Consider the following 112,004-nt stretch of genomic DNA (forward strand, 5'->3'; position numbering starts at 1 on the left):
GCCTTCACTCTGCAATTCCTGTATTCCTCTAGCAGAGTCACACCAGCAGTTACAGATTGCATCCCCTGCAGATTCAAATGGCCCAGCCCTGCAGTCTGAGGTAGGTGAGCCGCTTACACACCTGCACCTGTGCTTACTGAATTTGTTTCTGGGCTTCTGCACCTGTGGCTCTGAATTGTTAGGCCAGGCCTACACTATAAGCTTACATGAGTACAACTGTCATGCAGGGCTGTGAAAAGCCCACACCTGCGAGTGATGCACTTCAACTGCCCTAACTCTGTTGCAGGCAGCACTATGTCAAGGGGGGTGGATTAACCACGTTGACGGGAGAAGCTTCACTGAAGCGCTACAGCTGGGCCGCTGCAGTTTAAGTGTAGACGGACCACTGGAAGGAGTCTTGTTTTGAGGAACGGTACAAAGCAGGAGCCTCCTGCTGCAGAGGAGAGAAACTGCTCAAAAGACAAAAGTGCTTTTCTGATTCTAAACTAAAAGACGTGTGGACTTAGCAACACCAGACTGTTCCCTAATTCCCATACCTGGAGCATGAGAAAGGCTAAACATTGGTAGGTTTCGGTCTCTGCATGCAGGGACCAACTCATGGCAAGACTGTTCAGCAGAAGGCGTAATCTTCATGGAGACCCAACTCTAGTCATGGTGAGTTAACTGACTGTTCATAAAGAGATGTACTGAAAGGAGACCAGGCTAGAGTTATGGAACGCACAAATGTGCGTGGCCACAAGGCTAGGGCAGGTAGTATCGTAGGCACTAGAATACGGAAATAATCCTTGAGAGCCTGTTTGCATCAGGAGCAGCACACTTCAGCTGTACCCGTGTGAAGCTTTGCACTTGGGAGTCCAGACGTAGAACATCATGAAATCGTGAACCAATGCACCCAGCAGCCTGACAAAGCCCAAGGGCCATTTGGGGGAACTAAAAGTGCCAAAATGCAAAAGCTCAAAGATTTAGGAGGAGGACAAAACATTGTTTTATTTTAGTCAAATCACAACACTTCTTTTTTAAACTGTTGTCAAAGTGTACCTACAATTTTCAATTACAGATTCACTTTTCTGAAGGTTTCCTGGGAACATTACAACTTGCCTCCTTCGAACAGCTGAAATAATCCCACACTAGTAATCCAACTAAAAAAAAAATCCATTCCAGCAAATAGTAAGAATACACGAAGTTACAGTCAACCAGACAGTTCAAAGGACAGCCATGGAGTCTTCAACAGTTTATTAGAAAGAATGTAGACATTTAAAAAAAAAAAAATCCCCTCTGCTCTTAACACAGATTGAGGTTTTTCAGTTTTGTAATAAGCTGGTCAAAATAAACGAAACAGAAACCCAATAGTGTATTAATGTTTTGTCACTTGTTTCCATACCAACAGTGCAAATACAATTTGGTCTAAATGTACAGATTGACAAGCAACAATGTACAGCCAGCCACTTTCACCCCTCTGTACTAAGAGATGTAAAAGCTTGAGGGTCAAACAATACCAAATGTACAGGCTTCACCCATTTAAGTTAAGGGGTCACTAGTTTTAGCTAGGATACATCTGGAACACTAACTAGTGATTAAATACAACAAAGTGAAGCAATTTGTTTTTCCTTTTTATTAAAACATTAGTGGAATACACCTGAAGACACCGCAGAGGTATAGCGTGTTACCAGTTTAATTTTGTAAGCCAATTAAAACATTGTTTCCGTCAGTTGAGTTCCAGGTATAAAAATCTGAAATTTTAAATGATCTGCAGTCCACACCGTGAGGGGGAAAACGCTAATTTACCACTTCCTGTAAATTGAGAATCTTCCCATTGTAATTATGTCTTATGAGGAGGCAAGGAGGCTTTAAGCCCTTTTTATTGCAACTGATTTTGTAGCGATTGCCTACACCTCAATTGTTTTTTGGAAGTCTGGAAAAGTAACTTTCCTGCATAACATTATTGCCTCATGTGGCTTAAGACTGCCCTGAACAATGGTACACACCAACCATCAGTGAAACCATTTAAAACAGATTGAACATGGGTTAAAGGATGCAGTATCTGCCTTTAGAGCGATCAACTCAGGAATTCTTCGGTTATGAAATGTTGTGATGAAGTTCTTTCCCCAAACCCTGAAGACGACAGTTCTCCTTACTCCAGATCTGGCATTTCTGAGGATAAAGGTGGCACGTTAGTGTTTGGGTTTTGTTTTGAACACAGATCACCTACAAACTGTTGCACTAGGGGCTGTACAGACATGATCCCCGCACCAGTCTAAGGAGCATGCAGCAGACTTTTCTAAGAATGCTTCTGCTACTTTGTCCACCGGTGAAAAGACAAGTTAGGTTCTCAAATACGTGAGCAACTTGACAACGAGTCCTCTAACCGCTACATGAAATACAAGAGGTCAGTCAATTAGCATGTACATAGCACCATGTAGGAGATGCAAATTAGTCTCTAGCCTCAACAATTGTTGTTGGGACTGCAGCAATCTGCAAAGTTAAAAAGTGATGCTTGCAACTCTTGGGAAAGTTTATGACTCTATATTCGACAGTCCGTTAGACCACACTGCCTAGATGACAGATGTAAGAGTTAGACCTGTATTGAGTACACACTGCAGGTTAACTAGAACACAGTGACTTGTGTCGACATGCAGCACAAAGCTTAGTGCTGGCAAGCTCTCCACAAGACTGTCCTACTTTGGATGAAACAAAGCTTATGCAAGACTAGTGCTCAGAAAAAAATTTGCACGCTAAAATAACTTACTTTCATCATCACTGTCTGGTGAATCCTGGAGAAAGAAGAAAAAAGTTAGCAAATAAGTCAAGCTGTTCCTGAAGCTGCTCCTTCTGCCCTGACACTAGCTCAGTAAACACCACCACTAAACTGAGGATGTTTAAGACATACTTTTGATCAGATTTACTGGGACAACCTCCAGGAAGGACTCTATACCTCTGGTACACCCTACATGCTTCAAGGCAGAATTACCAAGAACCACAGCTGAAGGTTTGTTCAAGCACAACAGCTGTGGTGGTAAAGCCACTACCATTTGAGGTCATTGCAGAGGACACAAAAGTAGGTTTTCCCAAATCTGATGTTCCCCATAAACTACTTACATCATCTGCTCCATCTACTTCTGGCAAATCTACATCTTCATCTCCACCCATGTTGTTCATCATCTGTTATAAAGGGAACTAGTGTTAAATTAGAGACTTTGCCTCACTGACGTTTTCTTATTCTCTGTAAAACCCAAGGAATACTGCATTCCAAGTCTAAAAACAGTCCCAATTATCACAGAGCCCTGTTCCACTTGATCAGTCTCCACTGTGCTTTCTGTAAACCCTTCTACACAAGTGCAGTAGTTACTGCATCTTCATTAAGAATATTTCATGGGAAGAGCCCAAGAAAGAATGCAGAGTAGCTCAATTAGTATAAAATTCAAGATTCAAAATATTCTTTTAAAATTTACTGCATCTCAATCTGATGGAAAGTCAAATTAATGCATTAGCTGTCCTCTACCTCTGAAGAGGCATGTTAAGTATAGGTTTGGTCACAAGCACAAATAAATCTGGTAATCTTATCAGAGGCCACAGCCACACAATCTGTTGCACAGCTCAGAACTGGCGGTCTCTGCTCTGGAGAAGACATGCCTTCTATCACCACCTATGTGCACTTGGTCTACTGCTTCTGAGTGCTGTGCAGGCCTCTCTTGGCACTAAGCCTGGTTCTTCGAAGTGCAATTAAGAGATCATCATAAGGAAAGATTAAACATACAGAAGAAGCAGCCAGTGAAGTGTTTTTTTTTTGTTTTTATATATTATGTTTGAAATTGCTACAATTCTAAAATTGATTTGCTTTAGTTGGAACCTGCCAAGTCACCCATTTGGTGCTGGCAACAGCTGGAGTTTAATGTGGAATGAGTGTGCATTGGTACTGATGTCTTAACAGACCAAGTGGCTCCTTGGCCAACTAAAGTGGTCTGATTGCCTAGCCACCAGCTATTGCTTGCAGCCAAAACCCCAAAATGGAACCCAGGCCTTTGGGTTCTCCTCTTCCCTCACCTCCGAGAAGCGATCAAAATTGGACAGGTCTTCATCTGAATCATCTTCCCAGTCTTTCCAGTTGTTGAAATCCACACTGAGCCAGTTGAGCTACACAGGAATACAAACAGTTATCTCCTTGAGGGAGAAATATTTGTTCTAGGGTTGTGTGGGGGTAGAGGAAATAGACAGGAAAAGTCTTCCCTCACATTAGCAAAATATAGGCAGGTTCTTCAAGAGCTGCCATTTTGTTTGGAGAGGGGCTGAATGACAGTAAATACTTAACCCATTCATCATTTGGCATGACATATGGACTCTCCATAATTTGAGTGGCAGTGACCACTGCTTCCATGAGTATAACCAAAAAACAACCAACCACACTTCAAGCCCCCACAGAATAGAAGTGTACCTTTGCCTTCTCTTTTGTTAACCTTGGCCATGACTGGCCAGATTCTCCTTTTCTTAAACAACACAAGATAGATCTGTCTGTTCTTTTATGCTTGGATTCCTGGAATGAAAGAATTGTCCTATTAACATGGTAGAGTCAGGATATAGGAGCAACTTCAGTAAAATGTATACATCTAGCATTCACCCACCCATTTGAGAGGTCATCACTCAGTTATGCTTGAGAAGATGAATAAAGTATATACAGTAGCTGCCTCCTGTCACATGGCATGAAAACTCTTTACAATGAATGCTTGAATAGATCACCAAAGTCTACTGGAGTGTCTACAGAACATTGCACTGTGATTTACCATGTACTAAAATAATCCCTCCCCCCAATTTTGGGCCCAGGATTCAAACTGAGGACAGGACTGCAAAAAGTCATTATCCATCCGAGACTGAAACCCCACACTCCTGCACAGGAACATTTTACAAGCTAGTAAATATACCTGCTCTAACAGGCACAATGATGCTGATTGTGTTTGTTTTTGGTCCCTTGAGAAAGATGGACAAGAATAAAGCAAGGAGAGCTAAGAAAGGACGTGCAAGAACAGTGGTGAGAAGCACACAGAAGTGCAATATGTACGTACTCAGGAGCAGACTTTGACATGCCACTCTTCAAGTAGCAGAAAGGACGGACCAGAAATCCCTTTCTCAGACAAAAATTTCTTTAGGTATGCTAAGTTAGCAATGGGGCTCATTATCCATAGTATCCAAGTACCTCACATGTTTAGAGTCCCTTTTTCTTGTATAATTATTAAGGGTACAGAGGACAAACGTTCAGAAAATACTTACATTTGGATCAATATAATTAAAAAGATCGATTTCATTTAAATGCTTAAAGTTATCACTTCCGCCAAGACAACTGTAAGAGAAAAGAATTAAGCTAGTTATGTAGCTGGACTGAAAAGTCCCAAAGCAAACATAGTTGAAATAAAATAAAGGTACTAGCTATTTAGTTAGAAAAAGGGTCAGGTCAGCGTTTAGATAGTGAAATTTCTCTTCCACTTGACAATGATTTCAGTTATTTACCTGAATGTAAGTTTGGATTTTTCAAAATTTACATTAACATCTTTACTGTCTTCAACGCAAAATTCAATAAAGACGTAGTCCCTTCGGTCATACCACTTCGCAGAAGCAGGCTGCCTAAAAACAGATCATTTAGTAGAATTAGATCAAAACTGAAAACTTGTGCCATTTAATTAAGTCTCTGTTAAAGAGAAATTATTTCTTAATTTTTTTTAAAGATCTGAGCTTTGGTACGCTCTGTCCTATTCTGCTAGCACATTCAAGGGTGGACATTGCCACTTAATGCACACTTCCCTCTTCCAAACAGCTTTAATAGCATCTGTCTAGTTTTCACTGCAATTAAAGCGACTTTCATCAGCAAGAGAAAGTAGTCTTTGCAGTTATGAGATATATTGTACTAAGCTGCTTATTGTAGTGTGAGTAGCAGCCCAAATGGAGCTTAGGTTGAAAAGTAGATAGAAGCTGGAGAGAGAATAGAAAATTACTCAGTGTTTAATCCCCCAAAAGCATTGCAAAGTGGTAACACTCCTTGAATGCTTAAAAGTTATCACAGCTCATGAAATGCAATGAAGAGATCATACACTTAAGGCAATCAGGCCTCTTGTCTGATAGCAAGAACTCAAAGGTACTGGAATAGCAGAATTCGAGTGGTTCCTATTTAGCCAGACTCAATATATACCTGTTTTGAAGCAAGTTCTCTAGTTAAAAACTCTATGAAATAGAAAAGTAATCAGAAGACTCAAGTTCCTGAAGATGAGCTGGTAAGAAAGAGTAAGCTCAGTTTAATTTGCATTTGAATGCTATTAGAAATGGCCAGCAAGCGCACAGGTTTGTAAACAGGACCTAGACAGACAGTTTTAAGGAGAGTAGTCTTTCAGACTTAGCAATGAGATTTTTTCTGCTATTTAGAAGTGCTGAGATTTATTAGGAGTTAGAAATACACTTCACTTTATTTATAAAACCCTCCCCACAAAAGCTGCTATCCCTCCGCTCCAAACTACCCTATTACAAAAGCAGAGAGTGGGCAGGAGCCATGTAATTACAAGTTAAACTAAGGAAAATACAACAGGGGCATCCATGACAAGTCTCCAGGAACTGTACCATTTTGAGTTGACCATGTCAGATCTCAGCCTAAGTAGGATAAAGACTTGCTCAGTCCTTTATGGAGGCCTCAAAAGAACACACGTGCAACAGTATATGCACTTCACAATTCAGTAGGCGGTAAACCAACTCCCCAGAATAATACAAATCAGATCTTTTGCTTTTTGGATAAGATGTAAAGCTGAAGCTCTGACCACACAAGGTCCATCGAGATCTTGTGTCACTTGTGGTACAAACAGCAGTATCAGTGTCCTGGACAAATTCTGACCTGGGTAATTAGATTCTTACTTCTCATTTCCCTCCATAGCTTCGTTTCCCCTCCTCTAGAGCAATCAATGCTTTTGCTGCAGAATGGAAACCACACCGCATAGGCGGCTGTATTTAGGTGCCCAGGAAGCAAAGCTAGTAAAGGAGACAGCATTCTTTCAGGGTGACAGACTTTATACAAATCAATTTATTAGCTTTGCTGTCAAGGTTTTGAGGTCCTTAAAAGTTCAGTTGCCTAGCCTCTATAGGTCACTTTTAACACCAGCTCTAAACGGATCCCTTGTACGTGTCTAGTGTTGGAGGAACAGACAAGACTTGAAAATTGCCTTATACTGAAGTTATCACTAGTTGGTCTTATATTAAGCAAGAAGTGGGTAGACTTGATCTCAGGACCTTTAAAAGAACTGAGCGAGTATGATTTAATGGCACTTTTTGGTCAATGGTGTTATAAAAGAGACAGGTTCTGTTTTGCAGCAGGATGTGGTTGTTCCCATCTGAATCCAAGGCCTGAGCCAAGTGTTAGCCATGCCTAAGTCCTAGTTACACTGACAAACAGAACCACACCTTAACTGTAGGGCAGGGTGGGGGGAGAACGGGACTCACTAGGGTCACTAAAGATAACTGCACAAGCAAGCACCTTCCACATGTCTCAGTACCACAGAACAAGAGTGGAAATCCTTTGGCTTCCCTACAACTTGCTAATGCTACAAGCAGGCGCAAGTTGGAGTACCATTTCTACTAGAAGTAGGACAGTGTTAAGTGTCAGTATACTCATCTGACAGGAAGAGCTAACATGCTTCAGTATACCCAGTTGCATACTTCCCAGCAAAACCTGACAGATCAGTACAGCTGACATGCAAGCCAGGCTGGATAACTGAATTTCTGCATTCTGGAGGAAAGACTAGTCACCCCCCTTTGCATAAGCTGCTGTTGCCATGATCACAAGACAGGAAGCATTTTTCACAAAGTGCAATGGACTTTGGGATACCTTCCTCCAGAGACCTGGGAGGTAGGACAGTAGTAACCCATTTATAATGTTAAAGGGCAGATCTCAGATACAGAGAACCGCAATGCTGGAACACAAATACAGTCCTGCTCATGAGTTCAGTAAATCATTCCTATATATCAGAAACTTTTAAAGAAGTGGTCTCAAGGTTTTATTCTTTAATAAATTTTGACTACCTCAATATACTGGCTAACAGTTAATTATTAATACCACAGAAGTCTAGAGCGTTCAGTTGCATCTGAAAGAATGGGTATTTGCAATTCGTATATACAACACATGTAAAGAGCTAAGAATGTGTGGGACATTAGCTTTTTCCTGCCATTACATGGAGGGATTGAGAACAAGGTGCTCTGCAGTCCAACCCTCCCTGTTAATGAATTGCAATAACCTGCCAAAAAGAGAATCTTAATACAAGGACAAGTTCTCAGACCATTTCAACAGACCACTGCTACACTTTTGAAAGGTAAAGCTTTGAGAAGATTCTGACTCAGACTCTCAGTTGACTGAGTCAAGCATGAAGTATTCTGCAACGTTTGACACAAAACCAATAGCCAAGCACATTTACATGCACCATTACACATTTAGCAAGGGATTTTCTCCATCCATCTTATAATGCAATGTTCAGCAGGTTCTGTAGGTTTATTTTATGAACAGAATTTTCAGGGTTAGTGTCGGATGGTTTTCCCAGCACATTAAAGGCAGTGTTTCGGTGTTTAATTTCATTCTTGCCAGAAAGAGTAAAGAGCTGTTCTGAACATATAGCTCTAGTATGCTTCTGTCCAGTTACTGCAGCAGAGTCTACCTAAAATTATTCAAGCACTACTCTGATTATACTAGGAACCAAGGATAAGAAGCTTGAAGGAAAGAAAATGTTTGTAAAACGGAAACTATTTATTTTATTTTTGTTGAACTTTTAATTTGTGATGTCTTACTTGAGAGGTTAAATCTGAAAACAGTATAACGTGTCGTTTGAGAGTATTCCAGTAGCACAAGGATTTTATGTTGCTAAGTGAGCAGACTTATTTTAGTGGACATGGTTTTAATCAAAATCTTTTTCAAGGGTCTTACTTATTAAAAAGCACAAAATCTGATTCACAATCACACTGATTTTGAAGCATTAGGCAGAGGAGAGATTAAAGAGGCTAGGACTTTTCAGCCTGGAAAAGAGGAGACTAAGGGGGGATATGATAGAGGTATATAAAATCATGAGTGGTGTGGAGAAAGCAAATAAGGAAAAGTTATTTACTTGTTCCCATAATATAAGAACTAGGGGCCACCAAATGAAATTAATGGGCAGCAGGTTTAAAACAAAAGGAAGTTCTTCTTCACTCAGTGCACAGTCAACCTGTGGAACTCCTTGCCTGAGGAGGTTGCGAAGGCTAGGACTATGACAGGGTTTAAAAGAGAACTGGATAAATTCATGGCGGTTAAGTCCATTAATGGCTATTAGCCAGGATGGGTAAGGAATGGTGTCCCTAGCCTCTGTTTGTCAGAGAGCAGAGACAGATGGCAGGAGAGAGATCACTTGATCATTACCTGTTAGGTTCACTCCCTCTGGGGCACCTGGCATTGGCCACTGTCAGTAGACAGGATACTGGGCTGGATGGACCTTTGGTCTGACCCAGTATGGCCATTCTTATGTTCTTATATGGTGGTGGTGGTGGACAACTCAATAGGGAAAAATGCAAACTTTGGGATAGTATTCTGAGAATTTCAAAGACAGCCTCTAGCCATGCACAAATAGTTGCTACCACAGAAGAGACCCACTTTATTGGCAATTCTTGCACCAGCTCTACAAAGACTGATCTGATAGCAAAGACAACTGACTGGGTTCACAATTATGTTTTCCTATGCTCCACAGGAAAAAAGTGTTTCCATTAAGGTCTGGTTCTATCTTTCTGGGACCGAGCATAACCCAATAATGCCCACGTAGGAATTAAAAAGTTCCCTCTACCACAAACAGTGATCTTCAAATGTGAAAAGATTACCCCTAGAATTAAATGGGGGTTCCGTTCCCAATTCCTTAAGCCATGTGATAGTAGGTGATAGTAGCAAGAGGAAATACACTAGACCTATGTTTAAAGTTTGAATGATCTCGTTTTAGAGTAGCAGCCGTGCCAGACTGTATCTGCAAAAAGAAAAGGCGTACTTGTGGCACCTCAGAGACTCATATAAATTTGTTAGTCTCTAAGGTGCCACAAGTATTCCTTTTCTTATCTCTTTTTAGATTTACATACTCTCTTCTCCCCCCAAAATGGCTTGCTGCAGTCAGGTTAAACTGCTCTGGAAGTCTTGATCTGGATGGCTATCTGCTGGTCAGTGTTTAAAAATTAAGCTAAGGTCGATGGCAACCTTAATTTAGGCCCCCACATGATGTGCCAGGAATCAGAATTTCATAACACAAACAGTAATGCAAGATGCACCAGCACTACGAGCAGAAATTCCAGATGAGGTAGTACTGTGTCTATCTTTTAATTTTCCTGGAAGAAAAGAGACTAAATTTTTTATGGTGCACTTGTGCAGTAAGGTCACTCCACACCTATATAACCATTATGCAGCACTAACCACGACACGTTGCCTGACTAGTAGCGGAGAAATGTGAACTGGATTTTCAAGGGCACCAGTTGCACGCATTATCATGAAAGCCTACCATTTTCCTCTCTTCCCTCAGTGTAACCAAGTCCATCTCACAAGAACCACCACCTTTCATCCAGGAGGGCTGAAAAAGTTCATTTAATATTGCTTCTAGTTGTTCAAGTGGTCACTTGAGCTACAAGGAATGAGGCAGAGTTCTATCACATCAACTTCTCGTTAAGTCCTAAATGCACTATTAGGATTGTCCAATATTTCAAACAATTTGTCCCATGACACTGTCATGTACCCGGAAAGTAAACGGTATCTTTAGCAGAGTTAAAGTAGTGTTCTCTGGCCCGTTACAATAAGTAGCCTTCTCCATACAAGTTATCTGTATTTTACATTCTGGTGCCCTTTGCCACTAGATGAAACACACACAAGGAAACCAGTTTCATTTACTTAAGAATTATGACCACAGTGCATTAGATCAGAGCCAATCACTTCTGTTTGCCATTGTTCTCAAATAATGAAAGACCACCTCAGCCCTACTGGTAAATTGGTGTGCTAAACCTAAGTGACTAGCACATCACACTGTGCTATGTTTCATCTTGCATCTTAATTCCTACTTTACAGTGACCTCTTCACTAGTTTCCATCTGATGAGAATCCTGCCAAATTAGCCATACTTGTCTGATGTAGAACACACTGCATTAATGCAATGTGGAAGTGACAGACTACACAGGAAACCACCTGGAAGTTACAGCTGGTGCAGAATACAGTGACTCCTCAGCTTAGCAAAGTTAATTGCATGGACTATTTTAAAATCAATGCTCCAAAGATGGCACTGGTATCCTCCAGCATTTGCAGTTCAAGGGGTTGCTAGTGACTGTGAAGTGCTAAAATAGATTGGGGTCCTAGACACCAAGACAATCTTTCCCCATATACCACCACCATTCAAATCAACCCCAGGTTATCTTGTTCTTTCCCTGGTATTGAATGCCATAGGGGTCTAGGTTTCACTGAAGGGATCTCTACTGTATAATTCTTCCCCAACAAGGCCCGAGTTGGTTCACTTTATTGACATGCTGCAAAGTTTGTTTGGGGAGCAAGAATTTATCTGAGGGTCTGATAGTGGCAAAGAGTATTTTGGTTCATTGATGAGTGTGGGATTCAGTTTTAGGTAATGAAACTAGCTTTTATTACAAGTCATTTTACATGTGTACCCAGAAACAAGGCAATAAGCATCTTTAAAATATATTAAAATAGTTATGAGGATGCCTGTATGTATATTCTAGAGCAGTGGCTCAAACTTTTTTTTTACTGGTGACCCCTTTCACATAGCAAGCCTCTGAGTGCGACCCCACCTTATAAATTAAAAAGACTTGTTTATATATTTAACACCATTAAAAATGCTGGAGGCAAAGCAGGGTTTGGGGTGGAGGTTGACAGCTCGCAACCTCCCCCATGTAATCACCTCGTGACCCCCTGAGGGGTCCCAATCCCCAGTTTGAGACGCCCCTGTTCTAGAGATTCATCATCTGGTCTGGTACCATACTGCAGACCTGCAAAACTAAGCAATTCTATACTGGACAAAATACAATTGCCACAACCAGAAGTCAACTTGGGAAGTTTTTGAGTAACACAGTAGTTGGGATCTCAGTTATTTTATGACATGCACACACCTAATATTTTACATTGCTTTGGAATGTAAATGCTTGTACCACTTTACAAATGTTTAGGCTTAACACCCTCCCGAGTCTCCATTTTACAGAGAAACAGAAAGAGAAATAAGGCCATACAGGTGAAGTGGCTTGCTCAAGATCACAAAGCAGGTCAGAAGTCAAGCCGTGAAGAGAATTCAGAGTCCTATCTCCCAATTCCCCTAGACCATTACTAGTTCATGGTCTGCCAGAGTAAGTTTCTTGTTTCAGTTTCTGTCACATTTTGCTGCTTGAGAAACATGGTTTGTAAGAAGATTAACACACTAAAGAACTTAAACAGCCAACAGCAATTAATATAGTGGCTTGCATTCCTTAATCCACAAGAGAAAGCAATGAAACTGCTGTCTTGTGTCCCATTTATACTTAGTTTTGGACTGTATTGAGGGCTGCTGCTCCAGAAATATAACGTAAGTGCCCAATCCCTCAAACAGGGAAGCCGTAAGATAGCTCAGAAGCCGATCGTTCCATGAATTCTTAAAAGGGGGTGGGGGGGCAGTTGCAGGTTTGAGCGACAACCTCAGGTGCTCCTAGGAGAGACAGGAAACCTGGGAACCCTGACAACACCTCACCTTAATAAAAACAAAGGCTGCTGGTTACATCCAGCCCCTCCGGCTTTACTACTCAGCCCCTGGGCTGTAGGGACCCGCCTCCCACCCCCAAATTACCCTCTCTCACACCCAGACAGGTGATCAAGCCTAAAGGCTGAGCTGCTCAGCCCCCCACCTACCCCACGTGGCCCCCCGACAGCCCTCCCCCAAAAGGAACCCTCCTCCTCCTCCTCCTCCACCCCCACGTGCCCCCCGACAACCTCCCTCCTCCCCCACGTGGCCCCCCGAAAGCCCTCCCCCAAGCCCTCCAACCGCCCTCCTCCTCTCCCCCCACCTACCCCACGTGGCCCCCCGACAGCCCTCCTCCCACACACACCCCAAAAAGCCCTGCGTCCCCTCCCCCACCTACCCACGTGCCCCCCGAAAGCCCTGCACCTTCCCCCCCCACCCCACGTGCCGCCCCCCCCGGAAAGCTGCGCCCCCGACTCCCCATCACCTCCCAAAAGCGCCCCCGCCAAGGCCGCGGCCTTGCGGGGCCCCTCCCCGCTGCGGGGGGAGTAGCTCCCCCTCCCCCACAGGCCGCGCCGCCCCGCCCCGGCCCTCATCCCCTTCCCCCCCTCACATGGCGGACGGCGGCAGGGTCGGCTCCGGGTCAGGCGGCTCCCCGGCTCGGGGCTCTCTGGCGCGGGCGGGCAGCGGCGAGAGGGACCGGGTCCGACCAGCGTGAGCCAGCAGCGGCGGCGGCTCCTCAGGGCTCGGCCTAGCACCCACAATGCACCGCGCGCTCGGGCAACGGCGGCTGTTCCAGGCGCTGGTGACGCAGCAAAATACCCCGCGCTCCCGCCTCTCGCCGCACTCCCCGCTGCGCATGCGCCGGCGCCCGCTCCCTCAGCGCGCTTTGCGCCCAGGTGGGCCCGACCGGACGCAGAGCGCATGCGCCCCAACCGCCTCGCGGCTCTCGGCCTTCCACGCGCGCGTGCTCGGGGCAGCCTGCTCCGGAGTGCGCACGCGCGTCTCCCACCGTCGCAGCACGCACGCGCCTAGCCTCCCTTTCGAGTCCCCTAATTTGCCCCCGGCCCACGCGCGGCGCATGCGCCGACGGCTCCCGCTGTTGCTACGGTGTGTGGGCACAGCTCCCCGGCCCAGGATTGCCATGGAAACGAGAGTGGAGGCTGCTGGGACATGTAGTTTTCTTGGGCCATGGTGGTGCCCAGAGAAGGGGGGGACCGTGTCTCTAGCAGGGGCAGGTGGGTCTGGGGTCACAACAGCTGGCACCCCCGCCCCCCATTTGTCCACCAGCTGCACAGCTCCTCCAGGGCCAGGGTGCAGGTCCCCTCCCCGCTTCCCTTTAAAGGGCTTTGAGATCCACAGGCCTCAGGAGCCAGAGCCAGAGCCAGGCCCAGGCCCCCACGGCGCCCGTCAGAGGCCACGGGCGCGGAGCCCCTTCTGCGCGGAGAGGGCAGCCCTGGAAGGCCTGGACATCTAAAGCAGAGAGCGGCGGCTGGGGGAGATGCGCTCTCTTGCCAAAAATAAAGAGAAAGACCCAGTCTTGCCAGAGGGCTAGAGAATGACCCACGGTAAAAGCAAAAACCTCAGCATAAAGTAAGGCGCAAAGCCCCCCTTCATGAAGGAAATAGCCATGCACACGATTTGCTCCTTATTTACGAGGGCTCCTCCTCCACAGCCTGTCTTTTGGGAGCATTATAAAACAGGCTTGGAAAGGTCAGATTTTTATCGGCAAATGTCCATAAAAGTCGGTTTCACCGGGCGCACACAACCCTACGAAAAAATATCGCCCTACACTGAAATGTTAACGACAGGCAGAGGAAAATGCGGGCTTGAGAACTTTCGTTACCATTATATCCTGCCCGCCACCCACTACAGATTCCCACAATTGTGGACATGTAAATAGAGCAAAAATATTAAAGAAGTTTACGTATAAAGATAGATATCCATCAAAATATATATCAAATTCCACCACGCCTAATTATAAGCTCTCCTGAGTTGTCTGGGAGATAGGAAGCAGGCACCCGCATTGCAGCAGGGGCAGGGGGGGGGCTCTCATTAGAAAGCCTTAACATCCCAGTCAACAACAAAGGAACAGATTCCCTCCTTCCAAAACAGTGAGAGAAGCTGGTTCATTAGCCTTTCCATTGGATAAAGCTGCATTTTCAAAACAGGGCAACATCCAGGCAGCGAAGCAATTGTCTAGATAATCATAGAATCATAGACTATCAGGGTTGGAAGGGACCTCAGGAGGTCATCTAGTCCAACCCCCTGCTCAAAGCAGGACCAACCCCAACTAAATCATCCCTGTATGGTGGGTGTTCTTCCTATTTTACAACTCAGGAAGTTGAGGCACCCGGAGAAGAAGATACTTGCTCTAGGTCAACCCGGGAAGCCGGTCACAGGGCAGGAAGAGAATGCAAGTGTCCTGACTCCCTGTTTTTTGTTTTAACCACCAAACCATCCTTCCCGCAGGGCAAAAATAAAAGATCATCTGGATTTCTAACACTTATCCCCCTAACAACAGCATAAAGGGTGTAATATGCTGCCATTCTATCAGACAACCAGTCAAATCGATAATTAAGCCCTATCAATGCCCCTGCAGACTCAAAGCAACATCTGGCAGGTTAGAATAGTTCACACTCAGCTCTACCTCACACCAAATGGGACTCTGGAAGAGATCCTTTCAGGTTTTACCCCTTCTAGTCTCACCTACCAGCCTCTGAATGCAGCCTACTGGAGTCCTCAGCTACTTTCAAATCCTATCACTTTTCTCTAAGCGCTAAAGTCTTAATTAAAACGATCGAGCCCGGCTCCCTGAACCTCACACTCCAGTATTCTTCCCAAATTTGGCTACAGCATCCGGCCCCCTCTGCTCCATCTTCCTGCATCCTCCGAAGGCTTCCCACGGGAGATTCGGAACTCTGCCTGCTTGGATTTACACGGACAGACAGTGATTAACAGCCATATCTATAGGGCTTGTGCGCAGCATGAGGGTCTTCCAGCTAGCCGCTCTACCTGATGTTCCTTGCTGCCTGTATTCTCCGCAGTGTAGCTAATCAGTTTGAATGAGTTGTTCCACGGCCCAGTTTCTAGTGCACCGGGGGAAAAGCGTTACTAAGCAGTGGCAAGATTCCCATTTTCACCGCTCCTGCCTTTTCCTTTCATGTCACTTAGGATTTCACTGGGCATTAGCTCCCTCCCACCACCTGATGGTCTTGAAAACCTCCCTCTGCACCGCACTCAACTTTCTGGACAAGGACAGGTTTGTTTGTAGGCCTGGGGAATGAGAGAGAAGCAATCAAAGACATCTCATTACATGGTCATACACGACAATGCCACTAAAGTTCTAGAAAAGCAGCGTTTTAAAATGGCAGGTATTGTCATTTACTTTGTACATGCCTAGCACAATGGGGCCCTGGCCTGTCTGAGGCTGGCAGGTGCTACTGCAATATGCATGTTAACACCCCGACAGCAAGTACAGGCAGGGACTCCACCCTCAGAGTTACACAACAGGGTGTAAAGAAGGGATGAATGCCAAGAAAAACTTCCCACCACCGCCAATCCAAGGAAGTGGTGGAAGATCCATCAGCTGAGCATGGAGTTGCCAACTCTTGTGATTTTGGGGGTATTTCCAAAAGCTCCCAGTGCTGAAATCAAGAGATCGCAAGGACTGTCTTTTTCCTCTGTTTTTGAACAGTACCTAGCACCGTACAACAAAGAAACGCTGTAGCCCAAGAGAGGTCACTGGACTGGGCCTCAAGAGACCTGGCCCTGCCACTGGCCTGCCAGGTGACCTTAGGCAAGGCACTTTCCTCTCTGTGCCTCAGTTTGCTCATCTATAAAATGGGGGTAACGACACCTCCTCTGCAAATTAAAATCACTAGAGAGACAGGGATGAAAAAAGTAAGTCCCTAGCCTTCATGGTGGCAGAGAAAAGCTGAGACACGTGAAGCGAGTGTAACCTAAAGCCTCAGAAACCAGAAGGCAGATCAAAAGAACGTGACATTTCTTTTTATAAAGAGGTCATGATTTTTAGGCCAATCTCATGATTATGTTCATAGAATCATAGGCCTGGAAGGGACCTCGAGAGGTCATCTAGTCCAGTCCCCTGCAGTCATGGCAGGACTAAGTATTATCTAGACCATTCCTGACAGGTGTTTGTCTAGCCTCCTCTTAAAAATCTCCTATGATAGGGATTCCACAACCTCCCTAAGCAATTTATTCCAGTGCTTAACCACCCTGACAGTTAGGAAGTTTTTCCTAAAGTCCAACCTAAACCTCCCTTGCTGCAATTTAAGCCCATTGCTTCTTGTCCTAGCCTCAGAGGTTAAGAACAACTCTTCTCCCTCCTCCTTGTAACCTTTTATGTACTTGAAAACTTATGTCCCTTCTGTCTTCTCTTCCAGACTAAACAAACCCAATTTTTTCAATCTTCCCTCATAGGTCATGTTTTCTAGAACCTTAATCTTTTTGTTGCTCTTCTCTGGACTCTCTCCAAATTGTCCATATCCTTCCTGAAATATGGCGCCCAGAACTGGACACGATACTCCAGTTGAGGCCTAACCAGCACGGAGTAGAGCGGAAGAATTACTTCTCGTGTCTTGCTTACAACACTCCTGTTAATACAGCCCAGAAGGTTTTTTTGCAACAGTTACACTGTTGACTCAGATTTAGCTTGTGGTCCACTATGACCCCCAGGTCCCTTTCATGTTGGTAACATCGGAGTCATTAAAACCTGGAGCAGACTAGACAATTGAGAGCTCTAAAGGGAGCACCCTGGCATCACCCCCGGGGGATGAGGCCCCTCAGAGATCTTCTAACCTCTGAACATTAGAATTTGCAACTGAACTTTAGACAGCAGGTAGGCTGACCAGACAGCGAGTGTCAAAAATCGGGACAGGAGGTGGGGGGTAATAGGTGCCTATGTGAGAAAAAGACCCAAAAATCAGGGCTGTCCCTATAAAATCGGGACATCTGGTCACCCGAACAGCAGGTGTCCATAAGCTCAATGTTCCACACTCCCGAAGGACCATTCTTGTGCTAGAGTCTGAGCCTTTTGCGTCCCCCTACAGGCTGGTGGACCTTCACACAAAGCAAGGAAACACTAGAACAGGGGTAGGCAACCTGCGGCCCGCAAGCGGATGTTCAGTGGCACTCACGCTGTCCGGGTCCTGGCCACCGGTCCAGGGGGCTCTGCATTTTAATTTAATTTTAAAAGAAGAGTCTTAAACATTTGAAAAACCTTATTTACTTTACATACAAGAATAGTTTAGTTCTATATTAGACACTTCTAGAAAGAGACCTTCTAAAAACGTTAAAATGTATGACTGGCACGCGAACCCTTAAATTAGAGTGAATAAATGAAGACTCGGCACACCACTTCTGAAAGGTTGCCGACCCCTGCACTAGAATTAGCAGGCGTGCCTTCCCAGGAACAGCAGAGGAGAGAGAATGTCAGGCCTGGGACCTCCTCTGTGATCAGCGGTTACACCTCCTTGTGACCTCAGGGCAAACAAAAAGCAAAACAAAACATAAAAGATTTCACCGACAGTAAGCCACAACTTTTATTTATCGATAGAAATAGTACAAATGTTAAATTTCGCTGCATTTTACTCTTCTCTGAAAAACCAAAAGGTTCCTCCCTTCTGATGGCTACATCGTCAATTCCTGGAGAGACAGAGAAAGAACGGTTAGAAAGTATCTCTGGGGGCAGGTCTGCAATTCCCTGGAGATTTCACTAAGCTCTGCACTCCAGCTCCCTCCAGCATGCTGATGCAGAAGAAACAGAGCGGCGTGAGCTTCAGACTGTTTATCTATCAAGCGGGGCCAAGCGACCTTGGGGAAGGCTGTTCTGAGAGCAGAGAGCTGGGCAAGATCCTGCTTGGATACACACATGGGGGGGAAAGGGGGACAGAGGCAGGGGGACGCCTACCCCCCAAATAATAATTTACATCACAACACAGACCCAAGCGGATTTTGTACCATCTGTTATTTCCCCCCTTCCCAATGGGTGAGGTCGGTGCAGACAATGAAAACTGCCAGAATGATGCAGAACAGGCGAGTTGAGACATGGAGAGAGGAGGGGGTAAGTAGGGATATGCCCTCATGGTAACTGATCAGTGAGCTCCTCACACCCATCAGCAGTGAAATGAGCATGCCCTGTTCTCCCCATTCAGGGAGGATTCACTCCAAACTGTAACGTCTGCTCCCCAAGTTTTGGGTTTGCTCGACTGGCTGGGAACTCCGCTCCGGAGGCCACTCACCATAATAGCATTTACAATATCGTTACTGTTGTTCTTCAGGGCCCGGACAGCCTTCGCGCGGGACACGTTCGCCTGGGACATGACCAGCTCGATGTCCTTCACCTCGACGCCGGTCTCGTCAACCTAAGCAAGAAAAGACCAGGACTGTCTCCCAGCTGATGGCACGGATCTCTCTGTGCCGTGCAGGTACAGACGGCCCCGACCCACTGGGGATTCCTCAATTCAACCCAAGCAGTAGGAGCACTCATGATCTGATTTCACTGCTTGCAGATTGGGGAAATGGCTGCTTCATGGAAGCAAAGGAATTACCAGGCTGGATCAGACCCAATTTGGTGTGTTTTCCTGTCTCCTGACAGTGGCCAGCACCAGCTGCTCCAAAAGGAAGGTGCAAGCAGCCTCGCAGTAGGGGATTCTGGGATGGCCAGCACTCAGGGCAAGTTTCTTCTTTCTACCATTAGAGCAGGAAGGCGGCAGAAGGGACAAGGAATCCCCAGGTACCATGTCTCAGTGTATCCAGCATGTGTTATAGGGGCAAATGGGCTCAGATGCCTTGCAGGTGAGTGCAATGGGGAGATATCACAATGCATACAGCAGCAGGAGCCCAGTAACTGCAATAATCAGTGCTGGTGAGAAGTGCCTGCTCCAGAGTGGGGAAGGATAGTAAACGTCCGGGGCCTGCCCTCTGCCGGGCTTCCCAAAGAGAGGATGAGTTGGTATGATGGTTTGTGTGAGGTGGACATCTGTCCCACTAGAAAATGGGCTGGGAACCCACCCGCAACTTGCTTCACACAGGGGTCCTGGACACCTGCCAGAGAGAGACACTAGGGTGGGCAAGAGGCCCAACGGGTAGCACGTGCCATTAACCACACGTGCACATTAATACAGTGGGTCCTTTCATCTGAACTGCACGGGCTGTGGGCTTCTGTTTCAGACCCCAAACATGACTGGGACCCGGAGGCAACATACCTCCTCCTCTTCGCTCTCCTCCTGTACGGTGGGAGTCTGTGTGTTTTCCTGAATGTTTGAGACGGCTTCTCCTTGCACTTTGAATTTCTCGGCAGCTGCCAGCTGCGCCTGCTGGGACAGATCTTCGATCTGGGGGTTGGGAGAAGCACAGAGCACAGTGAGATGCTGTCATTTAAAACTGAACCCAAAGAGAAGCCAGGACTTCAGAATGGAGCTTCAAGACATCCAAGGCCTTTCGAGTCAGCCACAGCCACAACAAGATGAGAAACCAGCCCCTAGAGAGGATTCAAAACCCACTCACATCCCACCAGACACACACGCACAGCAGCAGGGAGACTTATCTAGCACAGTTCTGTCTGAAGCGAGATGCCACAGAACTGCAATCCCCGAGGTCTGGCTGGGCCACCGCGCTGCTGTGAACACAGACTGAAAGAGCGGTCAGGTGCTCCCGTCCATCATGAGCGGGCTCAGCTCACCTTTGCCTCGCCGAAGACTATGTAGGTGTCTGATGCTGGGCTTTTATACACATCTGGCTTCGTGATGACGAAGAGGATGTTCTTGGATTTCCGGATGGTGACTCGGGTTACACCTGTGACCTGGCGAAGGCCCAGTTTGGACATTGCCTTAAAAGCAAAGGAGAAGGGAAGGAAAGAGAAATAGCTCATTGAGACAGCCTATGCAAGGTGTAACTAGCTCATCGGCTCAGGACATTGGGATCCCGCAAAGAAACCTCTGACATTACTGCGGCCGAGAAGCCTTGTAGACAGAGGCAGAGTGGAGAGAACCTGGAGGCAGAGTTCATTCCCAGCTCTGCCACCACCTTACTGGATGGCCCGAGGTCTCCTCTCTCTGTTTCAATCTCTCCTGTGGAATGGGCGCGCCTCCTCAGCCGGGGGTCACCAGGGCTGGCCTCTGAGCTCATTGGATGAGAGAGGCGGAGGGTCACCCAAGCGCCCCTCAGTTCTGCGCCAGCCTTGCCACTATACAAGCAGCACCATGCTGGGCCCGACAGGGTTAAATCAAAGGGGCACAGAGGGTTTTAGCCCCAGTGCACATGGAGATCTTGACAGAGCCATTCCTCTTCCCCGCTGGGCTGGCTGACTCCCGAAGGGAGGGCGAGGAATTGGGCCCACGGCCATGGTCTCTTACCTTTCGTGCTTTCTTTTCACTCCGGCTCTGCTTTGCTTTGCTAACTGGTTCTTCATCTATTTCAGCGGCTGCTGCGAGCTGCAGGGACAGGCAACAAGTGGGGCCTTAGCGAATCCTGGGGAAGACGCCCAAGGAACCAGCAGCAGGGGACCAGCTGAGATGGACTCTCTCAGCAACCGCGGCTCTGCCGTGCTGGGGAGCAGAGTTCAGGACAGAGCCAGCTCACTGTATGGGGGAGGGAGGAACAGAACTGCTCCGCATGCAGGCATGACTCTCCAATGGCCAGCATTCACAGCGGTGTGAGCTAGCTGAGACAGGATCTACAGGGCCTGGGAGGGGTTGCATCTGGGTGGATTGAAGAATGGGGATTTCCCCAGGGCCTTCCCCCTAAGCTGTGAGTACAGTGAGAGATGCATGTTCACATCCGCCTCAAGTGACTGCCTGGGCTCAATCAATTCACAGATCACGGCCCTCCATAGCGCGAAGATGAAAGGTTCTCGCTCACTTCCAGAAGCCAGGGAATCCTGCAACTCACCCCCACCGCACACGCTCAGCTGCAGGGACCGGACCCCTCACCTGTGCCTGCTGTGTGGTGGCCTGTGTAGAATCTTGTTCTTCAAGTTCTGGCACCGATTCGTCACTGTCGGATTCTGTGCCGGACCCTATGGATACAAACGTGCATTCACATTTTCCAGCGTGGGCCCCCGTGGGGAGTAGCAGGCCAGTCTGGAGGAAACAGACAGACCAAGGAAGCAGACCTGTTCTGGCAGAGCCTTTGCCATGGGGCTGTTTAGGGTCTCGTTATACCAAAGGGTTGACATTGCTCCTTCACCCCAGTTCACACCAAAATGAACTTCAATTCAATAAACTTATGTAAGACCTGGTATAGGAACAGTTCTCCCCACACCGATCCCTTTTGGGTAATAAAAGAACAGGCACATCCAAGGAGGACAACACAGACTAACAGCACCAAATGCTTTGGAAATCCAGTGCTCTGAAACGGTGGGGGGAAAACCTTGTGCGGCAGCAGACAGAAGCCTAGTAGTCAGACTGCATGACTGCCTGCTCCTTACCCTCCTGCTCTCTCTAACAACTAGACTGGAGTGGATCAGGATTTGGTATCTATGAGGCCATTGGGTTTACAGACCCTGCCTACACAGCTGACACTGGATTTTGGATAGGAAAGGGAGGGTGAATTTGAGGACGGGAAGAGGGGGATGATGCTTGGTATTCTGCCCCGTCTAGAAGCTGAGAAACAGGAAGGAGCTTAAGGTACTCCCCTAGGCGAAGTGGGAAAGTATCTGTACCTAATCAGAGGGCTGAGCTAGGGCACTGGGCACCCCCCCATCTCCTTCAAAATTAGTGGGAGTCACAAGTACTCAGCTCTTTGCAGAATCCAGCTCCAAGCCCAAACCTCTACATTCATCAGCAGTGAAGTGAGTGTTAGGCAGGAGCAGATGATAAACAAGTGTAAAGGCGGGTTCGACAACACCAGAAGAGTGAGTCAGCAAAGCATAACTCACATCACCAGGGACCCAGCTGGGGCGGGGAGGAAGACAAAATCTGACACTCTGTCAATGCCTCTTCAGTCTGTTTAAATGACAGCAAAATGGGGGATTGTAGGAGCTCAGGCCTAGAGCAGGGAAAGTGGCTACGAGTTACCTTGAGCTTGCAGGGTTGCTGTGTGTCCGCACAAAGCCAGGCCCACCCATGGCTCTATTAAAGGGGTGGTACGACAACAATTAAACCAAGAGCCCTTAGCAGGAAGCAGCATCTCCGGATGCTGAAATGCGTATCTGTGCCACTACCAAGAAGCTGTCAGGGATCTGGTAAGACTCAGAGGACTGCTGGGAGTTCATGCAAGTCTCTGCTGCAGTGGGTGTAGTTAGCTTGCAAGCCCTGACGTGTTGGAGAATGAAACGTGCCTGACAGCACAGAAGTGAAGAAGCAGAATCCGTCTGTGCCACACTCAACCCCCAGAGCAGACTGGGAGGGGCGAGTTACAACCCTCCTCTCCATGCTAACAGCCAGTTCAGAAATGAAGACCAGCTAGGGCACAAACTCAGCCCAATCTGCGATTTCCATGTGGTCCAGTCTCACTGGGAGTGGATACAAGGCTTGGTAACTAGACAGACCCATCAACCACTCACACCCTGAGCCTCAGGCCCCTGCACTAAATGCTGTGTGCAGCTTGGTTAGGGTGTGCATAGGGCAGGCCACCACACCAATGACACATACAGCAACGCTCCCGTGGCCCAGAAGTGGGCGCAGATAGGTCAACTGACCAGCACACATGCTAAGAACTAACACAGACCACGGAGACACATTTTAACATCAAACTTGTTTCCAGGGAAGTAAAAGGATAACCACAGGTGAACCAGCCAGGACGCTAAATCCAAGCAGGACTGTGAGCATCTGCCCAGTACAGGCAGATTGAAAGTGACCACGATTAACCCTGGGACCTCTGGTGATCTTTGAGCTAACCTAGATCTCCACAAGGTTGCTGAGAAACAGAGAATTCAGAGAAGAATGGATTAAATACACAGCAGACGTTGGTGAAAGATCCAAGTGGGAGGCTACGCAGTTCCGGTGACGCTGGTCCAGACGCAACAGAGTTCAAACCATCCCCCCCTGCAAGCCAGCCCCATGCGTGTCCGAGACCCCTCCATTAGTAACGTGAACTGCACTAGGACAAACTACAGAAGTTGGTGTCCAACACAAGAGCAGACAGCAGGCGGTGACCTGCCTGATACTGGGGCGCCACGTACAAGAGGCTTTACCCCAGCCAGGATCCTGGTCAGCGCTCACGGCTCAGCACGGGGTTATTTTGGCCTCACTACATAGCATGGCACATCGCTTCTAAATGCTACGTTTCTAGGCTAACAAACCAAGCAGGCGAAGTGCGTGTGGGGGAGGAGGGGAATCCAGGCCCGACAGTCTCTACGAGGTTAGTACTCCGTGGGCAGCCGCTGACACTCCATGCACACAGCAAACCGAGGCCGCAAATACCCTTGTCATTCTTCAGCACGGGTTGCTTGGCTGGAGGAAGAGAAGCTGGGGCCTCAGCAGGGGCCACAGCGGGTCTGGGAGAGGAGAGATCCACCAGGATCGGCTGCAAAGGCAGTTCCCCGGCAGGCCCCTCAGGAGGGATGAGAGGCGGCAGCTCGTCGTCATCGATGGTAGCAGCGCAGACAGGGGTGGGGGGTCTAGCTGGTGCTTCGGGCGCAGGACCAGGTGAGGAGGAAGGCGGGGATGGTTTAGGAAGCCCGGGGCGGGGGGTTAGCTCTTCAGCGGGGGAAGTGGGCAGAGGTGCAGGGGCTTGGCTACTCGCTGAAGTAAGGGGAGTGGCAGGGAGGTCAGTGGAAGCAGCTGGCGAGGAAGCTGGTTTCTGGGGAGCAAGGAGGAGCTCAGGGGAGGAGGCGGGGGCAGAGCTTACTGCCTTTGGGACAGGGGGAGAGCCAGGGGTCACTAGAAGTGGGGAAGTGGGAGAGGCTGGGGCCACAGGGGGAGAAACAGGGGTCCCAGGAGAAACTGCAGCCTCAGTGGGGGTGACAGGAGCTGGTGGAGATGCACGAGCCCCCAGAGCTGGTGTCACACTGGGAGAAACAGGAGCCACCAAGGGGTGGAGAGGGGCTGGGGAAGGAGCCATAGGGGAAGGGAGAGGGGCTGGGGTCACAGGGGGAATGGAGGGGGATGGAGCAGGAGCTGCAGGAGAGGCTGCGGTCTTTGGGGGAGGGAGAGGGGATGGGGCAGAGGCAGGGATCACAGGGGGAGTGGAGGGGGCAGGAGCAGGACCCACAGGGGAGGCTGGGGCCTTTGATGGAGGAGCAGGGGTTTTGATGGAAGTGGAGGGGGTTGGGGCTGAGGCAGGAGGAGCAGTAGAAGCTGAGGCCACAGCAGAAGAGAGAGGGGTCGGGAGAGAGGGAGGGGTCTCAGAGGGCATGGAGAGGGCGGGGGCAGAAGCAGGACCCACAGGAGAGGCTGGGGGCTTTGGTAGAGAAGCAGGGGTCTTTGGGGCAGTGGAGGGAGTTGGGGCAGGAGGTGAGGATGGGGCCTGTGTGGGGGAGAGAGGGGTTGGGGGAGAGGCAGGGGTCTTGGGGAGAGTGGAGGGGGCTGGGGCAGGAGCTGTAGGAGAGGCTGGGGCCTTTGGGGGCGGGAGAGGGGCTGGGGGAGAAGCAGGGGTCTCCAAGGGAGTGGAGGGGGCTGGGGCAGGAGCTGTAGGAGAGGCTGGGGTCTTTGGGGGAGGGAGAGGGGCTGGGGGAGAGGCAGGGGTCTCCAAGGGAGTGGAGGGGGCTGGGACAGGAGCTGTAGGAGAGGCTGGGGTCTTTGGGGGAGGGAGAGGGGCTGGGGGAGAAGCAGGGGTCTCCAAGGGAGTGGAGGGGGCTGGGACAGGAGCTGTAGGAGAGGCTGGGGCCTTTGGGGGAGGGAGAGGGGCTGGGGGAGAGGCAGGGGTCTCCAAGGGAGTGGAGGGGGCTGGGACAGGAGCTGTAGGAGAGGCTGGGGCCTTTGGGGGCGGGAGAGGGGCTGGGGGAGAGGCAGGGGTCTTGGGGAGAGTGGAGGGGGCTGGGGCAGGAGCTGTAGGAGAGGCTGGGGTCTTTGGGGGCGGGAGAGGGGCTGGGGGAGGGGCTGGGGTCTCCAAGGGAGTGGAGGGGGCTGGGACAGGAGCTGTAGGAGAGGCTGGGGCCTTTGGGGGCGGGAGAGGGGCTGGGGGAGAGGCAGGGGTCTCCAAGGGAGTGGAGGGGGCTGGGACAGGAGCTGTAGGAGAGGCTGGGGCCTTTGGGGGAGGGAGAGGGGCTGGGGGAGAGGCAGGGGTCTCACGAGGCGTGGAGGGGGCTGGGACAGGAGCCACAGGAAAAGCTGGGCAAGAGGTTGGGGCCAGAGGGGCAGCACCAGGGACCACCAGAGAAGCTGAGGTCCCAGGGGATGTGAGGGGGGCTGGGGGAGCAGCAATGACTAGGGGAGGAACAAGAGGGGTGGGGGAAGTAGGTTGGGCCACAGGGGTAGCAGCAGCCAGAGCTGATGTCACAGGGGGAGAAACAGGAGCCAGAAGGGTGAGGGGGGCAGGGGCAGCGGCCACAGGGGGGGTGGCTGAGATTGCGGGAGGAGCAAGAGGGCCTGGCGCCGCAGGGGCCACAGGAGGAACGAGGGGGGGCAGGGGAGAAACAGGAGCTGTCAAAACTGGGCATCTAGGAGAGGCTGGTGCCGCCAGGGGGGCAAGAGGGGTGGTGAGAGAGACATGGGGACACCTTGGGGTAACAGAAGGAGATGCCAGTGCTGGGCCCCCAGGGGACGCTGGAGTAACTGGGGAAGCAGCAGCAGCAGGCCTGGGAGAGCCTGGAGTGGCCGAATCGGCTGGGGTCCCAAGAGCTGGGGCTGTACGGGGAATAGGGGGAGGCGGGCTGGGCACTGGGATGCCAACAGCTGCAGCTGGGAGCTCTAAGGGAGCGGAGAAGGTCGGAGGCATCAGAGCTGGGGCCACGGGCGGGGAGGCAGGGGCTGCAAGGGGAGCGAGTGCTGGGGAAGCAGGAGAGGTTGGGGAGGGGGGCTGCTCTCGTGACACAGCCGGGCCCGTGGGGGCCCGTGGGGGGGAGGGCTGGGCAGGGTTAGCAGCAGGAGCTGGAGCTAGTGTCGGGGAAGGAGCAGCATGAAGAGACGGAGAGAGAGAGACAAAGTGAACCAATGAGAAAAGAAAACCAAGGGGGCCAGGGGAGAAAGGTGAGTAATCCAGCGCGACCCCGCGTGGGCTACAGTCCAGCTACCCGGGCAGACGGGTGGCCCCACACCCTCGCCAGGACACTGCCAGGCAATGGCATTTTAACACCCTGTCCCTTGCGGCTCTCAGAAAGCTCTCCTCGCACCACAGACGCTCCCGTCTCCCGCCCTCCAGGGGGAGACAGATCAGTGTATTTTAACACACAAAATACCCCACCCCTAAGGGGAAGTCCCCCTGGCTACCCTGCCTGCACAGCTCCATGCCCCCATCCCCACGGGCACACATGCAAGCCCCCTAACCCAGAATGCCAGCTGCCCACCCACAGCGTCCATGTGTCAGTAGCACATTGGGGAAGAACCCTGCTCCAGCTCGTTTTCCAGCCCATAACTTCAGTAAAATGATCCTGGGGTCCAGAAAGCTATGGAAATACAGCAGCTTTATTTCAGCACAAAGACCCAGGAAATCATTCTGGCCCGTTGGCCTTGAACGCAGGACCCTGTGCGGGTTTCTAGACACCAGGTACAAGTGCCTGACAAGCCAGACGGAGCGGTCGGTGTCTGGTTGGTTTGGCATTTGCCTGGCTCTGGAAATCCCCCGGCTTTGGTGGAGGATGCTGTCCCAGCAGACTGGTAGACGCATTCAGTTTTTCTCCCAAAGGGATTCTGGTAGCATAGGGGAAGTAACACACCCCTGTGCTTCACACAGTCCAATTCAAAGCTTGGCTCCCTCAGCTACTATGGAGGTGTGGTCTGTAGAGGCGGCAGGCCCCAGCATGCAGGGTTCCACCTGTATCCAAACAGGGCAGGATCACATGCCGGGCTTCGCGGTCTCTGAGGGCTGCACCTCCATATTAAACAGGAGTCTGGCTGCAAATGGCTCTTTTTCAGGCAGGTTAGGTTAGGCCCTCAGGCTCCTGGCAAGCGGCTGATGCAGCCTGAGCTGGGCAGAGTGTGAGCACGCCATGCTCAGGGCCAGACAGCACTGTTTGTCTCCTAGCATTTGGGATGCCTGAGAACGGGAAGGAACATCACAAGTTGCTGTACAGCTCCTGAATGTTGCGGTTTCATGGTCCCAACACACCAGGCTCTCACACAGATCCTTTATCCCAGGAAAGCAGCCCTCAGATCCTAGGAGCAAACACTCCCTCCTCTAGCCTCATCCATCCCCAGTGCTTTACAAACATGCAACTAAAAGCCTTGTGTGCTCCTGGAATGCAGGTTTTCTTTTACACATAAGTAAACCGAGCCACACGGCAGTGACGTGGGAGAAGAACCCAGGAGCCCTAGCTCCTAGGCTCCTGCTCTCGCACTGCACGTTTTGCTAAACGTTTTTGTTAATGGGACTACCCAGCACAGCAAACATGGTTAATGAGACGCACGCGGGGGACATGAGTTCAGAATACCTGACGCTTGAACAGGAGCACCAGCAGGAGGGGCAGGGACAGCAGGAGCTAAACAAGCAAGAGTGAAAGGTTATTACCGACAAGTCCTTCCAATCAGGAACTGCTGCAAGCAAGAAGGTTCTGCTCCATTTCCAAGACAAACCAGGTCTCACAAGAATGGTGCCGCTCACCTTTCACCTCTGGATACCAGAGTTCAAACCCAGGCTGGGCTGCAATCCAAGCGAGCTAGCATGGGGAAGATGGATCCAGGACAGCGCTGTCCTGATGATTCTGCTGGTCAGGAGCTAGGTGCACTGGACCAGCAGCACACCAAAAATAAGCAGCGCCTGCCCATATGATATATAACGCTAGCGAGTGGCATCAGCCCTTTACTTTCTTGAGCCCTAGATGCACCCCAAACCTCTGAGGGAGAGAGCCCAGCGAGGTCTCTGGAAGAGGGTGGCAGGACAAGTCCGGTGAGACTGATCTAGGGAGGAACCTGTGCAGTCTGTATCAAAGGGATCCAGGGGAAGAGGCCACACTTGGCAGCGTATGGGAATGAGCTGGTTCTCATGAGCAGCAATCTGCTTAGCCAAAAGCTGCAGGCATGTTGTTTTGCACAGCAGGCAGAGGGGTCAGGCAAGGAGAGCTGACCTGCTCCAGTTGCTATTCCACCATCAGGTACAGCTCCATTGGAGACACTGGGTGTGACTCAAGCAGCCTGGGGCAGCTTGCAACCCCAGAACGCCATTAGTTGGACAGGAACAGCAGAGCTGCTTGGGCTGTTACACCAGTTAACCCAGCATCGGCTTCCATGGGGAGGGGCTAGAAGCAAGGAATGAGGGGGTATTCATGATGAGCAGGAGGGTGGGGAAGAGGTGGTCTGTTCCCAGCAGGCCAGAGGCGTGGTCTGCAGGTGTCTGGGATGCAGATGCTTCTCCACATTGTTCTCCTGAACAGCTTTAGAATAGAAGGGAAATGCCTTTTGTGAGTCTGACGCCTTTTCTTGCTCCTACTCTGGAGGGCCAGGTCTTCTCACAGCAGGGCAGTGCTGACTAATGCAGAATGCAAGGCTTGGCTGCAGCAGGAAGGTAACCCCAGCGCTGCACTGAGCAAGCAGCTAAGGCTTTCACTGACCCTCCTGCTCCGGGGGGAGGGAGCTGCACCCCGATCCAGGTATGAATGACTGACTCATTTATGTATCAGCCACTGATTTAGGGAGTCTGCACAAAAGCCACTTTGCATAGGTCACTTGACTGCTCACTCAGTGGCAAATACCAGTTGCTCATGTATTGTCCTGGCTCAGCCTTTCCCAAATCGGATTTAGTGCCAGTCAGAGACTAGAACCTGTCATCTCTCAGCTGCTGAGAGCCAGACAGCTAGGCCCAGTCCTGCACTCAGTGAGCAGGAGTTGGTTTCAAGTGTTGGTGAAATGTATGACAATAAAACATGGCAGATCCCAGAGTGGAGTCTAAAATTGGGAGTCCTGTAGCAAGGGGGAAGAAAGGCCCAGCACATGCCCCCCAGAAGTTACCAGTTTCCAAGTAGGGAAACCGATCAGTTTCTTAAAGGGGAACTACCAAGTCTAACAAAGGGGAGCTAATCTCAGAAAGGTGCTGAGCCGAGCATGAACCAGGCAGCAGGGGGCATTCACCATAACTTTCCCTTTGAAAAATTCTTTCCAGTCTCCATGAGGCCTCATTGATCCTTCCATATTCACTCAAGATGCCTCAGACATTATCACTCTGGGACATCACTGAGACAAGACTGCCATGCAACTGCCAGCTCTAATGCCCCACAATGTACTCCAGGGGCATCTCCTGCCAACCCAGGAAAGCAATGGATTTCATGGAGGCCGCAGACAATTGGTGAAGGCTCCTAATAACTGGGCTGTGGGGGGTGGGAAACGAAGCCCCCTATTGCTGGACCTCAGGAGTTCAGCACTGCATTACGCTCTTTCCACAGGCCAATCTAACTCCAGCAGAGATACACTTAGGTGACAAGAGGTGCAATGAAACCATCTCAGAGATTAAATCTCACATACACGTAATCATACATGTTATCAGAGCCCTCTAACCAGTAGCTCCTTTCGAGCCCCACAAGGCTTTGGAAGATTCTGCTCAACGTGGAGCTGGTATTTCTAATGCCCTAGATGAGTCAGAGCCAGATTTTATTTTACAGACAGGGTAACTCTTCGTGCCCCCCCCCCGCACCTCCTGTAGTAACTTGAGACCTACCTGAAGGTTCCAGAGCAGCCTCAGCCTGGGAACCCTGGCCTGCCACCTCAGGACTCTTGGTGGCAACTGCTCGGATCTGCTCAGCTGCCAGTGTCACTCCTGCGAGAGCCCAGCTTGCTTCCCCGGGGGCCGGGGGAGGAGTTACTGCAATAGCATCAGCTGTTGAGTACACACCACATACTACCAAGACCCACCAACCTTTATATGCTCCATGGCGTGGTAAGACAACCAAGAGATGAGAAGAATCAACAGTGGGGAAAATGTGTGAGTTATCCTCGGTGACCCAGTGAAAAACCATGCCCTGGGATGCTGCAGCTCTGTATGCACCCACGGGCACAAATGGTGCCTGGGAAGTTACCCAGCCATAGGAATCGCATCTACCCCTCAATGAGGCATTTAAAGAAAAATGACAGCATGACCATACTGCTAGTCAAATTGAGCTACCTACTTGACTCATGAATGACAAGCACAATTTAATGGAGAACTGGACTTTAGCCCCCCTCCGGGTTACTTCCCTTCACAAAACCTTTTCCCCAGCACCGTTTGATCATTCAACTGTTCCCAATTTTTCTTCTTGTCCCCAAGTCAAACTCACACAGCCCTTGGACAGAATTCACCACATTTGCCAGTCATGCACTGTGTGGCTCCCCCATGCCTCAGGCCCAGTCCTACAGTCATGCAGTGTGCCCCGACCCTCTAGGCAGAAATGTAGCAAACAAGGCCATACTATTTGATAACTGGATCACAGCACCAGGAAACCTTCAAGAGAGACAATTGAGAAGCACAACATACAGTGGGTTGGAAAATCATTACTAAATTCATACACACTGCAAAACGCAAGCAGGATTCTGTTGCTTTTTTTTTTTTTTAAAGCTGCACTGACTCTCAGTTCAACTCCTCCCTCCCTCCCTCCCAAGAGTAGTCAGATGTTCTTACAGCACATTCATCAGTGCTGCATCACAATGCGCGGTGAATGCCAAACCCTGCTGTAACTTTCTGGCTGAAGCACCATGTTGCTCCCTGTGTCCACTTTTAGCCATTCCATTGGAGAGAATCTGTTATCTAGTCAGTTTCAAGGAGTTAAAAGGAATCTTGGTTCCTACACCTGCTCTAACACCTTGTGAATCTTTGCGGACTTACAGCTACGTTTTCCTATGGCTTTAAAAGGTTTCTCTCCCCCTTGCTGTTTTGGGAGAGACCCATACATGCAATATGGGAAACCGAGTACACAGGGGAAAAAGTAGGAGGACTTGTGGCACCTTAGAGACTAAAAAATTTATTTGAGCATAAGCTTTGGTGAGCTACAGCTCACTTCATGGGATGCACACAGGGGAAAGAGTGAAATTGACTATACACCAAGTGCCCTCAGACACAAAGAAAACAAGCTGAACAAAATTAATTTTTCTAGTCTGTTTCACTAGTAAGGACTTCCAGTGTTACTTGTAACAACAGTAGGTTACAAATGCGTGACACAAGCTGATGACATCCCTTGATGGAGGGAATCAGCATTTTACTGAATGTACCAAGTATGCTTTTGCAATTCCACTGTAGGCCGTGTAACACAGAGCTGGCTACACTGGGACTGCTTTGTCAGACTCTGAATGTTACCATATATTTAATAACCAATATCACTGCGGGCATCAAGCGCCTTTCAAGCTGATTGACTGAGAAACACCCACACAATCGTGTGGCGATGCTGTGGGACAAACAGTTCTGCCTTGTACACCAGCAGGCAGCCAAACAATGTGTGGTTAAGAGAAAAGGCACCAAGACCAATGAAACCAACATCCAGCATTTCACCTGGGTTAGGGCAGCTGAGACCCACATACTTGTGTTTCACTTAGTAACCACAGCAAATCAGAACACTAGTTAAATGAAAACAGGTTGGTGTTTTACAGTTAGTATTTCTGCACATCACACACTGCCAAAGCCTTGGTTGTACAGCTGGGCAGCAGTATTGACTGACCCCTTACTGCCCTTCAAGCATGCTACCACCATTTCCATTCAAAGAGCCCTCTTAACTCATCCATCTGAGCAAGTGAATCACAGTCAAGTTACCAGCGCTCAACCTTCCCTTCCTTCTTCAAGGCTTTTAACTAGACTTCCAAAAGCCACCAGAGGTCAAAATATTCTTGTTCTCCCTCCCCACAAACTGGCTTCACCTGTCCTTGAAGTTTAGGCTGGATGAGTTTCGGGATCCTTTCAGAAGGTGTATAATAAAGCCAAGCAACACTGACCTGTCTCAGCCTGAGGCTGTGGCAGTTCCTGCTCTGTGGCTGGGACAGTTTCTGTCGCTTCACCAGGCATTTCTGAGAGCAAGAAAGAAAAACAGAGGCCACAATTAATGAAGGATTCAGTTCTTTGGGATTTGAGGAGCTAAGAGAAAAAGTCCCATGACATTCACAGTTAATGTCTCAACCACAATCAGAAAAGCCAAACAGATGCACTTTTGGGTGGCTACAAATAAGGAAGTTTCATAACACTTTTGAAACAAGCAAGAGAGAAGCTGTAATTTTATTTCACCATGAAATTGCAACTAAGTGGTCGTTCCCATTACCAAACCCTTGTATCACAGCATTTCGCATTTCCAACAAGTAAGTAAACTCGTTATGCATGTCCTCAGAGGCAACAGGTCTGCAATGGTGATCACAGTGACCAAGAACGTAAAGAGATTAAAAATGGAACTGCATATTCATATGGATATCATGAATATCTAGTGTTACAGTTAACGCAAATGATATGAACGCTTGTGTTTCAGAACAAAACCAAATCTATTAGAGATCTGAATGCCACCTCTGTGTGTGTGCGTGTGTGAGAGATAGGGGCTGGGGGGTTGTGTGTCAAATAATCCCTCATCTGCCTGCTGTGGGGTTCTTACACCTTCCTCTGAAGTTTCTGGTACCAGCCCCCATCAGAGACAGGAGATTGGGCTAGACAGACTTTGGGTCTGAAATGCACTGGCAACCCCTATATTCCTATGAAACTCAGCGGCTTAGATAATAATTCTTGGCCCATATACACAGCACTTTTGACCCGGCCAACAGCTCTTTACTGACTTCAGTCAGCTCTCACAACTCATCATGAGTTCAAAAGAGGGGTGTCCTCCTCTACTTGAGAGAAAAAATTAAGGGTCAGAAAATTGAAGTGACTTGTCTGAGGCCACACGGCCAGCTGGTGGCAATCAAGGATCAAATTCTTCCTGTCCCATGAACAAAGTACAGGGAGCTAGCAGGACCCAGAAGTTTTGGCCAAGGGCACTGGGACAATCCTGCATTGTGAGACGCACCCCCTGCGACCTGTAGAGCCGGCACCGGTTGCGAGGTCTCCTCAGAAGACCCCACACATTCAGTACAGCGCTTGGGATCGGGTTTATCTACCTGGGCCGGATGAAGGGCTGAGTCAGACCTGGGATGTGAAGTTGCGGGGGCTCCAGACAGTCTTGGGGTTTCAAACTTGAGGCTCAGACACCCCCCCGCCCCCCGAAAGCCCAGGACGTGTGTAAGAGCTGGCTCCACTCTTCACAGTTCCAAAGTTAGTCTGACAGGAGGGAACTCCTGACCCACCCCAGAAGAGGCTGGGAGTGGGGGAGACATGGACACCCCCCCATTCGCAAAGGGAAATGACTCCCCCTCCTCCCCCTCACTCAGAAATCCCCCCCCTCAATTTCTCCTAATCAGGCGACCTTCTACCCCCCACACACGCAGTTGGGGGGAGACACCCCCCTACCCGCCAGGTACCAGGGAGGGGCTTCCACTGGCCCCCCTCCCCAGGACCTCCTCCCCCGCCCCCGCCCGGGAGCCCCCCTCCCCGGGGCAGGGAGGCCCCGCACCCGGGCGGGAGCTGGGACCCAGGCTCCCCCGATGCGGGGCCCGGGCCGGGCCCGCCCAGCTCCTGCCCGCACAGGCCGGGGCCCCCCCGCGCGGCCCCCCACCCCCAGCACCCCCGGCCGGGCCCGCCGCCGGGCGGATGGCGGCGGATAGACGCGGCAGGACTCACTGTGCGGGGAGCCGGCTTCAAGATGGCGGCGGAAAGAGAGAGACTGGGGCGGAGAGGGCGGTGCTTCCGGGAGAGCGAGCGAGGGCTTCCGGGGCAAGGGTCACTCACCTCCCTCGTCCCCCTCCCCCGGGGACAGGGAGCTCCCCCAGGGGCTGTTCTGTGCGCCTCCCTCCTCTTCCCCAGAGCCGCGCCCCACCCCGTCAGGGGCTGTGCCGTGCTCCTCCCTCCTCCTTCCCAGAGCCCCCCCAGTGAGGGGCTGTTCCTGCCCCCCCCACCAGGGCTAGGGGACCCCCCCAGTCAGGGCTGTTCCTGCCCCCCCCCCCAGGGCTAGGGGACCCCCCCAGTCACGGCTGTTCCTGTCCCCCCCCCAAGGCTAGGGGACCCCCCCAGTCAGGGCTGTTCCCTGCCACCCCCCCCCAGGGCTAGGGGACCCCCCCCACTTAGTCCCGGGGCTGCTCCCTGCTTTAAAGGACCCCCCCATTCCCTCTACCCAGGGGCCATTCCATGTTCCTCCCCCCTCTCTGCCAGGACCTGCACCCCCTAGCTGGGGGGGTCCCAAGGAGCTGCCGCCAGTTCTCTCCCCTCCCCGCACCCCACATTTTGGCTGTGGCTGCTCCAGCTGCTTCCCGAGGAGGGAGCTGGGGGTTAGTCTGCTCCCCAGCCCAGTTCTCTCTCACCCTGGCAGGGTAACAGACTCAGCTGGGATTGGGGGGCCTGGGCTGAGTGACCATCCTGTCCCCACCGTCTGCGCTGAAGGAACGTGGCGTCTCCCCGCCCGCCGGGGCAGGTCGGATTTTCCAAAGAGCCCAGCTGATCACTCTGGATCAGCGGTTCTCAACCTGTCCAGACGACTGTCCCCCTTTCAGGAGGCGGATGGGTCTTGCCTACGGCCAAGTTTCACCTCACTTAAAAACTACTTGCTTACAAATCAGACATAACAATACAGAAGTGTCACAGCCCCACTGTTACTGAAAAATGGCTTCCTTCCCACCATATAATTTTAAAATAAATCGATTAGAATATAAATCTTATACTTACATTTCAGTGTTTCAGAGTAACAGCCGTGTTAGTCTGTATTCGCAAAAAGAAAAGGAGGACTGGTGGCACCTTAGAGACTAACCAATTTATTTGAGCATGAGCTTTTGTGAGCTACAGCATCCGATGAAGTGAGCTGTAGCTCACGAAAGCTCATGCTCAAATAAATTGGTTAGTCTCTAAGGTGCCACAAGTCCTCCTTTTCTTTTTACATTTCAGTGTGTAGTATAGAGAGAGCTGTGTAAACAAGCCATTGTATGAAATTTTAGTTTGTACTGACTTCACTAGTGCTTTTTATGTAGCCTGTTGTAAAACGAGGCAAATCTCTAGATGAGATGATGTACCCCCTGGAAGATCTCTCTGTACCCCCACAGGTAGGCATACTCCTGGTTAAGAACCAGAGTGGCTGGGTCATTACACATATTGACTCTATTTCCCCATGTTAAGTATCCTCTCACCTTCTTGTCAACTGTCCAAATGGGCCAGCTTGATTAGCACTACAAAAGTTTTTTTTTTCTCCTGCTGATAATAGCTCATCTTAATTAATTAGCCTCTTATAGTTTGTATGGCAACTTCCACCTTCTCTGTATGTGTGTATACATATATCTATATATCTTCTTACTATATGTTCCATTCTATGCATCTGATGAAGTGGGCTGTAGCCCACAAAAGCTTATGCTCTAATAAATTGGTTAGTTTCTAAGGTGCCACAAGTACTCCTGTTCTTTTTGCGAATACAGACTAACAAGGCTGCTACTCTGAAACCTGTTCTAGAAAACCTGCTCTCACTGTCAGACACAAGCCCCCTCCTTTTCCTCCCCCTAAAAACTGGGCACTTGCTTACCCCCAGGTTAGTTAAACTGTGCAAACCTTGCTGGAGATGCTCCAACTTTGACCTGAGAGCAGATTATTGCAGTTCAGCTTAAATCTAGTCCTACTCCACTTAAACTGGCATCCACAGAGGGCTCTAAACTCATTTAAATTCACCCCTTTAGCTAAACCGATACAAATGATCCTCACACTGATCTTCCTGAGACCTTTCTGACTTGCCCATCCCTCTGAGCCTGGGTCCAGGGCAGGCCAAAAAGGGGAAGTTTTCAACTTAAGTATGTCTGAACTTTTTATTTTCTAATTTCTATAAATTTCTATTGTTTATATTCTACAAACAATAACCCCTAGCTCTTATCAATGACCTCCCTTTGGGATCTACTATCATTATCCCCATTTTAAAGATGGGGAAACTGAGGTATAGGGAGGTGAAGTGACTTGCCCCACTGAACTGGGAACAGAACCCAAGTCTCCTGATTCCCAGTGTGGTGCTCTATCCACTAGGAAACACAATCTCTCAGATTCCTGTAAGAGGGATGCATGAGAGTAAAATCATTCTCTCTTCCAATTTGTGCCCAACTTGTACTAGGAGCTGTACAGAGCTACAGGCAGGGGAGGTCTCTGCCCTGCAGTGTGTTCCCAATTGAAAGCTCCAATCTTGCAACTGGAACCAAAAAGCTAGATCCCCATGTCCGTATAGAGTCATATTGATTTCTAGTCTAGAGAGGTTCTTACATCACGCTCATCACTGGTACATTAAGCAACGTGACTAAATTCTGCCGCGTTTCAGCAGGACAACTTCCATGTGTGAAGTTAAGCACGCACGCAATCATCTATCTGCAGGATGCAGGCCCAATTTACAAGCATCTCATAGTCACCATTACCATTTCCACTTGCCGTCACCTAGTTTCCTCTTTGTATTTGTGCGGGGCTTTCACGCAGCGCAGGAGAGAGTTAAAATCATTCAAAGCCATTAAAAGTGTTCAACTTATCAAGAGGAGGCCTAAGAGGCGATTTGAACACAGTGTATAAATACCTTCACAGAGGCAAAATCCCGGATACTGCAGGGCTCTTTAATCTAGAGGAAAAAGGCAGAGCAAGAACCGATGGCTGGAAGCTAAAGTCAGACAAATTCAAGGGAGAAATAAGGCACAGGTTTTTAACAGTGAAGGTGATTAACTACTGGAACAAACTTCCAAGGGGAATCGTGGATTTTCCATCTCTTGGGGGTCTTCAAATTAAGAGTGGGCCACTTGCTGGAAGATGTGCTTTAGACAAACACTTGTTAGGGGACTCAATGCAGAAGTCATTGGGTGAAATTCTCTGGCCTGTATTATACAGGGGGTCAGCTGAGATGTTCTAACAGGCCTTAACATCTATGAAAAACAAAATGTGATTTTAAACCCACAGATGCCAGCAGGGGGATGGTGCCTGGTCTGGAATAACTTTTGGGTCAATTTCAGAAAATGTGGATACTGCCCCTTGAAGGTCAACAGGGGGCACTCTTGCAAATTGATTTGCCTAGCAATGACTTTAAATGACTGGCTGCCTAGAAAAGGAGAGGGCTAAAAAAGAAAAACCACAAACAGCTAACCCCTGCACCTAAACTATCTGACCATGAACCTTTAAGGCCAAAGGGCTCTGGGAGAACTGGAGTGGCGAGGGGATACTTGCAGAGGGTTTGCACTTTATCCCACTCCTGAGTCATGTTTGTTTCTTTACTTCACTAACTAACCTCACGCATTAAAACACAAAGAGAGAGCAACAAACTAAACGGAAGAGCCAGGGACCCAAATACCTGTCACTCACTGTATCCCTCAGACCTTTCCAGTCCTGCACCTAGCTGTAATCCCACCTCTGCTCTTTCCCCTGAGACATGGGGGTCTAGTAATCTTTTCAGATCACTGGATAACTTCCCAACCACGCCCCGTGAACCCAACTAGCAGCCCACAGCACAACCACCACCAGAAAGACAGACCGTCTTCAACAGAACCCTTTAATAGTTTTCTTTGTGCATAAAAAAGTACAAAAGAAGGATGCACAGACCGCCTCCTACTGGGCCATCAGACCCAGGCTGCCTGGAGTCATTCGACACTCCGAGATAAAGAGCTTGTGAATTAAATCCCACAGCAGGGAGAGGACTACACAGGCTGCAGCCAGAAGGGAACAGTTAAGCAGGAAGAGGGACAATTGGAGTAGCCTTTGATGTCTGGAATAAGTCAGTCGAGGTCAAAATCTGGAAGAGCTGGGCCTGGGGAACCATTGCTTAGAAATGACGAATACAATGGTCCAATCTCATGCATCTGGGGCTGTCAGGCAGCTTCTTCCATTAATAATGGTTTGCCCCAGAGCACAGGGTGCTCTTTCCTTCTGTGCTGGCAAAGGACAGCAATCTAGACACAATCTCCACTGCCTGCCCCCGGGTTGAAGGATCAGCTTCAGTCTCAGCAGAGTTACCCTGATAGAAAGAAAACCCGCAGGTCATTTTTGCAGGCACCAGCCAGGTGCCAATTCCAGATCCCTGGTGCCCTTGGAATCTATCAGCCGATGAGACTTCCTCCCTTCCTCTTGAATCAGCCAGCTGGGATCCCCCTGCTCCTAATTCCCACTTTACCAATGGCTCTTGGTCAGGCAGGTAAAATTCCACCTTGCCCTTGTGCCGACAAACAGGGCTGGGTGGGTTAAGCCACCTGCTGTGTGCAGACAAGGGGAGGAATTGACATCAGCTCATGCCCCATCTCCTTGCCTCGCGCAGAAGGAAGCAGTTCTAATTTCTTGCCAACAATCCACGGTGTGGCCTTCTCCCAGCGCGTGCTCCAAGCCCAGGCTCACGCTGGCCCCTGCAAAATGAACATCCTCTTCCTCCACTAGGCGAGACCAGTTGGGTTTCTCTTTGTTGGAAGTCTGCTGGGTAAAGCCTTTAATGCCAAGAAGAATAAGGGAACTACAATAGTCCGCTGTCCTGATCAGAGCTCTTGTAACGGCTGGCTGGACTTACCAGACGTAGATTTTCCCCCCGGAGACGCCAGAATCCTCAGAAATCTCCTTGTAAATCTAAAGGAAAGAAACACAGGATCTTATGCACCAGAGAAAGCTGCACCTGTGGCTTATTATACGTCTGCCTTTCTTTTCCTCCAAGCCAGTGATTCTCAGATCGCAGCAGTTCAGGAGCCAAATTAGCGCTCAGCATTCCCCAGCAGAGCCACCAGCATGTGAATTCATTGTTTCATTGATGATGGGTGCTCTATATTCATATTTTTAACAGAATGATGGGGAAATATTGAACGTATATATTATTCTCACAGCAAAATCACTGACTAGGTATTATTATTTGATCAACTACAATCAGTTATAACACAGTAAAAGCACCCTGATGGGCTAATAATTAAATCATAGTGTTTTAATATCACGTGCTGCGAAGAGCTACCCGGTCTGAGTATGGCTGCAGTAAGCGGAAGTTTGCGGGCATTAAGACACACAACCTTCTTGGTTACGTTCTCATTGAACAGAGCAATGCAGTTCATCCCTAAGACTGTCCGTCCGTAGTCACTTCAGCCACCATGTGCAGGTCCCTGGGTCTTTGTTATTAACTATTTGTATTACAGCAGAGCTCAGAGGCTTCGGCTGAAATCAGGGCCATGCTATGCTCGGTGTTCTGCCGCATCTCAGTCCCAAATTGTTCACAGCAGCTAACCCGAGTTAAGAGCAGAGTTGCCATGTCTTCAGCGCTGGATTAACCTGAGTGAAGAACACCCCTTTTATCTGCAGGGAGGACACAACCTAAGGGGAGCTGAAGTCACTTTTCAGGGTGACACAGCTGAAATAGAACCCAGGCAGCTGTGCACTGACCATTGGACAGTATCGCCCTCCCACGCTTAGAAGTCAGGACCACATTTCTGCAGGGAAGGGAGAGCCCTGAAAGGTTTCAAGCAGCCTGGAAGAGGAAAAGCCCCACCCAGTCCCCTCCTTGGCCCCTACCGCTCTTCCTGAGAAGCTCCCCTTTGCGAGACTTCTCCATTTCCTCCACGAACCGTTCGAAGACTCTCACGTAAGAAGCCAAGCTGGTTTTCTTGTAGTCTAAGGGACAAAGAGAGACATGTGCAAAGGATCTGCTGGCCGTACAGAGCATGATGCGGGAGATCCTGCCATGCAGCCCCACTTCCTCCTGTATGGAAAGCCCTGAGAGCCCCATGTTACAATCCCTCACACCTGGGCTCTCAAGGCTGGCTGTATCAAGAGGGGACGTGAATTCAACCTCCGTCCAGGCCTGTATCATAACTTAGCCTTCGTAGTTTCAGCGCTGGTTTACTGTGTCAGGTGTACAGGGAAAATTCCACCCCCCCAGCATTGCTCACACTGCTGCAGTGGGATGCTGCCACTGCAGAATGGCAGTGTTGCCTAGAGGCTAGTGCACAGGCTTGTGACTCGGGAGACCTGAGTTCAATTTCTGGCCCTGCTGGAGTGACTTCCCCTGTGTGTACCTCAGTTTCCCTATCTGTAAAACAGGGGATAATGTGAAAAGCGCTGTAGAAGAGAAAGGGGTTAATTCTTATTAAAATGCCACTGGGCTCTGCAGCAGTTAATTCACACGTCTGGGAGTTTGCCGCTAGGGTTGGGAAAAATTCTAAAGCTGGGGGCACTTTTTGTTCTACTTTGGAAGCTCATTTTTCGGGTGCAGCAATTTCCAGGGGGTGCCTCTTTCCTCCCCTTCGCGAGCTGAAGACCTCTGTGCTGTGCGCCCTGGAGCAGCTCCGGCCGTTGCATGAAACTGAGCCAGCCCCTTGGTTGACAAGTGGCTCTAGGAACATGGGGAACCTGGTTGAGGCCGCTCTGGGGACCGGAAATACTGACTAGGAAAGAGGGGTATCAACTTGCAAGACTGACCGCTGGGTCAATACGTAAGCTAGTCTCCCCCGCGCCCAGACGGAGCTGCCATGCCTGACCTCAGTTGTTAGAATATTCTTTGTTCTACAGCACCACCAGCGAAGTTCGGGCCCCACCGGGCCAGGCGCTGCACAGACACACAGCAAGAGACAGCCCCGGTCCTGGAGAGCTTGCAAGCTAAACAGATGAGAGAGGCTGGGAGGGGAAACTGAGGCAGAACACGGCAAAGTGCCTTGCCCATGGGCACAGAGCAAGGCACAGAACCCAGGTCTCCTGTCTCCTAGACCACGCTCTCTTCCGTGGTCCCATATTAACGTGTTTTAATAAAAGCAGCATCTTTCGGGACGACTGCCTCCAGCCACTCACCCCTGGTGTGACGCTTGGGCACTGGCTCCGCCTCGTTTTCCTTCTCTCCATCCTCCTCCTCCTCCTCATGAGCCGTGTCCAGTTCACTACAGAGGCGGCTAAGAACAAGCAGAGTGAGAGTCCCTTAGAGCTGGCTACCCAATGCCGCTGGTTAGCCTGTAGCCACGATCGGCCCCACCAAACAGATCAGCACAGAGCAGCCTCGTGGCACGGCTGCTCACTCGCGGAGCGCAGACCCGGCCCACTCCGCGCCGGACAGATCACGCGAGAGAGGGGTTCCCTGCCCCGCGGTGTAAAAACCAACCAACTGGCCCCATCCACCTTGTGCTGATAAATACCTTGGGGATCGCTTGTTGCTTCTGCACTCATTAGGAGGCTCCATTCTCCCCTCCTGCCCCCCCACATGCCAGGGGCTGAGTCTCCCACTGTCCCCTGCTCCATTCCAGGAGCTCTGTGTCTCTTTCTTTTGTCTCCCCCCGGTCCCTGGATTGGCAAGTGGCTGGTGCGCGCTCTCTCCCTGACCAAAGATCCTCATATTACAACACATGCTAGGAAGGATGAAGTCTCCTCTCCTTCTGGCTCACCTCGATGGCTGAACATCTGCCCCACGGGGCAGGGGCTCTGGGAGTCCCCCGGGAGTCCCCCATTTTCTCTCTCCCCATTTCCTGATCTCCCCCCAAATCAAAAGGGTTCTGCCCGTCGACGCTGGAATCCCAGACTGAACGAAAAGCAGCATTCGGAAGTGATTGTGTTACACAGCCAGACAGGCCCCATCGTGCGGAGAGAGGGGTCCCGCAATCCCGGCCCATCACTGGTACCTTATGGTTGGAACGGCGAACGGGTCAAACTGATCCAGCTTCTGCAAATCGATCGGGACCGAAACACGACCTAGGAGAGGCAAAACCAGCATCACCTTACCAGCGGCGTGTTTCCTGTGTCACCCAGAGGCCACAATGAGGGGTCAGGGCCCCTTGGGCTGGAAGCTGCGCAAGAAAGAAGCTAGACAGCCCCTGGCCTAAAGAGCTAGCAACCTCGGTTTGCTGCGAGTCTCAGGTGGAGACACACAGCCAGGGCTGAAGAGAGGGAGGGGACAGGGACAGAAGCGAGTTTAGCATAGGGAGATGCAGTCACAGCTCACCACGAGCCCAGGCAGGGGATGGGACTGTCTTTTGGTTGTGTTTGGACAGCGCCTAGCGCAACGGGGCTCATTAGGCCCTGCAAATTACACTGGCCGAGGTACGAGATGAGGAAGGTAAGGTAAAGACGGTGGGGATTTCTGGACTGCATGGAGACCTGGGTCCGCAGGCAGGAGCTGACCGTCAGCTCTCTGCCCGAAAGGAAGCTCATGGCGCCAGGATCTCCCATTGCATTAGCCAGGGGAGCGTCTGGCAGGGAACTTACTCCCCACCCTGGTCTGAAACAAGGAGGGGCTTCGGGGGCTGCCGACGGGGCGGAAGGCGGCTGGCTGAGTTTCTCACACTGGCGAGATTCCCTACCCGCGGAATGGGGATAACACGACCGCCCCGCCCCGCCGGACCTACATCGGTGTGCATGCATGACCTGTTTTGGGGTGGACGCTGAACGGGCTCTTCAGTAAGTGGCTGACTCCCTTGCTGACGTTGATATCCAGCCGGGGGAAGCAGAACTGCAACATGATCTCCGACTCCGCGTGGGAGGGCTAGGAGCAGACGGACAGTCATGGGCTGGGGACGACTTTTGTGCTACAAGGCCCCATACGCTCCCTGTCTCTGTGCTGGCTGGAAACGAGTCCTACCCCGGAGATTCAAGGACGTCACCACCCCAGGTAAAGCCAGCATCCCCGATTCTGGATGCGAACCAGCCACCAGGGAATACCCCTCGCCGTGGGCTGCTGTTGGCAGGGCAGGGCATCCCCATCCGAACAGGGCCCAGCGCTGGATTGGGACTCAGAAGCCTGGATTCTATTCCCGACTCTGCCACTGGCAAATCCCACCACCTCGCTGTGCCTCAGTTTCCCCATGAGTAAAATGGGAGGGAACGATACCAATCTTTGTAATGCACTTTGAGGCTGACGGATGGAAAGCATCAGATAAGAGCTAGGCACTGTTATTATTCTAGGGGCGTGCCCAGATCTGGATACTGCAGAGGCCCATATAGGGCTGGGGCAGGAGCAGAGAGTAAGTTAAATCAGACCCCAGAACCTGATGCAAAGAGCACTGAACCCAACGGGGGAAAAAATATTCAATCAATGGATCGGGCCCAAAGACTAACTGTCCCCAACGAGCCACAAAGCACCTCGATTCTCTCCCATCCCCAGCTACGTTCTTGGGCTGTTCCTTACCCTGCATTTATCCATTTTGTTTTTCAGGAGCTCCCAGCGCTGGAGCGAATCACGCTTTTTGGGGAATTCCCGCAGCAGGCTCTCTCGAATCGGTGATCAGCTGTTAAGGGGTTACAACAAGGCTCTCCTAGGGGCCAACTCCCCATCAAGGGAACACCGAAGCTCCAATATTCAAAAGGCAACAGCTGGGTCACTGTCCAAAGGGCAGTAGCATGGGGACTGGGTCTCTGTGAAGCCCCCCTCAGAGACAGACAAAGGCCCTAGGAGCTTACAGCACTGTGCGTCAATCCCACGCACACGCCTTTGTATTTCTCTTGTGCCAAAGGCACGCCACAAGCATTTCCCATCTCGGAGAAGTGGGGAAAACGCAGCTATACCCCAGGAAACCCAGACCTGACCAACTGACACGGCTACAGGGCTATTACAATGCGTGTAACGCGACAGCCCCTAGAAGCCCTGACCGAGATTGGACCAGGTGCGCTCTGTGAAGGCAGGACAGGACTCTGTGGCCCAGAGCCCAGCAGGTGGAAACTGGGGTCACTCTACTGCGATCGATGGGCAGCCCCCCAGGCGGTAGCTCCCGCGAATTACAGGCTTGGCCCGTTGATTTCACTGCCCGATAACCGTTTCTCGGCTCCCTTGACAGATGTTGCCCCTAGAGCCGAGCTGAAGGCACTCGGCGCATCCCGCATGCAGAGCCTCTGTCTCGGGAGACTCCAAGAGCCGGGACCCTCGAGTTCTAGCCCCCATCCCCAGAGGCAGCGCTTTAGGAAAGGCCCTGCGAACAGCCGAAGGATATGCTCTGGGACGAGGGCAACCACCTTCTCCCAGCTCTCGTTGCTGCCCAGGATATCCTGGCCCACCAGGGCGTATTCTTCGAAGTACGGCTCCACCAGACTCAGCGAGTTGCTGGGGGAACAGTGGGTGGGGGAAGATGAGAGAGCTAAGAAGCTTGACGAGCTGCCATGCGCTTTGGCAGAGGAAGGCAACACAACACCTGGATTTAAGCCTGATGCCCCTAACGCCACATGGCGGGCCTGACGCTCAGCTACTTCCTCCCTGCACGTAGGGCGAGGAGGATCTAAGCTGTACTCTGGGACCAGGCAGGATCCTGCCTGGCTCCTGATTAAGTTAGAGCAGCCCCAGGGCTACTCCAGCATACACTCCTCTCCCTGTGGCCCTCAGGAAGCAGAGATTAGCCACAACTCAAGTGCGATCTAGTCACACCCTCACCTGCCCGCTATGCCAGGGGCTGGGCGCAGAGCAGATGAAGAGCCCCTTATGTCTTGCTCCACACCATCGCGGAGGGGCTCCCAGGGAGTCATTCTCACCTCCTTTAAGCTGCTCTAAGCGGCACAGAGGGGTCTGAATACAACCGACACCCAGGCCCAATGCACCCCGGAGCAGGGCATGGCACGCGACTAACCCAGACTGAGGTACATGAGATGCCATCCAGCGTCACGGCAACTGACCTGATGAACGGGTGAATGGGGTCAGTCAGGTTCACCTTCTTTACGGTTTCGGATCCGCCCTGGGAAGCGAAAGAGGAGACGATTCGTACAGCCCAACCCCTCCCCTTATCCGGAAACCAGGCGCTGAGCGAGGAGCCCAGCGCCAGGCACCGGGGTGGGAGATTCTGGCTCGAGGGCACCATCTGCAGAGGACCTGAATGCTCACAGCTCCAGCTGGGGTCCATGCTCCGGACCAACCACAGACGCCCTCAAGGTTAGAGCCCTGCAAGCCTGAGTCTGCAGACCCGGCCTCAGGCTCGCTGTCGCGGGTCTTTTTTTTTTTTTTTTTTTTGCAGTGTAGACGTACCCATTCTGCCTCAGTTGTGCAAATGGGGGGGGAGGAGGGGCTGCCTCTCAAGGGGGTGAGGATAAAGCCATTGCTGATACCGCAGTGACTGGGGCCAGGTGAGCACCTACGACCGACAGGCCCCATACTTGCGTTGCCATGCTCGGCACGGCCTGGCTTCTGAAGAGAGATGGGAGGCAGCCAGTTTCTCAGGCCACCCCTGCCCCGTCGGCTCCCACGCACCTTCACGAGGGTGAGATACTCCACCGTCGCGGAGCGCATGGCGGACGACCACTTCCGGACGGCATCATCACACACCCAGCAGTGGACGCCTCGCCGGCCCGAATACACCCACAGGCGGTGCTTCACCCCGAAATCCTCTGCGGGGGGGAGGGGGACACGGAGCAAAGTCAGCGCAGAGCTCGGGTTGGAAACAAGAAGGATCGTACAAGAAACAGGTAAACCTCTGTGGAGCAGAGTTCTGGGGCGCCCTGGGTCCCACAGAGGGCCAGGATACATGGGGTTACGTTCTGGAGTCTGCAAACAGACCCGAGAGAGGCTCCAGTTTATTTTGCATCCCACATGCCCTACGAGCCCTCTTGCCCCTCCTGGCTTAGCCCATATCCCTGTTGGCAAACGGGTTAAAACGAGCGGCATCATAACTGACACAGAGCTGGTCAGGAGCCCAGGGCGAACAGCACCCCTCGGGCTGAGCGGGCAGCCCGCAAGCTGTGCCAAAGGACCCCGCACGGCTCTCGCCAACACATATGTGGCCTACATATCCCAGCATGCAGTGTGCCATCTCGACCTGCAATGCACACTGGGACCTGTGGTCTCTGCGGGTCCCACCGCCACATGTGGGGCCGCTGAAATGGGTCCCGTTTTACACCAAATAGGAGTTGCCAAGGCGGCTCCCAGCCAGGTGGAGATTGGACTCCCTGGAGAGCGCGGGGGGGGCGGGGAGAGGGGCACCACGGCAGACTTCTGGGACGCGGTTAGGGAGGAAACGGCCGAGCCCCAACGGTGCCATGCAGACCGGCCAATAGAGCAGTGATGGGCCCCAAGGGGCGCGGCGGGTACTTGCCCACGAGCGCGCGGTCGATGACCCGGATCGCGATGGTCATAAGGGTCCAGCACTTGGAGCAGATCTCAGCGGAGCTGAAAGGAGAGCGGCACGGAGGCAAGGCAGAGTAAGCATGAGCCTTCCACAGTATAAACCCCCATGACCCGGGCACGGCTGACCAAGCAGCCACAGGGTCCTGCTGTCAGAACCACGCCCAGTTGCCTACCCCTTGCTCATAGCCAGGGTGGGAACTCTCTGGGGCAGCGCCTTTGTGACCTTGGCCTGACCCCGTGCCTCAGTTTCCCCATCTGTAACATGGGGTTCCTTTGTCTGCTTCATCTCTTTAGACTGCAAGTAGGTTGGGGCAGGGACTGTCTCATAACATGTCTGTGCCACACTGGGGCTCTCTAGGAGCGACTGGCAAGAGCAAATACCTGCAGCAGCTCCGGACGTCGTCGTAATCCGTCATGTCTATGTCGAACACCAGCTCCTTCTCCTGAGCCTGGAAGGCGCCCCGGTGCACGGCGTTGCACTGGCTTGGCTGCAGAAGGGGAAGAACCGGTCAGTTTCGATGGCCGTGGGGCCCACGCGGGCGACCGCCGGTTTGGCCGGGGATCCCTCCACGGGACCTGCTAAGCCAGCAGCGTTGCGTTCACGTGCCACCAGAATCGCTGCATTACAAGGCAACGGAGATCGGTCTGGCCACCAGCCCTCGCCGCGGCGGCTGCTACAGGGGATTTTGCAATGTGCTCCCAGCCCCAGGCTAGCACCTCGTCCAGCTCTCTCCCTCGGTTGGCGGGGAGCAAGCAGCGTCTCGCAGACCCTGCACCGCACCAGGGATCCTGCCACACAAATGGCACTTCCCGCACCAGACCGGGAGTCAAGATTCCTGGGCTCTAGTCCCTGCTCTGGGAGGGCAGCGTCGTCAAATGCAGGGGCTCTCAACGTTTCCAGACCGCTGTCCCCCCTTTCAGGAGTCCGATTTGTCTTGCGTACCCCCAAGTTTCACCTCACTTAAAATTACTTGCTTACAAAATCAGACATAAAAACACAAAAGTGTCACAGCCCCACCGTTACTGAAAAACTGCTTCCTTTCTCATTTGTACCATCTAATTATAAAATAAATCGACAGGAATATAAATACTGTCCTGACATTTCCGTGTACAGAGCAGTATCAGCAAGTCATTGTCTGTATGAAATTGTAGTTTGTCCTGACTTCACGAATGCTTTTTATGTCACCTGTTGTAAAACTAGGCAAATCTCTAGATGAGCTGACGGACCCCCTGGAAGATCTCTGCCTACCCCTGATAGAGAACAACTGGTCAAATGGTTAGAGCAGCGGGGCTGGGAGTCAGGACTCCGAGGATCTCCTGCTAGTCCGATGCTGCAGGGGATGGAGAATATGAATCAGGACTCCTGGGTTCTATCCCAGGCTTCAGGATTAGTCTGGTCAAACGGTTAGAGCAGAGGGCCCGGGAGTCTTTGTTTCTAGGTGTACGACTTTACATTAGTCCCTACTGAAAACACAGTTTGCGTGCGTCCAGTTTACCAAGCAACCCAGATCGCTCTGTGTCAGTGACCTGTCCTCTTCACTCTTCTCCCAATTTTCTGTGTCATCTGCCAACTTCGTTAGTGACGATTCGACGTTTCCTTCCAGTTCAGCGACACATGGTCAAGAACCAACTCCTGAGGGACCCCCGCTAGAAACGCACCCTCTCAGTGATAATTCCCTATTCACAATTAGTTTGAGTCCTGGCAGTCAGCCAATTTTGAATCCATTTAATATGTGCCATGTTGATTTAGCATCGCTCTAGTTTCTTAATCAGAATGGCACGTGGTACCAAGTCAAACGCCTTGCAGAAGTCGATCACATCAGTGGTTCTCAACCAGGCGAATGCAGGGATCTTCCGGGGGGTACGTCAACTCATCTAGATAGTTGCCTCGTTTTACAACAGGTGACCTAAAACGCACTAGCGAACTCAGGACAGACTTCGATTTCACACAGACAATGACTTGTTTATGCTGCTCTGTACACTGCACACTGAAATGTTAGTACAATATTTATATTCCAATCGATTTATTTTATAATTAGATGGTACAAATGAGAAAGTCAGCCATTTGTCGGTAATAGGACGCTGTGACTCTTCTGTATTTTTGTCTGATTTTGTAAGCAAGTAGTTTTTAAGTGAGGTGAAACTTGGGGGTGCGCAAGACAAATCGGACTCCTGAAAGGGGGACAGCAGTCTGGGAAGGTTGAGAACCGCTGGATTACATCAACACTATGACCGTTATCAACCAAACTTGCAGTCTCATCGGAAAAAGATCTCAAGCTACTTTGACAAGATCTGTTTTCCATAAACCCCTGTTAATTGGCATTAATTATATTATCCTGCTTTAATTCTTTATTTATCGTGTCCCGTATCAACACTTCCATTATATTACCTGGGAACAAGGTCAGGTCTATAATTTACAAGGTCATCCCTTTTCCCAGTTTAACCACACCCCTCTCTGGGCCTCTATTTCTCCATCAATAAAGAAAAACGATAAGCCACCTGGGTGACCTGCCCTGTCTACACTCCGGGTGCTAGAATCGTACGGCTACCGTGCCATAGCTCTCCCGCTGTAAACTCATCGTGTAGACGCAAGGAACTCCACTTCCCTCAGCATTCATCCTTCGACCAAGCTGAATCTACACCTTGGGTTAGGCTGGCAGAGCTGAGGGGCTCGGGGTGGGGAGGGATTTTGACGCCCTGGAGCACCATCACTACGCTGATGTTCGTTTAATGCGTAGACCAGACCGGCGAATACTGGCTCTCTCAGTCCGGACTCACTCGATGCGAATACACGGCTCCCACGTCGATCTTATAGGGGTTCATTTTCTGCATCTCTTTCTCCAGCTCCTGGGGGCTGTTGAAGGACTGGTACCGCACGTAGATGTCATCGCGCAGCGTGAAGGAGAACTCCCGCCGCTGGAAGTAATTCTTCACCACTGCCAGGGAAACGGCTGCTGCACTTGGGACTGTCTGAGCACCCTAGGGAGCTGCTGGAGTGCGCACACACCCCAATCTAAGGGCCCTCAAGCCTGACCTACAGCCCCCCGCTCCCTTAGCTTGGGGCTCCCCCCACACGCAGCTCCTCACCCCTTAGATCCGCTCCTTCCCTGCTGCCCCCCCGAAGGGTCCCAACTTCAGGACCTGGGCCTTTTAGAATCCCTCCTTTTACACTTCCCTGTCCTGCTCCCTCCCCCCATCTTCCCCCCATGGTACAAGCTTCCCCCTCCCCGAGCGTGCACGTGTCCCCCCCATGCATGCACCCCCATCTCCCTGTGCACCCCCATATCGCCATGCACCCCCCACCACTCCTTTCGTGCACCCCCTGCGTGCACTCCTCATCTCCCCGTGCACACACCCCCATCTCCCCGTGCACCTCCCCACCGCCCCCCTGCGTGAACCCCTCCGAGCACCCCCCATCTCCCCGGGCACCCCACCGTGCACGCCCTCCATCTCCCCGGGCACCCCCCGCCGTGCACGCCCCCCATCCCCCCGGGCACCCCCCCCCGTGCACGCCCCCCATCTCCCCGGGCACCCCCCCCCGTGCACACACCTCATGTCCCCGGACACCCCCCCCCGTGCACGCCCCCCATCTCCCGGGCACCCCCCCGTGCACCCCCCCATCTCCCCGGGCGCCCCCCATCCCCCCGGGCACCCCCCGCCGTGCACGCCCCCCATCTCCCCGGGCACCCCCCCCCGTGCACGCCCCCCATCTCCCGGGCACCCCCCGCCGTGCACCCCCCCATCTCCCGGGCACCCCGCGCGCTGCGTGCACCCCCCGAGAGCCCCCGGCGGCCGGAGCCCCCCCAGCTCACCCCCGCCGTAGCTGAGCCAGCGCCCGTAGGGCCCGTGGGGGAAGAGGCGGCGGTAGTAGAGCGGCAGCAGGTCGGGCAGGGAGCCCGGCTCGAACCCGGCCATGGCCCGCGGGCCGCAGGGGCAGGGACCGGCCGGCGCGCGCGGGAACCGGCTCGCGCGCGGCGCACGTGGGCAGGGCGGGGCCGGCGCGGGGCGGCTGGGAGCTGTAGTCCGGGGGGGGAAGGGGGGCTCGCTCCGCGGCAGCCCCGGGGGCGCGACGCGAACCCCCCCCCAGCCCGCATTGCAGAGCGAGCCTGGGGGCTGCAGAGCGAGCCTGGGGGCCGCTGCGCCTCGCAACCCACCTGCAAACCCCTGACTTCAGGGGCACCTCCCCTCCCCGGGCACCCCGAGGTGCTGCAGCCCCCCCCCCCCGCCGGGCACCCCAAGGTGCAGCACCCCGAGCCCTCTGACTCCAGCGCAATGCAGGGCGGCCCCAGTCACCGCACGGGCCCCCAGAGGTGCAAACCAGCCCCCTGCCTACGGTGCCTTGCAAAGCCCCTGGGGGCCGTGGGCAGCGGAGCCCCCCGCCTGGCAAGGCCAGTGCCCCGAGTGGCGTGAGGAGCCAAGTCCCGCCTCAGACTGCAGCCCCCCGACTGCGATGCCCGGCGGCTCGCTGCCCAGAAGGGCCACCCCCGTCCCCACTAGGGCGACCAGATGTCCCGATTTTATAGGGACAGTCCCCATTTTTGGGTCTTTTTCTTATCTAGGCTCCTATTACCCCTTGCCCCCGTCCCGATTTTTCACATTTGCTGTCTGGTCACCCTAGTCCCCACATACACAGCCCTCCGCCCCAGCCACCGCCCCCCAGCACACGCATCGTTCAGGGGGAAGCTGCGGCGGGATGGAACGGGACTGGCCGTGTGTCAGAGGCCCTGTACTGATCGCATGTCATGGAGATCCTCGCCATCTCACGGGGTCAGGGCCCACGCTCCTCTAGTGCCATATTGCTTCTCTGCGCCCCCCCCCCCACCTATCTATGCTTTGCCTTGGTATTCGCTATGCTCAGAGCCCTGCTGTTTTCACCTTGCTATCTGTGGCCATGAAGCCTTTGCACGGGGGTGGGGGTAGGGAGGGCTCCACAAATCATTCACTGATTGAAGGCTGGGGCCCAGTGGATTGTGTCCCTGCTTTCCCAGGGGCTGCAAAGGCGGAAACTGGTTCCCCGGCCTCCCTTCAGCGCAGCCTCCCTCGCTAACAGGCAGGCAGGAATGAATGCACTTCCCCGGGCTGGTGAACCGCTGGGGGAAAGTTGATATTTGCTGGACCTTGGGGCAGTTAATTATTCATTTCCCCAGCGATAGGGAAGGTGCTGAGATTCCACAGGACAGAGGGCTGGTTGCTGGGGGAAGAGCTGCACTACAGTCCAAGGCTGATCCTGAAATTCACGTGGACAGTGCAGATTTCGACCTCTCCCCATCTTCAAAAAATACCAGTAGGAACAAGGGAGAGATTTAGGGTCTGCGTGACAAGGACAATATGCTGCGGCCGGATTACAAATCCTCCTGCTTCAGGGCATGAGCCAGCTTCTAACTATCGGGGGGCAGGAGGAAACGGTCTGTGGGAGACCCTGATCCCAGGGAGCACGAGGGGGCAGGGGCCACTCACTGTGTGTCTGGCCAGCACCCACTACGATGGGGCCCTGCTCTGGGTCGGGGTCTGTGCAGCGCCTGGCACATTAGGGCCCCTAATTTCAGTCCCCGGGCGGGGAAGGGTCTGTGCAACACCCAGCACAGTGCGTCCGTGATCAGTATGCAATCCAGACCAGTGAGGGGCTCTGTGCCCCCTGCCCTGCAACCTTGCTCCAACCCGGACTGTTCACAACCTGCCACTAGCCTGCAGGTCACTCCCTGGTGTGTGTGTGTAACTGCAGCCTGCCAGGTGCACCCTGGCTCTCACCAGCCTGGGTTACAATGCAGGGTGACCCTGACACACTCCCAGTCCCAGATCCCCCCTGAAACATACATCCTGTGCTGCCCAGCCCCCTCCTGGACAGGGTGAATGCGGTAAGTCTCTTATTCCTTCAGGGGAATAATATACAGCAGCTTGTCACCTGAACCAGCGTTACCCAGACACCTCAATGTAAACACACTGGGTTAGGTCAAACAGTAAAACAAGCTGATTAGCTACAAAGCAAGAGGCTTGAAGTGAGTACGAGCACCGAGGCATACAAAAATCAGAAATGGCTACAAGAAAAATAAAGATAAAACACTTCCTAGTGCCGAATTTAACAACCTGTATCCGATACAAGCGGAGTTCCTCACCACATGCCTCCAGCGCACGGTCATACTGACCGAACTCTTCAAGTCAGGCCCCGTCCCCCAGAGTCCAACAGCTGTTTCCTTGGTCTTCTCAGCTGCAGAGAATGAGATGGGTAGGGAGAGAGAGGGGGGATTCCCTGAGGTGTTTGTCCCTCCTTTTTATCATTTATGTCCCCCCCATCCCCGAAAAACATTGCCAGCTGAGAACCAGTGGACAAAGCATATATGTGGAAGGATGTTCCCTGCTGGGTTTTTTCACCTGCATGTACTTACATGCAAGTTTCCTTTTGTTTCCTTCCTTCCCCTTTTGCACCTGATGACTCTGTTTACTGCTTAAATGCAGATTAAGGCAAACACACAGTCTTTTGCTCAGGACAAACCCGCTTGCTGACTTCTGCCAGGGCATGGCTGTGGGGTTTGGACTGTGTGTAAATCACATCGTGCGGGGAAAGCATCTCGCTTCACATCCAATGCTGCCAAGCCTATGTGGTCAGGACACTACTGACCAGCAAAGGATGAGTTTCCAAACGATACCTCCCCAGGCGTCCCTTGTACAAAGACGGTTACAATGGCGTGCTGGGTGTGAATACAGGGGTGCATTGCATCATGTGGGGGCAGGGGTTGCACAGTGCGAGACACAATGGGGCCCCCATCTCGGTTGGGGGTGTGTGACTGTGTAATGCCCGTCACAATGGAGCCCCAATCTTGGTTGGGAGGGGGGTCCGTCCAGTTCCGGGCACACTGGGGCCCTAATCTCAGAGAAGCACCAAAATCCTGGGCGTTCCCTTCTGTCGCTCTCTAGGCAAATGTTATACCAATAAAATAAAAACGAGCAGGATCTTATTAAAGGGGAAAAGGCCAGATGCCATGTTTACTGTGAACACAGAAAGAATCCTGGTAGCAGTCAGTTATAGCAATAACATTCCATCCAATTTCACATTCATTCACACACACATGGGTTCTGCCAGGTTGTTATCATAGTTACCAGCCTTAGAGTTGCTCGTACCAAGCCACTGGCCAGGAGGCCTGGACACAAGGAGGGAGCAGGGCCTTGTCAGATGTGCATCTGATGCTCCTGGAAGTTGGTTTGCAGAATCAGACCTAAAGTCCTCACTCTTCAGGGTCTGTTCTTGTAGGGATCCATCCTCCTGTATTTGCCTCGTCATGCTGTTCTCACGTTTGAAGTGACAGTCAGTCACACAGATGGCACAGCAAGGATGGAATGACAGCATGTTGTTGTCTTGTTCTTCAGCCCCCAGTCCCTGGGGCAAGTATGCCCTCAGGGCTATCAGGCTGTCTCGTCCACTGTATTCTTCAGCCAAACGCTCTTATTTTAAGGCTGGCACCTCAATCTTTAGTCTTTCCTTCCTCATTCAATCATACATAGAATCCCACTCACACTCCAACGTATATCCTGTCCCATCTGCATTTTGTCACCTACCCATCCTTTAACATAACCATTCTAACATCAGTAGGCCATGGCACACTTCAATAAGTCTACTCATCCCACTTGTTACCCCTAAAAGGAAATGAACAAGATAAGCATGCAAGAGTGGGGGGTTCACAGATTTTATTCTGGAGTTTAGGATGTCACGGGGTCCCCGGGCGATGCTCTGGAACTGCTCCCTATGAAGCCAGTCAGGACTCTGGGGAAGTCTTCTCTCTGGGAGCAGCCTGTCTGCAGGACACACAGCTCACCCGGCTCCACCTTCCTGGGTCTGACCTCGGAGCGCATTCGGCATCCTCTGCCCCTCCGTGCGCTTCCCACAGCAAGTCCGCCCAGGCGGGCTCCTAGGGAAGCCAGAGGGTCCTGCCCCCGAACTCCGCAGTCAGACGTGACTCTCAACCAGCCAGTAAAACAGAAGGTTTATTAGACGACAGGAACATGGTCTAACACAGAGCTTGCAGGTGCAGAGAACAGGACCCCTCAGCTGGGTCCATTTTGGGGGGCAGTGAGCCAGACAACCCCTTCTGCCCTTCACTCCTCGTCCCCAGCCAGACCCAAACTGAAACTCCCTCCAGCCCCTCCTCCTCTGGGTTTTGTCCCTGTCCCGGGCCAGGAGGTCACCGGATTCCTTTGTTCTCCAACCCTTCAGCTCTCACCTGGCAGGGGGGAAGGGCCCAGACCATCAGTTGCCAGGAAACAGGGTGTCGGCCATTCTCTGTGTCCAGACCCCTGCACACGCCTGCCCTCTAGGGCTCTGCAAGGATCATACACCGTTATCCCACCACCTAGATACTTAAGAACTGCCTAGGGGAAACTGAGGCACCCCCACACTATTCAGAGGAAACATTAAGAACAGTCCCACTTCGTCACATAGGAAAACAAAGTTTGTACCAGCCATCAAGGACAGCCGTTATCTTGTTACTTTTAGAATAAACTCCTTGTCTCTGGATGTTTTTCTCCAGTTGGCACAGACCTTGCAAATGGGCATAGACGTTGCAAATTGGCAGGCCTCTTTCAGCGAGCACAAACTCAGCAGGCCGAGAGACATATTTTCTTTCTAATGGTCACGCCAAATCCGGGGTCTGTTCTGGAATCGTTCTTTCTTACATTTTCCACAACATAAAACATTAATTATTACTTTTAATCCAACCCACGCCCATTCCAGCTAATCAGCCTGCCCAGCCACACTTCCCCGCCTACAGACTAGGCTTTGATACCCCCAGTCTGAGCACCCAGGAACTCAGCACCGCTGGGATTTCACGGGCTGGTTTTTCTGAATCCCTTTTGGGGCCAGAACAAACTGACACAACCCTCTTGTTTATGCACAGGCAGAACCTTGCACCCTGGCCTTTCCTCTGTTGATGCATTCGCCGCCCCCATCCACTGCTCAGACGCCTGCCCGGGACCTCTGCCCAGCTCCGCTCCACGGGGCGTGGTATGTCCTTCACCTTCGTTGTGTCCATCTAGTCCGAAGGCTGCAGGCAGACCAGGCGGGAGCTGACAGCCAAGGCAAGCGGAGATCTTGCTCACAGGTAGCTGGTTGGAGGCTTGACGGAGCAAAGGGGCCGGTGTCCTCCTGCGTGATTGATACAGGGAAGGGTAGGGGGCAGGGGCTGGCTCAGGGCTGCTGGCTCGGGCAGATCTCAAAGGGACCGTGAACCGTGGTCTGCAGGCCGGCACAACTGCTACCTAGGGCGAATCAAAGGGGTGGGTTCTCCCCTGGCTGGCCTCTTGTCCCGGCGTTCACCTCCGTGCCCAGCGGCTGTAAACCGGCCCCAGCTGGGATCTCCTACCGTTTGAGGCTGGTGAATTTAGCGGGGCTCGGCGTGTTGGCAGCAGGGCTTGTTGGGAAACCTAGACTCCCGCGGCCCAGCGGGAGTTGCTGGCTGCTAAGCGCAATTGAAAATACGACCCGTGTTCAGAACATGGGGGGGCTGAGAGCTCGGGAAAATCGGTTTTATGTCCATAAGGAGTTTAATTCTAAAACCCCAGGCTCTGTCTCTTCTAAAGTCCCACTTGTGTTAGATGCGTTGGGCCGTGGTGCTCATGAATCCTGTGGCCGCTGCAGGCAGGCTTCTACGCACTCCTTCAGTGCTCTGCGCTGTTAAGCGGCTGCTCTGACCCACCCCAGAGCTGGCTGCATTTCAGCGCAAGTCTTGCCCCATCTGGCTGGTTGGTTTGTTTGCAGTGCGGGAGGATGTGGCTGTACCTGGCCGCCCTGCTGGGGCTGTACTTCCTGCACCGATGGTATCGGGAGCAGCAGGCGGTGCAGAACCTCCGAGAGAAATACGTCCTGATCACCGGCTGCGACTCCGGCTTCGGGCACCTGCTGGCCAAGCACCTGGACATGCGGGGCCTGCGGGTGCTGGCGGCTTGCCTCAGCCAGCAGGGCGCGGAGCAGCTGAAGAAGGCGACCTCGGAGCGGCTGCAAACGGTGATCCTGGACGTCACCCGCACCGACAGCATCGCTGCGGCCACCGCCTGGGTGAAGGAACAAGTCGGGGACAAAGGTGGGGCCCCTGAATCCCACCTGCTCCTTTGCCAGGGGCAGCTCTGAGCTCACACAGGCTGGGGCTATGCTAATGCGACAGCCAGGAAAGGAGTGAAGGGTTGGGAGCTAGGACTCCTGGGTTCTATTCACATCCTGGGGGGAGGGAGTGGGGTCTAGTGGTTAGAGCAGCAAGCGCTGGGAGCCAGGACTCCTGGGTTCTATTCCCATCTCTGGGAGGGGTGTGGGGTCTAGTGGCTTAGAGTAGGGGGGGCTGGGAGCCAGGACTCCTGGGTTCTATTCACATCCTGGGGGGAGGGAGTGGGGTCTAGTGGTTAGAGCAGCAAGCGCTGGGAGCCAGGACTCCTGGGTTCTATTCCCATCTCTGGGAGGGGTGTGGGGTCTAGTGGCTTAGAGTAGGGGGGGCTGGGAGCCAGGACTCCTAGGTTCTATTCCCATCCTGGGGGGAGGGAGTGGGGTCTAGTGGTTAGAGCAGTGAGCGCTGGGAGCCAGGACTCCTGGGTTCTATTCCTATCCCTGGGGAAGAAGGGGGGGGCTAGTGGTTAGAGCAATGGAAGCTGCGAGCCAGGACTCCTGGGGTCTATTCCTATCCCTGGGGAAGAAGGGGGGGGCTAGTGGTTAGAGCAATGGAAGCTGCGAGCCAGGACTCCTGGGGTCTAGTGGCTTAGAGGGTGGGGGGCTGGGTGTCCTGCTGTCCCCTAGCTCCAGTTTCAATGCACCAGTTCTTCTCCGCCAAGGACGAAGCGCCCGTCGGCAGCTGCGTTCAAGGCACAGTGATGTCGGATGATGCCAGATAACCTCAGCACGCTGCAGACGGTCCCGGCCCACGCCCAGAGAAATGGCCCTTTAGCAGCTGCCCCAGGCACACATGGGGGATTGGGGCCAGGACGGGGGTTGGTTTAATTGCCAGGTGTGGATGGACGTTGGTGCTGTTAGGAGATTTCAGATCGAAGGGGAACAGCCTCCCGCCGTGCTCATTCGCTGTCCCTTTCCCAGGGCTGTGGGGCCTGGTGAACAATGCGGGGATCATCGGCTCCCTGGCCCCCAACGAGTGGCTGACCAAGGACGACTTCGTCAAGGTGCTGGACGTGAACCTGATCGGCCTGATCGAGGTGACCCTCAGCGTCCTGCCCCTGGTGAAGCAAGCCAGGGGCCGGGTCGTCAACGTGGCTAGTATCCTGGGCCGGCTGGCCTTCTACGGAGGGGGCTACTGCCCTTCTAAGTATGGCGTGGAGGCGTTCTCCGACAGCCTCAGGTACCTGCGAGAGCCGCCGGCTCCCCTGCCCCACCTTGGCCCCAGATCAGCCCAGAAATGGCCAAGTGCAGAGAGGCCCAGGGCTAGGAGTTTCTAAAGCAAATTTGGGGCCCACAACTTTTGACGGCCTGCCCTGAAACCCCTTAAAAGAGCCTGAGTCGCAGAGATGATCCTTTGCGCCCGCCCTCAGGGGAGCAGGCTCCTTTGAGGGTCCCCCGTCGGGCCCCCAAATCCTTAGTCCTTTGGGAAACCTGTCCCTGGCCACTGATTTCCAGGTGCTTTGATTTTAAGGGGCCCCACTCCAGAAGCATTGGGCCTTGTTCCCAAAGGGGGAGCTGGGGGGGGGGGCTCCCGAAATCGGCGGCGCCCGGTGGCGGGCGGTGACGGGCTCGTTCCGTTCCAGGCGCGAGCTCCGGCCCTTCGGCGTGAAGATCGCCGTGGTGGAGCCCGGCTATTTCCGCACGGTCATGACGGATACCCAGCACCATCTGGAGTGCCTGGAGGAGAGCTGGCGCCATGCCCGCCCCGAAGTCAAGGAGAGCTACGGGCAGTGTTACTTCGACAGCCGTGAGAGCTCTTCTGGCGCCGTGGGGAGACAGGGGCTCTCTGGGCAGGCTCCCGAGGGTGGGAAGAGGGGAGAAGCCAGGCAGCCCATACACAATCTGTCCCCTCGTCTCCCCTGACGGGGACCCCGGAGCTGCTCTGCCTGACTACAGCCACATTTCCGCAAAGGGGCGCTCGACGGCGTTATGTTTAAGAGTCAACCCGCCAATGATCTGAATTGGGGCCGAGCTATTGACGCAGGCTGCCTGCAGACTCAGGAAGTCACCGTAACGGTCAGAGCATTTCTTTGCAGCCGCAGGGGTCAAATCTTAGTCTCCCTCCCCTCCCACAAAGGGCTGAACCCCTCTGGATTGAAATCTGGGGGGGAGGCATGGGACTGACCTCTTCCCCTTGTCTGCTTACAGTCTACAAGCTCACCAGAGAGTCACTCTTGACAAAGCCCAGCACCAATCTCTACCTGGTCACCGACTGCATGGAGCACGCGCTGACGGCCCGCCACCCCCGTACCCGCTACTCCGGGGGCTGGGACGCCCAGTTCCTCTACATCCCCCTCTCCTACCTGCCCACAGCCTTGGCGGACTGGGTGCTGACCTGGACTTGGCCCCGCCCAGCCCAGGCCGTGTAAGAGGGGGAAGGACAAACAGGGGGCATCCCAGGGGGGCGGAAGAGGAAGAAGCAGGGAAATCCAGCAGGGCCCAGCTGCAAAGAGCAGCTTTGCCTGTCTGCACCGGGGGGGCATCTGCACTGGAATTGGTGCCAACTCCCCCCCCCGTGCAGTGCAGACGAGCACAGTTCCCGGCAGCTCCTTCTTAAACGGGACTGGATCCTTCTGTTGAATGGGTAAGGGCCAGATCACTTCCCAGGCAGGTGGCTGGGAGGTGCAGGCTCTCACCAGCTGGGGAAAGCCAGCTCGAAAGCAACTGGGGAGGCTACAGCCTTCAGCCCCAGCTGGCCATTACAATCGTTGGCAGCTCAGCGAACACCCGGGCCAAGGCAGTGCAAAGCACCCCTGGGCCAGCTTGCTTCCAGGGCTCGTTTCCTTCTACCGCCCCAACTGCCTGCCTCCACCTGATGTCTCTTGCCTTAGATTGGCGGCTCCTTGGGACAGGGCGTCTCTTTGTTTTGTGTTGGTACAGCACCTAGCACAGTGCGGGGGGGGGGGGCCTGGTCCCTGACTGAGACCCCCAGCGGGGAGGAGGGTGCGGGCGCTACCGTCATACACCGAATAAAGAATATTTCCCATTGATTCACTCACGCCCTTGGCTCTTTGGTTCCTTGTTTGGATGGGAGCATTTGCTGCATTTGAATAATACCGAGCTTGTCTCACCCCTAGAACTCAAGGCACCGTACAAAGGAGGGCTGGGGCAGGATCCGTTTTTACAGATGGGGAAACTGAGGCACGGGGGGGGAAAGACTTGCCCAAGGCCATCCAGCAGGCCAGTGGCCGAGCCGGGAAAAGAATGCAGCCCTCCCAAGCCCCAGTCCAGTGCTCTAGCCAGGAGGCCTCACTGCCTCCCATTTTACACAGTGACACTTTGTGAGCCCAGGTCCCAAGGGGATTCCCCAGCAAAGCAGCCCCCCTGCCAGGGTTGAGCCTGCGTCCCCGAGAGCATGAGCGGCGTCGGGAGCAGCTGGGACGTGAGCTCCCTGCGCGTGCTGTCATGTGAAGACCCCATCCGCAGGGCAACGGCAGCCCCCTTGCCCCAGCTGCAAGGTGGGCGCTGTCTCCCAGGGGTGCTGGACCAATGTGCATAGTGGGGGTGCTGAGAACCAAACTGGAAACCACTTCCAGCCCGGGGGGGGCAGCTCCCCAGCACCCCCAGTTCCAGCACCTAGGCTGCCTACACTGCGCTGCAAAGCCCCTGAACGCCATCGGCTGCGCAAAGGACCCACCCACGCTGCACCAGAAGCTGCAATGCAAACTCCGGTTCAACGCAAACTCCCTCTGCAGAGGGCAAAAGGGTCACTGCAGCTTGCATGCGACTCCCCTCCCGCTCCCAGCCCCACGGCCAAGTCTCCCACGCAGGGGAAGGGAGAGGTCTCTGGGCTCTGCGAGACCCCCTGGGAAGCGTAGTGGAGCCGACGGGTGCGTTTCATCGCCCTGTTACGATGAACTCGCACGGCGGGTCACACAGGCCCACGGGGCTAAACGGCTGTCAGCCGGCGGATGGCCGAAGTATACTAGGGAGCCTGTGTGAGCCGGGGAAGGGTGCAGCTCTTGAGGGGAACTTCCCTGGCTTCTGCACGACCCCGGGGAGATGGGCTGGCGAGAGGATCCGAGTCCTCGCTCCCACTCCCTTTACCCAGAGCCCTACCTGACCTCAAGGGCTCCCCTCCCATCTCCTGGGCCAGAGTCCTTGGAACCCGACACGGCTGGGCCCCGGATTCCTGGGGGGCTCCACCCCCAACCCTGTCGTGGCCACGTAGGGCCGGGGCTGGGGTGTTCCCACTCTGGGGGGCTCTCGCTGCGGGCCGGACACTTGCTCTGGCGGTGGCCATGTGCCCTCAGGCTCCAGGTGGCAGGACCCTTCTGCCCAGTGTCGCCCCCGCCCTGCCAGGTTACGATCCCCGTCCACGGCCGGCCGGCAGGGCCCCTTGGCTGGGGCATCTCCCTGCGCTGGGCCCCTGCCCAGGGTCCCCCCTCACTCTGCCCAGCTGCTCCCTGCACCCGGCTCCGGAGAGCCCCGGCCCCGGATCCAGCCCCGGATCCAGCCCCGGATCCAGCTCGCCTCACCCCGGCTGCTGCTTCTGCTCTGCCTCCAGCTCCTGGCCCCTGGGCTGCGTCTCTGGCCCCTCTGGCTCTGGTGGCTGCAGCCCTGCTCCCAGCACAGGTCTGCTCCCTGGGCTGCTTCTGTGGCCCTGCTCCCAGCACTGACCTGCTCCCTGGGCTGCTTCTCTGGCCCTGCTCCCAGCACTGACCTGCTCCCTGGGCTGCTTCTGTGGCCCTGCTCCCAGCACTGACCTGCTCCCTGGGCTGCTTCTGTGGCCCTGCTCCCAGCACTGACCTGCTCCCTGGGCTGCTTCTGTGGCCCTGCTCCCAGCACTGACCTGCTCCCTGGGCTGCTTCTGTGGCCCTGCTCCCAGCACTGACCTGCTCCCTGGGCTGCTTCTGTGGCCCTGCTCCCAGCACTGACCTGCTCCCTGGGCTGCTTCTGTGGCCCTGCTCCCAGCACTGACCTGCTCCCTGGGCTGCTTCTGTGGCCCTGCTCCCAGCACTGACCTGCTCCCTGGGCTGCGTCTCTGGCCCCTCTGGCTCTGGTGGCTGCAGCCCTGCTCCCAGCACTGACCTGCTCCCTGGGCTGCGTCTCTGGCCCCTCTGGCTCTGGTGGCTGCAGCCCTGCTCCCAGCACTGACCTGCTCCCTGGGCTGCGTCTCTGGCCCCTCTGGCTCTGGTGGCTGCAGCCCTGCTCCCAGCACTGACCTGCTCCCTGGGCTGCGTCTCTGGCCCCTCTGGCTCTGGTGGCTGCAGCCCTGCTCCCAGCACTGACCTGCTCCCTGGGCTGCTTCTGTGGCCCTGCTCCCAGCACTGACCTGCTCCCTGGGCTGCTTCTGTGGCCCTGCTCCCAGCACTGACCTGCTCCCTGGGCTGCTTCTGTGGCCCTGCTCCCAGCACTGACCTGCTCCCTGGGCTGCGTCTCTGGCCCCTCTGGCTCTGGTGGCTGCAGCCCTGCTCCCAGCACTGACCTGCTCCCTGGGCTGCGTCTCTGGCCCCTCTGGCTCTGGTGGCTGCAGCCCTGCTCCCAGCACTGACCTGCTCCCTGGGCTGCGTCTCTGGCCCCTCTGGCTCTGGTGGCTGCAGCCCTGCTCCCAGCACTGACCTGCTCCCTGGGCTGCGTCTCTGGCCCCTCTGGCTCTGGTGGCTGCAGCCCTGCTCCCAGCACTGACCTGCTCCCTGGGCTGCTTCTGTGGCCCTGCTCCCAGCACAGGTCTGCTCCCTGGGCTGCTTCTCTGGCTCTCTCTGGCCGGCGCGGCTCCGCTCCCCTGCTCTTTCCTTAGCTTGGCCCCCCTCTGTTCCAGGCCATTCCAGCTCAGATGGAGAACAGGCCGTGGGGCTCTGCCCCTGACAGGGGCAGGCCTCGCACAAGGCAGGGAGCTGAGCCTTGCCCCCCTTGTCCCCCACAGCTGGAGGAAAGCTGAGATTTGCTACAGTGCAGGAGGGTTAATTATTTCCCTGCAGCTAGCAGGGGCTGCAGTCCCAGCACGGGGAGGGGGTTCGTTTGCTCCCAGAGCAGAGTCCAGTGCTGATCCTGACCCCCACACACCCCAGCCCCACAGAACTGGCCAAGAGAGGGCGGTGGCTGCTGCGGGCTGAGATGCAGGGAGCTGTCGCCGGGCTAAAGTCACTCCTGCTTCAGGGCACGAGCCCCTAACTCTGGGGGTCAGGAGGAAACGGTCCCGGAGCTGGCTGTTCCCTTGCCTCTAAGGCAGTGGGATTCCTAGGGGCGGTTCTGGCGTACGTCCCTTCAGTAGGGAATCTTACAGATAGATTCATAGATATTAAGGTCAGAAGGGACCATTATGATCATCTGGTCTGACCTCCTGCACAACGCAGGCCACCAAATCTCACCCACCCACTCCTGCGACAAACCTCTCACCTATGTCTGAGCTATTGAAGTCCTCAAATCGTGGTTTAAAGACTTCAGGGAGCAGAGAATCCTCCCACAAGTGACTCGTGCAAGCATCTGCCCTGACCCCTCTGATCCAATCCTCCCTGCTGTGTATTCTCTCCAACAGTCCTTTAAGGCAGACTAGACCCCATGCGGCAGCTTCCCAAAACCCCAGGCCGTCTCGGCCTCCTTTTGAAAAGAAAGAGCCCGGGTCTGTGGGGTCTAAAGAGCTTGTCCAAGCAGCTGTCACAAGCAAAGAGTCCAGGGCTTTCCACCAAAGGTCAGTTACAGCTGGATTTCAGCCACTGAACCCAGGTGCCTCAGTTTCCCCTCTGTAAAATGGGGACAATCGTTCATTTCTTCCGTGCTTTGTCTGCTCCGCTTAGCAGGTCAGCTCTCTGGGGCAGGGCGCAACTCTGCGTCGGGGCAGTGCCCAGCACACTGGGGCCCTGAGCTTGGTCCACTAATAAGCAGCAATGGGGACTACCTAGGGCTAAGCAATCAGGACCACCTTGGATTTGCCTTCCAGAGACAGGTGCTGGCTGGCTGCGAGTTCTCGGGTCTCTGTCTTTAGACAGGCTGCTTGCTTAAGCTAGACATGACGCAACTGGGTCTCCCGACACAGGTATGGGGAGGCACCAGCGGACAGGGACGTCTCTCACACCGGCGCTGAGTAATTGCTTGGGAAGGAATCTGCAGGGCAAGTCATTCTCGATGATGCCGGCAGGATCTGTTACGGGCCGGCTAGCGATTCGTTCCCAGCCTTGCCTGCAACTCCCAGCAGGGGATCCGTCCGGTGGCCAAACTGGCTTCAGGACTCGTGGTCTGGTCTTGGACCCGAGAAGAGGCTCAGCGTGCAGTGGGTTGGTTTCATCAGAGGTTCTCGTATGGTGGAGTTTCAAACTGCTGTCTCCCCTCCAGATGGGCTGGGTTACCCTGCTGGGGTCACCGGGGTGCGAGAGATCCTGGACACAGATCATGGAGATTTGGGGACAGGCAGATAGGAAAGGGAGCTGAATACCAAGGACGGGCGGGTCACGGACACAAGGAGAGGGGTGGTCTACGTTCGGGGAGCTGGTAAAGGGAGGGGGTGGTGGTGTGCCCGGGGGCTGGGGAGGGTTGGTTAGGAAATCACATTCCATCCCAGGACACAGAGAAGAGGTTTCCCTGGTGAAGCAAACTCCAAGGAGCTCTGTTTTGATTCAACATTTGTAATTAAGAACTGATTTGCATGGTCTCAGCTGGGTGCCACAGGACAGGGGTCTCACCCCCGTCGGGAATCTGGACCCCATGTACCAGTGACGCTCCTCTGGTCGCTGCCCCCTGCCGAGAGTCTCACGCTGCATCTTCCTCCTACGCTTTTTGGGCTGGGACCGGGGAGGACCACGTCAGCACCAAGTCGGCAAACCAGGTGGGCAGGTAACTCAGCGGGAGGAAGACCAGCTTGGCATCCCAGCCGGCGGAGTAGCGGGTGCGGGGGTGGTGGGCCGTCAGCGCGTGCTCCATGCAGCTGGTGACGATGGACAGATCGGAGCTGCAGGATTTCTGCATGTTGTGGGTGGCGCTGATAACTGCGCAGGCAAAAACAGAGAGTCGGGCCCCGCCGGGCTTAGCTGCAGCACCAACCGCACCCGGACTGAACGGGTCGGCCGAGAGGTCAAAGAGGAAGGACAGACTGTGAGCACAGGCTGCGAAACGGCAGCGGCAGGATGGCCTAGTGGTTAGGGGCTCACTTGGGACCTGGGCTCAATCCCTGCTCTGCCCCACGCAACCCGGGTGAGCCTGGGCCAGTTGCTCTGTGCTGCCGTCCCCCATGTGCGGCTATTTATAGCATCACTGTCGGCTCAGGAGACCTGTAGCCGGATTTGGCAACCCGCCTCTTGTGGGGCCTGATCCCACCAGCTGAGTGGGTGATGGAAGGGGCTAGATCCTGTGTGATACTGAGGGCCAGATTTGCAAAGGGCCAGCAGACACCTATGGAGGCAGAGCAGCGCCTCATGGAATTTTCAAAAGCACCTTGGTAAATTCGGTGCCTAAGTCACCTGGGCACCTATGATCGTCCCACTAGACTTGTACCTGCAGCGTTAGGCGCCTAAGTACCTTTGTAAATCTGGCCCACAGTATCGCACCGGATCAGGCCCCTTGCATCACCCAAGGAAAGACACATGCAGCTCCATTTTCAGGCGCTGAGTGCTCAATCGGAGACCCCCCCAGGGCTCATTCGTGCTGAGGTCTGCGCCCATGGCATGTCTCAAAACCCAGGGCTAGGGGCTTTGGGAAAAATCCAGCCAATGAGACGCAGGGATCCAGCACTCCCCGGGTCTGAGCAGGGGCGAAAAGCAGCAGGAGCGTTTCTGTCGCTGATTCCGGCACACGGATCTGAACACAGAGGGGCCATTTGTCCAGAAAAGTAAAATCCCCTGAGAGAAGCAGCAGCTGCCACTGATTCACCGGTGGAGAATCGTCCTGGCGCAGCAGGGGGTGAGGTGGGAGGGGGTTATTACGCTCAGGAGATCAGCGTGGGAGCTCTGCTCCCGTGCAAGGATCAGCAGGGCTCACGTGTGCGAAAGACACACCTGATCTTGGGGCACGCACGTCCAAACCTCTCTGAATGGTACATTAAATTGTGTCCACATCTAAGAAGGGGGGTTTCAATCCTGTTCAGCCAGCTGGGCTGAGCTAACCGGATTGAAAACAAAACCACCTGATTTCCTACCTAGACAAGGCCTAAGTGGGAACTAGGAGTCTGACCCCACAATGCCGGGCACAGTGTGACGTCATTTGCACTAGTGCAAAGGGGGTGTGCAATGCCACTCAGTCACAACGCACGGCAGCTGAGACTCTGCCCCGAGCTGCCCCGTATACGCTGACACAAAGGCTGCTCTGATGCAGCGCAGGGCCGGGGACTAGAGCTGTTGCTGCCGGCTGGTGGGGAAGGGAATGGGACGACGGACTTACAGGTTTTCAGGTAATTCTCCCCGTAACTTGCTTTGGTTTCCTCGGGGAGCCGCTCCCAGAGGCGAGTGAAGTTCTCGTTAATGAGCTGAGGGTTGGTAATTGCGGTGCGGAAGTAGCCCGGCTCGATCACACACACCTTCACCCCGAAAGGCAGCATCTCACGCCTGAAACGGGACAAGCAGGATTAACCCGAGTGGGAACAGCACCTTCCTGGGGGCTGGCCTGGTTCCCGAAGAGGTGAGATCCGAAACTAGCCCCGGTCTTGTATGTGGCCAGGTTTGGTGGCTTCTACAACCTGTGCGGACCCAGAGATACTGGAATCAAGGGGCTTTCGGGTTTGTCTACACTTGGAAGTTAATTTGGATTGAGGTCAATGCGAATTAAAAGCACAGTAGTTATTCCAGAATACCTCCATGTGCGGAGTGCTGCTCAACCGAACGCCTTCCTGATTTCCTCCATCTGAGGCTCTGTCCCTGGAGGTTTAACTGACTTACAGAGCTGGCAATGTGCAGTCCTGGGCCTGTCCCAGGATATGAGAGACACACGGCGGGGGAGGTCATCTCTTTTATTGGACCAACCTCCATCGGCGAGGGAGAAAAGCTCCCGAGCTTACGCAGAGCTCTTCGGAAGGGGCACGTGAGACGACCGACAGGTCGACGGAGCCTCACACGCAGCAGCGAGGAGACCTTCCTGGGACCCAGGCCAGCTCTAAACCAGACCCTTTTGCTAGGATAGCGCCCTCAGGGAGTTGTGTGATTTCTGCGAAAACCCCCCGAGGGTAGACGCAGTGATACCAGCATCCATGTGCTTTTGCCAACGGAGCTTGTTTCACTGACTGGTATAAGCTACACCATATGCCTACTCAAGCAGCGGTTTTCAATACAGCCCTGCTGGCATATCTTTGCTAGAGCAGACGGGGCCTCCGTCCCAAGATGAGCCCCGGTGGGGAAGGATGGTGCAGCTCCTGTTAAGAAAGGAGAATTCCTCCTTCATGCCGCGGCCCTGATCCTGCTGGGGCTGTCTGTGGGTGGATCCAGGGCAGCTAGCAGGATCTATTTCGTATTTAGGGTTGGGCTTGCAGATGCTGGTTTGTAAATTGCACCCACAACACACGCCCAGGGCCGGGAGCACATGGGAGAGGTGCACCAGTCTAACCTCGGGTGTGAATTCAAACCCGTCTAGTTCATCCAGCCCCAGCCGGGTGCCCTGCTCTCAGGATAAGGGCAGCCGAGAGCGGCTTGGTTGAAATCGGCCGGAATCACAGCGTCTGCACTGGGGTCCGCCACAATTTAACTCGCTTGGTTTAAAACCTGATTTACATTAAACCCCTGCAACTCTCCCACGTCGACAAGGCCCAGTGGTGCGGGGCTGCACCCGGAGGAGCCTCTGAGCTGACACCAGGAGAAATCAAGTCTCAGCGAAGAGCCTGTCTCCACAGCGAGTCGCGGCAGGGCACGGCAGGGGGTGGACCTGCAGCACCCCAACTGGCAGGGGGGAGATACACCCCTCGCCTGCAATCACAAATTTTGCACTGCTTTCCCCTTTCCTTCTCTATCCTCCCAGATCAACCAGGGGCCAGGCAGGAGTCCACTAACCCCTTAGATGCCAGAGTGCCTTCCTGTCGGACCAGATCCTTGCTAGTGGTCGCTAACCCGTTAGTACAATGGGCAGCAGCGCATGTTTTAAGGGCCGAAGGCGACAGATTCAATCCCCATGGCCACCCCTGAGCAGGAGTCTCGTGGGTCCAACCACAACAAAGAGCCAGGTGCATCGTGTGCAGAAATACACACAGGTCACACCTGCGTACACACACGGCTCACAGCCATGCTGTTTGCATGTTGCACCAAGTACGTTCGGGCCCCAACTCACCGTTCGGCACTTGGCACTATGGGTCAGTGCACGGGGGGTGGGGGGGGTTGCACGGGGGCATCCCACCCTTCAGGAGACGGGGCTGAATGTGCAGCTGAAAAGGGCGCCCCGTCACTGGTCACTCACCGGAGGCTGTCGGAGAATGCCTCCACGCCGTACTTAGAAAGGCTGTAGCCCCCTCCGAAGGGGGACAATCGGCCCATTACGCTGGCCACGTTGACGACCCGACCCCTGGCTCGTTTCACCAGGGGCAGGACGCTGAGGGTCACCTCAATCAGGCCAATCAGATTCACGTCCAGCACCTTGACGAAGTCGTCCTTGGTCAGCCACTCGTTGGGGGCCACGGGGATAACGATCCCCGCGTTGTTCAACAGACCCCAGAGCCCTGGGCAGAGGAGACGGGGTATGTGACTGTGGGGCGCTGTTCCCTCTCCTGTCCCTCCCCCAGAAATCCCTGCTCCTCTCCCACAACCCACTGCTTTCTCTCAAATCTCCACACTGCTGGGAGAACGGGACGTCCCTTTTCCCTGGATCTGCCCCGTACCCCCACAGCTGTTGTGGGGGACAGAGGACCCCCCCGGGAAAGTTCTCACCCCCTGCCTATGCTCTGGGCTGTGAGCCAGCAATAGGAATAAAGTTACGCTGTCCACTGCCCCCTCGGCATGCAGATTCCAGCAGGCTATGCCCAAGGGGAAGGATGGTCCAGTGGTTAGGTACTGTCCTAGGACTTGGGAGACCTGGCTTCAGTTCCCTGGGTGATGTTGGGCAAGTCTGGGCCTCCGGTCAGTCACAGCCAGTCCAACCTGCTGCTTTCCCTTCCAGCATATGAGGGTGGCGGTTTAATGCAGGCTAATGCCCGGGGGAGCTCGGAACAGCGACAGCCCCCCGCTGTGGGGCCTGCGGATAGCAAGACCCCCCCCCAAAGCTGCAGTCACAGCTCCCCTACCCGCTCTACAGTCCAGATGGCGCCCAAAGAAGAACTGGGTGTGACCCTGCCGCATGCTAATAGGACAGTCAACACCCATATGCCTGTGATGAGTGTCTAGCAAGGGCGTTGACCCGGGGTGGGCGAGGGACGGGCACAGCCAGACCCGGGCCCCGCACCTTTGTCCCCGACTTGTTCCTTCACCCAGGCGGTGGCCGCGGCGACGCTGTCGGTGCGGGTGACGTCCAGGATCACCGTTTGCAGCCGCTCCGATGTCGCCTTCTTCAGCTGCTCCGCGCCCTGCTGGCTGAGGCAAGCCGCCAGCACCCGCAGGCCCCGCGCGTCCAGCTGCTTGGCCAGCAGGTGCCCGAAGCCGGAGTCGCAGCCGGTGATCAGGACGTATTTATCCGGGAGGCCCTCGACACTCTGCCGCTCCTGGTACCATCGGCGCAGGAAGTACAGCCCCAGCAGGGCGGCCAGGTACAGCCACATCCTCTCAGGCGGTCTCTGGGGGTGAGAGGAAAGGGAAGTGTTACAGGGCACCAGCTCTGTCCCAGGGGGCACCGGCTCTGTCTCAGGGGGCACCCGACGGCCTGGTGGACTCAGGAGAACCGGGTTTGATTCCCGGCTCTGCTACCAACTCCCTGCGTGACCTTGGACAAGTCACTTGCTCGCTCCAGGCCTCAGTTTCCCCATCTGTACAGAGGGGATAATCCTCCTCCCTTTGTAAGCATAGACTGGGGCAGGGCCTGTGTCTCACTCCATGCCTCTGGCGTGAGGGGCCCTGATCTCAGCTGGGCCTCCGACGTGCTAGTGTGATACTCAGAAGGTCCCGTCCGGGCAGGGGAGCACATCAACGGGCAGACCCAGCGACGGGACCAGCCTGTGCTGGGTGTGTCTGGGGTCTCCTTGGTAAAGACGGACCCCGGGGTAACTGGTACCACACCAGGGCCACTAGTACCACAGGGGCTCTGTTGCTGCCTGTCCTTTGCCTCCGGCCCAAGGACGAGCTCTCAGCGACGGGGCTCGAACCCTCCTGCACCTTGGACTGGACGCCATGCACCCCTCTCCTGACAGCGCCCACCTTTGAACCCTCTGAAGGTTCAGCTCCTGCCGAGGGAAGTCCGACGTGTCCAGGTTTTTAATACCTTATGGAGACAACCTGGGACCAACCCCTTCCAGAAGCTTCCTTGAGCAAATCATTTACCAATCCCCCCATGTTAACCACACAAGAACACCCTGGGGCTGGCTGCATTGTTTGCCCAGAATTAGCCTCCTCCTCTCCTTCAAACAGTCCCGGCTGTTGCGACACCCATAGGAATCCAGCCAGCTGATAGGTGCCAGCTAGCAGGTGGGTTAATATGCCCGTGAGTCTGTATTTCATTCCTCTCCTCCTCCGGTCACGTGTCCCAAATGAGATCCTGGTCCCATCGCACCAGGTGCTGTACAGACATCCAGCAAGAGGCAGCTCCTGCTTGGAAAAGCTAAGGCCCAGATTTTAAAAGCTATTTAGACCCCTCACTCTGGGAGCTGGATGCCTAAATAGCTTCAAAAACTGAGACCTTAAAGTCTAAGTAGCCAGGACAGACAAAGGGTGGGAGGGGAAACTGAGGCACAGAGCAGGGAAGTGACTCACCCAAGATCACCCAGCAGGTCATTAGCAGACCTGGGTTCTATTCCTGAGTCCAGCCCAGCACTCCATCCACTAGGCAACACTGCCTCCCCTGTTTGCTTTCTCAGATGGGGAGCCCCAAGGGGTGGGAATTCTCTGACATGTGGGGAGAGCCCTGAGCAGAGCACATTGTGAGTGCTGCCTTACAGAAACACAATCATCATCATAATAGCCCGGCACGATTCCTGGATTCCCTCTCCTACCGTCCCCTCTGCAAGACACCGTCAGCTTGGTTCGCTCCACAGCTCCTTGGATCAAAGGCTGGATGTGCATCATGGATTCCACTGGAGGGTTGTTTTTCACACCACATCCCGGGCTTTTCACTCATTAGCGGTTGTGCTTGTGAGCTGAGCGGACTGCAGGAGTTATAGGGAGCCCACGGCTGGATTTGGGGGCAGAACTGAGGGGTGACTGCACAGGTGTGTGATGGGGTAGCCCAGGGGCGGATTAGTGGGTCGGGGGGGGAGCAAACTGTGGGTCGGGATTGAGGGGCATCAGCAGAGCTGTGTGTGTGGGAAGCCTAAGAAATGGGAGTTGACAATCTGCCTTGGGGGTAGGGGGTTGCTGGAGTTGTGGGGTGGGGAAGGGGGCTCTGGGGCTGAGATGCACTTTGCAGTCAGGCAGCAATTCGCCCAGCACTTAGCTGGGCGATCGGCCTTCCCTTTCAGGAACCCCCATGGTGAAAAGCCAAAAGAGAATCGGGGACATGCGGGAGGTGTGTGGGTGTCTGTGTGGAAAGAATAGATCTAATTAAAATACTCTTCAGAAGGGGAAATGGGGGTGGGGCAGGGAAGAGGTCAGATTGTGTTAAAACTGCTGAAGCGTCCAAGTTTGACTAAGGCCCAGGGGAATGTCAGAGTTTCAATTTGCGCCCAGGAATGCAGAAGTTGCAGGCCTCCCAGCAAACCGCAGGTTCGATTCGGGTGACCAGATGGCCCGATTTTACAGCGGTCTTTTTCTTATATAGGCTGCTATTACCCCCCACCCCCAGTCCCGATTTTTCACATTTGCTGTCTGGTCACCTTAGGCTCGATCAGGCCAGGGGCTGAGCCCCCTGGCCTCGGTCCCCCGGAACGGCCCTGAGCGCATGCTTCACTTTCAGAGTGTGCCTCGTCCCGCTAAAGTCCATGGGGCTTACGGTGAAGCGGGTGCCTGGGTGGTCTGCGAGCCCGGTGGTGCGGCCCAGCTCCCGCCAGCAGTGATCAGGCGCGAACACTGCTGCAGCGGTGGGGACAGTCGTGGGGAGAGGAGAACAGGGCCCGGTTTGCACGATGCAGGGAGATGTTTGCTCTCTGGGCAGTGGCGCGGGGCGGGGGGGGGGCAAATTCCAGCCGTGGAACCGGCAGCCCCGCTAAAGCCGTTCTGTGTGGAGAGCCAGCACTTTCCTCCTGCTCAGGCTTGCGTGTATTCACAGGAACTTCCCCTTTGGGCTCTTGGCTCCACTGAGGTGGAGCCCTGCACCCGAAGCTGCCAACTTTGCACCCCAATATCCATCCTGCTGGCTGCCCCTTCTCCTCGCCAGCTTCCCCTCCAACCTGGGCGAACCCACCCCCCTGGGCCTGGAATTGCTGCTGTGGGAACAGCTGCGGCATCCTGCAGTCTCCCCATTACCTGGGAAGCGTCTCCTGGGAAGCTGGGACTTCTGCTAGATTGCAGCCTCCGGCGGGTCCCCTCTTTCCTGCCTTTCTGAACCAGATCAAAGGCTCCTGGAGGGGAAAGAGGAAGCATTAGCAAAGCATTAGCAGCCTGCGATTGGTGGGGAGTGACAGGCCGTCTCGCAGAACAGCCAACCACAGAGGCTGGAGACACAGGACATGGAGAGGGGAGAATTGGGCTCTAGGGCTGGGCGCCATGGGGCATTCTGAAGTCCCGCTAAGTGCATCACTGCAGAGCAGGGAAACCTCTTCCTCCCTGCAGGTGTGTGAGCGAATCGAGCTGGAAAGGACAGTTTCCTTGTCTCCTGGCCGTCTCCACTCGTTGTTTCTGGTCTCATACTCAGACTGCAGCTCTTTGGGGGCAGGGCCTCTCTTTTCACGCTGTGTATGTACAGCGCCTAGCACAACAGGGCCTGGGTAAATAATAATAAGTGTACGCGTTTTTATTTAATTGTATTGATAGCAGCAGCCTGACAGGCACAAATATTGTTAAAACACGCACAGGAGAAAGTAAAAAACAAGGTGCAATTCATTTTGTTTAAAATAAAGAGCTGGCATTAATCCCCCACCCCTCTTTTTTTTAAAGGTACTTTCTTTTCAATCAGATCCCAAGTCCAGAAGGGATCGTTGTGAGCATGTAGGCTGACCTCTTGCATAACACAGGCTAGAGAACCGCCCCGAAATAATTCCTAGGGCAGGGCTTTTAGAAAAACCTCCAGCCTCAATTTAAACATGGACAGCGCTGGAGAATCCACCACAGTCCGGTGAATTGGTCCAGGGGCTAATGACACTCACTGTTCAAAAGCTGCAGCTTATTCCCTGTCTGAGTTTGTCTTGCTTCAACGTCCAGCCACTGGACTGGATTCTCTGATAGACTGAAGGGCCCGTTATTAAATATTTGCTCCCCATACTCCGACTTCAATCAAGTCATCACTTGACCTTCTCTTTGTTACGCTAAACAGAGTGAAACTCTTTGAGGCTATCACTAGAAGGCAGGGTTTTTAAAATCATTGTCTTGGCTCTTTTCTGACCCCTCTCCAGTTTATCCACATCCTTCTTGAATTGTGGGTACCAGACCCGGACACTGAGCTTCAGCAGCTGCCAAACCCAGAGGGGAAATACCATCTCTGCCCCTTCTCACGATTCGCCGGGTTCGGCATCCCAGGGTTCATCTGGTCGCAGCCTCGCACGGGGAGCTCACGCTCAGCTGATTGCCCACCAGGACAGTCCAAATCTTTTTCAGAGTCGCTGCTTCCCAGGAGAGTGGAGCCCATCCCGTAAGCATGGCCGACCTAGAGGTCGACATTTACATGTAAAACGCATAGTTTGCCTGTGCCCAATTTACCAAGACATCCCGATGGCTCTGCCTCTGTGATCTCTCCTCTTCCTTATTTCCCATACCCCCAGTTTTTTGTCATCTGCAAACTTTAACAGTGATGATTTTCTGTTTCCTTCCAGGTCATTGATAAAAACATTAAACAGTGCAGAGGCCAGCACCGATCCCTGGGGACCCCACTAGAAACCCCCACACCCCCAGTGATTTGCTGTTTACAGTTCCATTTTGAGACCGATCTGATAGGCAGCTTTTCTACCATTTAATGCGCGCCATGTTAACGTTCTCTCCTTCTAGGTTTTTAATCGAAACGCCGCCCAGTACCCAGTCAAACGCCGTACAGAAGTCTAAGTCTATTACATCGATGCTGTTACCTTTATCAACCAGACTTGCCATGCCATTAAAAAAAGATAGCAAGTTTGTCCCACAGAATGTATTTTCCACGAAGGCAGGTCGATTGGCATTAATATTACCATCCTTTAGTTCTTTTTGAATCAAATGAATCGGTTGCCTGCAAAAACACCCACACAAATTAACTCTCCAAGATTCCTTTAGGAAACAATAAATAATAACGACCTCCAAGCTCCGGATGTCCTGACATGACAACCAGGGAACGCAGAAACAGCCAGACAGGATCAGATCCAGCTTCTGGCTACCTCAGGATCCCCATTCTGCCTGGTCTCCCGGCAGCTCTGGACACAGATCCTGGATACCCCATCCCCAGGACAGTTTCTTCCTGTGAGGATGTGACGCAGCAGGGAGGGGGGAGTGTTGACCTGGGAATGTGCCCTGGGGATGGGAGACCTGAGAACCTGTCACCTGAGCCAGGAGGAGGAGGGGGAGGTAACACCTCTGCCTGGGAATGTGAAGACAGGCTGCAGGAGGGAGCCTGCTGGGGGGGTTTAGTTTCAGTTTGGGGCTGGGTGGAGGAACACAGAGAACCCCAGGGCTGGGGCCGAAGCTCCCTGCTCCCCCAGAAGGACTTGACTGAGGGGTCCTGGTTGTACCCACAAGCTCTGTTTTGGACTGTGTCCCTGTTGTCCAATAAACCTTCTGTTTTACTGGCTGGCTGAGCGTCTCAGTGAATCCCAGGAAGAGGGGTGCAGGGCCTGGACTCCCCCACGCTCCGTGACACTTCCTGACCCCCAGAGTTGGAGGTCGTCTCCTGCCCTGAAAGCGCAAGAGAATGGGTAACACGGGCGATCTAGGGACCCCCCCACGGCAGTCCTAGCAGGCTCCCAGGAGGTGGCACCGTCCCCTGGTAACACACAGAGTCATGAAGCTGGGCTGCCCTGCCGGACCGCGGGGACAGTCTGACCTGCTGCATAAAACAGGTTGGGAGGGCTTCCTTGAATTAACAGGGCTTTGGCCACAAAAACAAGTCGTACCACTTTAACTATCCCGGTGCATCCTCCTAGTGTGGAAGCAGATCTACTGGCAGAAAGGTGCTAACACTGTTCCCCAAGGGGAATCAACCAAACTGATGTCACACACCTTCATCTTGGTATATCTGCAGCCACACTGGGTATAACAATAGGGGAGAACAATCATCCCCCTGTAACCGACCCAGTTATACCAGCCCTGCAACCTGATGGCACTCGACTACCAGGTTGCTTTGACTCTCTGCCTGCTGCCCGGTGGAGGGGTTGGTTTGGCAGGGGCTGCCTGTCCTGGCTGCTGCTGTTGCCTTGCTGTGGGGCGAGTGCCCCAGAAATCGTAGAGCCTCTCAGCCCACGGCGCACACAGCACAGCGGGGATTGGGGGTGGCATGAGCCCACATGCAGGAGGGTGATAAGAATCACTAGACTTATAACAGTCTATATAACGGTCGATATGAAAATAAGCAAGATTTTAGGCAATAAACCCTGATGCTCCAGGGCATGAACTGAGCTCTAAGTATGGGGGTCAGGAGGAAACTAGCCTAAACTGTCTCTAAACCAGGTGGTCCTGGCTACTGATGGAGATGGGTTAGATCCGGTTTGGCAATGTCTGTGTCCCTAAAGCCTGCAGGGAGGTTGGTCATTCCTCCAGGATTAAGCGGCAGTGAAGATTTTTAAGTGATACCAGCCACTTGCAACGATCTGGGGGGTCTCTGAATGCAAGTGCCCCACCTTCCCCAGGGAAAAGGTGATCGGCTCAGCCTCCTAATTCTGCTAAACCAGCAGGTGAACATGTCACCACGGGCATGAGCCATGACAATTCTTTGGACCACAGCAGCCCCTCGAGGCCTGAGCCGAGTTTGGGGCCCCTGCATGCTGGGACGAGCACAAATGCATACTAAGAGGCAGTCCCTGCCCTGGAGAATTGACCATCTAAATCGGGAATTACGGCCCAAGTTGTCCAGACGGAGAATTGAGGCAAACTGGAGCCAGGCTGGCGAATCGGGGCCGGGATCTGATTCACACTTGCTGGGGGAAACACCGAGAAATTCAGTGGGGTTCTGACCCCAAAACATGGGGCGTTTTGGCATTACTTTGCTTTTGAAGCTCGCACTGGGGCTCGCAGAGAGCAACCAGCCCAGACCTCCGGGAGCTGGAAGCACCTCACCTGGCATGGCTTGGACTCAGCCAGAGGGGGGCTCTGCTGAGCTGGGGAGGAGGGACTGATCTTACTGTCCCCTGGGGGCCGAGCCCTGCCCGGAGCTAGGAGGAAGGTTGAAGGGTGTCAAGCCTGGGACACGAGACCTGCAATGAGCCTGGATCCCCACCTGGGTCGACCTGTCAGCTTCCCCTACTCTGCAGGAGTCACCCGGCATTTCTGGGATCCACTGGTGCTGGTATTGGGGAGTTCATGAGTCCAGCCTGTCCCTGGCCTGGGGGTCCCCGCTTCCCTGCTGGGTTGGGGAAGTCTAGAGATGCCGAGGAAGACAATAGAAGGAAGATCATTAGTGCAAGGCTGGCAGGATCCACAGCGGCCGCTGATGGGGCCAGGAAGCACCATGCACCACGAAGGAAACCGAGACGCGGCCAGGCGCCTCTGGCCACTCGACAGTCCCGGAGGATGTTGGGAGAGTGATGGAGGGGCAGGATGCGGGGGGCAGAGAGGGTGAGGCCTGATGGTCAGGACAGCATGGAGGCCAAGAGGGGCTATGGATGGAGCATATTCGCGGGGAGTCTTAGGGGGCTGCTCCCTGGTGGAAGGGGGTGACGTGATGGAGGCAGGGCTGCGCCGCGGTGATAGGGGCCACGTTCGGCGGGAGCAGCGCCCCGTTAGGCCAGGCCTCCGGGGGGCGGGGATGGAGAAGATGCAGAGGACAGCAATAGTGTTTGGGCAAATCCCACCCGCGCTGGCCCAAGCTGGATGCAGCTGGATGGGGAAGTCGGACCCTCGGGAAAATGGGACCCAGGGGCACCCAGTGACTTGGATCAGATTCTCCCCCAAAGCTCTGATGCTCCCATCTAGCTCAGGTACTTCCCGGGCCCCCCGGGCCTGCAGTATCCGAGCTCCCCGACGTATTTCTCCTCACACGCCCCTCCGAGGCAGGGCGGGAGACTTGCCCCAGGTCTCCTGAGTCCTAGCCAAGTGTTCTCGCCCCTGCACTGCCCTTCCTCTCTGAGCTCAGCCTTTCATCGGAGGAGGTCCCGGGCCTTCGCTCGCTCAGACGCCCAACCCCTCCGAGAAAGGGGACAGCAGCACTGCCTCCATCTTCCAGATGAGCCACGGAGGAAGCAAACCCCTTGCCCCGAAAAGCTGGGGACAGAACCCAGGTGTCCGAGTTGCCAGGCATGGGCCTGGCCCGCGACCACCCTCCCTCCTTTATTCAGCAAAGGCTCCTAACGTTTCCCCTTCACCGAAGCAGGTTGTTCTTTCAGCCTTAACTCTTCTCCCCACGTTTATTCACACGGCTTGAAACCGGGCTCTGACCGTGGGGGGCTTCCCCTCCCCAGCGCGGCTCAGAAACACTGACGGGGAAGGGAAAAGCTTTAGTCTCCACTACATTTCATGCCCACTGCAGAACCCTTTGCAGGAGCATTCTCTACTGACTCCACACGCAGCTCGACGCCAGCTGAGGATCTGGCCTTGTGATTCTGCACGGACCCGGTCGTTAAAGCCAGAAGGAAGCCTTCCGTTCATGGCACCCCCCCCGCCCCAGAGAGGTTAGATTAAAACATAAATATAATCTGGCTGGAACATCGCACCAGTTCTTCGCACTCGGAGCGACGACACACAAGGGCCCCAAGACAGAGAGACGTAACGTCGGCTGCTGCCAAAGCCAGAGAGACACGATCACCTGCCGGCCGGCTGGCTGCTCTTTGGCCCAGACCCCAGGCTTCACTACCGAGCCTCGAGCTGGCACGCAGGGCCAGGAAACCCCCTGGAAATTTAAAGTGGCTGCTTAAAATTGTAAGATTCCAGAGGAGCAGCCGTGTTAGTCTGTGTCCGCAAAAAGAACAGGAGTCTGTGTGGCACCTTAGAGACTAACAAATTTCTTAGAGCATAAGCTTTCGTGGGCTACAGGCCACTTCATCGGATGCACAGAATGGAACATAGAGTAAGAAGATACAGATACACATACAGAGAAGGTGGAAGTTGCCATACAAACCGTAAGAGGCTAATTAATTACGATGAGCTATTATCAGTTTGAAAGGCCCTTCAGGAGGCTGGCTCTGTCCCCTTCCTGGACTGGCCATGAGACCCCCAGTCCTGCAACAGCAACCTGGCCTTGGTGATGAGCAAACTTCCCCCAGGCCAAGGGCAGGCTGGGTCTGTGCTGAGCAGGGAGGTCAGCAGAGACACTGGGCTATAAAGTGCTGACTGGCAGGGGGAAAACGAGGCCACCCTAATTAGAGCCCCTTATCAGCCTTTCCCTGTTGCCTTCCGGGAGGCCGTTTATGTAACCCGTGATCCGGCAGGAGCGCCAAGCGGACCCAACTCCCATCAGAGCAGCAGCGTCCGGAGGGGAAATGGCCTTTTCCATTTATCTCCTCCAAACAAAGAGGAAAACAAGACCCCCCGGAGAGGGGGAGTGGAGGGGGGTGCTTGAGAGCAGTCTGGTGACACCTCCCCCCCTTCCCCCCCCGTGCACTGAGCCTGCCGCAGCTGTTACCATGGGATCGGGAAGGACTTCGCCCGACACCCAAGAAAGCCGTTTCTTGAGCCATCGTTGCGGACGTCACATTTCTCCCCCCGGTCGCCATGCAACTCGTTTAAAGGTGGCCCACTCCCCTCTCGGTACAACTGGGTCAGGCACGCAGGTTGCAGTAGCACCTGGATAGACACTGGGTCAAATACCGGACGGTTAAAGCTTAGGGGTTTTCTGGACACGCTTTTATATTAAGGTCCAGTTTGTAAAGGGCTAACAGCTGTTCTAAGCAGGTTGTTGGCACGTGGCAGCACGCAGGAGAAGCAGAAAGTGCTGTGGATGGGTCTAAACCACGTAGTACGTGTTAGGAACACGTCCGTAGGGCTGCAGACGGCGATAAGCCGTGTGGTATGCACGCATATACATGTACGTAGTACAGGGGTGGGCAAACTACGGCCCGGGGGCCACATCCGGCCCTTCAGACGTTTTAATTTGGCCCTCGAGCTCCTGCCGGGGAGCAGGATCCGGGGTTTGCCCCGCTCTGCGCGTGCTGGGGTTCTGCGCGGTTCCCGGAAGCAGCGGCATGTCCCCCACTCCGGCTCCTACATGTAGGGGCAGTCATGGGACTCTGCACACTGCCCCTGTCCCAAGCGCCGCCCCCGTAGCTCCCATTGGCCAGGAACCATGGCCAATGGGAGCTGCAGAGGTGGCACCTGCGGATGGGGCAGCGCGCAGAGCCGCCTGGCCATGACCCCGCATAGGAGCTGGAAGGGGGACATGCCGCTGCTTCCAGGCGCTGCTTGAGGTAAGCACCACCCAGAGCCTGCATCCCTGGCCCCCTCCTGCGCTCCAACCCCCTGCCCTGGCACTGATCCCCCTCCTGCTCCCTCAACCGCTCGGTCCAAGCCCAGAGCACCCCCCAAAGCCCCAGCCCCACCCCAGAGCCTACACCCCCAGCCACAGCCCTCACCCTCCCACCCCCACTCCAACCCCCTGCCCTCATCCAGAGCCCCCTCCCACACCCTGAACTCATTTCTGGCCCCACCCCGGAGCCCTCACCCCCTCCCACACCCTAACCCCCAATTTCGTGAGCATTCATGGCCCGCCATACAATTTCCGTACCCAGATGTGGCCCTCAGGCCAAAAGGGAGGTTTGCCCACCCCGGTGTAGCGGCATGACATCAATAGAAGGTGCCGTAGACAGGTCTAGAATCGCAGGGACCTCGAGAGGTCACCTAGTCCAGGCCCCTGCACTCACGGCAGGACTCAGTAGGATATGCCATGTGCTATGTATGCAGATGTATGTATGTAGTATGCATTAGCAGTACATCTGCAGAGGGTGTTATAAATGGCTACAAGCCCTGGTTATAACAAGCAACCTGTTCCCCTGCTGGACTATATAACATCCGATGGTTTATTCAAGCAACTATCCATCGGTTATTAAATGGGGCCTTACTACAAAGCATGACCTGTTTTCCTCCAGTGCCCAGCCCTGCAATATCCATGCTCCCCACTGCAAAGGGGTGTGTCGGCCGGATGCCTCGGTGAGACCCATGTGCCCACGGAAAACCGGCCAAAGAGGGTGAGTTCCGTCCGAGCTGCAGGGGGTAGGAATTAGGGATGGCCAGTCTGGCTCAGACCAAGGGTCCATCTAGCTCGGTCTCCTAGGGCACGTTTACACTGCAATAAAAGACCCGCAGCGTGGCCGTGGCTGGCCTGGCCCAGCTGACTCTGGCCTATGGGGCTCAGGCTGTGGGGCAGCGTAGCCATTCGGGTTTGGGCTAGTGGGAAACCCAAATCAACTGACCCAAATCTGAGACGCGGGGCTGCGGGGTTTTTATTGCAGTGTAGACGCATCTCACGCACAGGGTACATCACAGCAAGTCTCAGAGCCCAAGTCAACGACTCAGGTTCACAGGGCTCGGGCCGGAGCTCGGCCTCGGAAGCCCACCCCCACGCCCTCAGCTTCAGCCTGGGCCGCAACATCTACACAGCTATTGTTAGCCAAGGAGCCCGAGTCTGTCGATCCAGACTCTGAGACGTCTCTCTGTAGACGCTCCTGTAGTGGGCGGCACCAGGTGCGTCAGAGGAAGCATGAGAAAGCCTGCATTGATGGGATAACTTGTCCCCAGGGAAAGCCCCCTCCTGAATGCTAGCAGCCAGCAGCTCCTCTATGCCCTGGAGCTGGGGGTCCGGATTCCAAAAAAATCCTTCACCTCAGAGGAAGAGTTATAAGAAATGTCACCAATGGGGCCTGATTCCGCAGGGTGCAGAGCACCCTTCAGTTTGGCCCCGGGCAGGTTGGGAGGGGGATCTATTCCTGGCTCTGTGAAGGGAATGCGGTTCCGTGGTTAGAGCAAGAGATGCTGAGAATCAGGACACCTGGGTTCCTTCCCTGGCTCTCCCACTGATTTGTTGTGTGACCCAAGGCAACTCATGTCATCTCTCTCTGCCTCAGTTTCCCAATCTGTTAAATGGATAGAAAAATAATTCCCTGCCTGGCACAGAGGTCACAAACCCCAATTAATGGTTTGTAAAACTGTCAGAGATCCTCCCGTTGAAAGACAAAGGGCTAGAACGACCATAGCATCTGTCTTGGTTACTGACTCACTTCTCCACGTAACTGTATCAGATCAGTGGTAGACTAGAGCCAGGTATAGAATCACAGAAATGTCGGGATGGACGGGACCTCGAGAGGCAGGACCCAGTAAACCTAGACCAGCCCTGACAGGTGTTTGTCCAACCTATTCTGAAAAAACTCCAGCAAGGGGGCTCCCACCCCCTCCCTGGGAAGCCTCTTCCCGAGCTTAACTCCCCTTAGAGTTAGAAAGTTTTTCCTAATATCCAACCTAAAGTCTCCCTTGCTGCAGATGAAGCCCATGGCTTCTTGTCCTCCCTCCAGCAGACACGCAGCACAAGTGATCACCGTCCTCGTTATAACAGCCCTGAACAAATGCGAAGCCTTAGCAGGTCCCTCCTCAGTCTTTTCACAAGACTAAACATGACCAGGTTTTTACCCTTCCTCATAAATCAGGGTTTCTAAACCTTTGATCACAATAGTCTCAATACCCTCACCAGTGCCAAGTCGTGTGAGACAATTCCCTCCGGCGTCTTACGTATGACACTCCTGGTAATACAGCCCAGAACGATATTAGCCTTTTAGGCACCTGTGTCACATTGCCGGCTCTCCCTCAATTTCTGATCCACGCTAACCCCTAGATTGTTTTCAGCAGTACACCCGCCTGGCCAGTTATGCCCTGAGTGCAGTGCTTTGCACTCCTCTTTACTGAATTTCCCCTTGTTGATATCAGACAAATTCTCCAGTTTATCGAGGTCATTTTGAATTCTAATCCCATCCGCCAAAGTGCTTCCAACCCCTCCTAGCGGCACATGTTAAAAGCGTGCTCTCCAGCCCATTCTCCAAGCCACTACTGCAAATACTGAATTGTGCCAGCCCAGGACTGACCCCACTAGATGTGTCCTCCCAGTCTGATAGTGGCCCGTTGATAGCTCCTCTCTGAGTAGGGTCTTTCAACCGGTTGTGCACCCGTACTTCCATCTTGAGCACATCTCCCTAGTTTGCTTCTGAGAACTGCAAGTGGGACTGCATCAAAAGTCTTATTAAAATCACGATCGATCATGCCTACCACTTCCCCCTTATCCACTAGGCCCGGAACCACGGGCTGCTAAAGCCACATGCGCCCCACTGCATGTCGGACGGGGAGGGATAGCTCAGTGGTTTGAGCATTGGCCTGCTAAACCCAGGGTTGTGAGTTCAAACCTTGAGGGGGCCATTTAGGGATTGGGGGCCAAAAATTGGGGATTGGCCCTGCTTTGAGCAGGGGGTTGGACTAGATGACCTCCTGAGCTCCCTTCCAACCCTGATGTTCTATGATTTGGTAAGAGAATAAAGGCAAAGGGTTTCTGTTTGCAGTCATGGGGCAGGGTCCTTAGGATACCTGCTTTCTAAGGTTTGTTTTGTTAGAGGCTTGACTTATAGGGGCCATTACGCTTCCCTGTTCCCGCTGGGCCTTCCTTCCGAGCTGATTGTTGATCACAATGTCTTCTCTGCTTCTGAGAAGGAGATTTCCAGGAATTGTTTTCCAGGCTTACTGCTCGATGCAAAATGTTCTCTCTGAAAACACCCCCTCTCTCCCCCACCAACTGCTGGAGCAGCGCCAGAGCCCCCTTCCCCTTCAAAACTGCAGAGCAATCATATCTTGTGCAGGAGTTGTGTCATGGCCAGGAAGCGGTTTTGTTGGAGGAATTGGTCTGAGAATAAGACTCAGCTGATGGACGAGTTGATCGTACATAGAATGGGCACCTACCTCCTTGCCAGGTCTGTGGGGCTATCGGCATTCCTTCTTTCCAAGTGCAGGGAGATCTGGAGACGGACAGAGCTGAAGAAGAACAAAATGTTTCTGATTATTATTTGTATTACGTAGCACCGGAGAAGGGGGCCACCCGCTGGCTCTACAAACACACAGTGATAGTCCCGCAATGTTTTAACTGGGTAGTTTATTCTCCGCTTTCTGTCCTACACAGTCACGTGGCCCAGGCTGCGTTGCGCCCCAGAGGAGGCTGCATTAGAGTGGTGGAGGAAGCGATCGGAGCTGTAAGATCCCTGCACACCCAAGCAAGGCCACTGATTAGTAACGTTTTCAAGACCCTTTGGAAGAAAGGTGCTGTGCCAAAGTCTCTGTGGCTGGCTCGTTCCCAGACTGAGTTACTGGGAAGGAGTCGCTCACCAGTGTTGGCCTTGTGCACGCTCCGCCAGCTTCAGGAGCCACGACCCCGTGATTCCCCGGCTGGGTTCTGGCACGACGAAGCTGACTGCCTACCGCTTGTTGGCCTGCTCTGCGCTCTCAGGCCAATTTGTCGCAGTGCCCCACATACGTGACGTGGGGATGCTTCCCCTCCTCATGCGGGGGGAGGATTTGTTTCGGGATGAATTAAAGAACGCTCTGCAGGGGCTTAGCTATTACTGTGAGGAAGGACTAGACAGACCCAGATTGCTTTATTGCATCCATGGATCAAACTCTATCTGGGGCCCTATAGATACAATGCTATAGGCCCCCCTATCCTCACTCCCGCTTGGAGTGGCAGTGATCGGGGTTCCTTCCTCACAACAGAGAGAGGCACGGGACCGCCCTCTCCCTCCCCAGGTGTAGCCTCAGCTCCCCCCGTCTCTGGCCCAGAGAAGTGGGTCTTAGAAATAATGCGCCACTGATCTACATGGGGTAGACCCCGCCGCTCAGCCCTACGGTCTCAGGCTCTCTGCACACTCAGGCAATGGTTACTCTCAGGTGACAGCTCTGAGATTTCCATTGCAAGCGGGAGGGCGAGAAACAATTTTACAAAAAAGAAAGCTGAGGTTCTGACATCATCCCATGACTCCAGGAGCAGGGGGGTGGGGGGGGGGAAACGTAGGCAGGGGTCAATAACATCTCTGCCTTCACCCATCTTGATTCACTGGGACAGATTAACCCAGAGCCAGGAAGGCCAGCTTTCCTCCCTGCCTGGAAACGGCTAAGCCAGTGTGAACCCTGCTGAGATCGAAGTAATAATTAGGTGGGCTCCATCTCATCAAACAGGTCAGGCAAAAGCTGGTTGGGGATCTGAGTGGGGCAGGCTGTGGATTTCAGAGCCTCGCTCTGTGCGGCAAAGGAAATTAACCTGGAAAAGATGCGCCCACTGGCCTACCCCACTTTCATGTCCTATCTGACCTGTCCCCAAAATCTTTCTCCCCTCCCGCCCCCCAGCTCTGCAGCGAAACCAAACCCATCTTCATTCTAGCTGAGCCAGACCCCAGGAATTAGGAATCACGTCCAATGTGGCCTTGCACTGGGCAGTGTTTTCAGGATATCAGGCGATGATGTACATTTCCTGTATGGAAGAGAGCTCCGAGGGGTGGGGGGTATGCATGTGGAAGAAGCCAGCGAGCCCACCCTGAGCTCACTCTGGGAACGACGGTCCCTACAGCATAGATCCGCCTGAGCCACAGAGCTGGAGGCATCAGGGCAGCACCTGATCCTTTGCCACCCATCCGGACACACCTTCAGCCTTCCACTGCAGGTGAGCATGGACCTGTTACTTTCCACCCGTGTTTCGGTCTCTCTCCTCCCCCATTGCATTCAAAGCACCAGGCTTTTCAGTGACATCCGTCAAACCACCTCCGTTAATGGGGTTAGATTTACGCAGGCATGAATCCCCCCCAGATATCTGTCTTTTCCTTTCTCCAAACATTCTGAAAAGAGCAACCAAGCCCCGTCCTCCTCCTGGTGCACCGATGGATGACTTTTGCAGCTGACTACCCAGTTGCCAAGCATTCCTCTGGGTTGTATGCGGCTTCCCCCCCCCCCACACACACTGCCTGGATTCCTGAGCTTTTCGGAGATCATGGTGAGGAGGGCCCTATAAATACCTAGCTAGAGTAGCGTGGTCTGTAAGCTTTACCGGGGGGAGCCTCTTGTCTTGTGTGTTCTTCCAACGGCATCACGCTGAGACCTGGGTCACGCCGTGTGTGGACACAGCAGCTCTGGGATTTGGATAAGTAGGCGGTTCTGGAGGTAGTGTGCTGTGACGGTCAATTGCTTCTCTCTGCAATTTGTAATTACCACGCCTGATTGTGGTCCCAGTGGGAAATGGAACAGCAAAGGGGTGAGATTTGGATAGCACAGAGAGGTTGGGGTTGAAAGGGGGAGTTGAATGGCACATCTGTTGCTTTGGGCCAAGGAATATAATGGTGCTGGAGTGATCTTGAGCATATTTAACATGCTGAATGTTTAACAGTAACCCCATGGCCAGTGGCTCAAAGCTCAATCAGTGATCGGATTTTGGGACATGAGGAAGGGCTCCATATAGACAGGGTCAGAGCCTCAGCTAAAGTTAATGGAGTTACACCAATTTCCACCAGCTAAAGATCTGGCCCAGCAGTTCTTTAAGCCAGTGGCTCTCAACCTTTCCAGATGATGGTCCCCCTTTCAGGAGTCTGATTTGTTTTGTGTACCCCCAAGTCTCACCTTGCTTAAAAACTACTTGCTTACAAAATCAGATATAAAAATACAAAAATGTCACAGCGCCCTATTATTGACCAATGGCTCATTTTCACTGTATAATTATAAAATAAATCAACTGAAATATAAATACTGTACTGGCATTTCCATGGAAAGCATAGAGAGCAGTATCAACAAGTCATTGTCTGTAGGAAATTTTAGTTTGTCCTGACTTCGCTGGTGCTTTTTATGTAGCTTGTTTTAAAACTAGGCAAATACCTAGATGAGTTGATGCACCCCCTGGAAGACTCTGCGTACCCCTGGCTGAGATCCGCTGCTTTAAGCAACCCCATTCTCAAGATAGCACTGAGACCGGCTACGGGTTTGGGCTAATATTAGTGGAAATCGTTTTCCTCCATGTGCTGCAGGGTTTCCCTTGGGTGGAGGGCATGTCTGCATGGGAAGGAGACCTGAGAACAGAATAAGTAATAAGAACACCACCTACCTCTTACACAGCACTTGTCCTCAGCAGATCTCAAAGCAGACAAATATTTACAGAGCTCCCCATGGACTGAACCAGACTCAGACGCTGGGGATGTGAATTCAGAACTAGGATGCTCCCACGGTTTCAGTGTAGACTCTGGAACGAGCGCTGGGAGCTGCAGACGATTGTGTTCACGCAGCATTCCTACACACACAGTGCACATTGTGTAAAGAGTTGTCACTTTGGATGGGCTATCACCAGCAGGAGAGTGAATTTGTGGGGGGGGGGGTGGGGGGTGAGAAAACCTGGATTTGTGCTGGAAATGGCCCAACCTGATGATCACTTTAGATAAGCTATTACCAGCAGGACAGTGGGGTGGGAGGAGGTATTGTTTCATATTCTCTGTGTATATATAAAGTCTGCTGCAGTTTCCATGGTATGCATCCGATGAAGTGAGCTGTAGCTCACGAAAGCTCATGCTCAAATAAATTGGTTAGTCTCTAAGGTGCCACAAGTCCTCCTTTTCTTAGTGCACTCTAAGTGTCTCTGCCCACCCAGTTCGCTGTCCGCGGATTTAGACTCCCTTAGACCGAGCTGAGGTGCTGAAGCGAGGAACTTTCTCTGAGCAGGCAGCTGTTTTCCAGCTCTGGTTGGCTTGTGATGACTCCGTCTCTTCGCCGGTATCTGTTTCAGATCTGAGGCTGGCAAAGTCCCTTCTCATTTTTGCAGAGTGACAATTGCTGGCACGTTAGCCACAAGAACGAAGCAAGTCTGGCTGTAGGGGGAAGGTCAGTTTCACCTCTCTTGGTTTTCAAGCTGTCCCATTACGCTCAGCGCAGCGCCTCAGAGGCTCAGAGATGAAACCCTTTCTTGCAACATGGACTGCGCGTGAAAATAAGGCTTTTTAACAAGGCTCGCCATTTCTGAGCTTGATGCTGGTTTCTCCCCGGCTGCAGAGGAGCAGTAGCGAGGGAGGCAGAGGGAAACACGAGGTCAGAAAATTGTCACCCCAGTTTCCAGCAACAGGTTTAGCATCATCTCCTCCATATTTTTTCGTACATTTAAGCGAGACTCAGAACTCGGCAGTGGCCACTGGGACAGTGATGACCGGAGAGCCAAGTGCTCTGAACCCAAATGCTGAGCTCCTCTGTAAATCTGGCCATTCGTTTAGATGCCGACATGGGAGCTGTGGCTCCTTTGAGAATCTCCCCCTGATTATGGGGGTTCTCATAGATTCCCAGAGTTTCAGGCCAGGAGGGCCCATTAGAACATCTCGTCCGACCTCCTGTGTAGCACAAGCTAAAGGATTTCCCCCGGTTACACCCGTTTTGAGCTCAATAACTCGAGTTTAGCCAAAGCATCTACAGAAGGGCATCCAGTCCAGATTCAGAGACATCCACCACCTCCTTTGGGAGTTTGTTCCGAAGGTTAATCACCCTCATGCTAAAGAAGTTTCCGTCTTATTTCTCACTGGAATTTACATGGCTTTATTTCCAGCTACTGATGCTTGTTCTGTCTTTCTCCCTTGGGTTAAAGGCCCCTTCGGTACCCAGATTTTGTCCCCGAGAAGGTACCTAGACACAGTCACTTCTGGATCTTCTTTTTGATAAACAGAATTTGCTGAGCTCACTTGAAAATCTGCCCACAAGTGACAGATTGTTCAAAGTCACATCAGGTACATCTACCCTGCAATAAAAAGCAGGACCAAGTTTCAGAGCCTGGGGCTCAGGATATGGGGCTAAAAATAGCAGGGTAGATGAGTTTGTGCTCTGGCTGAAGCTGGGGAGCCAAGACCCACCCCCTCATGGGGTTTCAGAGCCCAGGCTCCAACCCCAGTGCCTTCACTGAATTTTTTAGCCCCACATCCTGAGCCCCGCAAGCCTGAGCCAGTTGATCCGGGCCGGCCACAGTTGTGCTGTGGGTCGTTTACTGCAGTGTAGACATCTCAATAGCGACTCTACTGGGGGCAGAACCTAGATGTCCTTAGCCCTGGCCCAGTACCGTAATCAAAAGAGTGTTCTCCTCTACAGGAGACAATTCAACTGAGTGGGGACAGCAGTAGAGGTTGGGTGATCTGCTCTTCCAAGCAAACATTGCTGCTTGCGGGGGATGTGTGTGTGAAGGGGGGTGGTCGTGTGTGTCTGGGCACATGTGTGTATGTGTCTGGGCGTGTGTCTTTGTGTGTGGGGAGGGGATGATCTGGAGATCCGGAGAGGGCTTTGGAAAGGATCCCCACAGAATGTTACTACTTGTCGTTCTGCAGCCAAACCCCAGCAGTTAATCGCCTTCCCTTTCTTTCCAGCCGCTCGCCATCCACAATGGCCGAGGTGACCACGGTCCCCGCTGAGACGCCAGATCCCTTTAGCAAGTTCGGGGACTACCACAACTGGACCCAGCTGCTCCAATACCTGAATTACACCTTCACCTTCTGCGACACTCACCTGGACGAGAACATCAAGCGGGTGATGCTCTTCATCCTCTACTTGGTCATCTTCGTGGTGGGGCTGGTGGAAAACATGCTCGTCATCTGGGTCAACTGGCACACCTGGGGGAACAAAAACCTGGTCAACCTCTACATCCTCAACATGGCCATTGCTGACTTAGGGGTGCTGCTAACCCTGCCCATCTGGATGTTGGAGGTCATGCTCGACTACACCTGGCTCTGGGGCAGCTTCTTGTGCCGCTTCACCCACTACTTCTACTTTGCCAACATGTACAGCAGCATCTTCTTCCTGACCTGCCTCAGCGTGGACCGCTACGTCTCCTTGACCACTTCATCCCACTTCTGGCACCAGCATCAGCACCGGGCACGCCGCCTCCTCTGCTTCGGCATCTGGCTCTTCGCCGCCCTCATCCCCTTCCTGGAGGTGGCCCACACGCAGCTGGTGGACTCGGTCGAGCCCATGTGCATCTTCCTGGCTCCCTTCGAGACCTATGATGAGTGGGCCCTGGCCATCAGCTTAGCCACCAGCATCATTGGATTCCTCATCCCCATCTCCATCATCGCTGTCTTCAACATACTGACGGCCAGGTACATCAAGCACTCCAAGCCGGAAAGCAGGAAGCACTGCCTCCTGATCTATGCCTACATCGTCGTGTTCCTAGTGTGCTGGCTGCCCTACCACATCACGCTGACCCTCTTGACCCTCGATGGCAGCTACTTCATTTACAGCTGCAACGTTGCCAACTTCCTCTACTTCTTCTACGACATCATAGACTGTTTCAGCATGTTCCACTGCGTGGCCAACCCCATCCTCTACAATTTCCTGAGCAAGAACTTCCGCAGCAAACTCATCTCGGCCGTGGTGAAGTACATCCCCAAAGACCAAATCAACCAGAAAGGCGGGGACAATTCCTCTTCCAGCACCCAGCACTCCATAGTCATTACCAAAGACAACATCCCACCTAATTAAACATCCACCAGGCTCTCCACGCATTGCTGGCAGCTGGTCCCAGGGGTGGCTGGCTTCTATTTCTTCCCCTGGAGATAAGGCAAGACACTTTGCTTTTTGATGGCATTTTCTTGTTGCCACCCAGGGCTCTGAAAGCTGGAGGGACGGTAGAAATGAAAGCTGGAGGGAGCAGCAGATATTTTGCCTCTGACATGGTGCTGTATCAAATCTATTTAGCTAAAGAACCAGAGAGGAAGAGATGTCCTATATTTCAAATAAATGCTCATTGGTTTATTACTATCGATTATTCTGGCTACCCAGGGACCTCAATGCAAATCCGGCCACTTTGCTCTCCAGCGCCAGCTACGCAGGAGTTGGAAAGAGCAATGTTTTGCCCCCAGCTTTTCCGTGACTCCTGCCTTTTGCTTGCAGACGTGCTCCGGATATCCCACACCTGGAAGAGACCAGGCATTAAGCTGCCTCTTTCCTTGAACCATCTAGCTCAGAAAAAAGGAGTGGAATTTTTTTCCTTCAGAACAGACATCAATCTATGCGCAGTACCAGTGAGAAAGATGAGGGGCTGATCTCGCAAGGGGAAGCCAAAGGGAGTGGGAGCCACTCAGCACTATGCAGGATGAAGCCTTCACTAGGGAAACAGCATTTCACCGCCAATAGGAAACGGCTTTTGGAGAGCAATATTGCAACCACAGAGGGAAAGAAGGAGAGAGGAATAAGGTCACTGTACAGATGTGTTTCCCTAAGGCTTTGTCTACACTACCACTTTTGCCCGCCAGAGATGTGAAAAAAACACACACACACCCCCGACCGACGTAAGTTTCATCGACAAAAGTGCTGTTGTGAGCAGTGTGGGGTTGGCAGGAGAGGCTCTGCTTCCGACATGGCTCACGCCCCTCATTGGGGCTGGTTTAACGATGCCGGCAGGAGAGCTCTGTTCAGCCCTGAGCAAATTCTGCGAAAGCACGTGGGGAGGGGAAGGCGAGAAGGTAACTGGAAAGACTGGGAATTAATAACTCAAAAAGAACCAGCTGATCCATGGCCTTGGACTGCTAAAAATACGGGAAAACAAACTGGACAGGATCTGGAGAAAGGGTGCTTCGGTCAAGGAAAGGAGAGGCTGATGGCAGGATGTTCCCAGAGGCAGAGCCGTCCCTTGGGTATGGTGAATCAGGGTGACTGCTCCGGGCCCCATGCTTCAGCGTTCGTGGGTCATGCGGGGGATGCCAAGAAGGCCCGGGGGAGGTGTGGGGGCGGTTAGGAGTTTGGAGGGCCTGGTGCCAGCAGCAGGGGTTGGACGCGCACTCACTGGCTGAAAGCACGCGTTGCATTTCTTTTTCTTGCTCGGCATCGGGGGGCTCGGGCTCAGTCTCTGGCAGCAGCAGCAGTGACCCCAGCCTGCCCCGCTGGCTCCCGGTGTCACCCAGGCCAGGCTGATCCCATCCATTGCCCTTCTGCCTCGGACCCCCCAGCACAGGGGGCCGCCTCGCCCCTAGTACAGGTGCCACCCTGTGGCTCTCCATCATCCCTCGCCCCCCTGCACTGGTGTCCCCTCCCCACACCAGATTTCACCTGTACAAGAAAAGTTAAGGGGGCCCATACAGGCTGATTTGTCCCAGGCCCCACATGCCCATAGGGATGGCCCTGCCCAGAGGTTGAAAGAACGAATCATAGCAGACAAGAGAAGCTGGTGGGACAGGCCCTGCTTCTCTGACAAAGTGCGCTGCATTCATTATGGGGCTTTCGGGCGATACGCACCTTGCTTAGGGAGACACTCCATGTCCCTTTGCCTCCTTGTTCACCTGGGAGGCAAAGGGCAGGGGCCTGTGGATTTCTAAGATGAAGGGGTTTCCACAGCAAATAATTAGCCTCATCAGAAGGGGATTTTTTTTTTTAATTGCAGTGGAAAGTTACTGGTCTCTTGCCCGCCCTGCCCCACCCCTCAAGACCTCATGTGAAACAGATTATGTGACATTTCACGACATTGGGACAGATTAGAATGAGGTGCCTTTTGCATGGCCGGGGACAGCGGAGTCTGTATCCCCTTCGGGAGCCAAACGAGCCATGTTTCTCCCCGCTCCCCTTGGAATGCCTCCATGCTGCTCTTTAGCAGTCCCGCAAAGGGACGTGGGTCACTCCTACTCCTCTGCCCCCAGCCCTGGGTTCAGGAATCAAACTCCACTCTCCCAAACGGCGGCAGGCCAGACACACAACCAGCCAATCCAGTACCATTCACGCTCCCGGCGGGCCTTTTGCTGGCTTCCAGCACACACCTTGCTACCTACGTAGATCCACATTTGCCTGTAAAATGCGCCCATTCATCTCCACCAAGGCCTTGAATGCAACGGCTATGGGAAAAGGCACCAACCCTTTAAAGAGAAGAAACTTGTGCCCATTCCCCTCCTCCTGTTGGGCAAAGTTTAACAACGTGCGCAATGTAAAACAGCAGCATAGACTGTCAGCTTTTTGGGGCAGACACTTCTGCGTTTGCACAACACCTCAGACAGTGCGCTCCCGGCCCACGACTGGAGCTAGGCTATGCTGTGAGCATACAGATTGTGACCACCACCACGGAGCCAGGAACAGGATGGCAGCCACTCCCCAATGACGCGGGCCAGAGAGCCAGTCCTGAGCGCCCCAGGGACTTCTCATAGACGCGCCTTTGCTGTCCTCTTGGCTAAAGAAAAGGAAAGTCACGGCATGATAGAAAGACATTTGGTGTGTGATAAACCCGCTCTGCCTAGGTAGAAATGTATCCAATCTCTTCATGATACCTAAACATTTAAAGCTCTCTCTATTTGACCTATTAAACTTCATTTTTAAAACCACGGTTCTGTTGCCTGGCTAACTTTCGGTGCCACAATTCAGAGATATTAAAGCCAGAAGGGATCATCCTGTCTGACCCCTACACGACCCAGGCAGTAAAGTTTTACTCAGTGACCCCTGCATGGAAGCCAATAACACAAGGAGGGACTAGACAGCATCTTTTAGAAAGGCAGACAGGCGAGAGTACAAGATTTCCACTGATGGAGAAACCTCCACATCTCTTGGTGAGCTGTCCCAAGGGTTAATTGTCTTCAGAGTTAAAAAACGCAGAATTTCTAGTGTAAATTGGTCTAGCTTCAATTTCTAGCCATTGGAGCTTTGCCTGATAGATTAAAGAGCCCTCTGCCATCAGATCTCTTCTCCCCACGTAGGCACTTAAAAACCACAAGCAAGTCACCTCTTTACCTTCCTTAGCACTGAAAGACTATAGAGCAGTGAGACTCAGCCCCCAGTGGTTCAAGGAGCCAAATTAGCGATCTGCATTCCCCACAAGAGCCACCACAGTGTGAATTCATTGTTTCATTTACTATATGGTCATAGTTAAACAGTATGACGGGAAATATTTTGTGTGTGTGCGTATATATAGAGATATATACACACACAATTCTCACTGAAAAATGACTGACCAGATACTAGTCTCTTATCAACTGCAGTTGGTTAATAACAGAGTAAAAACATCCTAATTGGTTAATAACTTAGATTGGTCAATAATTTAAATCACACAGCGCTTTAATTTCACGTGCGGCACAGAGCCGCAGGAGAGACAGTGAAGAGCCACTTGTGGCTTGCAAGCCTCAGTCTGAGTATCGCTGCTAGCACAGATCTACCGATCTTAGGTACTTACAAGATCCTCCTTATGATAATAGCTGAACACCGTGCAGTCTTAAATATATTTATCCTCGCCAGAGTCCTGGGAGGTAAGGAAGGATTATTACAGATGGGGAACAGAGGGACAGAAAAATTAATTTTCAGGAGTGTCTAGGTGATTTGGGAGCCTAAATTCTACTGATATTCAATAAGACTTAGATTCCTAAATCCCTATCTGAAAATGGGACGTTGGCTCCTTTCAAAGTTTTACTGTAATGCCCAAGGGTACAGGGAGTTGGGGTGAAGAAGGGAACTGAACCGGTCTTCCCCAAATCCCAGGTTAGTCCCCTAACCGATTCAGGGACACCTGGTGCATGGGGTTGCGTCCCTTGCCATCTTGGCGAACAGCCGCTGATGGCCCTATCCTGGACGTGGGCAAACTACGGCCAGCGGGCCACATCTGGCTCGCAGGACCGTCCTGCCTGGCCCTTGAGCTCCTGGCCAGGGAGGCTCCCCCCAGCCCCTCCCCTGCTGTCCCCTCTCCCCCGCAGCCTCAGCTTGCCACGCTGCCAGTGCTCTGGGCGGCAGGGCTGCGATCTTCTGCTGGGCAGCGCGGCAACATGGCTGGCTCCGGCCAGGCGGGGCAGCTGCCAGACACGTTGCTCTGAGTGGCATGGTAAGGGGGCGGGGCGTGGGAGGGTTGGATAAGGGGCAGGGGTCCCAGGGGATGCAATCGGGGACAGGGAGCGGTTAGATGGGGCGGAGGTTCTGGGATGGGGCAATCAGGGGAAGGGGAACGGGGGGGGGGGGGTTGGATAGGCGTGGGAGTCCTGGGGGGCCTGTCAGGGGTCGGGGGTGTGGATAGGGTCAGGGCAGTCAGGGAGCAGGGGGGGTTGAATAGGGGGTGGGGCCCAGGGGGGCAGTGGGTCCTGGGAGGGGACAGTCAGGGACAAGGAGCGGGGGGAGAGGGGGGCTGGTTGGATGGGTGGGCGGTTCTGAGAGGGGCGGGAAGTGGGAGAGGGTGGATAGGGGCCGGGGCCAGGCTGTTTGGGGAGGCACAGCCTTCCCTACCTGGCCCTCCATAGAGTTTTGGAACCCCGATGGGGCCCTTGGGCCAAAAAGTTTGCCCCCCCCCGACCCTATACTCTGTGAACTCAGCTAATTCTTTTTTGCACCCACTTTTGCGCTTCACAGCATCCCTTGGCAACGAGCACCACAGGGTGACTGTGCAATGGGTGAAGAAATACTTGCTGCCCGTTCGTTTCACACAACAGACGTGGCGAGTACAGCCAAACCTCGCACATCGCTGCTAAGGAATTTAACCCAGCCCAAGAAATGTTTTAGAAGATTGGTCTGAGCAACAAGAGGCACTGGGTAAAATTTACAAAAGCACCTAAATGACGTAGGAGGCTAAATACTAAGGGGACACAGAGCATTCAGATGCTTTTGAAAGGGGCTGGAATAGTGTGTTTTCCAGAGCTAGAGCAATATATATTTTCCATCCATTTATGATGCTCAGTCTACGTGAAGCATGGCGTGAAACAGACTGAAAATGTTCCCAAATAATGTCAAGTTTCTCCAATATCTTACTTATGATGCTACCGCTGTGGGTCATCAAACATTTTAGACATAGCGTGATGGATAATTAAAAAGGTCATGAAAACTCTCCAACATGGCAATATTGTAGGGATATTTTTCTTAACACCGTCACAGATTGCTAATCCATGGGCTAGAAAAGCCATTTGGCCTTTAATAAACACAGGCTGTGCCAGAGCCAATAAACAAATGTGGTTTGGGCCACCCCAGCTCATCATTTCACGCACGCAGAAAATCTGGGCTGGGACAGGTGGCCCGGCAGTATCCCAGCTTTATAATGACTGTTCATTACTTACATGACAGTAGCATCGAGAGGTGCCAAATGGGACAGTTAGCAAACTGTACAGACATAGTGAGCCACAGCTCTTCTGTTCAGAAGAGCTTTCAATGTAGAAGGAGGGGCATTGCCAGCCAATCGAGGGGTGTGATCGTTCCCCTCTATTCGGCACTGGTGAGGCCTCATCTGGAGGACTGTGTCCAGTTTTGGGCCCCACACTACAAGGAGGATGTGGAAAAATTGGAAAGCGTCCAGCGGAGGGTAACAAAAATGATTAGGGGGCTGGAACACGACTTATGAGGCGAGGCTGAGGGAACTGGGATTGTTTAGTCTGCGGAAGAGAAGAATGAGGGGGGATTTGATAGCTGCTTTCAACTACCTGAAAGGGGGTTCCAAAGAGGATGGATCTAGACTGTTCTCAGTGGTGGCAGATGACAGAACAAGGAGCAATGGTCTCAAGTTGCAGTGGGGGAGGTTTAGGTTGGATATAAGGAAAAACTTCACTAGGAGGGGGGTGAAATACTGGAATGGGTCACCTAGGGAGGTGGTGGAATCTCCTTCCTCAGAGGTGTTTAAGGCCCGGCTTGACAAAACCCTGGCTGGGATGATTTAGTTGGGGATTGGTCCTGCTTTGAGCAGGGGGTTGGACTAGATGACCACCTGAGGTCCCTTCCAACCCTGATATTCTATGATTAAACCATCAAAGGACAGACAAGTCTAATGGTCACCCCCATTTTCCAGGTTGGGGTCTGAGGTACAAAGACAAGAAGTGGCTTGCCGGATGTCACATGTGAAGTCTGTGACAGAGATGGGAAATGAATCCAGATCTATCCATGCAGGGTGTCATACCGCTGCCCATCCCTGTAGCATCTGGGTGGCTTCCACATAAAATCAGCAGCAACAGAGAAATCCCTATAGCGTCTCTGGCACGTCTCCCAAAGCTCTCTAGTACAACTCCAGCATCAGCTCTCCCACAGTTTTATGGAAGGGTTCCGGTTGGCGAGAAGGGGCAGCAAAGAGCTTGCCCGTCCTCCCAGACCTCGCAATCTATTAAACTGGCAGGCCTGCTAGAGCGAAGCCATTTGACTTTCGGCTCATTGTCTCCCACACACAGCAGCCCTTCCACCGAGAGGACAAATGCCTGGGTTTTCTCCAAGAAGCACTTGAGACGGCTCCTCCGGGGAACGGCTGCCTCATTTGTTTGCATCAGCAGAACAACCAGTTCGTTCTCTCCCTGAACTGAGAAGGCAGCCTTGTCTCCAGAGAAAGGAATGTGCCTCTTGAAAAGACCAGCATCACCGGCTTGTTAGTTTGGTTTGCCAACGGGAAGACAACCAGCAGGCTGTCTGGGCCAGATTCGCGATTACACTAACTCTGGCAGCATAAAGGGGCCTTAAACGCAGGTATAAATGACTCCTTGGGAATCCCCCCTGTGGCAATATAGAGCTGATGGAAGGGCCCTTGGCATAGGGGATGAATTAGGGTATGACCAGACTATACTGCACCATAGCCATTCTCTGCTCCCCAGAGGCTATTGGAAGCAGAAGACGAGTCTAATTTAGAGTGGCCCTGAGGCCAGGCAGTGTGCAGCAGAATTACCTACAATCCTTGACCCCTGCCACTGCCCTGGCCCCGGGAAAAGGGTAACTGAGAATCAGGTCTGGGACCCACGCAGTGCTTGACCAGAAAGGCCCAAACCTCCACCTGCAGATTAAAAATAATAAACAAAAAGACACAAAGCGCAAGGGGTGGCTGTTTTCCATTTTATTATTCTAAATAAAAACCACACTTTGTGCTGGATGATGGAGTATAAAAGAATCCGATGTACAATGATTTTAGACATCTACTGTTTTGGGGGCGTGGGGGAGTTTACAAAATATACAAAACTTTACAGCAAATAGATAGTAACCACTTAAATATCAGGTCAGTACCTACTATTAACTTAATGGAAAGGTTAGACAGTAATTACAACTCTTTTTTCTGCTTCTTTTTTTTTTTTTTTTTTTTAAGAGATCTGGATCCTTCGGGAGAGGGGAGGAATGAAAGCAAACCCCATTTGTGTTTCAGAAATAAAGAGACCAGTCTCATAAGGTTACGTTCTCCATTGGGACACTGCTGCCTTTTGGTTAGAGACGGGGCAGCTTGCTTCAAGCCCCATTAGCATGGCAGGCACCTGGGATTAAACAGAACCCTACAATGCCGCTTGGATCGTTGATAACGTGTTGTCCTGTTAGAAGCCACTGTTTCATCCCCAAGGATCCCAAAGCACTTTACAAACAAGAATTAAACCTCACACCCACCCCCATGTGAGGTAGGTATTTCTTAGTGTCCCCCATGTTTACAGACTGGGGGGTAATTGATGCAAGAACACACACTGAGCCAGTGGAAAAGCTGGGAACAGAACCCAGGGGGTCTCTCTCCCAGCCCCCTGTATGGTCTACCAGACAATACTGTTACCTTTTCCCACTAGAAGTAGCATTTGGCTTCTGAAGCAGGGCCAGGGCATGAATAATTGTTAGGCAGTAAACCAAAAAACCAGCTCTGTGAGCCGGGGGCATCAGCAGGACATACATGGAATGGGAGACGGATTTTGGACTCTAGCCTCAGGGAGCAGAGCAGCCTGCTCTGGTTTCATGGTGAAAGCATGAGAGAGACTCCTTTTGTCTCTGGACTCCACCCAATCCTGCCCTCCACAAATCGGCATGGACATTGCTCGTGAAGACTACTTGATCTCCTAGCCTGGCTGGCAGGACCCAGTGGTAGCCATATGACAAAGGGGAGGCAGAAAACTGAATGGTAAAGAAGGTGGCCCAAGCAAGGGAAGACACCGGGACCCGCTGCAGATTGGTCATCGCGTCTGGGGTTAGGGCCTTGATCTAAAGCCCACCAAAGTTAGCAGAAAGACTCTACTTGACTCCCGTGGAGTTTGGGTGTGACATATCGAGGGAGGGCGCTCTGGAGGGTGACGGCTGGATCCTGGCATTGGATCCCCAGGCTGGGAGGGAGAGCCCAGGTTTTGGCCTCATCCCAATTCGGAGAAACTAAGGGATTGAACTTGTGACAGAGTTTTGCAAATTGGAATTTTTTTCACTTGCCCACGAGCAAGCACACAGTCAAATGGCTGCCAATCTCTTGAGTGTTTTGAGGGAGAACTAAATGGGTCATTATAACCCAGGGAAAAGCCAAAGGCAGAAGTGGGCAGGGATCTGAGTTCTGGCCACTCCCTGGCTGAGCCAACAGCTCCCCCTTCCTCGACCCACTGGCGACAGCTACGCTGAGCTGCGGAGCAGTCGAAGCCCGGGGAGCGGCAGCAGGGGCCTGCCTTAGCCGTGCCAAATAAATACCCAGCGGTTTCAGATGGTCCCTGGGCCACCCTGGCTTCACTGCTACCTCAATGAGTTTGTGGACACAAAAGGGGACTCACACCCCTAGCTCATACTGTAGACGTAGCCACAGACCAAAGTCACGAAAAAGGGGGCAGGCGTCAGCCTTCCCTTCCCCTGACCTTGGGCAGGGTGTCGCTTGCTTGTTAGTGTTTCAGCGTCCAAGCGTTTGTTTGCTTTTTTGCCGCAAAGGCTTTTGCTTCACTGCTTCGATTCGGGTGTGCAGACCTGTAACCGTGGGGCAGGGCCCCGCAGTGTTCCACACGGCTTCTGGGACATGGCAGAATGACCTCCGGATGGCTACGGGCACCCAAGAACTTCTTGCCTCTTTGAAAACCCTTCATAGGAACTCCCCTACTGGCTCAGACCTGCCGTCCATTTAATCAGCACCAGGTGGGGCAGGGAAAGGTGTAGGACACCCCCTCTATGACAATCACGGGTTCACCTGTTCAGTTCGACATGAAGTCAGAAGTCAGCCGGGGCTAGCAAAGTTCGGGGCAGATTTAATCAAGAACTAGAATTCTGTCATTTCAACATCCACTTCCTCTTTTAAACACCTTCCACGGAGGGCCATATCCAGGGGCTGGGTCAAGCTTGGAGCCACCCAGGGATATCTGCATACGGCATCCCTTAAACTGGTTAACATTACACAGACTACGGAGGGCAGATCTCAGATGATGGTCTTGCCACCATAGGCTTTTTCTCAGTGCCACGTGGTTTGACTGGGGCACCAGTGTTTGAAAGCGCACGTCAGGACAGAGGTCAGCAGGGTTCCTTCTGCTCAGGAGCTGTGGTTGGTTCCCCATGTGAGCTCTGGCACTGCCTGGAGGAATGCAGCCAGATGCCTTCAGGGCTCTGTCTCCATCGCCTGCACTCACATGCCCTTATCGTAGCTTGAGGACGAGCCAATGGGGGCATTAAACCTTTACACTGAAACAACCACCATCAGCTGCAGACGGGAAGGGATTCTGATGACCGTGCTAAAAAGCAGGAGCTTCCAAATGTGGCCGGGGATGCTGCCCTTCTGCAAATCCCACCCCAACCCTAGAGCGTGAAGTCCGACTGGCGGAATCGGTACCGCTCCTGACTCTAATCAACAGGAGATGAGCAAGAGACTCGCTCCGTTCCCCAGGGCTCCCGGCACAATTAACTCTTAACACCCTCGCCCCCTCAGACCGCAAGCTCCTGCCTTCCTTGTGCACCCTCAGACATCATGCCCCTCCTGCAAACCTACTCCTGGCGTGCTAGGCTAAGCAAGCAGTCTCTGCTTATTGCTCATTCCTCTTCCAGTCCTCATCCTGCCCTTTATCACGAGTGTTCGTTTCACAGGGCCCAGAAACAGAGAGCAGAGTACGGAGAAGGATGATGCTGCAGGGCTGTTATTGCACCCAGGGGCAGGGGTAGAGAGGGATTTTTTTTTAAAGGAACGTGAGGGGTCATTTCCCTAGGATGCTACATAATAATACTCATAAGTGCTCTTCATCTTCAACACGCTTTACAGACAGTAACTGGTTAATCGTCTCCACGCTCCAGGGAGGTAGGTAGGTACCACAAGTATTACCGCCCCCATTTTACAGATGGGGAAACTGAGGCAGAGAGGCGAAGCGACTTGCCCAAGGCCACAGTGAAGTTAGTGTTAGCAGTGGGGTTCGAACAGAGGGACGCCTAGCCCCCAGGCCAGACCAACGCTGCTCCTCTGAGGGTGTCTACACTGCAGCGATACCGAGCCTCCCCGCCCGGGCAGGCAGACTCCTGCTAGTTTTGCTCGAGCAGGTGCGCTAAAAATAGTAGCCTGGATGTTGCAGCACCAGCATCAGTTCTAGCGAGTCACCCGAGCTCAGATCCGGGGCTCGCCTGAGCCCCGGCCAGTGTGGCTTTTTTAGCCCGTTGCTTCGAGCGCAGCTCGTGTGAGTCAGTCCCTCTCAGAGGCAACATGGCAGAGAGAAGCTCCCTGGGGGGCTGGGGGAGAGGCTGGCAGAGTGTTCAGAGTGTATGGAAATGCGGGAGCCTGTCCACAGGTTCCCGTGGCTTCAAGCCCCGAGCGCTTCCAGGTTATGAGGTAGTACGAGTCACCTAGGGACAGCTCTAACCCAGGCTGCTACATGTGTCATATTCAAGCCTTTCCCCTCCCCGCCCCAGGGCAGTCACGCTGGAAAAACCACCCCGACCTCCACCAGCGGGCGCGTGTGAAAAGCTACAGCGTTACCCGGTGAAAGCAGAAGGGGCAAACTTACGTCGGCACCGACGACGTCCTTCGATAGAAACCACGTCACAGACCCGGTGGCCGTTCCATTACCGCGGGGTGGGGGGCTAACCCTGTAGCGGGGAGAATGCTCCTCCTGCAAAGACACCTTCCCAGGAGTTAAGGCAATGGTTTCTTTTCACCCTCATCCTAGAGGGCTTTGCACGGGCACAGGGATGCCCGATGCGCTCCACACCCCAACCCCTAGACTGCTGCGCTACCGACTTAGGGAGGGCGGGGTGAACTACAGGTCGTGCCCCAGCAGCATTAACGTGCTACTGCAGGCCGCAGAATCACAGAGACTTGGAGGGGATGATCTCTGCTAAAAACATTTCTCTTCGGTATGGGGGTGGGGAAAGGGGGAGAACAAGGGGGAAACCAGCCCTTCTGCCAGCATTTGCTACGTGCTTCCCCTGGCTCAGTGACTCTTCAGAGAGGGTAACGTGTTCCCTCCTGACAATCTAGCCTAGTTTATGGAGAGAGACCTCTCCTCTTTTCTCCAAGAAGCTCTGCCCCTGAGCTAGGGCTACTCTGTTACGCCTACATTTCCCTGCCTCTCAAATGTGACTTTTAAACTTCAGAAGAGGTAAGGGAGGAGGGGGGTGGGGGGAAGGGGGAGAAAACAATCAACATCGAGTCGAACTCCTGGAGCGCTCCCCGGGCCGCAAGGCCACACTCTGCTTTTTTCCTCCCAGTAGCAGCAAAGCCTAGAAGAAAACCAACTAGTGTTTTCGTGTCCAACACCTTCCCGTCCCGGCTCTACTGAGGCTGGCTGTCAGGATAATAGCAGCATAAATCTAGGTGTGATCTCAAACCCGTGGGAGGCCAGGCTAGGGTTAACCTGCTCGACGGAGATAGTTGTCTATTTATTCGATCCAAAACCTGGGAAGAAACGCCAACCCACGGAACTCAGCGGCCTCTAACAGGACTGGAGGTAAGTAAAAAGAACGGGCTTCTTGGTTTAGCTCACGTGCTGTTAACTGGAAGGATGCCGACAGAAAAATCCCGAGGCAAGGCCAAAAAAAAGGAGAATTCCATCCACAACGTCCGACTGTTAAAACTGTGTGTAAGTGCGGGGGGGGGAAGTCACCACTTTGTAGTTAGCGTTTGCTCCCCCACCCCACCAGCGCCGCCCAATCAGCTGTCTGTGTTTTTCTCTGCGTCTTTGGAATGGATTATGTACATGAACGTCTGTTCGATGGTGAAATCGGGCGGCAGGCTGCCTTTGTGGACGCCGATGTGCTTGCTCATGAGGTTTAAGGTGGAGCTGTAGTGTCCACACACAGTGCATCGGTACATGAGGGCCCCCGAGTGCGTCTTCAGGTGGCACTTGATGGTGGAGCGGCCGCGGAAGAATTTGTGACACACTTTGCACTGGTAAGGCTTTTCTCCCGTATGAATCCTCCGGTGGTAGTTGAACTCGCTCGTGTGGGCAAACCTCTTCCCACAGACCTTGCAACTGTACTTACTGTTTCCTGGCTGGTTCTGCAGAGCCAGGTCCTCGCTCAGGAATTCCTCGGGCACCTTCCTCTTCTGGAGGGCTTGCTGCTGGAGCCGGTCTCCGAAGCTGGGCCGGACGACGTCCAGGCTGCCGCCACACTTGTGCTGGCTGACATGGTAGCGGTACGCCGCTTCCAGCTTGAAGCTCTGGCCACAGAAATGGCATCGGAAGAGAGTCTCTTCCATGCTTTGATGGACGGCCATGTGCTTCTCCAGCAGATGCCGGTCCACGAAGCTGTTAGCACAGATGGAGCAGGAGAAGACGGAGATGCCCAGGTGGGACAGGGTGTGCCACATCAGGCTGCAGAGGTTGAGCTGCCGCTGGTCGCACACGCCACATGTTTGGCCTTTCAAGTTCACGTGGTCCAGGATGTGGCCCCGGACAGTGTGGAAATCTTTGGCCAGTGGCTTCCCGCAGGCGGTGCATACCAGCTCCGAGCCGGGCCCTCCGCCAAACAGGTTGATCTTGCTGGGCAGTGGGTCGCTGGGGTGGACGATAACGTTGTTGTCAAACACCCCCTCTCTCCGGTGGAGGGTGAGCTGCCATTGGGTGAAGAACTTGGTCTCGCACATGTCGCAGGAGAAGAGGAAGATCCCGATGTGGGACAGGACATGGGTGACCCGGGAATTCCGGTCCTGGAAGTGGGTCTCACACACCTTGCAGTTGCCGGTGAGCAGGTCCACGTGGTCCCTCGCATGCTGGCGGATCAGCTGGATGTTGGGTTCCAGGACCTTTTTGCACACCTGGCAGGGCATGGCCTTGCTCTCCCGGCTGTCGTTCTCAAAGGCCAGCTCCTCCTCGCTGTCGTCGCTCAGCTCAATGACCTCCTCCACCGGGCCCAGCTCTTCGCCAGCGTCTTCAAAGTGCAGCTCGTCCGCCCCTAGGTCCTCCAGCTGCAGCTCATCCATCTGCCCGAAGCCCTGATCTTTGGATTGGTCACTGTTGCTGGGGCAGGAGTTGCTCCCGGTGGAGATGTCCAGCGAGGTATCAGCAGCGAAAAAGCTGGTCTTGCTGAAGTCCCCGTTACTCTGGATCTTATAGGGCTGGCAGGTACTTGCAGTGGTTTGAACGGCCATGTTTACATTGCCCAGGCTGGGTTGAGCCACCATGTTGGTGGGAGAAGCAAACTGCTCTGTCAGTTCCTGCTCTTCTGTCTTTGGAAGCGGTTGATGCATCAAAGGCAGGTTATGGCCGGATTCACTCATGGGATTCCTGTCATCCTCTTTGTAGCCACCTGCCAATTCCCCATGCAAGATGCAATTCCGCTCAGGGCCAAAGTGCTCCCCACTGCTCCGGAGTTCGCCCAGGGAAGGGTTTGGTTCTGTCGCCGTGCTGCCCAAAGGGCCCGAACGGCCTTCTCCCGACCCAGAGGGCTGCTTGGTAATAGCTGAGCTCTCCAAGTCGGGGAAGGTGGAATGACAGGCCTTGAGCAGATCCTCCATGCCCAGCCTCTCTGCCACCTCGTATATGACGCCCACGTTGATGAGGTCCGTGAAGAGCTCAGAGGTGTAGACAAAGCTCAGGATCTTCTCAAAGTTGGCCGGCGTGATGAAGTCCACCACGTAGGTCCTGGCAGCGTCCAGCCCCGTATTCAGGAAGAGGTTCTGGAAGTAGCCGGCCGCGCAGGCCAGCACTGCTTTGTGTGCAGCAAAGGAGCGGCTCCCCACCACAATGGTGACGTCACACATGGTTTCCGACAGCCTGCACTTGTTGAGTTCCTTCAGCAGGTTGTTGGGGTGATCCGTGCTGTGTAGCTTGATCCTCATGCCCATCTTAGCAGTTGCTCAAGAGTCCCTCCTCCTGGTCAGCTTCTTATTCATTCGTTCACCAGGCGCTTAGCATCCAGCGGCTGGCAGGGCGAGGGGCTCTAAAAAGAGGAAAATGCAAGAGTTTACACTTCGGGGTCATCACTGGTTTGGGGTGAAATGTCCCGGCATGTTTCACGCTTGCGTAAGTAGCAGCCAGGGAACAAGGCGGCTGCATTGGTGGAGATTCTCTCTCCAATTACCCATTCAAAAGATACACAGAGGTGAGGGGGTATGTCACAAATGAAAAGACAGAGAGAAGTGGCTGCATTCTTGCTACTCTCCTAAATGGGAATGTGTAATTTGGCATAATGATTATGATGCTGGGACTCGAGACCTGCTGAATTCTACACACACTTATAAATCCTTTAGATTTTTAAGACCAGGTTAGACAAACATGTGACAGGGATGGGCTTGGTATCCTTAATCCTGTCTCCGTATGAGGGGGCATCTTCTCAAAGTTCCTTCCAGCCCTACATTTCTATGATTCCATTCTGTGTCGGTTCTTATGCTGACCTCATCACTAATATCTGGTCCACTCTTCAAAGCTAGGTTGACATAAGTTAGGAGCTCAGGGGTATGAAAAACTCACGCCGCTGAGAGCCATCAAAGATTCTGCCTCTTGGAGAGGTGGACGACCAACAGCAATGGAAACCGCCCTTCCATGGCAGTAGGAAGCATCTACACTGCAGTGCCCCATAGCTCGGCTGCTGCAGCAATTGCAGTGTAGACATGGCTTGAGTGTCTTCCAGTTCTGCATGAAGTGACATGACTAGCACCTACCTTTTGCCCTGTACAATTTAGAAGATATACAGATACCGAAGCAGTGAAGGGTTAAGGATTTCTTTTTCCCCCTCTCGGGAGAGGCATATGCTAGATATTTTTTCTAATGCCTTGACTACACACAAACTGGCTCTGATCTCAGTTAAACCAGTGCAGCTTCTGCATGTAGACAACGCCTAAAGAATTACTACTATTCTTATCTCGTTGAGATCCAAAATACCCCCGGGGCAATTCTCACTTCACCATCAGAATTGGCAGAGGTTAAAAATACAAGAACTGCCACCACAGAAGAGACTAGTGGTGCAGTGAGCCTGGTATCGCACCCGAGGTTCATGAGTGAACCTAGTTTAAGATCCTGCAGCAACACAAGGAATAAAAAATAAAAGTCTGCAACTTTAAGAAGCGTGTGAAAAACTCAGAGCAAGTTCTCTCCTTCGCCTCCTGTGTCTGAGCTAGGCTATAGCTATTATTAAACATTGTCAACTCCCTGCCTCAAAAAGCAAATGGGGGAGTCCCACAACAAGCAACCCCCAGGTATTCCCTCCGGCGGAGTCCCTTTGATTGACCTAGAGAATGGTTCACGCTCTCATCTACAGGTACAGTGCCTCAAACCCTTTCCAAATGACAAGAGAGGCTCAAATAAGGGCTTAGGTCAAAGGTGCAAAAAGACCAAATAAAAAACCTTGCTACAAAAAGTACTTTACTTTGCCAGTCACTATCTGAGCTCCTGTTTCTATATGGGGGTCTCTGTCTCCCAGCACGACTTCCCTACCAGTTCTGTAGTAGCCTCATTAGCTATCTTTATAAATACGCAACCTGGATCGCAGACTTCTTCCTCACTGGCTGGGCACTATCACTTCTAGGTCTCTTCTAGTCAGTACGGCTCCGTAGATTCCTTCTGCCCACTGAATATCTCCAGATCCTCCCCCGGCCCCAACACACGCACTGACTTTCATTTGCCCGGTTGGCTCTCGTTTCAGGTCTTGCCCCTAGTCCTAAACCCTCTACATCTCTTTGAATTATTTCTCTGCTCTCACCGGCATCTGCATCCGCTGTCTTTCCAGACCATTATTACAGAAGACTGGACTTGTGATACCAATCTCTGCGAGACCCGACCAGACCGCTCCAACTCGGCCTGCACCCCCTCTTTGTTTATGATCTGTTGGGACAGTTTTCAAATTGGACAGACTACTCCGTATCGAAACGTATCCAGGGCAGCAGCGGGCTTTGAACCTCAGCCCTGGAAGCCTGTTCTCAATTTTTCCAGGACACCAAAGGAGACAAGGGGAAGATCCAGATACCAAGTAGAGAGGCGGCACAGGAAGCCCAAGGTTGCTCCAGTTTAGAAGCCATGAAAGAGGGTGTCCCAGTTTGCAGACTCTTAGCACCCGGGGGATTTTCTTAAATAGGGAATCTTGGAAAAAGAAAAGAAAAGCCACCCTGATCAATAATTCACCAGGGAAATGGGAGGTAACGGGGGCTGCTCTGTTTGGAGCGTAGAGCATGCAATGCTACCCCTGAACCTCACGGAGTAGGTCACCCCGGGCCCCGTTAATGTTGCCTATAGCAGCTGCTTCTCCTGCTTTGCACGTGTACAACCTCAGGTCTGCCTGTTTATTACGTGCTTTCCTTCCCTCTGCTAGAGGGTGAACACCCCAGAGGCCAAAAGAAGGGATGGGGTCCTCAGGGTAAAGGGGGGGATGGATGGGAGGAGGGGGAAAAGATGAAGGGGGGCTGCATGGATGAGTAAGGAAAGCGGAAAGATGGGATGAGCCACCCAGGCTCCCCCACTTGGAGTACGTGTTTTGGGGGGGTGGGGTGGAAATAGGGGCTCTTCTCCGTCACAGGGTTGGGGGGTGGATGAAAGGGTGGGAAGGGACATGGCAGGGGAATGGGGCAATCCAGCAGGAGGCAGACAGGGTGAGAGGAGGCTCTTTAGGAGGACAAGGGGGCTTTGGGGGCCAGCGTGTCCATAGGTGGTGGTGGGGGGCAAAGGGAAAACTGCTTGGGGAGCGACCGAGAGGGACAGCAGTAGGTGCCAGTGGGGAGAACTTAGGAGGGGGCAGAGATGGCAAACGAGGCGGCCCCTGTCCAGGCAGCTGGGATCCCCCCAAAAAGGGAGGGCGAGCCCCACACGCGAGGTAGGTGGAGAGAGATCCCCATGCAAGAGGCGGAGGAGTCCCTTGTACAGCGAGAGGGTTGGGGGGGGGTCTCCTAAATAACAATCCCCCACACCAGACGGGAAGGGAAAAGTCGAGTCCCGTACTGAGGCAGGGGGAAGAGGGGTCCCCCCGACACAGGAGTGGGGAAGAAAGGCGAGATCGGGATCCTTGTCCCCAGGGAAGGGGGCCATAGAAAGGGGATGGAGGCAATACAGGTCCCCTGTGCAGGAAAAGGGGGGCTTCCCTATGCCCAGGAGGATCCCCTATGCAGGGGGCAGGGATCCCCTATACCGCAGGAGGGGGGTCCCCCATTCGGGAGGGCGGGGGGGTCTCACAGGGGGTGGGGCCCCATCCAGGGGTCCCTCATTCAGGGGGAAAGGGGGGGGCTCATAGGGGAGGGGTCCCCTGCTGGGGGGGAGGGGGCAGGGGTCCCCCATGTGGGGGGGACAGAGGGGGGTCCCATGGGGGGCGGGGCGGGGGGGCAGGCCGGGGTCCCGCGGGGGGAGCGGGGTCCCATGGGGGGGGCGGCAGGGGGGGGTCCCGCGGGGGGGTCCCATGGGGGCGGGGCGGCAGGGGGGGTCCCGCGGGGGGGGCGGGGTCCCACGGGGGGCGGGGCGGGGCCCCCCCTTACCCGGCCGGCTCCGGGCACCATCCCCGCTCGGCTCCACACAAAGGCTCCGACCCCCCCGCTCCGCCCGCCCGGCCCCGCCGAGGAGGCGGCCGCGCCGGGCCCGGCAAGAGGCTCCATCCGCCCCGCCGAGCGCCCCGAGCCCGCCCGGCCCAGCGCCGCCCCTGCCCCGGAGGGGGCACTGCAGCCGGGGGAGCGCGGGCGGGAGGAGGGGGAAAGGGGGGGGCGCAGGGGGCAGGAAGAGGGGGGCGGGGGCAGGAAGAGGGGAGCTGGGGGCAGGGGCGGGAGGAGTGGGGGCGAAAGGGGCAGGAAGAGGGGAGCTGGGGCCGGGGGTGGGAGGAGTGGGTGCGAAGGGGGCAGGAAGAGGGGAGCTGGGGCCGGGGGTGGGAGGAGTGGGGGGAAGGGGGCAGGAAGAGGGGAGCTGGGGGCGGGGGCGGGAGGAGTGGGGGGAAGGGGGCAGGAAGAGGGGAGCTGGGGGCGGGGGCAGGAGGAGTGGGGGCGAAAGGGGCAGGAAGAGGGGAGCTGGGGCCGGGGGTGGGAGGAGTGGGGGGAAGGGGGCAGGAAGAGGGGAGCTGGGGGCGGGGGCGGGAGGAGTGGGGGCGAAAGGGGCAGGAAGAGGGGAGCTGGGGCCGGGGGTGGGAGGAGTGGGGGGAAGGGGGCAGGAAGAGGGGAGCTGGGGGCGGGGGTGGGAGGAGTGGGGGCGAAAGGGGCAGGAAGAGGGGAGCTGGGGCCGGGGGTGGGAGGAGTGGGGGGAAGGGGGAAGGAACAGGGGAGCTGGGGGTGGGAGTGGGGAGAGCTGAGGGAAGTTGAGGGGGCAGCTGATGGGGAGCGGGGCTCGAGTCAGGTGATGAGGGAGCTCTCAGGTGATGGGGTAGGGTCCGGTGCGGGATTAGGGGAAGCTGGGGGGGGGCGATGCTCGGGAACTGCTCCCTACGCAGCCAGGCAGGACTCTGGGGGAGCCTCCTCTCCCCAGGGCAAGAAGCTCACACGGCTTCCACCTTCCTGGGTCTGAGCTCGGAGCATCCAGCATCCTCTGCCCCACCCTGCGCTTCCCACAGCCAGTCCGCCCAGGCGGGGTCCTGGGGGGGCCAGAGGGTCCTGCCCCCAACTCCGCAGCCAGACGGGACTCTCAGCCAGCCAGGAAAACAGAAGGTTGATTAGACGACAGGAACATGGTCTAAAACGGAGCTTGTAGGTACAGAGAACAGGACCCCTCAGCCGGGTCCGTCTTGGGGGGCAGGGAGGCCAGAGCCCCGTCTGGGCCTCCCTCCATTTCCCCAGCTGGCTCCAAACTGAAACTCTCCAGCCCCTTCTCCGGCTTTGTCTCTTTCCCGGGCTAGGAGGCCATCTGATCTCTTTGTTCCCCAACGCCTTCAGTTGGCACCTTGCAGGGGAGGGGTCCAGGCCATCAGTCCCCAGGAGACAGGGTGTCGGCCATCCTCTGGGCAGACACCATCCCACTGGCCCCCTAGGGTGCCGCCACAATCACACCCCCTTAGCCCCCCACCTAGGCACTTAAGAACTGCATAGGGGAAACTGAGGCACCCACACAGTATTCAGAGAAAACATTAAGAACATTCCCACTTTGTCACGGGGGCAGTGAGGAAGGACTGGGGGTCAGGTATTGGAGAGGGAAGGGGGGTCAGGGGAGCTGGGGGCAGTCAGGGCGGGGTCACCCGAGAGGAGGATCTGCAGAGGGTGCAGTGACCCCCTGTGCCCCCCAACCACAAAGCAAGCTAGGGGACACTGGGAGCAGGATGGAGACTGGGGGACATGGGGCAGGAGGACAACTGGGCCCTGGAGCAACCTACAAGCAAGGACAGAGCAGGTTGCCCTTGTGGTGAGGAGCAAATCCTGGCCCGGCTCTTCTGGGGCTGGCAGGTGAGTGAGGGCCCTGAACCACTCCATTGGGATTGATGGAACAAGTGCTGGGGCAGGAATGCCTGAAGGCTGGCGTGGGGGGCAGAGCTCCTGGTGCGGATCCCAGCCATGACCGCCAGAACCGAGGGGATCGGGGAGGAGAAACAGAGCCCCTGGCCTCTATCTAGGGTTGCCAACCCTCCAGGTTTGGCCTGGAGTCTCTGGGAATCGGCATCGATCTCCTAGTGACTATTGAAAGCAATCTGGGAGATTGAGCACACTGCCAGGTCATTCATGCACTTTGACCGCCTCTGCAGTCCTCCAGCCAGCGTTTGGCCCCATTTTGCTGTTTGGGTCCATCTGAAAGCACCTGCACTGAGCCACCCAAGCGGGTAAGCCAGAAAAGACCCTGGACTTGCCCTGAGCTGGACACCAGTGGAAGAAGCTCGTTGCCTCCCTGGCCTGCTTCTTGGTGCTCTGCCCAGGGCACTAGTTGCATCCAGGAATCAGTGTTGTGTCCCATCCCTACGTTCCCCTGCCGTCAGCGCCCACATCCTTGCGTTTGGCAAATCCCATCTTTCAGACGGGTCGCTGGCCGGTTCCCACAGCATTCTGGTGTCAGAGCTGTGCGAGGAACCAAATTCGCAAGAGGGCAGCGTGGCTGCATCAAACCAGCCCACGGCGCCCGCTAACAGCAACCGGAGGGCTTATCCGAGTCTGTCTGTCAGCGCTAGCTGTTCCTGTCTCCCAGTCCAGAGAGAAGCCTGGATTTTCAAATGCCATACCCCGTCTCTTATTTCTACACTGGCCATGGGAGGCAGGGCCTGAGGCCAGTTTCCTGCTAAACGACTCTTACTGTGGATCTGAGTTTTGTATTGTTTCGGCTTTTGATAGTTAACTGCTTCTCCACTGCACACCTGTGAGCTTCACAATGCAGCCACAGGGAGCATCCCGTGGTGACAGGTGTCTCAGGTATTCCCCCGGTAGGACAGAGGCCGAAAATCCACCCTTGTGGTGTTCTAGAATTTATTCTGGCTCCTTGACAATCGTGCTCAAAGTAAAAGATGACGGAGCAAGTTCTGTACTCTGTTCCCTGCCCTTTGGGAGCAAAAGGAGCAGAAAGCACCCCTTTGGCATCAGGGAGTCCCCACAGCGGACATGCAGCTGGCTGGCAGAAAATAGAGCAGCTCCCACGTGTTCTGACCCGGAGCCAGGGCAGAGACTCTCGGAGCCACAACTGGCTCCCTTGGTCCTGCTCTTACACGGAGGAAGAGAACATGGCTTGATTGTTCTTACTGCTGGTGCTACTAACCCCCCCTTCTCCCCCCAGATCCAACTGGGATCTGCAACAGAGAAAGATTCTGCCGTAGGAATTGAGCTGACGATTCTTCTGCTGATGCCCAAGTGGGAATCCATTCCCTCTCCCTGCATTGCATCAGTGACACAAATCCATGACTCAGAGACCCACCAGGAGCCCCTCTAAAGAGCTGCTGCTTTCCCAGGCATTGTTCGGACCCTAATTACAGCTGTTCTGCTGCAGCAACGAAGTGGTTAAATGATGCCCTGTGGCTACTTCTATTTGCCACTCTGCTCATAAAATTCTGAACTTTCTGAACTTTCCAGGATCTCCTCTTAGCTGATTCGAGGGAAACAACAGTTTGAAAGGGTGGGGGAGTGAAATGGAAAGGTCTGGGCCAGAGTCCCGGTCAGTCAGCAAGTTAGCAAAGTGGGGAGAGAAAAAAGGCAGCTTGTGAACTTCCCGGAGATGCATCTTAAAGGCTTTCCTGAAACGGATAGTGCTTACACAGCCAGGAAGTGTGAATACTAGTGAATACTAGTTGACTAAGGGGATGGTATAAACATCAGACAGGGTTGAGATCAAGACCCCGGCCTAGGGCGCTGGACTGGGAGCTACAATTCATAATTTTGCTAGGCACCAAAAAGCCTGGACTCAGTAGAGACGGATTGATGGCTCTTTACAACAGTCTGTAACCTGCCGCCCCTTTGAATGACTTCTCACAATATGTGTTAGCTGCTTATGCTTAACAATCTGTCCCACCTTGCACTTGGCCATGACACTCCGAGGACCTCTCCCCGCCCTGAAGAAGAACTCTGTGCAGCTTGAGGTTGGTCCCATACAAGATAATTGCTTTCCCCACCTTGTCGCTGTACAATGCAAGGCAAACGAGCACGCTCCAGCTGCCTGCTGATTCAAGAGTCACTTCTGGAAGGGCAGGAGAATTGCAGGCACAGGGTTCCGAGAAAAGTCACCGAATCCTCACTCAGCGTCTCAGCCAGCACATTAGGACCTACACTCTGCTCGTCGAGACCTTGTAGGTCTTACAAGGATGCTCCCGCTCAGAGGCCAGAGTTAATGGGCAATCCTTCCTGAAAGAAAATACCTTCTATCTGGCCTGAGGAAGGGTGGGACTAGAACTGGGTGGAGATGGACAATCCCCTTTCACCCCAGCTTTCTCGAGGTTTCAGAAGCTGGTTTGTTCCACTTTGGCTTCAAACCCAAAACGCTTTCAGAAAATGGAATGGGCCCCAAA

General features: G+C 53.8%; 8 protein-coding genes across 17 annotated transcripts; 2 read left to right on the plus strand and 6 right to left on the minus strand.

The window, feature by feature from the left end:
- Positions 1–961: 961 nt before the first annotated feature.
- On the minus strand, positions 962–13,594 carry PTGES3 (prostaglandin E synthase 3). The gene is made up of 8 exons (XM_084609789.1): positions 13,332–13,594; positions 5,497–5,610; positions 5,260–5,329; positions 4,430–4,528; positions 4,042–4,131; positions 3,097–3,159; positions 2,747–2,771; positions 962–2,151 (listed from the first exon to the last, which is right to left on the minus strand). Exons 1-8 carry the CDS (start codon positions 13,577–13,579, stop codon positions 2,132–2,134), a joined length of 729 nt encoding a protein of 242 aa, XP_084465915.1. The 5' UTR covers positions 13,580–13,594; the 3' UTR covers positions 962–2,131.
- Positions 13,595–18,257: 4,663 nt separating this feature from the next.
- NACA (nascent polypeptide associated complex subunit alpha) lies at positions 18,258–34,558 on the minus strand. Of its 3 annotated transcripts, XM_084609965.1 has the most exons (10): positions 34,424–34,558; positions 32,665–32,736; positions 30,428–30,571; positions 28,212–28,259; positions 21,673–21,758; positions 21,097–21,174; positions 20,424–20,570; positions 19,948–20,076; positions 18,982–19,104; positions 18,258–18,385 (listed from the first exon to the last, which is right to left on the minus strand). In XM_084609965.1, the coding sequence occupies exons 2-10, from the start codon at positions 32,732–32,734 to the stop codon at positions 18,371–18,373; spliced, it is 840 nt and encodes a 279-aa protein (XP_084466091.1). In that variant the 5' UTR covers positions 32,735–32,736; positions 34,424–34,558; the 3' UTR covers positions 18,258–18,370. The 3 variants fall into 3 exon arrangements, with proteins under 3 accessions (XP_084466091.1, XP_084466092.1, XP_084466093.1); XM_084609966.1 differs by lacking the exon at positions 28,212–28,259; XM_084609967.1 differs by lacking the exons at positions 28,212–28,259; positions 30,428–30,571 and having other exon boundaries at positions 34,424–34,555.
- Positions 34,559–38,268: 3,710 nt separating this feature from the next.
- Positions 38,269–50,741, minus strand: PRIM1 (DNA primase subunit 1). The gene is made up of 14 exons (XM_084610260.1): positions 50,582–50,741; positions 49,548–49,705; positions 47,151–47,257; positions 46,738–46,811; positions 45,897–46,033; positions 45,329–45,387; positions 44,656–44,765; positions 43,857–43,948; positions 43,097–43,214; positions 42,355–42,424; positions 41,537–41,634; positions 40,265–40,363; positions 39,285–39,340; positions 38,269–38,744 (listed from the first exon to the last, which is right to left on the minus strand). The coding sequence occupies exons 1-13, from the start codon at positions 50,682–50,684 to the stop codon at positions 39,321–39,323; spliced, it is 1,245 nt and encodes a 414-aa protein (XP_084466386.1). The 5' UTR covers positions 50,685–50,741; the 3' UTR covers positions 38,269–38,744; positions 39,285–39,320.
- Positions 50,742–55,672: 4,931 nt separating this feature from the next.
- Positions 55,673–59,908, plus strand: LOC311510774 (17-beta-hydroxysteroid dehydrogenase type 6-like). The gene is made up of 5 exons (XM_084610746.1): positions 55,673–55,858; positions 56,515–56,836; positions 57,832–58,090; positions 58,494–58,657; positions 59,059–59,908. Exons 1-5 carry the CDS (start codon positions 55,688–55,690, stop codon positions 59,277–59,279), a joined length of 1,137 nt encoding a protein of 378 aa, XP_084466872.1. The 5' UTR covers positions 55,673–55,687; the 3' UTR covers positions 59,280–59,908.
- A 5-nt stretch (positions 59,909–59,913) lies between these two features.
- Positions 59,914–64,607, minus strand: LOC311510376 (uncharacterized protein; the record flags this gene model as incomplete). The annotated part of the gene is made up of 3 exons (XM_084609991.1): positions 59,914–62,142; positions 62,272–62,645; positions 64,601–64,607. The coding sequence occupies 3 exons, from the start codon at positions 64,605–64,607 to the stop codon at positions 61,297–61,299; spliced, it is 1,227 nt and encodes a 408-aa protein (XP_084466117.1). The 3' UTR covers positions 59,914–61,296.
- LOC311510773 (retinol dehydrogenase 16-like) lies at positions 64,457–86,392 on the minus strand. 6 transcript variants are annotated; one of them, XM_084610740.1, is made up of 7 exons: positions 86,197–86,392; positions 83,025–83,096; positions 72,297–72,391; positions 69,193–69,520; positions 68,215–68,473; positions 66,220–66,383; positions 64,457–64,832 (listed from the first exon to the last, which is right to left on the minus strand). In XM_084610740.1, exons 1-7 carry the CDS (start codon positions 86,375–86,377, stop codon positions 64,615–64,617), a joined length of 1,317 nt encoding a protein of 438 aa, XP_084466866.1. In that variant the 5' UTR covers positions 86,378–86,392; the 3' UTR covers positions 64,457–64,614. The 6 variants fall into 6 exon arrangements, with proteins under 6 accessions (XP_084466866.1, XP_084466868.1, XP_084466869.1 ...); XM_084610742.1 differs by lacking the exon at positions 86,197–86,392 and adding an exon at positions 85,153–85,207; XM_084610743.1 differs by lacking the exons at positions 83,025–83,096; positions 86,197–86,392 and adding an exon at positions 74,250–74,289.
- Positions 84,637–92,410, plus strand: ACKR5 (atypical chemokine receptor 5). Of its 2 annotated transcripts, none has more exons than XM_084610747.1 (2): positions 84,637–84,771; positions 88,478–92,410. In XM_084610747.1, exon 2 carries the CDS (start codon positions 88,494–88,496, stop codon positions 89,586–89,588), a length of 1,095 nt encoding a protein of 364 aa, XP_084466873.1. In that variant the 5' UTR covers positions 84,637–84,771; positions 88,478–88,493; the 3' UTR covers positions 89,589–92,410. The 2 variants fall into 2 exon arrangements, with proteins under 2 accessions (XP_084466873.1, XP_084466874.1); XM_084610748.1 differs by lacking the exon at positions 84,637–84,771 and adding an exon at positions 86,887–86,963.
- Positions 92,411–97,072: 4,662 nt separating this feature from the next.
- On the minus strand, positions 97,073–107,646 carry ZBTB39 (zinc finger and BTB domain containing 39). Of its 2 annotated transcripts, none has more exons than XM_084610008.1 (2): positions 107,596–107,646; positions 97,073–104,081 (listed from the first exon to the last, which is right to left on the minus strand). In XM_084610008.1, the coding sequence occupies exon 2, from the start codon at positions 103,984–103,986 to the stop codon at positions 101,851–101,853; it is 2,136 nt and encodes a 711-aa protein (XP_084466134.1). In that variant the 5' UTR covers positions 103,987–104,081; positions 107,596–107,646; the 3' UTR covers positions 97,073–101,850. The 2 variants fall into 2 exon arrangements, with proteins under 2 accessions (XP_084466134.1, XP_084466135.1); XM_084610009.1 differs by lacking the exon at positions 107,596–107,646 and adding an exon at positions 105,840–106,136.
- Between the last annotated feature and the right edge of the window lie 4,358 nt (positions 107,647–112,004).

This window comes from Lepidochelys olivacea, assembly GCF_965140295.1.
Source record: "Lepidochelys olivacea isolate rLepOli2 genome assembly, chromosome: 20".
Lineage (NCBI taxonomy): Eukaryota > Metazoa > Chordata > Testudines > Cheloniidae > Lepidochelys > Lepidochelys olivacea.

Bases quoted from the DNA above. Each gene is read 5' to 3' on its own strand.
- PTGES3 (XM_084609789.1), bottom strand. From the start codon at position 13,579: ATGCGCAGCGGGGAGTGCGGCGAGAGGCGGGAGCGCGGGGTATTTTGC. The intron at 5,330-5,496 runs GTAAATAACTGA...TTTCTCTTACAG, and splicing joins AAATCCAAACTTACATTCAG to TTGTCTTGGCGGAAGTGATA. The intron at 4,529-5,259 runs GTAAGTATTTTC...CTTTCATTCCAG, and splicing joins TTAATTATATTGATCCAAAT to GAATCCAAGCATAAAAGAAC.
- NACA (XM_084609965.1), bottom strand. From the start codon at position 32,734: ATGCCTGGTGAAGCGACAGAAACTGTCCCAGCCACAGAGCAGGAACTG. The intron at 28,260-30,427 runs GTAGGTCTCAAG...TTGCTTGTTTAG, and splicing joins GGCTGCTCTGGAACCTTCAG to CTCCTGCTGTCCCTGCCCCT. The intron at 20,077-20,423 runs GTGAGCTGAGCC...CCCAACCCCCAG, and splicing joins TAGTCTTCGGCGAGGCAAAG to ATCGAAGATCTGTCCCAGCA.
- PRIM1 (XM_084610260.1), bottom strand. From the start codon at position 50,684: ATGGCCGGGTTCGAGCCGGGCTCCCTGCCCGACCTGCTGCCGCTCTAC. The intron at 44,766-45,328 runs GTCAGTTGCCGT...CTGTTCCCCCAG, and splicing joins CCCATTCACCCGTTCATCAG to CAACTCGCTGAGTCTGGTGG. The intron at 39,341-40,264 runs GTAGGGGCCAAG...TCTTTCCTTTAG, and splicing joins GGAGCTTCTCAGGAAGAGCG to ATTTACAAGGAGATTTCTGA.
- LOC311510774 (XM_084610746.1), top strand. From the start codon at position 55,688: ATGCATTCGCCGCCCCCATCCACTGCTCAGACGCCTGCCCGGGACCTC. The intron at 58,091-58,493 runs GTACCTGCGAGA...GTTCCGTTCCAG, and splicing joins GCGTTCTCCGACAGCCTCAG to GCGCGAGCTCCGGCCCTTCG. The intron at 58,658-59,058 runs GTGAGAGCTCTT...GTCTGCTTACAG, and splicing joins GCAGTGTTACTTCGACAGCC to TCTACAAGCTCACCAGAGAG.
- LOC311510773 (XM_084610740.1), bottom strand. From the start codon at position 86,377: ATGCTGCGTGAACACAATCGTCTGCAGCTCCCAGCGCTCGTTCCAGAG. The intron at 83,097-86,196 runs GTAGGTGGTGTT...GTTCTTCTTCAG, and splicing joins GGACAAGTGCTGTGTAAGAG to CTCTGTCCGTCTCCAGATCT. The intron at 69,521-72,296 runs GTAATGGGGAGA...TCTCACCCCCAG, and splicing joins TCCCAGGAGACGCTTCCCAG to AGACCGCCTGAGAGGATGTG.
- ACKR5 (XM_084610747.1), top strand. From the start codon at position 88,494: ATGGCCGAGGTGACCACGGTCCCCGCTGAGACGCCAGATCCCTTTAGC.
- ZBTB39 (XM_084610008.1), bottom strand. From the start codon at position 103,986: ATGGGCATGAGGATCAAGCTACACAGCACGGATCACCCCAACAACCTG.